Source organism: Melanerpes formicivorus, unplaced genomic scaffold, assembly GCF_026170545.1.
Source record: "Melanerpes formicivorus ecotype bairdi unplaced genomic scaffold, bMelFor1.0.p_v2 SCAF_8, whole genome shotgun sequence".
Classification (NCBI taxonomy): Eukaryota; Metazoa; Chordata; class Aves; order Piciformes; family Picidae; genus Melanerpes; species Melanerpes formicivorus.
In genome coordinates this window covers 27,160,547-27,297,036 of record NW_027142360.1, presented here as the reverse complement: position 1 = coordinate 27,297,036, position 136,490 = coordinate 27,160,547, and the positions used below count along the sequence as shown (strand labels likewise).

The window sequence follows — 136,490 nt, the reverse complement described above, 5'->3', positions numbered from 1 at the left end:
TCAGCCAGGCATCTCCAGGCCCTTTGGAAGCATCCAGGGGTGCCAGGAGGAGGTGAGGGCTGCTGGGCATTCTTGTGTGCAAACCAGGAGAGGCAGAGGTTAAACTACTCCAGCCAGGTCAGGAGAAGTAGAGCTGGCTCTGCTCTCTGCTTCAGCCCCTGGGCTGAGATGCTCTGCTGGCAGAGCTGGGCAGGGCTGCAGGCTGCAGCTTGGTCCATTCACCATGTGCAGTGCAGCTCTGACTGCCTCACCCAGGGGACCTTAGCTTCATCTCTCTGCCCAGCTGAGCTTTGCCCTTCTGAAAACACCAGATGCAGCCTGAGCAGGAGCCACAGGGGTTTGACAGGAGGCTGGCAGGTCTCTGGCAGGGCAAAGCTGAGCCCTGTGCTGGAAAGCAAACCAAGCTCTGCATGCATGCATGCTTGCTTGCTAATCCTTCAATGGCAGTGACTCCACAGGTCTGGAGTGTGCCTGCCTCACCCAGCTGGCTGTGTTCCTGTCTGCCCTGCCCCAGGTGATGCTGCTCTGGCAGGGGGTCCCCTCCACCCCCTCCCACTGTGAGATTCTCTGATCCATTCCAGTGGCAACATAAACCAAACAAATGCACCCTAAAAACAACGATGGCTTTTCTCTGCAGTCCCCACTGAGGTAGTTTGGTCCTGTCTGAGGTGGGACCTGGATGATCTTGGTGCCTGAGCCAAAGGCTGAAGAGGATTCTCTCCTGCAGGAAAAGTTAATAAAGATCCTTGGTCAGAGCTCTGCTGAGCTCAGGATCACAGAATGGGAGGGGTTGGAAGGGGCCTCCAGAGCTCCTCCAGCCCAAGCCCCTGCCAGAGCAGGGTCACCCAGGGCAGGTGGCACAGGGATGCATCCAGGCAGCCTCACAAGGCTCACACAATGACTTCCTTCTTCCAAAATGTGACTGAATATACAACCCTAGAATGGGCTGGGTTGGAAGAGACCCAGAGCTCAGCCAGCTCCAGCCCCCTGCCAGAGGCAGGGACACCTCTGCCAGCCCAGGCTGCTCAGGGCCTCCTCCAGCCTGGCCTTGAACACCTCCAGGCAGGGCACATCCACAGCCTCCCTGGGCAGCCTGTGCCAGGCTCTCCCTCACTGGGAAGAATTTCTTCCCCATCCCCAATCTCAATCTCCCCTCCCATGCCCAGCTTCAATCCCTTCCTTCTCATCCTGTCACTACAACCCTTTGTCCAAAGTCCCTCCCCAGCTCTCCTGTAGCCCCTTCAGGTACTGGAAGACTGCTCTAAGGTCTCCCTTCTCTTCCCCATGCTGAGCAGCCCCAGCTCTCCCAGCCTGTCCTTGCAGGAGAGGTGCTCCAGCCCTCTGATCATCTTTGTGGCCCTGAGCAAGGAAGTGAGTCCTTGTGGGGTGTTCAATTTCATCCTAAAGCTGACACCCAGCACTGCCAGGGCTTGACTGCTGGAGGTGTTCAGACATCCAATGCAGCATGATGAACTCAGCTCTGTCCAGAGGGTCTAAGTTCTGCTTCCAGCTGTCAATCAGGTACTGCTTTGGGCAGCTCCCCCAGCCTAGGTCTGTCCAGGAGGAAATGTTGTACAAAGGAGTTAGGGAGTGTTTAAGTGATCTGGCCTCCAGCCCAAGGCCTCAGTCTCCTTGAACACCCACAGCAGCAGGGTCCTGGGTCCCTCTGGCACGCTGAGGATGCCTCTTGTCAGTGCTGTTGGAAATCAGCCCTGAGCTTTGGGAGCTAGGAGCTGTCAGCATGTTGGCAGCACACGCCTCTGAGCTCTTGTCCCACCCTCCTGGGCCATCTTTTCACCTCTGGTGGTGAACCTGAATGAATGAATGAATGGCTGGCTGCAGAGTGGGCAGTGAGCTTAAAGCCTTTGGGGTTTTTCTTGGTGGTTGGGCTGGGAGCTCCAGGAGCAGGTCTGCAGGTAGCAAATGAAAGGCAAACAGAAGGGCAGGGCAGGAGGCCACCCTGGGCTTGGCTCCCTGCAGCTGAAGCTGGAAGTCCCCAGAGCTTTGTGCACAGTTGGAAGCAGCTCCCAGGCAACCTGTTGCCTGCCTCTGAGCTGAGCAGCTGTTTGCAGGGAAATTTTCCACATGGGTCAGTGCAGAAAAAGAGTCAGGTGGTGAGAGGCTGATGGATGGGCTCGGCTGGCCCGGTGCCCACCCTCCTGCGGCACCAGCGCTCGCCTGGGCAGCGAGCTCAGGGGCCTTGGATTGCTGCTGCAGCCAGTTCCTGAAGAGCAAACCAGGCTGCTCCCAGCTGCTCTGCCAGAGCAAAGGAGCAGGCAAAACTCCCAGGAGTTGTAGGGAAGGCTCTTGGTGTGCCACAGCTCTTGATGCTGAGCTGTTCCCACCCGGCAAGGATCCTGCTGCTCTGCACACAGCTGAAGGGTCACAGCTGCTGCAGCACCCTGGCAGCCATCCTTGTCAAGCTGGGGGGCTTGGCTTGGAAACAAGTCTCAGCCCCAGCCCCCCAGGGCTCTGCCTGCTCTGTCTCCCTGCAGACCACAACTGGTGCTTCAGGCTGCTCTGCTCTGTGTCCTCCCTGTGTCCTGCCTGTGCCAGGGCTGCTTCCTCTGCCCTGATGCACTCATGTGATGGCATCAGACACATCACCTGCCAGCCTGGCACCCATGGGATCGTTTGTAACTGCAGCACCATGGCAGTCAGCATTGTCAAGTTGGGCTGGCTGTGCTTTTAAACAAGTGTCTAAGCCCAGGCTGGAGGAGGCTCTGGCCAGCCTGCTCTAGTGTGGGGTGTCCCTGCCCATGGCAGGGGGGTTGGAACTGGCTGAGCCTTGTGGTCCCTTCCAACCCTGACTGATTCTATGATACTAAGTGTCATTAAAAGCCCTACAGGACTCATTTCAAACCTGTTAATGAGCACAGTGCCACAGGATGACAATGCTGCTGCTTCTGTAAGCTCCCAGCACAGAACAAAGAGCCTGGATGGGGTGCTTGGTGCCATGGCTTAGTTGATGAGGTGGTGCTGGGTGATAGGTTGGACTCAAAGGTCTCTTCCAACCTGGTTAATTCCACTCTATTCTGAAGCTTTCCCACTCCATTGCTGCCATCTGTGCAAAGCTGCTGTTGTGGCTGGTCTCTACCTGGGGCTGTGTAGCCTGGGGAAGGCTGAGCAGTGGTTGCAGCTGTCTGAAGGGTGGGCAGGGAAAGGTTTTGGTGGATAACAGAAACCTGGAGGGGAACCTCAGCTTGACCCAGGAGTGCAGAAGCAGGTGGCAGTCCTGTCAGCTATATTAAACCTCCTGAGCCATCCTGAGCCATCCTAAAGCATGAGGAAGCATCCAGTTTAGGTGGTTTAGCCCAGAAGATGTTGTCACTTGCTGGGCCAGAGCCCCTGGCTAATGCTAGGCCAGCAGAGCTATTTTTACCCAGCTCTGTTCCAGGCTCATTCACTAAGCTCTGCAAGTGCTTTGCTCCAAAGCCTTAATGAACAGGTGTGAGGACACTGGCTGAGCAAATATGGACTCATGGATCTTACAGGTTGGACATGCTCACACTTTTATTTATCAAATGAGTTCACTCTCTCTGGCATTTTGCTCACTGCTGCTGGCTGCTCTGCTGAGAGCTGAACTGGAAGCAAGCAGCAGCAGTTCCTCCTGAGCTGTGCCAGCAGAAGGAAAAGCCAGCATGAAGTGAGACTCAGCTGATGTGGTGAAGGCTCAGGAAGCTTAGGAGCATTTTCTGTTGCTCCAGGGGCAAACCAAAGTAATTCTGTGGTAGAAGCACAGGCTGGGCTGGCAGGGACCTCAGACATCATCTGCTCCACAGGCAGGGAGTAGTCCACAAGGTCTTGGTCTGTCTGTGTCATGGTGTTGTGGGGTTTTGTTTATGTAAAGGTTTTGCCTTCCCAAACTACAGAGAGAGAGAAGAAAACTTCTGAATTGCCTGGAAGGCAGCTTCTGCCCCCAGGGGAAAACAGAACCCAGGCAGAGTGGTCAGGGGTTGGAGGGCACTGTGTGGGGCTTGGGCTGGGTTACTTTTCAACAGAGGTTCAGGATTCTGTGATTCCATGATTCCATGGTTCCATGGTTCAGTGATTCCATGGTTCTGTGTTTCCATGATTCCATGGTTCTGTGTTTCCATGGTTCCATGGTTCAGTGATTCTGTGATTCCATGATTCCATGGTTCTGTGATTCCATGGTTCAGTGATTCCATGATTCCATGGTTCTGTGTTTCCATGATTCCCTGGTTCCATGGTTCAGTGATTCTGTGGCAGGCATTCTGCCTATGTGAAGAATGTTCATCCTCAATCAAGTGGTTGAAAATGAGAAGAAACCTTCTCCTGAACCTCAGTGCTGTGCAGTCCAATGGTCCAGCTCAGCAGCTCAGAGGTGCAGCCCACCCTAGCCCCTGGGAGAGACCAAAACAGGAAAGCAAGCAAGCAAATTCACTGGGGGTTTGCCACCAGCAGGAGTGCTGTGAGGCAGCAGTGCCTGTGCCTGTGCCAGTGCCTGTGCCAGTGCCTGTCCCTGTGCCTGTGCTGGTGCCTGTGCAGTCAGTGAGACAGCTCCTGATAGCTGTGTGACAAGGAGAGGTGTGGCCCTTGCCTTGGCAGCTCAGTGGCCCTGTGCAAGTCATGCTCTCAGAGCCTCCCTGGCTGCCACACCTGCAGTGTGAGTGAGCTGAGTCCCAGCCCTGAGCCCGTGGCTGTGTCCTGCACAGGCAGGCTGAGCCTGCCCTGCCAGCCCTGCAGCCACATGGCCAGAGGCTGCACATCCGTGCTGGCAGATGTCTGCACACTCCCACCTTGTGTCCTCCTGCAGTGCTGGCTTCTTCCCTCAGGCTGTGGACAGGTGAAGGCAAGCACTGGGAGGGCTGTGAGGCCCTCAGAAGAATTGGTTGGAGCAAGCTGCAGAGGCTTTTGCTGAGGGGGTCTGGAGCCAGGCCAAGGGGGAATGGTTTGGAGCTGAGGCAGAGCAGGGTCAGAGTGGAGCTGAGGCAGAAGTTGTTCAGCAGGAGGCTGCTGAGCCTCTGGCACAGGCTGCCCAGGGAGGCTGTGGCTGCCTCCTGCCTGGGGGTGTTGAGGGCCAGGCTGGATGAGGCCCTGAGCAGCTGAGCCTAGCTGAGAGGTGTCCCTGCCCACAGCAGGCAGGCTGGAGGAGATGAGCTCTGAGCTCCCTCCCAGCCTGAGCCATTCTATGATTCTATGATGCAGCTGCCCAAGCAGTCTCCTGGTTTGTGGCTTGCTGCCTGTGCACATTTCAGGGATGCTCTGGGAGGTGGTGGTAAGCCTGGCCTGAGAGAGCTGCTGGGCAGGCTTGATTCAGCTCATGAGCTCAGCACCAGCCCTGACTCAGGAGCTGGAACGTCACCCATTAGTGTCAGTGAGAAGTCAGAAGCAGTGGAGCAAAGCTAAAGAGCCTCCTGCAGTGACCCCAGTGGACATCTCCAAAGCAGGGGCACAGCAATCACTGAGCTTTGGAGCTCCTCGGGGCTCCCAGGGGCTGTGGAGGTGCAGCAGTGGCTGCAAGCACCAGCCAGGCTGCAGAGCAGAGGGCAGGGCCTTGCTGCCAAGCACAAGGAGCTGCAGGCTCCTGGCTGTGTTAGCAGTGCAAGCAGCTGCTTGGAAGGAGAGCTCCATGCAGGCTGGGCTGTAAGCAGGAGCCTGCAGGGGGGATCCTCTCTGCTTCTGCCTGGGCTCTGCTGAGGAAGGCAGGCTGCCAGGAAAGGGCACAATGCTCAGGTTCTTCTGCCACGGGGACCCAAGGCCTGGCTGTTACTTCCCTTGTTTCCCCTGCTCCTCTGCTTCCCCCCAGGCTGCTGCTGGTGGCATTAACCTGCTTTGTGCTGCTCTAAATCTCAGCTGCTCTTGGTTATTGTGCAGGAGGGCTTCACTGATGTCAGGACCTAAACCCACCCCAGGGTTTTGCTGGTCTGTAACTGTTGGAGCCCAGAGTTTTGTAGGCAGGCAAAGGTGGTGTAACCTTCCCAGGAGATGGAAATGACTCCACCTTAACCTCTCCTCTGGGTTTGACTCACAGGGAAAATGACTTCAGGTGACACATCTTTTGCAGCCATGAGGGGGAGGGTCTGGGTGTTAGCACTCCTTTAAAGCCCATGAACACAAACCTTACTGCTGGCCCTCCAGAAAATCAGCTGGCTGCCAGAGTCTCCCAGAAGTGCTGCAGGAGATCACCTCTGGGTAGCCCTTCAGCAGAGGTCAGAAACATCCTGGCCCCCTTTCCTAACAGGCTCCCTCAGAGAGGTGTTCTAAGCAGATGCTGCTGTGGAATCATTAAGGCTGCAAAAGACCCTCAGGGCCTGAGATCAGCAAGTCCAACCCTCAGAGCTGTGTGACAGCTTCCAGTGAGTGCCCCTGTCAAAGGCAAGAAATCCTCCTGTCAGGGGAGCCTGGGGCTGGGGGCTGGCCCCGGGGCTGGGTGCTAACTGCCCTCCCCTTGCTGACAGCCAGGCCCCAGGGGGGTTGCAGACAGAGCAATCTGTTGGCAGTGTGCAGCTTGTGCCTTCTGAGGATGCTGCCTGTGATTCTACAGGGCAATGGCCAGCAGTGGCTGCTGGTGGATGTCAAGTGGCAGAGAAGCCTGAGGATGCCTCTGAACTTCCCCACAAGATTGGGGCTAAGAAGTTAAGTGCTTGGTTTCTATTTCTGCCCATGTAGGGCTGCAAGCAAGTATGGCAAAGGGCTGAACTTTATCAATAACAACTTCCCCTCTAGCACAGATCCTTCTTCAGCTATTTCTGTAGGGCTGATGAGTGCAGGCAGGGCTGAGGTGATAACCCTGAGCTGTGCAGTGCTTCAGAGGAAAGCTCTGCAGCTGGCTGTGGCACTGACAAACCAATCTCCTCCCTCTGGAAAGAACCACTGAGCTCCCCCCTGTGTCTTTGGGCCAGGAAGGGGGACCCAGAACAATCAATCCCAGAGTGGCTCAGGCTGGAAGGGAGCTCAGAGCTCATCCCCTCCAACCTCCCCTCCATGCCCAGGGACACCTCTCAGCTACACTCAGCTGCTCAGGGCCTCATCCAGCCTGGCCCTCAACACCCCCAGGCAGGAGGCAGCCACAGCCTCCCTGGGCAGCCTGAGCCAGAGGCTCAGCAGCCTCCTGCTGAACAACTTCTGCCTCAGCTCCACTCTGACCCTGCTCTGCCTCAGCTCCAAACCATTCCCCCTGGGCCTGGCTCCAGACCCCCTCAGCAGAAGTCTCTCTGCAGCCTTCCTGCAGGCTCCCTTCAGGTGCTGGCAGCAGCTCTGAGGTGCCCCTGGAGCCTTCTCCTCTGCAGGCTGCACAGCCCCAGCTCCCTCAGCCTGTGCTCAGGGCAGAGCTGCTCCAGCCCTTGGAGCATCTCTGTGGCCTCCTCTGGACTCCCTCCAGCAGCTCTGTGTTGGTGCAGCTCCAGGCTGAGATGAGTAACAGATAGAACCTCTGTAATGCTCAGAGCTGGAAATTCTGGGGTGTTTTGCAGAGCTTTGGGAAGGGGAATCACACCTGAATGACAAAGCTGCAGGGCTGTGCCCAGCTGATGCCCAGAAGCCTTTCCCAAAGGCTGGAGCCTGCCAGCAGCGCTGCAGGGAGTGAGAGGAGCCCCAAGTGGAGCAGGAATGTCAGGCAGCCACAGCAGCAGAGCGCTGGAGAGCACAACAGCTTGGCCTGCCCAGGTGGCTGAGTTTGCTTGGCTGTGTTGACAGGGGAGCAAAGCAGGATGATGCACTGCAGAGTGTGCTCCACTTACCAGACAGGACTGGTTAGGGCTGGCTGAACAGCCTGGGCTGTGACTGCACCTTCTCTCTCACCAGCCTTTATCTTAACTAATCTTATTTTCCTTTGCTTACAAATAGCAAGGACCAGCTCCCTTAAACAGCTGCTTCCTACCTCTGCCTGTGCTCTGAAGTAGGAGGCTCTTGCAGTGAGTAGGATGCTGCTGGATTGTAGCACAGGCTCTTCTGGCTCCTCTGGGAGAAGAGACCAACCCCCACCTGCTCCAGCCTCCTTTCAGGGAGCTGTAGACAGCCAGAAGGTCTTCCCTCAGCCTTCTTTTTGTCCAGGCTGAACAACCCCAGGCCTCTCAGCTGCTCCTCTGTCAAGTTGCACCAGGGAGGTTTAGGTTGGATATGAGGAGCAATTTCTTCCCCCAAAGGGCTGTCGAGTCCTGGACCTGGCTGCCCTGGGCAGTGGTGGAGTCCCCATCCCTGGAGGGGTTTCAGAGTCATGTAGATGTGGTGCTGAAGGCCATGGTTTAGTGGTGACCTGGCAGGGCTGGGATCATGGTTGGACTTGATGACCTTAACCCAACCAAACCCACCCTGTGACTCTGTGATGTGTCAGTAAAGTCAGAGGCCAGGAGGAGCAAGGTCCTGGCAGCAGGACAGGACATGCAGGTGAGGCTCAGAAGAGCTGTCCATCAGGGAGCAGAAGAAGGGCTGAACAAGGGAAAGGGGAGCAGGGCCAGGTGCCATGGGAGGCACTGCTAATGGCAGTGGAACTGCTAACAGTGGAGACAGCCTCTGCACTTGGGGAGAGGCAGGGAGGAAGTGTGGCAGGGAGCAGGCAAGGAAGATGTGGCTGGCTCCCTCCCTGCTCCTCACTTACCTCTTTGGGCCTGCTGTTGTGGAGGTGTCTCAGGGAGCAATGAAGGGGCTCAGCCAGCATCCAGAATGCTCTGTGTCCTGTTCAGAACAGGAACTCAGTTGCTTTTGGAGGGGAGAATCCCCTTTAGTTTTTGCTGTCATGCCTGCAGCCAGGCCCTTCTCCATCCTCTGTCTGTGCATCATTCTTGACTGCAAGTACCACATGGGACACTGCTGCTGAGGCTGTGGCAGCTTTCACTGGCATGTTGCTGAGCAGTGGCACTGACCTGGGCCTTCTGCAGCAATGCTCAGATTGGGCCTGATGCCTGTTTTCATTCCATTGGTTCCCAAATCAGCTGCAGAAGGGGCTGCAGATTTGTCCTTGTGAGGGCTGGGCACAGGGAGCTGAGGCTCAGTGGTAGCAGTGAGAGGGGAATCAAACCCAGGGGAGAAAGAGAGCATGAAATATGTGAGGGGAAGAGGAGTAGTGAGGGGGAAGGAGCCCAAAGGAGCAGTTTGGGCAGTGTGTGCCTTCAGATGGTTGGGAAGCTTCTGCTGAAGTAGCCTGTGGTGAGGTCTGTGCTTGCAGATGCTGCAGCTACCTGTGCCTATCACCTGAGTGCAATCTCTGCTGGCTGAACAGCAGTAAATGATCAACTCAGATTTCCCAGATTGTCTGGAGGTTAATCTGCTGTTGAGTCGTTTCTTTTAAAGCCCCTTTGGGTGGAGGTAAAGCAAGTGCACAGCCTGGGCTGTGTGCTGTGAGCTGCAACAGGATTTTGCTGGAATACACTGGCATGGGTGGCCCTCAGGAAGGAAGGCAAGCAGATGTGTGGTGATAGGAGGGCAGGGCAAGGGGGAGCAGAGGGGGGGTTGAAAATTAACAGAACCAACCCTCAGCTGTATCATTACCAATTAGACCTTGCTAGAGTGAGGTGAGGGTTGGTCTCTTCTCCCCACTGTCAGCTGATGGAGCAGGAGGAAATGGCCTGGGATTGGGCCAGGGGAGGGTTAGGTTGGAGAGGAGGAAAATGTTCCTTTCTGACATTGGCAGAGGCTGCCCAGGGAGGTGGTGCAGTCCCCATCCCTGGAGGGGTTCAAGAGGGGATTGGATGTGGGCACTTGGTGCTATGGTTTAGTCATGAGGTCTGTGGTGCCAGGTTGGACTCGATGAGCTTTGAGGTCTCTTCCCACCTTGGTGATTGTGTGATTCTGGCCTAAGCTCCAGTCTAACCCTGCTCTCCCTCAGCTCCAGACCATTCCCCCTTGTCTCCTTGCTAGGCAGCCTTCAGAGAGCACCTTTTAAGTGTGGCTAGGCCAGCTTGGGTGCCAGCCCACGCTGGGATTTCGCTGGTCTGAGAGAAGGTTTTTGCAGAGGGCAGAAGCAGTGTCCAAACCTCCTCCACTTTGGGACCAAAGAAAGCCAGCAGTGAACACAGCTTCCCTCTGTGCTCCTTCCAAGCGGTGCGCAGTTGGTGTGGCTTTGCTTGCTTTCTCCCTTGCTCATCTGCTCTCTTTCTGGTGTCAATCAGCACTATTGTTCTCCCTGGGCTGGTCCCGCGGGGTGCTGAGTTGTTAATGGCTCGGTGCATGTCATCTGCTCTAACCCGTGGACAGCATGCCCGGGGGGGGCCGGCAGAGGTGCTCTGAAGCTGCTTTCCTGTCATTGTCTCTGGTTTATGAAATGGGCAGCCTGGGCCTCTCCAAAGAAGCAGAGCTGAAACAAGACAAATTAACTTGTTTTGAGGGCTGTCTGGTGGAGCTCTCCATAGCAGGGCTTGGGGTTCCTTCCCTGGGCACCCTGAAGCACTGCACCTGACTTTAGGAGATGGTTTAGTGGTGTTAGGCTGATGGTTGGGCTCCATGATCTTAGAGGTCTTTTCCAACCAACCCAATTCTGTTTGGCTTGGCCATGCTCTTCACCTTCTCTTTTGGGGGTGCAAAATCATTCAAAACAAAGCTGAGCCACATCTGGGAGCTCTGCATGTTAAACATGTCCCATAGCACACAGCAGGAGAGGTGAAGTACAACTGGTTTAGCTCTTTTGGGTCCAGAGGAGGCTATGAAGATGATCAGAGGGCTGGAGCACCTCCCCTATGGGGACCCACTGACAACTAAACCATGGCTCCAAGTGCCTCATCCAAGCCTTTGCTGAACACCTCCAGGGACAGGGACTCCACCACCTCCCTGGGCAGCACATCCCAGTGGCCAATTCCTCTTTCTGTGAGGAACTTTCTCCTCACCTCCAGCCTGGTTGCCTGAGAGAAGAGACCAACCCCCACCTGGCTACAACCTCCCTTCAGGTAGTTGTAGAGAGCAAGGAGGTCTCCCCTGAGTCTCCTCTTCTCCAGGCTGAACAGCCTCAGCTCCCTCAGCCTCTCCTCCCAGGGCTGTGCCCCAGACCCCTCCCCAGCCTCACCACCTTGGTACCTCCCAAGAGATGTTCCTTTTGGCATCCCGTGGGAGGGATAGATTTTCACATCCTCCCTAACTCTGGCCGGCTGAGCAGCTCCCTGGAACAGCAAAGCAGCCCAGACTGACACCACTGGAGGTGGGACCATTGTGTAAGACACTCTCCCCTCTCATGAGGGCTGTGGGTGCAGAATAGCTGCCTGCTGTAACCCTACCCTGGTGCGAGCTGCGCAGAGCTGGTCTCACACTCTGCAGTCATCCATTATTTCCAGAAGCCTTGGCTTGGCCCTGCTGCCTGAGCTCTCAAAAATAGATTTGTATTAATGACCTTTTGGTAGGCATTTGATGTTGAAAGATATTCCTGCTATAGTGGGTGTGTGTGTGTGTGCTTGTCCACCAGGCTAAGCAGGAGCAGGCAAAGGTTAGAGGAGAGATTCTTAGCCTCAGATTATTCACCACAGTCTCATTTGTTTTTGTTACCTCTCCACTGGTGAATGAATTGCTGAGTAGATCCAGGAGCCAGGGAAAGAGAAGGCTGAGAAGGCATCTGAGCAATGGTTCCAAGTATCTGAAGGGTGGGTGTCAAGAAGCAGGGGCCAGGCTCTCTTCAGCGATGTCTTGTGGTAGGGTGAGGGGCAGCAGACACAAACTGGAAGCCAGGAAGTTCCACCTCACCATGGGCAAAAACTTCCTTGCTGGGAGGCTGGAGCAGGCTGCCCAGAGAGGTGGTGGAGTCTCCTGCTCTGGAGACTTTCCAAACCTGCTTGGCCATTGCATTCCTGTGTGGCCTGCCCCAGGTGCTCCTGCTTTGGCAGGGGTTTGGACACAGAATCACAGCATGCAGGTGGGAAGGGACCCCAAGGATCACCTGCTCCAACCTGTCTAGGTGATGGTGGAGTTGCAAGGAGCTGGCCCAGCACCCTGCCAAGCTGAGCCTCCCAACTGCCCCAGGGAGAGGACTCCACCACTGCCCTTGGGAGAGGATTCCAGTGCCTGGCTGTGCCCAGGGGGAACATTTCCTTCTGGAGCCCACTGGGAATCTCCCCAGCAGTAACTTGTCCCCATCACCTCTTGTCTTCTCCGTGGGACTCCTTGTACAAAGGGAGTCTCCATCCTCCTGGGAGCCACCCTTGAGGTGCTGCTCCCTGGTGCTAATGATCTGCAGTGGTCCCTTCCACCCTCACCACACTATGCTTCAGTGATCTGAAGAGGAGCCTGCAGGTCAAGGTGTTGGAGTTCAGTGTCTTCCTCAGGGTGGGATTCCTGCAGAAAGCAGGCAGGGCTCTCTTCATGGGTCACTCTCTGTCACTGAGGCTGGAGCAGAGTTGTCAGTCCCAGCCTTGCTCTGGTGGTGGAGGAGTGTTGGTTGTGCTGTGGCATTATCCCTGCCAGGGATGGCTTTCCATGCTTGCTTACTCAGGCTTCCTCTGCTGCTGTCTGGAATCCCACATGGAAGTAGAATGGCATAAGGTGCTGTCTGTGCTGGCACAGTGAGAAATCTCTGTATGAGTGGAAGAGGACAAAGTTGTCCTTTTCTAGCAGCTGGAGGAACCCTGAAGGGCAGCCCAGGAGGCGCTCCCTGAGCAGTGCAGCCCCTGGGGGGTTGTCACCCCTCTGCTCCCAGCCTGCTGCCCTGCCAGGATCTTGCTGCAGGCAGGGATTAGGATGTGGCTCTTGGCCCAAACTCTCCTGCTGACAGATTGCTGTGACCTTGCTGTGACTTCTGTCCTGATCTCAGTGGCACTGCAGGAATCTGACACACTGGAACATGAGCTGCTGGCCGCATTATGGCAGCGACTGGCATCCAGAGCATTGTGTTCCTGCCTGCTGCACCATCTGATGCAGGTGCCAGATAGCTCTGGCTCGTCCCTGCCGTGTCACTTAGGAGGCTGAGGTCTCAATCAGCAGCCAGTTGATGGCCTTCATCCTCTCCTGGGGCTGCTTGGGCATCTGCAGGTGGAGAGCTCGGCACAGGCTTTGTGGTCTGCCTGCTGCTCTCCTGAGCTCCCTGTCTCGCTGCTGGAGTGGAGGAAGAGGCAGAGAAGCCACAGCATGCTTTTGTTCCTCACGATCTTCAGGAGTACACCTCCAGGGACTGCTCTCTCCTGCCTCTTCTCAAGCAGCTCTCCAGATGCCTGCTTCACTCCCCAGGTGCACAGGCAGGGAGGATTTGGTTCCTGCCCTGCAGGGATCGGCCTTGGTTGTGCGCTCTGCCAGGAGGGGGGCAGCAGCACCGGGGGAATCCTGCTCCGGGCCCAGGAGCCCTCAGCCTCTGCTCTGAAGGGAGCTGCTTGCTGTCAGGACAGGCGGACTGGGAGCGGGGGAGGGTTTGCAGTTTGACTTTCAGTTTTGGTTTCGTTATTTCCTCTTTTTTTTTGGTAATTTTCTGCTTTGGTCATTTTTATTTTTGATAATTTCATGTTTTGGGGGCAATTTTAATTTTTTTTCCCTATTTTTATTTGTTGTTTTGCTTCTTTTTGTTATTTTCATTGTTTGTCATTTTGTTATCTTCTCTTTTTTTTGGTCATTTTCTCTTTTTTTGGTCATTTTTATTTTTGGTAATTTTTTGTTGGTAATTTTAATTTTTTGCTATTTTTATTTGTTATTTTGTTGTTTTTTTCATTTTTGTCATTTTGTTATTTTCTCTTTTTTTTTTGTTCATTTTATCTTTTTGGTCATTTTTATTTTTGGCAATTTTCTTTTTTTTTGAACATTTTTATTTTTGGTAATTTTATTTTTTTTGGGCAATTTTTTTTTGCTATATTTATTTGTTATTTTGGGGGTTTTTGTTATTTTCATTTTTTGTCATTTTGTTATTTTCTCTTATTTTTGGTAATTTTCTTTTTTTTGGTCATTTTTATTTTTGGTAAATTTTTTCTTGGTAATTTTATTTTTCTGCTATTTTTGTTTGTTATTTTGGTTTTTTTTTTCCATTTTTTGTCATTTTGTCATTTTCTCTTTTTTGTAATTTTGTTTTTTTGGTCATTTTTATTTTTGTTCTTTTCATTTTTGATAATGTTAATTTTTTGCTTTTTTTTGTTGTTTTAATTTTTTTGTCATTTTGTTATTTAATCTTTTTTGGTAATTTTATTTTTTTGATCATTTTTATTTTTGCTATTTTAATTTTTTTTATAATTTTAATTTTTTGCTATTTTTTTCCCGTTATTTTAATTTTTTGTCATTTTGTTATTTTATCTTTTTTTTGGTCATTTTCTTTTTTTTTTTTGTCTTTTTTTATTTTCATTTTTTGGATAATTTTATTTTTTTGCTATTTTTTCTGTTATTTTCATTTTTTCTCATTTTGTTGTTTTATCTTTTTTTTTGGTAATTTTATTTTTTTTGCTATTTTTTATTTTTGTTATTTTCACTTTTTGGATAATTTTAATTTTTTACTATTTTTTATTTTGGTTTTTTTTTTCTGTTATTTTCATTTTTTGTCTTTTTAAATTTTTTTTAAAATTTTAATTTTAATTTCCCTTTTTTTTTTGCCATTTTCATTTTTTTGTCATTTTATTTTTTGTCATGTTTATTTTCTGCCCTTTCCATACTATTTGCTGCTGTTCTTTGGGTTGTCGTCACTTGCACTCCTTGCAATTCCCCCTGTGTGGAGGTTTGATCCGGCATGACCTTGGTCTTCCCTTCCTCTCCTGTTGCATCACTATTTTACGGGCAGCTCTTTGGCTCTCTTGTGCTTCCCTTCCGTTTCGTTTGGTCATTTCTGTGCAACGCTCCCAAAGCTGAGCACAAATCACCAAACCCAAGGGGGAGGCAGCTCCGCCTGGGATGATGTCTGCAGCCTTCCCCCCCTGCCCTTATGGACCACCAAACACCATGGACAGCAGCTTTCCGGGGGCCCTTTGTGTCCTCCCAGCTGGAGTTCCCTGCTGTTCATTTACTCGTGAGGGAAGCTGATGGACCCTGAGGACTTCCCAACTGCCTCGGTACCCAGAGGGAATAAAGAGCAAGCCTGGCCCGGGGCGGGAGGGCGCAGGGAGGAGCCGCCAGCAGCAACTCACCCCACGCAAGCCCTTTGGGATCGATTGCCGCAGCCCGGCCAGCTGAGGGGCCGAGGGATCGATTGCTGCCAGCTGAGGGGCCGAGGGATCGATTGCTGCCAGCTGAGGGGCCGAGGGATCGATTGCTGCCAGCTGAGGGGCCGAGGGATCGATTGCTGCCACCGGGTCCTCGGGGGAGCTTCAGCAGCGTCCGGGGGCCGCGCAGAGCTCTGGCTGCCCGGCTGGAATTCACAGCCTGCTCTGCAGCCTCCCCGCGCAGCCCTGGCCGGGCAGATGGCCCCGGGCCAGCTGCAGAGCAGCCTCCCTCCACCTGCGGGGCCAGACGTGAAGGGCTGCATTGCTCTGCACCTTGCAACCCCTCCTCCTAGGCTGCAGGAGCCTGCCTGGGCTCAGGGACAACCACAGAACTGCAGATGTTGGAAGGGAGCTCTAAAGTTCATCCAGTCCAACCCCTCTGCCGGAGCAGCATCACCCAGGGCAGGGCACACAGCAACACAGCCAGGGAGGTCTGAGAGTCTGCAGAGCAGGAGACTCTGCAGCCTCTCTGGGCAGCCTGCTCCAGGGCTCTGCCACCCTCACAGTCAAGAAGCTCCTCCTGATGTTTAGATGGAGCTTCCTATGTTCAAGTTGATGCTCAGGACCTCTTGTCCTGTCACTGGGCAGCACTGAGAAGAGCCTGGCCCCACCTGCCTGACACCCACCCATTCAGAATTTGGGCTTTCTTTCCCATTTATTTTGTCTTCCTCCCATTTTTTTTTGGGGGGTTCTTTCCTATTTTTCCCCATTTTTCCCCATTTTCCCTCTCATTCTTTTTGTTTTCCCTCCTTTTGTTCTTTTTTTCCCTCCCATTGTTTCAATTTCCCCTCCCCCCCCCTTTTTTTTTTTGTTTCCATCCCATTTGTTTCTTTTCCCCTCCCATTGTTTTCTCTGGTTCCCTCCTGGTTTTGTTTGGTTTCCCTCCCATTTTTTGGTTTCCCTCCTGGTTTTTTGTCACCCTCCCATTTGTGACAAAGGAAGAGGCTCAGTCAAGAGGCAGCTGCCCAAAATCATTCTGAACTGGAGGATTCTTTCCTAGGCACCATGTACACAGCAGGGTTCAGTGGCTCAGCAAGGTGCCACACTCAGACCTACCAGAGACTGGCCTTCCTTCTGGAGGTTTTTCCCCCCAAGGTTAGACCTCTTAGAGCTTAGGACTTCAGGCTGTGCTCCCACAGTGTGAGGCAGCTGGTGGCAGTGCCTCCATCCTTCTCCCAGTACCTTCACACCTTGCAGCTGCACTGCAAGGAGCTCCTCAGTCAGCCAGCACAGAAGTCAGGAACCAGATCAAGGAACTCATCCAGGTTAAAAAATAGCCTCTGCTTCGGGCTGAACTCAGCCTGCCTCCCTGGCAGAGTTCATGGCAGGTGGTGGTGCAGGCAGGATGTGCTTGGCCAGTGGGAGGGGAAGGAGGAGCCCCAGGGTGGGAAGTGTCTTCCAAGGGTTTGTTACTGGGGAACTGTGGCCTGGGGCTTCCCATCTCCCCAGAAAGAGCAAAGCCTTCCTCTTGCCTCCTCCCTGCCTTGTCCCACAGGGACCTGAGACCTGCACAGCTGCTATTTAACCCCTGGTTCATCTGATGCTTTAATCCACAAGGGAGCATTCCAGGGTCACTCTGGGAGCAGATTGAAGCCTTTCATTCTGCTGCAGACCCCTTGGGTCCTGAGGTGTGCTGGTTATTGCCTACTTCCTATCTCCAGCTGTTGCTGAAGCAGTCATTTTATTGACTTGCTTAAGCACAGCATGGCCAAAGGTTGGGGAAGCTGTAAAACCACAGGTAGCTAAAAATTCTCCAACCTAAAGGCGTGTTTGAGGAGGGCTAACCTATGGCCACCAGCTGAGCCAGTGGAATGAGAGACCCTGTTAATCATTGTGAGCTGTCTGCTCAGGTATTGTCACCAAGGAGTGCTCCAGTCCAGCCCTCAGTGAGGTGATGAAACTACAAAGCTTCAGAGGGCTGAGGCTGAACCCTCAAGGTACAAGCAGGCAGCCTGCAGGACAGCAAAGCAAAGGTGCTGCTGGTTGGAAAAGCAGAAGGAGCTCCACCAAAGAGCAGTTTCCACAGGTCCAGTCACACTCCTGTGATCCAGAGGAGAATCACATGGACTGGGAATTCAGTTGGCATCCTGGGATCACAGGATGTTAGGGGTTGGAAGGGACCTCCAAAGAGCATCGACTCCAACCCCCTTGCCAGAGCAGGACCATAGAATCTAGTGCAGGTTGCACAGGAATGCATCCAGATGGGGCTTGAAAGTCTGCAGAGAAGGAGACTCCACAACCTCTCTGGTCAGCCTGCTCCAGGGCTCACAGTGAAGAAGTTCCTCCTCATGTTGAGGTGGAACCTCCTGTGCTGGAGTTTCTATCCATTACCCCTTGTCCTGTCACAGGGTGCAACTGAGCAGAGCCTGTCCCCTCCCTGAATCACCCCAGGCCTTGGCACCATGGCTGCTCCTCCCTGCCATGCTCCCTCCTGGGTCACCCAGCAGTACAAGCCTGAGCCAGGTGATGGATGGGCACATGCTGCTGGGGCTGCTCAGCTTGGAGAAGAGAAGGCCCCAGGAAGACCTTAGAGCAGCCTTCCAGTGCCTGAAGGGGCTCCAGGAGAGCTGGGGAAGGACTGTTGATAAGGGCTGGGAGTGACAGGGCAGGAGACAATGGTTTGAAACTAGAGCAGAGCAGCTTTAGATTGGACATTAGGAAGAAGCTCTTCACTAGGAGCATGGTGAGACACTGAACAGGTTGCCCAGGGAAGTTGTGGGTGTCCCATCCCTGGAAGTGTTTAAGACCAGGCTGGATGAGGCTTTGAGCAAGCTGGTTCAAGTGGGAGGTGTCCCTGCCCATGGCAGGGGGCTGGAGCTGGCTGAGCTTGGAGTTCTCTTTGCAGCTGAAGCCATTCTGTGGTTCTGTCTGGAGTGGAGGCACACAAAGGCAGGATTCAGTACTCTTTACTTTTTATTTTCCTGGGGGAAAGCACAGAGGCAGAGCTTAAAATGTGGGCACAGGAGTGGAGAGCTGGGCCCGTTACCTGTAGAGGGAACCATTATCCAGCCTTCCCTGGGGGCCTAGGGCTGCCCAGGGGTGTTCATCTAGAAAATGAAGAGAAAAGGAAGAGCTGTCTGTAAGTAGGCCACACAGTGACTCAGGCTGCCTGAAATGCCCACATCAGGATGGCCTCAGCTCAGGTGAGTGCTCTTGGGAGTGGTGATGTGAGCAGCAACCTTTGCTGGGTGAGCAAGGAGCAGCTTGGCTGAGGAGGTCTTTCTGGTGTGGTGTTTGTCACCTCCAGCAGCACAAGCTGCTGGTCCTGATGCTCTGGCAGCAGGGAGCTTTCTGCTAGCAAATGCTGTTTGAGTGCAAAAGTCCTGGGGAGAAGGTTTGATCTTGACAATGTTTTGATCTGAAAGCCCCAACCAAACAGCAGTAATGGAGGAAAGTCTGCAAAACCCCTTGGGAGGGAGAGGGGTTTTCATTTCAAGCCTGCTGCCCTCCCTGCTGGGCTCTGCCCTCTCAGGTCTGCCAGCTCTTCCTTCTCTGCTTGGGGTTCACTTCCCAGCTCCTCTCCTCTTCTGCTTTTTTGACTCTCTTGTTGATGCTTCTATCAAAAGGCTCTGAGCAGAAGAGGAGATGAGAGAAGCTTCAAATACCCAAAGTGTTTGGGGTTTTGAAGTTCTGCTGTAGGAAAGAGAGGCTCTGAAATGAAAGCACAGCAACACAGCAGAGGAGTGAGCCAGGATTATTTGCCCATTCTCTTTGCTGCAGCTGATTTTATGCCACCCACAGCCTAAGCTCTCAGATTCAAACTCTTCATGAGCTGTCTTCATCCCTTCTCTCTGCTCCTGTTGGGTGCAGTGGCAGCCAGAGACATCTCACTGCATAGCAGATCCTCTCCCTAGTGTTTAGTCTCACCAAGGAAAGGTTTTCTGCCTTGCCAGTGCCAACCAAGGGAAGGTCCTCATGACCTGCAAGTGCCAGCTTGGTGATTCAGCTCTTTTTGTAGTGGAACCAGTGGGGAATGAATGCTTCTGCCATGGTTCTGCTCCCATGACTCCTTCCTTGCCTACTTGCTATAAAGAGATCAGATAGAAATGAGAGCATGAATACCTTGCAGTCAGGAAAACAAAGGGAAGGAGCTGCCCTCATCACTAGCATAGGATCCCAGAATCATGGGAAGGCTTGGAAGGGACCTCTAGAGAGCATCTAGTCCAAGCCCCCTGCCATAGCAGGGTCACCTAAGGCAGGCCCATGGGTTGCTGGAAAGAGTCATTGCTCCTGAACAAGTCACTGCTGAGAGCTGTGGAGAGCTCTGCCCTCCCAGGCTCCTCTGCTGCTGCACATCCCTGGGGAGCAGCACCCTCCCCCCTCCCCCGCTAGCACCAGCTCCATCACCACTCTCCTGCTAGCACCAGGCCTGTCAGCCTCTGCATCCTGCACTCCTTTGCTGGCCCTGACCATCCTCCTGCTGTCCCTGGCCAGCTGCTGTTCTTGGCAACCTTCTGTCCCTAATCACCTTCCTTCCATCCCCAATCACCTTCCTTCCATCCCCGGCCACTTGCAGCAGGAGAGGTGATCCAAGGTCAGACTCAGAGTGGCCCTGGGCAGCCTGCTCTAGCTGGAGGTGTCCCTGCACAGTGCAGGGCCCTTTGAGGGTCCCTTCCAACCTGGTCTGTGGATGGCTAAGATGAGCCAAAGGGTGGAGGTGAGCAGAGAGAGAGCAGCTGAAGGTCGGGCAGGGTGCTAGGAGCAGAGCAGGGGTGGGCACCAGCACGCTCACTGTCAGCCCATTGTCCTGTCACCTAATCCCTGGGCTCCTGCTTTGGGTTCTGTGAGCTTTGGATCCGTTTTTCCTGGAAACCACTGCCTCTGCTTACCTCAAACTGCATCACACCACAGGCTTTGCACTTGCTGTGGCCACTCAGCATCTTGTCTCTGGTGTGAAAGCTGGCAGAGGGGCAGATGATCTCCCCTTTGTCAAGGCTGACTGATGGAAAAAGGCTCAGAGCCAGCAGCCAATGCCAGCCCTGATAGGAGGCTGACGTGAAAGAGGCTGAGGAAGCACAGAGGACTCCTGCCCCAGTTATATAACCTGGACTGTGCTGTTGGAAGTGCTCAGCCTGCCATGCACTGTGCCTTGGCATGTGTCTGTCAGTGCCCTGGCTTTGCAGCCCTGCTGAAGGCTCACTGACAGATGGCACTCGAGAGAGGGCTTTTTATAGGTGCTGCTGTCCAACTCAGATACAGTGTCTGAAAGCAAAAGGTGTTTGGGGGTGGAGGGATCTGAGGCAGTGCCAAGGCATGTTGTAAAAGGTGCTTTCACTTCATGCTCCTCAGAGGGGGAGCTCCGTGGGAGCGGGAGGAGGACTCTCAGCTCTGGTGGAGGTTGACTCACCACAGGAGTCTGCCAGGAGGGGAGCAGCATCTAGGACATGGAAGAAGCAGCAGGCAGGAATCTGAAGGACAAGGTGTGCAGGGGGGACAGGGCCTGGGCAGTGCCTGTCTAACCTGGTGTTCTGCAGAGTCATTTCTTGTCACAGCTGGGCCCAGTGAAAATCACAGGACCATAGAACTGTTGGGGTTGGAAGAGGCTTTGAGGTCATCAAGCCCAACCACTTGCCTAGAGCTCACACTTCCACCACCACTGCTGAGCCACTGCCACTGAGCCACATCCCTCAGCACCACATCCATGTGGCTTTCAAATAGCTCCAGGGGTGAACAGGTTCAGTTCTTACCTGGTGACTAAGTGTATTAGGCTGTTGGGTGTTGGGCCTTGAGCACCCCCAGGCAGGAGGCAGCCACAGCCTCCCTGGGCAGCCTGGGCCAGAGGCTCAGCAGCCTCCTGCTGAACAACTTCTGCCTCAGCTCCACTCTGACCCTGCTCTGCCTCAGCCCCAAACCATTCCCCTTGGCCTGGCTCCAGACCCCCTCAGCAAAAGTCTCTCTGCAGCCTTCCTGCAGGATCCCTTCAGGTGCTGGCAGCAGCTCTGAGGTGCCCCTGGAGCCTTCTCCTCTGCAGGCTGCACAGCCCCAGCTCCCTCAGCCTGTGCTCAGGGCAGAGCTGCTCCAGCCCTTGGAGCATCCTTGAGGCCTCCTCTGGGCTCTCCCCAGCAGCTCTGTGTCCTTCTCTTGCTGGGGACCCCAGAGCTGGAGGCAGGATTGGAGGTGAGGTCTGAGCAGAGCCCAGGGGCAGAATCCCCTCTGCTGCCCTGCTGCCCACCCTGCTCTGGCTGCAGCCCAGCACACAGCTGCCTGAGGGCTGCAGGAGGCACTGCTGGCTCCTGGGGAGCTGCTCAGCACCCAGCACCCCCAAGGCTCCTGCTTCAGGGCTGCACTCAACCCATTCTGACCCAGCTGCAGGACCTTGTACTGTGACTTGTTGAACCTCATGCAGCTGGCACTGGCTCTCTTCTCAAGCCTGAGGCTGAAGCCCTTCTCAAGCCTGAGTTGCAGGGGCTGTGCCAAGCAATAGTTGGTATTCCTGCAGTGAAAGGTTGCACTGCAGGGCAGAGAGATTGTAGTGCAATGAGGACAAAGTAATGCAGGATTCATAATGCCTTTTCCTAACTCATTCCTGCAGCCTCAGAGTTGAATATTTGTTTCTCTGCTGTGACAGATCTGTTGTGAGCCACTTCACAAGGCTCAGAAGGTAAATGGAAGATGCTTCACAGTATAAAGCTGACTTCATTGGGCTCTGAAACACTGAGAAGTGGCTTCACCAACATGACAAGGATGCTGATGCCCCATGTGAGTAAGCTGAAGCCTATGGAATGGAATGGAATGGAATGGAATGGAATAGAATAGAATAGAATAGAATAGAATAGAATAGAATAGAATAGAATAGACCAGACCAGGTTGGAAGAGACCTTCAAGATCATCAAGTCCAACCCATCATCCAGCACCACCTAATCAACTAACCCATGGCACCAAGCACCCTGTCAAGTCTCCCCCTGGGCACCTCCAGTGATGGTGACTCCACCACCTTTAGATTAGTTGGATCTGTTCCCATCCTTCCTCTGTGTCCTCACCAGTGCAGGGGGGGTCACTTTGCCCCTGTCACATCTGCTACAGCAGAAGAATCACAGAATGGCTTCAGGTGAAGTCCTCTAAGATCATCAAGTCCAACCATCAACCTGCCACCAGCCTGCCCCAGGGTGGCATTCTGAGGTGCTTGCTGTGAGATGCCTCCTCTGCAGGGCACCACATCCCAGCTGGCTTCAATCCTTCTGTCTTCTGCAGGCAGCTTGTTCCTGCCCACTCTATTCAAGCCTTAAGATTCCTGTCCCAGGCTGTCTCCTCCCCATGTCCTCTCCCCCTGTGCACAGGAGAACAAAGTCTCCTCTTACTGCAGGCTCTTTCCTGCTAAGCTTCAAACTTCTGTCCCCAAAAAAGGGCACAGGAAATTTCCCAGAGAAGAAGTTTCCCTCCAGCTTGGGGCCAGGAGTAAACTGTGAGCAGAGCTGGCTCTGCTTTGCATTCATTCTCACACATGGCTGCACTGTTTGGACTGAGAGCTTCTTAAAGCAGATGTCCAGCTGGAAAATTTAAGCTGTGAGGATGGAGATCTGGCAAAGCATTCAGCACTAAAATAAACCACCAGGGAATGGGAATTGTCAGACAATGCTAATTATAGGTGTGGGAAGCATCCATAACAACTAACATGGCAATTTCTGCTGTCTGTCTCTCTCTGGGTAGCAATTTAATGCTCTTACACTTCATTGTCTCATTTTAAAGCAGTTCACCAGCAGGTGATGGTTGTAGCCATCTGGAACAGAGATGGGAAGCAGAGGAAACACTTTTCCATGTGCTTGTGATGCTGTCTCTTCCTGGCCTTGCTAATGCATGGAATTTAAGGGAAGCAAACATAAGAGGGAAGAGAGGAAGGAAGGTCAGAGGGAGAAGGTGGAGCAGGGATCAGAGCCAGCAGAGGTGCACAGGCAAAGGCAGGGCCAACCATCTGCTGTGAGCAAAAAGCAGGCTCAGGGTGTGGATAAAACACCTGGGCCACAACAGCCCCAGGCAGCCACACAGGCTTGGGGCAGAGTGGCTGGAAACTGCCCAGCAGAAAGGGGCCTGGGGGTGCTGGTTGGCAGCAGCTGGAGATGAGCCAGCAGTGCCCAGGTGGGCAAGAAGGCCACCAGCAGCCTGGCCTGGAGCAGCAGTGGTGTGGGCAGCAGGAGCAGGGCAGGGATGGTGTCCCTGTGCTGAGCACTGCTGAGGCTGCACCTCATAGACTGGGTTCAGCTCTGGGCCCTCACTCCCAGAAGGGCACTGAGGAGCTGGAGCAGGGCCAGAGAAGGGGAAGGGTCTGGAGAACAGGGCTGGGGAGGAGTAGCTGAAGGAGCTGGGGGTGTTCAGCCTGGAGAGGAGGAGGCTGAGGGAGACCTCCTTGCTCTCTGCAGCTCCCTGAGAGGAGGCTGCAGTGAGGGATTGGCACAGGCTGCCCAGGGAAGTGGTGGAGTCCCCATCCCTGGAGACATGCAAGATCAGACCTGATGTGGCCCTGGGCAGCCTGATGTAGTTGGGGGTGTCCCTGGTGAGTGCAGGGGGGTTGGACAAGATGACCTTGGAGGCTCCCTTCCAACCCAATGCACTCTGTGAATCTCTGGAAGTAAGAACTGGGACAATGTGAGCCATGAGCTGGTGTTGCATGACAGTGACCACAGGGAGTGCTACCAAAGCTGGAGCAGTGTGCTGGGGAGGAGCCATGGGGTAAGATTGCCACCTGGCAAGGCAGGAGGCAAGTGGCTAAAGGCAAATCAGCTGTCCTGAGCTCTCTCCTGTCAGCACACACTGGATGCTGGTGGCTGCTTTTCCCAGCCATGCTCGGTGGAGCTCAGCTCATGGTAACTGGCAAGCTCTGTGCTGCTGCTGCTGCTGCTTATTTGGTAGCTCCTGGAGCTGTGGGTGAGGCTTTGTCTTTCCATGGAGATGTTTATATGAGCTGCAGCCAGAGCCTCTGCCTTGCAAACTATGGCCATGCCCTGCAAGGCTGTGTTGGTTTTGGGTCACTTGCTAGGTGCTGTGTGTCACAGGGCTGAATCCCTTCCAGGAGTGCATTAAGTGCTGGGATTCTCATCCTCCACTTCAGGTTTCCTCTCTCCCATCATTTCCAAAGGTGACTTTGGTGCTCTTCTGTTTTCAGTGTCTTTAAGAGTAGGGATTGCTTCCTCTGGGCACAGGTCTGCTGGTATTTATCTGACTCCCGTTCAGAGCTTTGCTGCCTGGGACAGTCCCAGTGGGAACTCATCCAACACCCAGAGACTGGCCTGAGCAAGCTCTGCTTTCTGCAGGGCTTTCCTCTGGAGATGGATAACCCCTCTGCACCTGCACAAGGAAGCTGCTGTCCTTTTTTCCCCCTCATGCTCTCTTTGTCTGTAGGTGACCTTCTACATGAGCATCCAGGGCCCCAAGCTTCTGAATCCCTGAAAGGAGCCCTGTGGACTAAATACAGAGCTTAGACTTAGAGCAGGCTGCCCAGGGCTGTGGTTGAGGCCCCATCCCTGGAGGCATCCAAGATCAGACCTGATGTGGCCCTGGGCAGCCTGCCCTAGCTGGAGGTGTCCCTGCTGAGTGCAGGGAGGTTGGACAAGATGACCTTGGAGGGTCCCTTCCAACCTGATGCAATCTGATTCTGTGCTACTACATTGACCAGACTGGTACTGGCTGTTGGAGGCATGCAGTGTCACCTAGGGGAGGGCAGCACATGGCCTCAGCATTAGACACTTAAGACAGGCATTTGTGATGTCCCAGCCAGCCCAGTCTCTGGGCTCAGTCACCACAGCAGCCAGCAAGGCTGAAGCTAGCAAAGGGAGAAGCCCCTGGACAAGGCAACTGGAAACACCTGAGGTGAGGGAGTTCTGATCAGCCAAGGAATGAAACCCTCCCTCTCTGCTCAGCACTGTGGGAACTGCTTGCCTGGAGGTGCCTAAAACTGGCTGATGCCAATAATCCTTCCTAGATGTATTCTGAAACAACCAGGAAACTGCCTCAGGTCTTCTCTAAGCTGTCCTGGAAGTACCTTCTGCTGATTTCCCTTCCCAGGAGGGGATTCTCCAATGCCCTTCCCTGCTTTTCACTTCCCACTCCCTGCTAGGACCATCAGGCCACCACTGCATGATGTGGCCTTGCCAGGAGCAACTCCAGAGTGGCAGAGAGTGGGGAGTGGAGCTCCCTCAATGCCCCCATCAAGGAGAAGGGCTGTGGCCATGCAGGCCAGCTTTCAGCTTCTGAGCACTGATCTCTTGCGCTTGCAGGTGCCGCTGGAGCTCGGCAGCTCAGGTTGCTGGGTGTGCTCTCTGCCCTTGGAGCTCTCCTGGGGAGGAAAGGCTGCCTGACCCTTGGCACCTCATTTTCTCCTTCATCTTCTGAAACTGAGGAAACAAAATGTTGTCAGCATTCCTTCTCAGCATGCACATCCACGTGTACAGCAGATGTGAGCAGTTACAGTCACAGGATGGAAGGGACCTCTGGAGAGCAGCCAGTCCAACCCCCCTGCCAGAGCAGCATCAGCCAGGGCAGGGCACACAGGTGTTGGAAAGCAGCTCTAGCATGGTTGGACTCGATGGTCCCAGAGGTCTTTCCCAACCCAAACAATTCTAGGATTCCATGAACCTGCATCTGCACAATCATAATCCTGTGACACTGCAAAGCCCCTGTGCAGGCTGCAGGTGACACCCAGGGCCCTGCTTCAGAGCACTGGAGTCAGCTTGCAGGCTGCTCTTACACTCTGCATCCATTTCAAGTAAGTCAGATCTAAACACTCTACTTGTAGGTCTTGCTGAGGTCTCTCTACTCCCTTGCACAAAGCTTTTTAGGAGCATGGGACAAAGGCAGCCAACAGCTCCCCTTGGAAATGGAGCAAGGCACTGGAGTGGGAAGCTCCTGAATGCTGCCTTAGGAGCTGGATTTGACAGCAGCCCCAGAGAACTTTCCTTAGTGGCTGGGTTTCTCTCAGGGGATGCAGCCTCCTCCTCTGCTGGAGTGTGTGCAGCTTCCCAGCTTCCTTCTCTCCCTGCTTCCCACCCCTGAGTGTGTTTGCAGCAGGGCATGCTTGGTATCCACAATAGAGAGCGAGCTGTGGGCTGGGATTAGTCACTTCAGCCAGTTGTTGTTGTTTCCATTACCTAACTGAAGGACAAGAATCTCTGATGAGCAGGGTGAGTTTGGCTTCCTGGGCAAGGCAGTCATTTGTGGGGTGGCATTTAGCAGGGGAGCAGAACCAGGATATTGCCCTCCCCATCTGGTTGTTTTTCCAGGATACAGCTCTCACCCAGGCAGTCAGTCCTAGCAGCTGGAGTTGCTCCTGGTACTTCAGGGAGGGAATGCACTCAGCTGGAATGCTGCCTTCTCTCTGAAAGGAAAGGCAGCTGTGCACCTGGGAGGATTCAAGAGCCCTGTGGCCATGGCACTTGGAGCCATGGTTTGAAGGCCATGGTGCTGTTGGGTTGCTGCTTGGACTGGGTGATCCCAGAGAGCTCTTCCAGCTTCCATGATTCTGTGACTGATATTAAGTGTGAGAAACACTGGCAGCACAGAGGCTGCCTCATGTCAGCCTGGGTGCCAGGTGGGCTCTCAAGAGCATCCTTCCAGTACTTGCAGAGGGCCTACAAGAAAGCCAGGAAGGATGAGAGGGAGTGGATTGAAGCTGGAGGTAGGCTGGAGATTAGGATCTCTGCTTGGCTTTTAGAGAGTGCTGGTGAAAAGGAGAGACATTTATCACAGCATGGCTCAGGCTGGAAGGGAGCTCAGAGCTCATCTCCTCCAACCTCCCCACCACGGGACAGCTCTCAGCTAGACTCAGCTGCTCCAGGCCTCATCCAGCCTGGCCTTGAGCTCCTCCAGGGAGGAGGCAGCCACAGCCTCCCATGGCCCATGCCAGAGTCTTGCAGTAGTGCTTTGCAGGGCAGTGTGGGCTCTGATGGGCTTGTATGGCAGTGGTGAGTTAGGTGCTGGGCTCAGTTGTCTCCAAGGTGTGTTTGCTACTCTTCATGAGCTACACAGAGAGACTACTGTGATCTGGCTTCCAGCTCAGACAGAACCCCAGAGCCTTGCAGGTTGGAAAAGCCCTCCAAGATCATCCAACCCAACCCCCCCATGGCCACCAACCCTTGGCCCCAAGTGCCATGGCCACAGGGTTCTGGAACCCCTCCAGGGCTGGGGACTCCAGCACCCCCCTGGGCAGCCTCTGCCAGTGCCTGACCACTCCTGCACCCAAGAATGTGTTCCTGATCTCCAAGCTGACCCTGCCCAGGTGCAGCTTGAGGCCACATGCAGATGTCTGCACTAAACCCCCAGTGCTGGGGTTTGCCCCTTGGCAGCAGTGCTCACGAGGATCAACTGCCTGAACCTTCAGCACCTCTGCAGCCACCTGGCACTGCCCTGGGGTGTGCTTTGTGCAGTGGCTGCTCTGCTCAGCAGCTCCTCTGAATCCCACCTTGGATCCTTGTAACAGCTATGGACACACTGTGAAGAAGGGAATGCTGGAGCCAAGGGAGGTGAGTTCACTCTGTCTTTGTTCAGGCTTGGTGTCCCTCTGAAGGCAGTGCCTCTTCACTGGGTGCTGGGTGGAGGCTCTCCAGGGCCTGCAGCTCAGCCACTCTGGCTCTTTCAGCTGGAAAATTCTGCTGCTTTCATCCTTGTGTTCAGGCCAACTTTCTGCTTGCTTCCCCTTCACCTGCTTCCCATGCCTTTGGGAGAGCTGGCCCAGGACCTTCAGTGGCTTAGAAAGCAGTCAAGATGCTTTCATCTGCAGAGCCTCCCCAGTCAGCCACCTCCCCTCCTGCAGAAGAGGACCTTGTTGTGCAGGGGCTTGAACAGGAACTGACTCTTCCTTCTCTGAGGGTTGGGCTTGGCACAGGATTCATTCATCTGCAGCCCTGGCTCAGTCAGGCATTTTCCTTGCTCTTTCCTCCTCCTTTCCCTCCCCCCTCTTGGCTGCCTGTCCTTGTCTGGTTCTCCCTCCACCATGGCAGCACAGTTGTGAGTAGCACTGCAGAGTATGTTGGGCTGGGGAGCTGTTCCAGCACAAAAAAGAGAAAAGATGATTATACTGGAGGTGCAGATTCAATTTCAGCTGAATCACTTCCTTGGGAGGCTACACAAATGTTTGTGCTGGGAGAGCTCTCTGAGAAGCAGGGCTGGGAGGGAAGGAGGAATGGCTTCAGCTGGCAAAAGCATCACAGCTGCCAAACCCTCAGTCCTGGGAAAGTGCTCCAAGAGAAGGGCAAAGCAGATCAAGGACCCAAGACAGTGTTGGAGATGGAGCTGCTCTGAGCAAGGGACTGGGCTGGTTCTGCTCCAGAGCTCCTTCCCAACCTCAGAGCTTTTCTGGCTCTGTGATGCAAGCTTAGATCCTGTTGCAGGCAGCCCTTGGCTCTGCCATGCTGTTGCACACATCTCTTCCAAGGGCCTGATGATTCCAGGGAAGGTTGAAGAAGCTTTCTGTGATCCAAAGCTCCAAGGAATTGAGACACCTCACTACTGAGACCTTACTCAGCAGCCCCTGGCTGCTTCCAGTGGGCTGAGGCAGCCTGCAGTCCCTGCACCTTCCCTTGCTGTCAGTGACCTGCCTGGAGAGGCCAGTCTCTCCTGGGGGAGGCCTTGCTCTTTTAAAGGAGGCCAGCAAGCCCTTGGCAGGTTCTGTGCTGGGTATTTGAAGCAGGGAGGGCAAAACCCTTGGGCCTGGTGCCCAGGCATTATGAGTTTATCTGGGGCTGGCTGACAGCTGCCTGTCCCCAGCCCTCTGCCTCACCCTGGAGGTGCAAGGTGCCTCTGAGTCAGCTGCTGCACCTCCTCAGTTCACATCCTGGCTGTGGGCTGTGGCATCACAGGCCTGGTTGGTGTTGGTTCATCAGCTGCTCAGGGTCCATGTGGTCTGCACTGCACATTACCCTTCTCCTTCTCTCTGTCTGTGGCATTTTAACTCTTCAGCACAGCCCCTAGCTAAGCTTGGATATGGAGAGGTTCACTGCTCTGCAGGGGAGGGCCATAAAGTCTTCCTTTTCCTCCCAGCACCTCTGCTTCAAGGGGCTTCCTTTGGTCTTCAGCTGCAGAAGTGTCCTCTCTGTGCTGCCAACCTGTGCTTGTCTGCACAGGAAGGCAAGCAGTCCCATCAAACTGGAGAAGGAACTGCTTGGCTTTGAGGGTGGCAGAGCCCTGCAGCAGGCTGCCCAGAGAGGCTGCAGACTCTCCTGCTCTGGAGGCTTTCAAGGCCCATCTGGCTGTGCTCTGTGTGCCCTGCCCTGGGAGATGCTGCTCTGGCAGGGGGGTTGGACTGGGTGATCTCCAGAGGTCCCTTCCACTTCCACCCCCTCCCATGCTGTGACTCTCTGCTGCCATTTCAGTTCTTGGTGCATTGAGGCAAGTTCTTGAGGAGCTTCCTTCCTTTGCTTCTCTTCTCCCCTAGCTCAGTGAGATCCTAACCTGTCCCTGTCCCTTTTAACCACCCATGCAGAGCTGGAGCACCATGGCACAGCATCTGGAATGTTGCACAATGTTCCTACATTCCCTACCCAGCAGCTCTGGAGCCTCTGCTGGAGTTTCTGAGGCAGATTTTAGAGGAACTGCATGGAAACAATTCCACTCTCTGCTGGAACCTCTCTGGGGGCTTTGCCTTGCAGGAAACAAAGATCTGTTTGTGGAGCTGCTGCTGCCTGGCAGGGCTCTGTCATGGGGGCTGCAGTGGAGTAAGAGTTGGGGGCTGAGAGGATCTGCTCAGTGAAGTGATGGGGCAGGGGAAGAGGAGCAGGGAGGTGTAAATGAGATCTCAGTGAGTTCAGACAAGCCTGAGAGTGCTGTCAGAATGGGGATGAGGTTAGAGGAGGCTGTGCTGGAGGGAGCTGATCGTCAAGGCAGAGAGAAGGGTGTTGAAGGGAGGTGTCAGCTCCTTCACTAGGCACAGACAGCAAAAGCTCAGACACACTTCTCAGCACGTTGGCTTCTCAGTCAGGTGGAGATGGGCTTCTGTGCAGGAGAATCCCTCTGCTTTCCCCTCCCAAATACACAACTCAGTACAGCCCAGGACCTTTCCTCACCAAGGGTGCCTTGGCTGTGCCCTGAGAGCACCACAGCTCCAGCAGCCACGCTCCTGCAGCCAGGAGCAGGGAGAGAATCGGCTCTGGGGAGCTGGCAGGGGGTAAAATGCCAGGGCAGTTCTTCTCTCTGGCTTTGCCAAGGATCTGTTAGAAACAAGCCTCTGACTTCCTCACACATCTCTGCCCAGCAGCACATCTTACACTCTGTAGGGTCCCCAGAGTTCAAACCCATTTACTGGCTAGCAATGCTGACGTGCCTGGTGCAGAGCCAAGGCCTGCTCAGCTTTCTCCAGAAGGAGCAGAGCTGCCCAGACACTGGAGCTGATCTCTGAGGATCAGAGCTTTGTGCACAGCTGTCCACAGTCTCTGCTACACAACTGCCTGAAGCCAAAGATCTCCATCAGTGTATGTGTCACTGGCCCCAAGCTCACCACAGCACAGCCACTGCCTGAAGGAAGTCCTCTAGCACCTGGGAAGATACTGCCTTGTGCTGCTGGGTAGGGAGCACAGAGTCACAGAGTGGTTCAAGATGGAAGGGAGCTCAGAGCTCAGCTCCTCCAGCCTCCCCTCCATGCCCAGGGACACCTCTCAGCTAGGCTTGATTGCTCAGGGTCTCATCCAGCCTGGCCCTCAACACCCCCAGGCAGGAGGCAGCCACAGCCTCCCTGGGCAGCCTGGGCCAGAGGCTCAGCAGCCTCCTGCTGAACAACTTCTGCCTCAGCTCCACTCTGACCCTGCTCTGCCTCAGCTCCAAACCATTCCCCCTGGGCCTGGCTCCAGACCCCCTCAGCAAAAGTCTCTCTGCAGCCTTCCTGCAGGATCCCTTCAGGTGCTGGCAGCAGCTCTGAGGTGCCCCTGGAGCCTTCTCCTCTGCAGGCTGCACAGCCCCAGCTCCCTCAGCCTGTGCTCAGGGCAGAGCTGCTCCAGCCCTTGGAGCATCTCTGTGGCCTCCTCTGGGCTCTCTCCAGCAGCTCTGTGGCACAGTGATGCTGTGCAGCTTCAGGCAGACAGCTGACCTGGAGGCTCTTGAGGAACTGGTGATGTTCCCTCAGACACTGGCCTCACTCTGGATGCATTAAGGCCACTGGCAGAAAAAAGCCACCAAACCCCCAAGCAACCCAAGATAGGCACAATTGGAGTTAATTGTACAGTTGCTGGGAACAATAAAAGCAGCAAATAGTTTTCTTTCTAGTCAGTCCTCCCACTCATGGCATCAGCTTTGTGCAGCCTTGTGTCTCACACCACAAACCATTGGGGAGAAAAGAGGAATTCTGTACTGCATGAAGTGGAGGCTGCAAGGGAAGGACATTGGTGGTGCTCTGCACAGCTCTGCTCAGCCTTGCAGAAGATCCTCCCAGCTGTGCTGAGAAAGGGCAGCACTGGAGGTGCCACTTCACTGAGAAGAAACTGAGACACACAGCAAAGGGAAGCTGAGGGAGTTTGAGCCAGGAATTCCTGGCTCTCATTTTATCAGGGAATCACAGAATGGTTGGGTTGGAAGGGACCTCAAAGCTCAGCCAGCTCCAACCCCCTGCCATGGGCAGGGACACCTCCACCAGCCCAGGCTGCTCAGGGCCTCATCCAGCCTGGCCCTGAACACCTCCAGGGAAGGGACAGCCACAGCCTCCCTGGGCAGCCTGTGCCAGACTCTCCCCAGCCTCACTGCAAAGAACTTCTTCCTCATCTCCACTCTGAATCTGCTCTCTTCCAGCTCCAATCCATTTCCTCTCATCCTATCACCACAAGTCCTTGTAAAGAGTCTCTCCCCAGCTTCCCTGCAGCCCCCTTCAGCTGCTGGAAGGATCCCTTCAGGTGCTAAACTTGAGGTTGAGCTCACTGGAAGCTGTTAAAGGCAGAAGTGAGCTGCTTTCAAAAGTCTCCTTGATCAATGCAACACAAAGAAATGTTTCCAGACTTCCTCCCCCCCCCCCCCCCCCCCCCAATCCAGGGCTGTGGTACTCAGGCAGCTTCATCAGTCCTGGGATCTGGAGAAAGGGAGGGAGAGAAGGAGACAGTGGAGCAGGTTGCCCATGGAGGCTGTCATGGAAGCCTCCTCCCTGGAGGTGTCCAAGGCCAGGCTGGATGAGGCCTTGGACAAGCTGGGCTGGCAGAGGTGTCCCTGCCCCTGGCAGGGGGCTGGCACTGGATGATCTCTAAGGTCCCTTCCAACCCAAAGCATTCCATGGTTCCATGAAGCAGAAAGAGGCTGTTTGCCTCTGAAGGGCCAGCAGCTGGCTGCAGAGCATCATCAGCTTGCTGACAGGAGACAGCTTTGCTCACCCAGCTGGGGAAGGGTCTACAAAAGGCTGAGGAGCAGCAGCTGAGGGAGCTGGGGAGAGGAGGAGGCTGAGGGAGACCTCCTGGCTCTCCACAGCTCCCTGAGAGGAGGCTGCAGGGAGCTGGGGCTGGGCTCTGCTCCCTGGTCTCAGGTGATAGGAGAGGCAATGGCCTGAGACTGTGCCAGGGGAGGGTGAGCTTGGAGAGGAGGCAAAACTTCTTTGGTGCAAGAGTGGTCAGGGGCTGGCAGAGGCTGCCCAGGGAGGTGGTGGAGTCCCCAGCCCTGGGGGTGCTCAGGAGCTGTGTGGCCATGGGACCTGGGGCCGTGGTGGGGTTGGGTTGCTGGTTGCACTGGATGACCTCAGAGCTCTCTTCCAACCCAAACACCTCTCTGGTTCTGTGTTCTGGCAGTGATGGTCTCAGCCTCAGCTGCAGGCAATAATTAGATGTTGCAGTGCCAAGAACTTTTCCCTGGGCCTTCAGGAAGAGCCCTGAGTGCCTCTGTGGCTGTTTACTCCTCAGAGCAGGGCTCCTGTGGGCCTGCTGGGGACAAGGGGTGGTGAGAGCAAATGCCAAGCCATGGCAGCACACCCTGGCCAGCAGGCTGCTCCCCCTGCCCTCCCTCAGGGGCTGCAGTGCCCACAGCAGCCTCCCACAGCTGCACACCAGGCTTGCATCACCCTGTGGGGAGCATGGTGGTAAACCTGCCTCTTATTTTGCATCCCCAGGGGCTGTTTTTCCTCTGCTTTGGTTCCCTCACCTGATTCACCATGAATCCACACCAGTATTGATGAGGGCCCAGCACAAGGGCTGAGCTGGGGGGGGAGAAAGTGGGGGAGGGAGAAAGTGGGGGAGGGCTTTCTTGGCAGCTGTGTGCACTCAAAACTCAACCATAGCTTAGGGAAGAGAGGACTAGCAGTGGGCTGAGACACCTGAGAAGGCAGCTGAGGCATGGCCATTACTCCCCAGCAATGGAAACACAGCTTCAGGAGTCCCTGGTGCAGTCAGAGGGGTGAGGAGCAGCTAAGAGAGCAGCTTGCCAGCGATGCAAGCTACAGGCAGGCAGCTTTGCAGTCCTTCAGCCCCTCTGAACCATCGCTTGGGGGAAGCTGGGAGGTGCAGTGGGTGGACCTGAGCAGCTGCACAGGCAGTGGAGCTGCAGGGGGGGACCCTGCCCCTCGATGTGATCTCACTGCCAAGGCTCAGCCCGTGTGAGGCTGCTGCAGCAGAGGCTGCTCTGCTCTCTGTGTGCTTGCATGGGGACAGCTTGGCACTCTCGGGGGGCTCTGGGGCTGGGCCAAGCCCCGGCACAGATCCACTGGGGCTCTTCATCCTCCACTTGGCTTCACTCAGCATCTCCCTAGCTTTGAAGTCAACGATGTTCTTCTGCCTGCACTTCAGCAGCTCCTCGGATCCCTGGGGAGATCAAAGGTGTCAAGCACTCTGTGATCCTCAGTCAAAGGGAAAGAGGACAGGGAGGGGCTGGCTCAGGCAGGGAAAGGAGCTGTTAGACATCTCTGTGTCATCTCCAGCCCAGCTCTCCCCTGGCACAACCTCAGGCCATTTCCTCTCTACCACCTGAGACCGGGGAGCAGAGCCCCATCCCCACCTCCCTGCAGCCTCCTCTCAGGGAGCTGCAGAGAGCAAGGAGCTCTCCCTCAGCCTCCTCTTCCCCAGGCTGAACACCCCCAGGGCCCTCAGCTGCTCCTCCCCAGCCCTGCTCCCCAGACCCTTCCCCAGCTCTGTTGCCCTCCTCTGGCCCTGCTCCAGCTCCTCAGTGTCTTGTAGTCAGGGCCTGGTCCCCATCCCTAGGGAAGTGTCCAGGGCTGTGGCTGCCTCAGTGCCCTGCTGGCAGCCCTGTTCTGAGCTCTGCTCCACCACTCCCCTGGGGAGCCCCTCAGTCCCACAGGTCTCCCCTGGCCCTCCCAGGGGGCTGCTGGTTGGGTTTGCTGTGGCTGCCATTCAGCCAGCTCCCTTCTGAGGCCTTTTCCTGCTGCTGTTCTCAGACACAGGAGTACAGCAGAGCTGACTGAAAATATTCTTATCTATTATTCAGGAATCTCTTCATCTTTCACCTTGCTGCTGGCTTGCTGTGTAAAACTTTAACAGTGAACTCGTTTGATTGAGGTGGAGGTCAGCAGGCAGCTGAGAGGTGTGGGTCTAGTGCTGCAGAGCAGCCTGGGGGAGCCCTCTGTGTTTGGGCTGCCTGCTCCTGCCCCCACACAGCTCTGAGAGCAGAGTTTGTTTGCTTCCTCAGACATTCCTGGAGGTAACCTCAGACAAAGATGTTCCTTAACCTTTCTTTAGAGCTATCTGTTGCCAAAGCAGCCAGCTGGGCTCTGACACCCAGGCAGAGCAGCTGAGCTGCTCACTGCTGGCAGCAGGGCTCACAGCACAGAGGTTTCCTCATGTCAATGAGTCTGGCTCAGCAGGGCCAGAACCTCTGCTGAATGCATTTGATAACAGTCAGAGAGCCACAGAAGGGCTTGGGTTGGAAGGCACCTGAAAGCTCAGCCAGTGCCAACCCCCTGCCATGGGCAGGGACACCTCCCACCAGCCCAGGCTGCTCAGGGCCTCATCCAGCCTGGCCCTGAACACCTCCAGGCAGGGGACAGCCACAGCCTCCCTGGGCAGCCTGTGCCAGGCTCTCCCCAGCCTCACTGGAAAGAATTCCTTCCTCATCTCCAGTCTCAATCTGCCCTCTTCAGTGACCTCCTGGGGTCCCTTCCAACCCCTTCCTGCCTGCTTCTGTGAGCACTGAGGCTCAGCTGGCATTGCCCACTGCCTGCTCCCAGCTGAGCTGCATCCAGGGACAGCTCCTGGCCACTCGTGTTTGCTCAGTGCACCAGGAGTGTGGTGCTCCACAGAAACTTGCTGAATCACATCACAGTGCAGAGTCTCCTCCTCTAATGGCCTCTCTTGGATGATGCAAGGGGAAACAAACCCAGGAAAAGGGCAGACCTGTCGAAATGATGCAACTGCTTGCCTGGGTGAGCTGAGGAAAAGCAGCAGCTCTGCCTCTCTCTTTTGTCATGCCTCGTGCTGCAGTGCCTGGGAATTGCAGGGCACTGAGTGTTCCTTTTTCACTGCTGCATGACTGCTGCTTAACTATTTATGTTGCAAGCCTCAGACCTCCTCTGGCTCCCCAGGAGACAAATGCTGAAGTATTATTAGATCTCAGTGCGTGGGGGGAAAGCTCTCAGGCTAATTTTAAGGTATAAATATTGTATGCCTGCTGTCAGCTCTGAGGTTTTGCTGCTGAAATGGAAGCTAGCTGGGGCACACTCTGCTGGCCACCCTGTGAAGAGGACTCACTCTCAGCTCCCAGATGATCAATAAAGCCTGGGCCAGGGATTGCACAGCAATCATTGTTGTTAGCAATTGTAATTTTGCAGCTGAGAATGACTCTAGTGCTCAGGCAGGCACCTTAGGAAGGACAGTGCTCCCCAAAAGCTTGAGCTGAGGTGCTGGAGTCTTTTAATCTCCAAGGCTGAGCCACAGAATCATAGAGTCACAGAGTGGCTCAGGATGGAAGGGAGCTCAGAGCTCAGCTCCTCCAACCTCCCCTCCATGCCCAGGGACACCTCTCAGCTACACTCAGCTGCTCAGGGCCTCATCCAGCCTGGCCCTCAACACCCCCAGGCAGGAGGCAGCCACAGCCTCCCTGGGCAGCCTGGGCCAGAGGCTCAGCAGCCTCCTGCTGAACAACTTCTGCCTCAGCTCCACTCTGACCCTGCTCTGCCTCAGCTCCAAACCATTCCCCCTGGGCCTGGCTCCAGACCCCCTCAGCAAAAGTCTCTCTGCAGCCTTCCTGCAGGATCCCTTCAGGTGCTGGCAGCAGCTCTGAGGTGCCCCTGGAGCCTTCTCCTCTGCAGGCTGCACAGCCCCAGCTCCCTCAGCCTGTGCTCAGGGCAGAGCTGCCCCAGCCCTTGGAGCATCTCTGTGGCCTCCTCTGGACTCTGTTCAGCAGCTCTGTGTCCTTCTCCTGCTGGGGCCCCAGAGCTGGAGGCAGTGCTGCAGGTGAGGTCTGAGCAGAGCCCAGGGGCAGGCTCCCCTCTCTCCATCTCTGGCAATGGGCACTGGCAGTGCAGAAGGCCAAGGGCAGGTGGAACCTCCTGGGTTCCAGTTTGTGTCCATTGCCTCTTGTTCTCTCACAGGACAGCAGTGACAAGAGCCTGGCCCCTGCTGCTTGCCCCCCACCCCTCAGGCATTGCTAGCCATTGCTCAGATCCCCTCTCAGCCTTCTCTCCTCCAGGCTGAACAGCCCCAGGGCTCTCGGTGAAGAGGGAAGCGATGGGAGATGAGGATCTGTAGCCTTCTTGGCCATGGCCTGAGCGGCAGGAGCTGCCCTGGCCCCGGGCGTTGCTCCGTGAGCCGTGTCCATGCTGTGCCTTTGTCTGCGCTCCGCCTGGCTGCCTGAGGCTGCCGGCTGCGGTGGCTGTGGGAAGCAGGAGACCTGCTCCCTCTACGGGCTCTGGGGTTGCTGCTTTCACCCAGGGCAGGGCAGGCTCGGCAGGGCAGGCTCGGCAGGGCAGGCTCGGCAGGGCAGGCTCGGCAGGGCAGGCTCGGCAGGGCAGCGACAGCTCCCGGGGGTGACATGGCTTGCGTTGCTTTTGAGTGGAGAGATGGCTTCTGTGTGTGTGTGTCTGTCTGTCTGTCTGTCTGTCTGTGTGTGTGCATACAGACCCACAGCGTGGTAGGAGTTGGAGGAGAGCCCTGGAGAGCATCCAGTCCAACCCCCTGCTGGAGCAGCATCACCCAGGGCAGGGCACACAGCAACACAGCCAGGTGGGGCTGGAAAGGCTCCAGGGAAGGAGGCTCCACAGCCTCTCTGGGCAGCCTGCTCCAGGGCTCTGTTAGCCTCACAGTGAAGAAGTTTCTCCTCAAGCTGAGGTGGAAGCTCCTGGGTTGCAGCTTGTGTCCCTTGCCCCTTGTGCTGTCACAGGACAGCAGTGACAAGAGCCTGGCCCCTGCTGCTTGCCCCCCAGCCCTCAGATATTTGTAACCATTGCTCAGATCCCCTCTCAGCCTTCTCTTCTCCAGGCTCTCAGCCCCAGGGCTCTCAACCTTTCCTCCTCACACAGATGCTGCAGTCCCTTCAGCATCCTCTCAGCCTCCACTGGGCTCTCTCCAGTAGTTCCCTGTCCCTCTTGACCCAGGGAGCCCAGAGCTGGGCACAGTGCCCCAGATGTGTTCTCCCCAGGGCAGGGCAGAGGAACACCCACAGCTCTGGACAGTCTCTGACACCTGCATGTGTGGCTGCTGCCCCTGCAGCACTCAGGTGTGGAGCAACCCTGCCTGTTTCATGTTGTTTTGCACAGCAGGCACAGTCCCTCTGGGGGAAGGTTGTGGTGCTTGGGGCTTTATTACACAATACAGAATTAACCAGGTTGGAAAAGGCCTCAGAGATCACCCAGTCCAACCCATCACCCAGCACCATCTAAGCAGCTAACCCATGGCACCAAGTGCCTCATCCAGGCTCTTCTTGAACACCTCCAGTGATGGAGACTCTACCACCTCCCTGGGCAGCACATCCCCGTGGCCAATCTCTCCTTCTGGGAAGAACTTCTTCCTCACATCCAGCCTGAACCTCCCCTGGCTCACCCCTGACTTCATTCCACCCCTCTTAGTGAGGGAGGCGCCATTTGAGCCAGCAGGTCACAGAATCACCATGGGCAGAAAGCACCTCTAAGATCATCAGGTCCAACCATTATCTAGCTCTACCAGGGCCACAGCTACACTCTCTGCCTGATGGCTTTCACATCCCCCCAGGGATGGGGATTCATCCACTTCCCTGGGCAGCCTCTTCCAGTCTCTCAGAAGCCTTTTGGGACAGAAGCTTTTCCTCATGTCTGAGCTAAACCTCCCCTGCACTAACCTGACACCACTTTTCTCTTGTCCTGTCAGTTGTGACTTGTGAGAAGAGACCAGCCCCCACCCCTTCAACAGCCTTTCAGGGAGCTGCAGAGCTTGGTCCTTAGCACTCTCTGTGCAGTAACGTGCTGAACAGCCCTGCCTGGGCTTCACTCTGGAACAGCCTCATTAGTACAGTTTAGAGGTCATTAATTCCTCTTGCCAGTGTCACCAGAACCTTGTGGGGCACTGGCACAGATTGATGCCCCCTCCCTGGAGGTGTCCAAGGTGTTGGATGAGGCCTTGAGCAAGCTTTCAGCTCAGTGCAAACCCAGAGTCTGGATCAGGCCTTGCAGCACAGCAAGCACTTTCTACAGGTAGTTTGATTCCCCAGAAAGTTATCTCCCAAACCCTTGGCCAGGTTGGATGGGGCCTGGAGCAGCCTGGTGTAGTGGAAGGTGTCCCTGCCCGTGGCAGGGGGGCTGGGACCAGATGATCTTCCAGGCCCATTCCAACCCAAACCATTCTCTGGCTCTCTGAAGCACCCCAGCCTCTCTCCTCTCCGTGCCAGTGGGACCAGCACTGCAGTTGCTGCTGTGCTTCTGCCAGGGCCAGGGCCAGGAACCTGTGTGATGAACAACCCTGTAAACAACAGAGAGTATTTTTAACTTGGATCAGCTCAGTGACCTGATTTGCAGCACAGCCCCAACAACAGTTGCAGAGCAGCACTGGGTGTGAAGAAGCAGCCAGAGGCAAGGCAGGGATGGCAGGCAGCCGTTCCCAAGCTGGCCCTGCAGCTGAGATCCCAGCTTGTGGCACTGCAGCTGCCAGCTACCTTTGCTCTGGCACAGATAGCAGAGGGAATTTCCCTGCAGAGCCTGAATGAATGCTTTAGGGAAGAGCTGACACGTTGGTGGCTTACACATTAACCACCAGAGATGACCTTTCAGAGAGTAGCAGGGAACAATCTCACTGAGTGCCTGATCAAGAAAAAGGGCTTTTTCTTTTTCCATGATGCAGGGCACAGCTCTCAGCCCCTAGGAAAAGGCAGCCCAGCTCTTTCCACTCAGTTATGCTGCTTTTCAGCTCCTCCATACTTGCTTAAATATTAATAACATGCTCAGATGTTTTCAGTGCTAACTAGGAGCCTCTGGCTGCTCCTTGTGGGGAGCTGGGGGGAGAAGGCAGGACGTTCTTTGGCTGAAATGCTGCAGCCCTTTGCAAGGAGGTGTCAGGAGAGCAGCACTCAGTTTGCTGCTGCTGCTCTCCATCTGAGCACTGTCCATCAGCAGCTGGTCTGTGGAGCTCCTGGGGAAACCTGAAGCCTGCTGATGGAAGTAGAAGTGTTGTGATGGGGAAGTGATAAGGCTCTTTGTAACATGGAAGTACTTGCTCTCCAGTTGTTAAATCCATAGGTATGTGCACATGGTCCTCAGTTATCACATCCACAGCATGAGCACAGCACACACTGGGCACCACCTGGGTTTGGTGTCCAGTCTGTGCTCTGCACATTCTCAGGAGACTCTGAAGGTTTAAAACACTTTGACTGAAGAGGAGGTTTTCACAGGAGATCTTTTGGTCAATATTTTCAGGCCTTCCAGTACCTGAAGGGAGCTATAGGAGAGCTGGGGAGAGACCTGTGACAAGGGCTGGGACTGATAGGATGAGAGGGAATGGATTGAAGCTGGAGATGAGGAAGAAATTCTTTTCAGTGAGGGTGGGGAGACACTGGCACAGGCTGCCCAGGGAGGCTGTGGCTGCCTCCTGCCTGCAGGTGCTCAGGGCCAGGCTGGATGAGGCCCTGAGCAGCCTGGGCTGGTGGGAGCTGTCCCTGCCCATGGCAGGGGGTTGGAGCTGGACGTTCTTTGAGGTCCCTTCCAGCCCAACCCATTCCATGATTCTGTGAGGATCTCAGAGGTTTCTTACAGCCTTGAGAGGTCTATGAATCTATGAAATATGAGTGCTTAGGGTGGTTATATTTGGCTGCAAGGCCATTGTGTGCACAGCAGCACTGCAGACACTGAACATCTTGGAGCCAGTGCCAGGGGTCCATCACGTAGGTCAGGCTTGGAACTGCTGCCAGTTTGCAGAGCACAGCCTGGCCAGACAACTGTGACACGAGACTAGAGTCAGAAGCATGCAAAAGGAGTCCTTTCCCCCTGTGTCTGGGGTTTGGCCTCCAAGGAAGGGGTCAGGAGATGCAGCTCTTGGATGAGACAGTTTTGATCAGTCTCTTCAGAAAGAGAGAATCACTTCATACCTGTCCAGAAATGAGGCTGGTGTCGTGCTGCCAAGACAGCAACGTCAGTTTGCCCCTGGTGGAAGTGATTTCCATGGAGGCTTTGGCCACAGCATTTCTCCTTGCAGGAAGGAGGCTGCAGGAAGTCTCAGCATTGCCTTTCAGGTGGCCAGGCCCTCACACCGCTGCACTGCAGCACCATGGGGGTGCCAAGAAGGCCTCCAGCTGTGGAGCTGTGCAAACCTGAGCAGGCTGGGAAGGGGCAGGCTCCTCTGAGGAGGTTACTGTCAGCAGACTGAAGGTGATGCAAAGCTGGGAGAAGTTGTTATTAATTTCATGTAAGCAACAATAAGGTTCAAATAGGGCAGTGAGGGGGCCCCTGGACTGGGCACTGGTGAGGCCACACCTTCAATCCTGGGTTCAGCTTTGTGCCCCTCACTGCAAGAAGGACACTGAGGAGCTGGAGCAGGTCCAGGGAAGGGCAACCAAGCTGGGGAAGGGTCTGGAGAACAGGGCTGGGGAGGAGCAGCTGAGGGAGCTGGGGGTGTGCAGTGTGGAAGGGGCTGAGGGAGAGCTCATTGCTCTCTACAGCTCCCTGAGAGGAGGCTGCAGTGAGCTGAGGGCTGGGCTCTGCTCCCTAGTCTCAGGTGATAGGAGAGGAACTGGCCTGAAATTGTGCCAGGGGAGGGTGAGGTTGGAGAGGAGGAAAATTTTCTTTGGTGCAAGAGTGGTCAGGGGCTGGCAGAGGCTGCCCAGGGAGGTGGTGGAGTCCCCATGCCTGGAGGTGTTCCAGAACCCTGTGGCCATGGCACTTGGGGCCATGGCACTTGGGGGCCATGGTGGGGTTGGGTTGCTGGTTGGGCTCAGTGATCTTAGAGGTCTCTTCCAGCCCAAACAATTCCATGATTTCTATGATTTACTGGAAAGTGCCTAGGAAAGCTGCCAGCAGGAGCTAACATCTCTGGAGCAGCAGGGTAAGAATGGCTGTGGTGTCCCCACAGCTCTTCAGGGTGGAATTTGCCTGTGTTTGTTTTGTGGCAGGCTTTCAGCTCTCTGCAGAGTCATGGCTGCTCGGAGGCGTTTGGGGGAGAGTGCTCTGTGGGACTCAGGGGCAGATCTGCTCAGATTTTGGTCAGATTCAGATCAGGTTTATTTTTCACATGGTCTCATACATATTTATGACTTAAGTTCTCTTGCATGCTCCTGGGCTTTCTCTAGTTCCAGTGCCACTCCAGCTAAGCCCCATGGCACACAGTGACTCAGCCTTGGGGTGAGTGGATAAAAGTCTGACTGGAGCCATTTTTTGTTGTTAATAGAGAGAATGGATTGAAGCTGGAGGAGGGCAGATGGAGACTGCAGATGAGGAAGAAAGTCTTCCCAGTGAGGCTGGGGAGACTCTGGCACAGGCTGCCCAGGGAGGCTGTGGATGCTCCCTCCCTGGAGGTGTTCAAGGCCAGGCTGGATGAGGCCCTGAGCAGCCTGGGCTGGTGGGAGGGGTCCCTGCCCATGGCAGGGGGTTGGAGCTGGATGATTTTTAAGGTCCCTTCCACCCCAACCCATCCTAGCAATCTATGATTCTGTTAGTTTTGTCTTTGAGTTACCTGGGGGTAGCTTTACAACCTCCACAACGTTCATGCTCTGCAGCAGTAGAGGGGAGTCATGACTCTGAGCTCCTGCTCAGAGCTCTGCTGTCAGCGCTGCCCCTGCAGCCTTAACGAGCGCCCGTGCTGGTCACTCACGCGAGGCACTGCACCGCCTTGGCAGAGCCTCTCTGTAGCGCAGGATCCGGCCTCCTGCTCTCAGCTCTCCCTTACAGCTTTCTCACACAGTCAGGACAGGTCTAAAGAAGCTGAAGACCACACTCACCCACACATGCAGCACTGGTGCTCAGGGCAATCTCTTCAGTACCTCAAGTGAGGAACTGAGGAACTGTTGGGCTGAACAACCCTAACTCTCTCAGCCTGTCCTCTGGTCATCTTCATGTCCCTCCTCTGGACCTGCTCCATCAGCTCTGTGTCCTTCTTGTCTTGGGGGTCCCCTAGCTGGACACAGGACCCCAGGCAGGGTCTCAGCAGAGCAGAGGGACAGAATCACCTCTCAATCTGCTGGCCACTGAACTCTCCTGCTGCATCTCCCGTGGATTTTTGCCTCAGCACGTACAGACACAGCTCCTTGCTTGGCTGAACTGCTGTTGTGAGGCTGTGCTTTGTATTGCTTTGGAAAGCAGGTGGGGTTTTCTGAGCAGAACGCTCTTCTCTGGCATTCAAAGACCACCTCACGGCTCACACCACAAGGTCACCTTTTCAGTTCAGGGCCTCAATGAAGCACCCGGTCCTTCAGAATGAAATTTCCAGTGAATTGTGCAAGCCAGTTTGCTTCAACCACCCTCCTTCAGGGAGCGCTGCCTCAGTGCTTGCAGCCCTGCAGGACCGACAGGCTCGGCGCTGCCGCTGCCTCACGCAGCCAGCCCTCAGCTGCGAGTCCCAGCTGCAGTTTGTTGCCTTCCCCTGGCCTGCAGCAGGGAAACGCGAGGGGGGGCTGCAGCCGGCAGCGCCTGGGGCAGCCGCTGCGGGAGCGGCGCCGAACGGTTGGGGCTGGGCAGCCGTCAGCAACCCTCCCTGACCCGGGCGGCGAAGGCCGGGGGGTCCACACCGCCGTCCCCCCTTCCTTCTGCCCCTGCCCTCGGCAGAGAGGCGGCGGCGCACCGAGAGCTGCGGTGCTGGGCTTGGCGCGGCGGAGAGCAGCCCTGGCCTGGGCCCCCGGAGCAGCCCGCGGGGAGCGGGGAGCAGCAAGCAGCCCCCGGGGAGCAGAGCGCAGCCCCCGGGCAGCAGCCGCCGCGGCCACCCCGGCCTGAAAGGCAGCCGCGGCCGGCCCAGCATCCTCCTGCCGGGCAACCTGCGGCCTCCCTGGCTGACTTCCCCTTGGCCGGCCGGCGGTCGGCGCGGGCTGGTCCCTCCCCGGGGCGGAGCGGCGCGGTGCCGCCTCCCCGGCGGCTGTCACGGGGCGAGCGGGGCCGCGCCGGGCTCCTGCGGGGCGGGGGCGGCGCTGCCTGGGGGCCCCGCGGCTGCTCGCTCGGCCTGGCCGCGGCCGCCCGCTGGCATCCGGGCTCCGCCACCATGCTCCGGCGCATTCTGCAGCGGGTAAGGCGGGCGCGGCGGGGCCGCTTCCCGGGGCCGGGCTCGCCCCGCGGGGCAGGCGAGGGCAGGGAGAGGCCCGCCGAGGCCGTGGGCTCGTCCGCCGCCACGCTCGGGCCCGCCGCGGACGGGACGGGACGGGACGGGACGGCCCCGCGCAGCCCCACGCCGCGGGGCTGGGCCGGAGGTGCCGGGGAGCGGGGGGGGTCCCGCCGCCCGGCCAGGGGGCGGTCCGCTGCTGCCGGTGGGGCGGGGGGTGGCCCTGCCCCGGCGTGGTTCCGTTCCCTTCCGTTCCCTTCCGTTCCCTTCCGCAGCGCCGGTGTCTCCGCCCGCCGCCTTCGCTCGGCGCCGCGGCCGCCCGCGCCCAGGACAGCGGCCGGGGGAGAGCCCCCGAGGGGGGGACCCGCCGCTCTTTCTCCGGGGGTCAGCAGGGCACAGCAGGCTCCTGGCGCCGGGAACGGGCCCCGCAGCCACCGGCTGCTCGCCTCCCTCATTTTAGGAACCGGCTTTTCCGGCAGCGCTGCCTGCTGCGGGGAGCTCGAGTTGTGGCGGTCGTTGATGAAATCCTCCTGGCTCTCCCAGACCCTGCCGTTTCTCCGCTTGCAGTTCGCTGGTGAAAGCTGTCAGGGAGTCGCTGGCTCGGGGCCCGGGGAGTCCTCGGTCGCTGGCTCTTGGCTGGAGGATGCGCCGGGGGGAGAAAAAGGGTTGAGTCACGCAGGCGGTGGGAAGGCAGCGCTCCGGAGCCCACGGCAGCGGTCTCGGTGTCATGCAGAAGGAGCTCACGGGTAGAGGAGGAGCCAGCAGCCTGTCAAGTGTTTCTTCGGGAGCGTGCTGCCTGTGTGACCCCTCGCTGGGATCTGGGGCTTCATCGGGAGCGTAGCCTGCTGACCTCATCTGCTGGGCGAGCAGGCTGCTAAAAGGGGAAGGCAGCACCCTGGGCGTGCACGCTGATGGCTTTGTTTTTGGCATAAAGCGTGCCTGGGATTGTTTTTCAGTCCTGGAGCAGGTGAAGATTGCTCTTGGGCTGTTTGGAGTTTGGTTGTTTACAGGGAGAGAACTTCCTTCCTGAAGCTGGATGGGAAACTTAGTCCGGACCCTCATTAAGTATTGGCAGCATTTGGCTGGGTGTTTATTGATTCTGAGGCAAGGAAAGCTGCTCTGAGAGAGGAGGGGGGCAGAAAAAGCTTGAAGGAGTGCCAGAGGAAATTTGCCCCTAAATATTAGCTCAGCTGGAGACTTCCTCCCAAAACCTCAAGTCAGTGCAGAAGTTTTTGTGTTGTAGGAAATCTTCTCTGGAAAGTTTAAAGGAATGGCTGTTGCCCAGGGGGTCCTGGGAGTTACAGGAGTCCAGCAGAGCTGATTGCCAGCAAGGGTGGAACAGAATCCTTCCTGCCCCCAAAACTAAAGAAGAGAAAGGTGCTAAGCTTTGAATTGCTACAAAAACCGATGGCTCTAAAAATCCACCTCACAGTCCAAGAGCCTTGGCTCTTCTGCAGAGGCACAGGGGCTGTGTGCACAGCCTCATGCAGACCTTTGTGACCTGCAAGCTGTGGCTGCCAAAGTGTGGGAAAGGACTCTGATGTATTCTGGAGTTTTCAGTGAGCCTTGGGTCAGAAAAACTTCAGATTCAAAGAATGCTTTGGGTTGGAGGAGACCTTAAAGATGGCTCCAACCCCCTGCCGTGGGCAGGGACACCTTTGCCAGTCCAGCCTGGCCTCATCCAGCCTGGCCTTGGACACCCCCAGGCAGGAGGCAGCCACAGCCTCCCTGGGCAGCCTGGGCCAGAGTCTCCCCAGCCTCACTCTGAAGAGTTTCTTCCTAATCTCCAGTCTCAATCTCCCATCCTCAAGCTTCAATCCATCCCCTCTCATCCTGTCACTGCAAGACCTTGTAAAGTCCCTCCCCAGCATTTTTGTAGGCCTCTTTCAGGCACTGGGAGGCTGCTCTGAGGTCTCCCTGCAGCCTTCTCTTTTCCAGGCTGTCTTCAGCTGGGTCCTTGGTTTAGGTGCTTTCCCTGCATGCTCTGTTTTCAGTGTGACACCTTGGGGTCCCACCTGCTCTGCTCCTCTGCACTGTCCTCTCTCCCCACCTTTCATTCCCTCTTTGCCACTTTCCTGTTCCATGCAGTGTTTGTTGTGCTGCTCCAGACAAAGGTACCTGCCAAAGGCATCTGTGTGCAGCGTCCAGCTCACAGCCTTCCTGCTCAGACACTTTGATTTCTGGCAGCACATTCTTGAGGGAGATGTCTTTTCTTTTAGCTGTCTTCACCTCTGAAGGTGCTTTGTGTCCCTTGTGGCCCCTCTCTGCTTCACCTGCTGGTGGGGCAGTGGCTGTAGTCTCTGGTCTGTGAAAGCAAAGCTTGCTGCTCCTATTTGCAGGAGAGCAAGACTGGCCAAAAACCCCAGCAAAACCTGGAGGCTAATGGCAGGCTGCTTGGTTTGAGCTTCTCTTTTGCAGTGAGGGACTGCTCTGTTGAATCCTGTTCACATGAGGTTTTGTCTTCCTTCTTTGTGTCTGAGGGGAGACCTCATTGCCCTCTCCAGCTGCCTCACAGGAGGCTGCGGTGAGGTGGGGGTTGGCCTCTTCTCCCTTGCAAGAGGAAATGGGCTCAGGTTGTGCCAGCCTGTGTCCAGCTGGGATGCTTGGATAAAGTTCTTCCCAAAAAAGGCTTCTCAGGGCCTGTCCCAGGCTGCCCAGGGAGGTGGTGGAGTGAGTCCCCATCCCTGGAGGCATTTCAAAGCCAGCTGGATGTGGTGCTGAGGGAGGTGGATGAGTGGCAGTGGCTCAGCAGCAGTGGTGGGGCTGTGAGCTCCGGGTGAGAGCTTGGACTTGGTGATCTCAAGGCTCTCCTCCAGCCCCAACGGTTGCAAGGTTCTATGCCTATGGTTTAACTGTCTCCAGCTGTTAGTGGCTGTACTGGGTAGGTGAGATCCTAGTGCTCTCTTCTCACTCAGCTGCTTGGTCTTTGGATCTTGTGCTCCAGAGGCAGAAGAGGGCTTAGGGCTTTGCAGGCTGTTCTTTAGCTTGGGTAATGCAGGTTCCTTTTCCCTTACACCAAGCTCAGGAGCAGAGCTATTGACTTTGCTGGGATGTGTGGCATCTCCTGCCTTAGCTGTCATCTTCTTTTGGGCTTGATGGGTGCAGGGCTCCTGGGTGGTTTGTTTACTTGGGTGGGTGCTGAACTGCAGCTGTGCTCATGCCCTCCTGCCAGGTGGGGGTGAAGGGACCAGGTGTGTCTCTTCCTGAGTACAAGGTCTGCTTCTGTGGGACTGATGGCACAATGGGAAAGGAAGGCTTTCTGCCTGTGAGGTCAGGAATCCTTTCATTTATGGAGTCACAGCATGGCAGGGCTTGGAAGGGACCTCTGAAGATTGTCTCCTGCTGCCCTGCCAAAGCAGGATCGCCCAGGGCAGGTCCCACAGGAATGGGACAGATGGAGGCTTGAGAGTCTCCAGGGTAAGAGACTCTACAGCCTCTCTGGCAACCTGCTCCAGAAGTTTCTCCTCACTTTGAGATGAGACTTTGTCTTCCAGTTTGTGTCTGTTGCCACTTATCCTATCATAGGACACCACTGGAAAGAGCCTGGGCCCCTCTTTTTATCTCCTGCCTTTCAGATGTTCATACACATTAATAAGATCCCCTCTCAGTCTTCTCTTTTCCAGGCTGAATCAGAATCATGCCACACTCCCTTAGAACTAAGCAGCTTTGCTGTTCTTCATTGGCCTGGCCTCTGCTGTTTGCTGGCAAGGGGCTTGGCTTCCTTCTCGCCTCCTCATCCTCGTGTCTTGTTTGTTGCTGCTGCAGGACCTTGACGTGTTTGGACAGCAGGAGTGTTCTGTAGTGTTTCAGCCTGTGCTGGGGACACTCTGTAAATCCATATTTGTTCAGACTTTCTGGAGGCTTAACATATTTTCTCCCAAGGTTTAATTAATTCTGAATGTCTAACTGCTGAGAAGAGTTATTATGAGTGAGTGGAGTGCAGCTAGACACAGATCAATGGCTCTGCAAAGCAAGCTGGGAGCAGTCCATGGTTGCACTCCATCCAGTGGGGGCATGAGCTCAACTCATTCATGCTATCATTTTCTGTTCCTCACAGCAAACCAGCTCCAGCCATTGCCATCCTTCCTGTTGGCAAGGAGATGTCTGTGCATTAGCTGGCAGAGAGCACAGGGAGCAGGTTGCTGAAGTTTAGCAGATTGTTTCTACAACCACAGTTCATAGAGACAGAGAATGGGTTGGAAGAGATCTTAAAGCTCATCCAGTCCCAGCCCCCTGCCATGGGCAGGGACAGCTCCCACCAGCCCAGGTTGTTCAGGACCTCATCCAAACCCAGTCTGTTTCCTGCTGGCCTGTGTTAGCAGCAGGTAGATGCTCTGGGCTGTTTCTCCAGATCTTGAAAGTTACTTAACCTCCTCTTTCCTCCTCGCCTTCCTTCCCTTTGCCTCTTTCCTCCTCACCTTCCTTCCCTTTGCCTCTTTCCTCCTCACCTTCCTTCCCTTTGCCTCTTTCCTCCTCGCCTTCCTTCCCTTTGCCTCTTTCCTCCTCACCTTCCTTCCCTTTGCCTCTTTCCTCCTCGCCTTCCTTCCCTTTCCCTGCCACTCAGCAGCAAGTGCCAGCTGTTTGTACTAAGCTTCAAAGCCTAGCTTGGAACCCTGCTTCCCCTTTTTGAGGACAGCACCTTGTTTGCTGAGAGGTTAAAGGGATTTTCCCAGGTGCTCTTCAGTAATTTCTGGCTGGTAGTCAGCCACACCATGTGATGGCTTCTGCTGTGACTGCAGTGACAGGGTTCCAGAACCCTGTGGCCACGGCTCTTGGGGCCATGGCTTGATGGCCATGGTGGGGTTGGGTTGCTGGTTGGAGTGGATGATCTTAGAGAGCTTTTCCCACCCAGACAATTCAATGATTCTGTATGAGGGCAGAGTTTAGCCTAATTCTTTGTTTCATGAGAGGAACTGGTTTGAAATCCTGGCCTTTGCTTCTGGTGTTTGCTTGCTGTGTGATGCATGGATCCTTGGATGAAGGCTGGCACTGAACATTATGTAACTGAGCCTCAGCTTCTTCACTTCATTGCTCTTGGGGAGAAAATCCTTCTGTGCTCCAGCAGGTAGAGAATCCTTTGTGCAGGGTTGTGTTGGATGTGAGGACCCATTTCCTTCCCCAGCAGGCTTCTCAAGTGTAGGAGCAGGCTGCCCAGGGCAGTGGGGGAGTCCCCATCCCTGGAGGGGCTTCAAAGCAGTGGAGATGTGCTGAGGGCCATGGTTTAGTGGTGACCTGGCAGTGCTGGGTTGAGGGTTGGACTCTATGATCTTGAAGGTCTCTGCTAGCCAGAATGGTTCTATGATTCTAGGGGCTCTGCTTTGTCAATTACAGTCTCACAGACTCACAGAATGGGAGGGGTTGGAAGGGACCTCTGGAGATCATGCAGTCCAACCCCCCTGCCAGAGCAGCATCACCCAGGGCAGGGCACACAGAATGCATCCAGGTGGCTTTGGACAGTCTCCAGAGGAGACTCCCCAGCCTCCCCGGGCAGCCTGCTCCAGTGTTCTGTAACCCTGGAGGTCACTGAGGCCATCCCCCCTGCCAGAGCACTCCCCAGACTCTGATTTCTCTCCCTTCTCTTTCAGACTCCAGGCAGAGGAGGGTCTCAGAGCTCAGACTCTGATTCTTCTGCAGCCCCAGGGAATGCTGTGGACCTGAACAACGAAGGCTCCTCTGAGGTACCGTACCCTGCCCCTGGCACCGCAGCTCCAGGCCTTGGCTGCTGTTGCCCTGATCCATGAAGCTGTTGGGAGGAACTTCTCATGGCCTGTTTAGATAGAGGGAAGACAGAGGAATGTTACCTTCCAAGCAGTTCTTTAAACAAAGGAAGGCCAGGCCACTGCTGTGTCTGTTCCTGGGCTTGCCTGCCTGGCTGGTCACAAGCAATCCTTCCTCTCATCTTGGAGATGAATCATTGAAATGAAAAGCAGTGAGACACGAGCTCCAAGCAGCTTCCTTGTTAATGAATCTTTTATCAGAGCTCTGAAGAGCTAGGCCTAACAGTTTATCACACTCATGCTCCCTTTCCCCCCCTGCTGCTCCTGCTGAGCTGTGCTGGCAGCCTCCTCCTTGTGGAGCAGGAAACATCTTGGGGTCTTGGTGCTGGAGCCTAAAGCCTGGCCGTTGACGTGCTGTATGCCGTGCTGAACCAGCAGAGGCAGTTGTTACTCTTGCTTCAGTCCCCTGTTACAATGGCTTTGGCTTTACAGTGCTGTCAAATATTAACTCTGAGAAATGGAAGCCTCCTCTGCCGGCTGCTGAAGCTGCTCTGTGCTAATGGAGCCTGATTACCTAGCTTGAAAATGTTTCAGGCTTAGCATACAAATGCAGTGCAAGGTTAATTACTCCTCTTACAGCATGCAAGGCAGCAAAGTGCCCTTTTCTTACACTGAATAAAGTGGGTGATGATTCAAACACTTCCATGTCTGCTGTGATAAGAGAGAACAGAAACTTTCTCTGTGCTATTTAAATTCCTGATTGCCTTCCATCTGGGCACTGCTTGCTGCTGGAAGCCTTACTACAGTCAGTGGAGTCAGAGCAGGCAGTGGGTTGGAAGGGACCTCTAAAGGTCATCTTCTCCCAACTCCTGCAGTAGGCTGGGACATCCCAACTAGAACAGGTTGCTTCTAGGCCCATCAAGCCCCACTTTAGAATCACAGAATGGGTTGGGCTGGAAGGGACCTTAAAGACCATCCAGTTCCAGCCCCCTGCCATGGGCAGGGACACCTCCCACCAGCCCAGGCTGCTCAAGGCCTCATCCAGCCTGGCCTTGAACACCTCCAGAGAGGGGGCATCCACAGCCTCCTTGGGCAACCTGTGCCAGGGTCTCCCCACCCTTACTGGAAAGAATTTCCTCCTGATCTCCCTTCTGAATGATCTCTCCTTAACATTTTGCTGCATGTCATACAGGCCTTGCATTCTGGAGCCCACATCTCCTCTGCATGCCCACTGACTCTGTCCCTGAAAGCAAAGACATGTTCTTGAATTGCAGCCTAAAACCTCCTGAACTAGGAGTTAAAGAAGGCATAAAACTGTGCAGTGGGGCAGCTGCTCCTTTCCATAGCTTGGCTGGAAGGGCACAGCTCTGTCAGCCTGAGGGCACTGCCCCTGCCTGTACAGCTGCTGGGTGTCACAAGGTGCCTGCGTGCAGGGGGGGCAAGAGTGTCTTGGCACAGACTCACAGAGTGCTTTGGCTTGGGAGGGAGCTCCAAGCCTCCCTGCAGCCAGGGAGGTTTCAGAGTGGTGATGTTCCTGCAGTATTGCTCCCCTGGCTTTTCTTGCTGCTGACTCAAAACTGGGTCAGAGCAGAGGCTGCCGTGCCGCTGCCGGTGGGTGCCGTGCAGTGTGGCAGTGTCTCCTGGCTGGCAGTGATTCCACAGCTGTTCCACTGGCTACCACTTGGCTTTTCTGCTTCCATGCTGTTCTAGAATCACAGAATGGTTTGGCTGGCAAGAGACGTTCAAGCTCATCCAGTTCCAAAGCCTGCCATGGGCAGGGACACCTCCCAGCAGCCCAGCTTGCTCAAGGCCTCATCCAGCCTGGCCTTGAACCCCTCCAGGGCTGCTGTTGTCTGTCAGAAACTGATTTGCCTGCAGGCTGTGGCAGCTCTCTAGTGAGCATGCTGGGTTTGGATCTGTTTGTTAGTTGTACCCAGGAAGGTGCCTGCTTTTCCCTGAGGGATGCCAGCTGGGTGCAGAGTTGTGCTGCTGCCTCAGCCCCTCCTGCTGCTGCCAGCTTTGCTTGGGAGCATTTCTGCAGTCTCACCACACTGCCCTTATCTCCCTCTGTGAAACATCTGGACAGCCTTGTGGGAAACTATGTGAAGGATTCACAGGTGGCATCAGGTTGGAAGGGAGCCTCAAAGGTCCTCTTGTCCAACCCCCCTGCAGGGACACCTCCAACTGGAGCAGGCTGCCCAGGGCCACAGCAAGTCTGACCTTGAATGTCTCCAGGGATGGGGCCTCAACCACAGCCCTGGGCAGCCTGTGCCAGGATTTCACCACCCTCATTTTCAAACCACTGCCTCTCATCCTATCCCCACAGGCCCTTCTGAACACTCACTCCCCAGCCTTCCTGTATGTCTCCTTCAGGTACTGGAAGGCTGCTCTAAGGTCTCCCTGGAGTCTTCTCTTCCCCAGGTTGAACATTCCCAATTCTCTCAGCCTGTCCTCATTAGAGAGGTTCTCCAGCCCTCTGATCACCTTCGTGGTCTGCTCTGGACCCAGTCCACCAGGCCCATGTCCTTCTTGGGCTGGGGGTCTCATGGTGGCACAGAGTACTCCAGGTGGGGTCTCAGCAGATCTGACCTGATGCCTGATGTTCATTCACAGCTTCTGGAGCTGATGTCTGTGTCACATGAAGGGAGCACCAACAGAGTCTGGAAGGAACAACAGTAGTGTGCAGCATGCTGCTGGCTGTGAAAGTGGGGTTTAGATTGGCTTATTTTTGTGTTCATAACTGTTCCATTTTCATGTTCATAACTCCTTCTTCTTGTTTATAACTCTCTCTTCTTGTTCATACCTGTTCCCTCTTGTTCATAGCTCTTCTTGTTCATAACTGTTCCTTCATAAACTCTTCCTTCATGTTCCTCACTCCTCCTCCTTGTTCCCAACTCCTCCTCCTAGCCTTCTCCCTGGAGCTGGTAAGTGCTTTGGAAAGCCTTTCCCAAGGGACACCTGGCTTTGCCTTTGTGGAGAGCTTGCAGCCTGAGAGCTGGGGCAGAGTTTGACTCCAAACCTGCTTTTCTGTTGCCTGCTTTCTGATGAGTTTCTTAACCCCAAATGTACATTTCACAGGGCTTCATCTGTCCACTGTGTATGCAAGTGTGTGTAACTGCCTCTGATCTGTCTGAGCATTACCAGAATGAGCACACTGGCACAGGAGGAAGACAGGAGCTTCGTGACCTCCCAGCTGTCACTGTGGGTTTTGTTTACTTTGTTTGACTGCCTTTGGTGCTGGGCTGCTTGACATGAGCACAGCTCTCTCCCTCCTGGCTTGGGTGGCAGCTTCTTTGATTGCTCCTTTTGATCCCTTGCTGAAGCAGGATTGGATCTCCTGTGCCTGGTTCCAGGGTGTGCCTTCAGGAGGAGAGTGACTCTGCCTTGCTCCCTGCTTTGCAGCTGTGTCTCACAGGAGCTGTGGCATTGGGAGGCTTGGCAGTCACTGCTGTGGGCTTTTGGGACAGCTTTTGCTGGGATTTCCTCCTCGAGGAGGCTGTGGCATTCCTTGATTTACCTCACACCAGAATCAGCCTGAGGAGAGATGTGGCTGACACCCCTCAGGCTGTGCTGCCCTTCAGCCAGACCTGGGCAGGCTGGAGGGATGGGCAGGGAGAAACTGCATGAAATCCAACAAGGACAAGGGTAGAGTCATGCAGCTGGGCAAGAGCAGCCCCACAGACCAGCAGAGGTTGGGGAATATTGAGATGATGGGAAGCTGATGAAGCCCATCAGTACTCTGATTACCCTGGAGGAGGGGTTGAGATTATCCTGGAGTTATTTGAAGGCTGCAGAGAGACTTTTGCTGAGGGTGCCTGGAGCCAGGCCAAGGGGGAATGGTTTGAAGCTGAGGCAGAGCAGGGTCAGAGTGGAGCTGAGGAAGACATCCAAAGGAAGATCCAGCTGGCATATGTTCCATGCCTTTCACCACCCAAACCTCTTCTCCCTGTTTGCATGAGCAGTAAGGTGCCAGTGGTGTCCTCTGGTACCAACTCTGTTTGCTCACTACAAAAGCAGGTTAAAGGGTCATGGTTTATGTAATTAAGACCAGGAGACCTCTCCAGTTTTGGGGGTACTTAAACTGCAGTGAGAGACTTTCTTCCTTTAGGTCCAGAAGATCATTTTATCCCAGGCTGCAGTTTCAGAGCCTTCCCAGAAATGAAGCTGGGTTCTTCCTGAGCAGAACAGACCATAATTTCTCCTTTAGTTCTCTTCTGGTTTTGTTACTGGTGATGAGTAAGACTTCCATTCTGTCACAATCCACAAGACTACAAATGTGCCCTGAATTAGAAGTTCTGATCCAGTGGATTCTCTGTTCCTTAAGTCAGATCAAACCAGTCTCTGATTCCTCACTCAGCAAGCTTGCAGAGGGTGCCAAGCTGAGTGCTGGGGCTGGTAAGTCTGAGGGATGGAATGGCAGCCAGAGGGACCTTGACAGGCTGCAGAGCTGGGCTGTGGAGAAGCTCCTGAGGCTCAGTAAGGCAAAGTGCAAGGTCCTGTGGGTCAGGGCAATCCTCTACACCAACCCAGGCTGGGGGTGATGAGATTGAGAGCAGCCCTGCAGAGAAGGACTTGGGGGTGCTGGTGGGGCAGAAGCTGGACAGGAGCCAGCAGTGGGCTGCCTGCCAGGGTGGCTTTGAGCTTACTGGTGTCCTTCCCAAGGAATCCTGCATTCATGAGTCGTGCCAAGACTGATGGTGCCTGAAAGGAGTCATTTACCTCATCTGCCTTGTGGGAGAGAGGAGAGCACTGAGGAGCTTGGCTTTATCAGGCCTGAAAGTAAATCTTAACTGTTAGAGGGCAGAACTAGCTCCAAGTCATGGAGCCATGGAATGGTAGGGGTTGGAAGGGACCTCTGGAGATCATTGAGTCCCACCCCAGTGCCAAAGCAGGAGCCTCCAGGGCAAGGCAGGCAGCACTGATGCAGTGTGGCTGTTGCTGGCTGTTTGTAGCTATGTAATTGCCAAAAGTCTTAGCAGAGCCTGAGCTGGTTGGTCTGAATGGTAACCCTGGTGCTTGCTCCCTTTCAGATGTGCAAGCAGAGCTCTGTGTCAGAATAAGATTGAAGAAAGCAAACCAATCAGCAAAGTTTTTGCTTCTCATCTCTTGGGGTTTGTCTTGTCTTTCTTCCCTCTTTTTTATACCAGGGCTTTATTTGTCCTCTCTGTATGAAGTCTCATGGATCAGCTGAGGAGCTGTTCAAGCACTATGAAGCAGTCCATAACTCTGGCATTGAGTCAAGTCATGGAGGAGAAGGTCATCTCTCACCAGAAAGGTGCAGCAGGACTCCTTTGTGCTTTTGTGTCAGTGTTGAGCTGCTTCTCATCCCACTGGGGGCTGGATGCATTTGAGCACTTAATGGTGTAGTCAAGGTCCTTAACTGTTCATGCCCCATTTCCAGCTGCAGGTAGGAGCTTCCATTGGCTGGCAGTGCTCTGCCAGGAGAGGCAGATCAGATCCATCTGTTTCCTGCCTGTTAAATCACTTTCCCATGCAGCTGGCAGGGCAGTGGTAGACACTGGAGAGCTTTTCAGGAGTGTGGCAGGGAAAAACTGAACAGGGTCTCCCTGGTTTCCGTTTCGCCCTAGAGGGTGGGGGAGAACAACCCTGAGGGCAGGGAAGGATCCTGAGTTTGTCTGTGGGTAGTTGGGGTTCTTGCTGGGTGATTGTAACATCAGTATCTGCCTCAGAAGGTTCCCACATTGCCTAATGATGTGCAAGTCTGACACTTCCCTGTGCCATTCCTTTTCCTTCTGTGTTCCAGAGACTCCATGCTTCAGACACCTCCTCTCCTTTATTTAGCTCTTTGGTCAAACCTCTCCCCTTGAATTCATTCCCAGGGAACCTGCCAGGCTGTTTTGAGAGCAGTGGTGTGGGGCAAGAGCTGATAACCTCAGCCTCACTCTGGAAGACTTTCACTGAGTAGTTTGCCTCTGCTGCTTTGGGAGGCTTTGTCTTAGGAGTTTCCTTTGAGTATTCCAACATGACTCTGCAAGAGTGATTGAGTCATAGAGCAATGGTTTGGGTTGGAAGGGACCTCAAAGATCATCCACTTCCATCCCCCCTGCCATGGGCAGGGACACCTCCCACCAGCCCAGGCTGCTCAGGGCCTCATCCAGCCTGGCCTTGAACACCTCCAGGGAGGGGACAGCCACAGCCTCCCTGGGCAGCCTGTGCCAGGGTCTCACCACCCTCACTGGAAAGAATTTCTCCTTCCTCTCTACTCTGCCCTGCTGAGGCCACATCTGGAATATTGTGTTCAGTTCTGGGCCCCTCACTTCAGGAAGGACCTCAGGGAACTGCTTGGAAGAGTCCAGCCCAGAGGCAGAGAGCTGCTGCAGGCAGTGGAACATCTCCTGTGAGCACAGCTGAGGGAGCTGGGGCTGGGAGCAGAGGAGCCTGAGGGCTGCCCTCAGTGCTGGGGATGAAGATGTGCAGGGCTGGAGCCAGGCTCTGCTCAGGGATGGCCAAGCACAGCACAAGAGGCACTGGGGGCAGCTGGAGCAGAGGAGGTGCCAGGGGAAGAGGAGGGAAACCTTTGTCCCTGTGAGGGTGCTGAGCTGCCCAGAGAGATTGTGGAGTCTCCTCTGGAGCCTTTCCAGCCCCTTCTGGCTGTGCTCTGTGTGCCCTGCCCTGGCAGGGGGCTTGGTCTGGGTGATCTTTTGAGGTCCTTTCCAACCCTTCCCATCCTGTGGTTTGTTCCAAGTTTCAACCAAATCCCAGAGGCAGAGTTTCTAATGCTGTCAGTTCTCTTGAGGTGGTCCCTGGCTACCACTGCAGTCACTTCAGCTGCACCCTGAGGTGCAGGTGGCCCAAGCTAACCACTCTGTGTTCATTCTCCCTGCTCTGTGGATGGCTTCGCCCAGGGACGAAGTGTCGCTGCTCCGCCAGGAGGTCCAGGACTTGCAAGCTTCACTGAAGGTTGGAAATGTCTTTTACTCACCCTTGCTCCTCTGTCTCAGTTGGCAGCCTGTTCCACCAGATCTCAAGTCCTCTCTCCCCCATCTCCTGTGTTTTTCCCCCCCCAGGAGGAGAGGTGGTATTCAGAAGAGCTGAAGAAGGAGCTAGAGAAATTGCAGGGGCAGCGGCAGCAAGTAATTGCTTTAAAATACTTGCAGCAGGTTTCCCAGCAGCAGTGCCAGTGAGGAGTAGAACCTGTCTGTAAGGCACGTGGCCTGATTGAGTTAGTTCCATACTGTGACTCTTGCCATGCTCCTGGAAACAAAGCCACTTCCCTCTCCACAATTACCTCTGTCTGTACAGCTGAAGGTCAGAGCAGAGGCTCACAGGGTGGGCTGGGTTGGCAGGGACCTCCAAAGGTCATCCACTCCAACCCCCTCTGCACTAGGCAGGGCCAGCCCCCACTACAGCAGGTTGCCCAGAGCCTGACCTTGAGTATCTCCAGGGATGGGGCCTCCACCACCTCCCTGGACAGATGATCCTTCCAGACACTGCAGGTTCAGCTCAGACCTTTCCTTCTGCTTGGCTTATTCAGAACTCAGTTTACCAAACCCAACCAAACTCATTGCCTTAGTAAAGGAACTCAGTTTATTCAAGAAGTCAGCCAAATGTGGTGGTTGGGCAGGGGGGGTCTGGCTGGTGGAGAGCTTGTGGAGAACAGCAGTGCTGCTTTCACACCAGCTGACCTGAACTAACAAGGCAGGGCAGGTTGTGGTGTGTTGTGGCCCAAGGAGCCTCTCAGCTCTTCTCCTATGAGCTGCTGGAGATGCTGGGTGGTTGCAAACCTCAGACACTGCCTCCTGGCAGAATTCCTTCCCAGAGTGCTGGCTGGAAGCTCTCTTTTCCCTCCCAGAGTGAGTGCAGTGCTGGCTGGAAGCTCCTCTAAGGTCATCCAGTCCCACCCCCCTGCCATGGGCAGGGACACCTGCCCCCAGCCCAGGTTGCTGAAGGCCTCCTGCAGCCTGGCCCTGAGCACCTCCCGGGAAGGGACTGTTCCTGACACCGCTGTTGGGAACCAGGGGTTTCTAGAGCCGTTGGCCCTACTTGAGCACAGCAGAGTTTGTCTCCCTCTCTCTGCCCCAAGGGGCTGAGCTCTGGGAGCAGCAGCTCTTCCTTCTGCCCTGTCTAATGCTGCATTTCTTCTGCTCTCTTCAGGATTCCAAGTCTGATGGATTGTCAACGACTACATCCACAGGTGATTAACTTTCCATTGTAGTCATTCCTGCCCCCCTGCAGTTCCTGACTGTGTTTGTCAGGGTGGCTTTTAGCTCAGGAGAGAGCACTTTTGGTACATTAAAACACCTGGAAAGCTGGAACGGTAAACGATTGGGGGTGGGAGGGGGAGAGCTTGTTCCAAGTGCTTCTGGTGGCTGCAGTCTGGGCCAATATTCCAGAAGCTTGACAGAATGAAAGCAGTTTTCAGGGGTACCTTTGGGCATGTTTTTAATCATTTCATGTGTTCAAGGCCTCAGTGCAAGGCTGTTGCTGAGAAGGACTCTGATTGTTGCTATTTAAACTGCGACATCTGCCAGGGCTGCTTCTCTGTAGTGCTGTTCTGTTCTCCTTGCTAGCAAAGTGAACCCCAAGGAGTGATATTTGTGTTGCTTTTCCCTTCCCCATTTTTGTTTGGTTTCAGTTTGCAGCCAGCAGTGTTGGCCCTGCATGGTGTGTGCATAACACAGAGTCACAGCACAGAGAGTCACAGGGTGGGTTGGGTTGGGTTGGAAGGGAGCTTCAGGATCAGCCAGTCCCAACCCCCTGCTATGGGCAGGGACCCCTCCCACCAGCCCAGCTTGCTCAAGGCCTCATCCAGCCTGGCCTTGAGCACCTCCAGGGAGGGGACAGCCACAGCCTGCCTGGGCATATCTGACTGATGTGATTAGCATGGAATCAGAGATGGTTATGGGCTGGAAAGCACCTCCAAAGGTCATCCAGTCCACCTCCCCTGCAGGCAGCACGGATATCCTCCACTGGATCAGGTTGCTCAGAGCCTTATTGAGCCTGACCTTGACTATCTCCAGGGATGGGGCCTCAACCACCTCCCTGGGCAACCTGTTGCAGTGTTCCAGCAGCCTCCTGGTGCAGAACTTGTTCCTCACCTCCAATCTAAATCTGCTCTGCTCTGGTTTGAAAGCATATCTGAGTGCTGATGATTAAAGAGCTTTTAATCAGAACTGAAGGCTTGGGTTTCAGCAGCATGTGGCAGGGATCTCAAGGGCTCTTTATGCCTGGTGAAAAATAACAGGGACTTAGTCCTGGAGAGCACTCAACAGGTTTCAGCATCATGCTTGTGGGTATTTAACCCCAGGGAAGCTGCTCCCTGTGCTGGGCTGCTTGGGAATTTGGGTTAGTTTCCTGCTCTGCTTTGCCCTGGGTGGGAGCAACTGCATTGTCCTGGCAGTGCTAAAGCACAGAATGCTGTTGTGTTTGTGGAAACAGAGTCACTGGAACGGCAGCTGGAAGAGGTCCAAGTAGAAAACTTCAACATCAAGCAAATGAAAGACTTGTTTGAGCAAAAGGCAGCCCAGCTGGCCACAGAGATCGTGGGTAAGTGGCCTCCCATCAGCCCTGCTCTCTGCTGCTGCAGCCTCTGCCAGCCAGCAGTTGCTCAGCTCCCCCTGGAACGACAGGTTTCATCTCACAGGTATCCTTTGTCCAACTTCCTCCTCCTTAGATCTCAAAGCAAAGTACGATGAAGAGCTCAGCCTTCGGGAGGGGGCAGAGCAGAAACTGACAAGCCTGAGGCAAGAGCTGCAGAAGGAGAGGAGTGCAGTGGAAGACCTGAAGACAGAGCTGGTACTCCCCTCACACTGGTGGCTTTCTTGCTTTGTCAGAGCACTCAGACCCTGGTGAAGCTGGAGCTGTCTGCTGGTGGGCTGAGGAGCTTCAGGACACCATTGCCTGTGGCCTCTTTGGCCTGTCCTTAGCTCACCCCTCTTTTTCCATGAGGTGCTGTGCTCTGACTGGCCCTGGCCAGCTGCAGTTATGGGAAGTGCTGAGAGGGGTTTTGTGACAGGGTGGCTGAGAGGCTGGCAGCTGTCATCACCATGCCTGTGCTCAAGCTGTCCCTCTTGCTCTTGGCTGATAATACCAGTGTGTGGATTCCAGGAGTCTGGCTCCTGGTGACTTTAAATACAGCCATGGCTCCAGGGAGCAATTCCAGTGCAGTCACAGCACTCCTGGGGCAGCAGTGAAGGGGATTTCCAAGCTTCTCCCATTTGGCCACTGCTCAGAGCCTGGAGGAAAGCAAGCAGGGCTCATTTATTCCCCTTCTTGCCTGCAGTCAGTGCCCTGAAGGGCTCACAAGGCAGGGCTCTTGGCCCTGCCCAGCCACTGGGCCTGTCCATTCCTCCCTGTTCAGTTGATCCACATCTTTCTCCTTCTGCATCCTTAGCCTTTTCCTGTACCTTTTCTCTTCAAGATCACAGAATGACAGATTGCCCTGGGTTGGAAGGACCCTCAGAGGTCATCTTGTCCAAACCCCCCCGCAGTCAGCAGGGACATCTCCACTAGAGCAGGTTGCCCAGGGCCACATCAGGTTTGACCTTGAGTGTCTCCAGGGATGGAGCCTCAACCACCTCCCTGGGCAGCCTGTTCAGTATTTCACCACTCTCATGGTGCAGAACCTCCTCCTAATGTCCAACCTGAATTCACCCTGCTCCAGTTCCAAACCACTGCCCCTTGTCCTGTCACTACAATCCCTTCTGAGCAGTCCCTCCCCAGCCTTCCTGTAGGTCCCCTTCAGGTACTGGAAGGCTGCTCTAAGATCTCCCCAGAGCCTTCTCCATGCTGAGCAGCCCCAAACTCCCTCAGCCTGTCCTTGTAGCAGAGGTCCTTCAGCCCTCTGATCATCTTTGTGGCCTCCTCTGGACCCAGTCCCTCAGGCCCATGTCCTTCTTGTGTTGGGGGTCCCATAGCTGGACACAGGTGAGGTCTCCCCAGCAGAGCAGAGGGGCAGGCTCCCCTCTCTCCAGCTCTGGCAATGGGCACTGGCAGCCCAGAAGGCCAAGGGCAGCCCAAGGCTGTGCTGCCAGTGCCCATTGCTGGCTGCTGCCCAGCTCCTCATCCTCCAGTACCCTCAAGCCCTTTTCTCTCTAGCCCATTTTGGTTTGGATTTTGCAGCCTTCTTGCTGTGATCTTGTGTGATGTGATCTCTATATAATGTATCTTGCATGTCCTTCATGTGTTGGGGTGCTCAGAACTGGACACAGCACTGCAGGTGAGCTCTCAGCCTGGCAGAGTGGCAGCATCACCTCTCCCCATCTGCTGGCCAGCATTCTTTTGCTGCAGCACTGCTTTCTCTGGTGTTGCCTCCCCTCTCCTTTCCTCCCACAGCAGGGCTGTCACAGTTTTTCTGCCCCCCCTCCTTTGCCTGTTTTGGGTTTGGCTGTGTCTGGGTTTGTTGCTTTGGTGGTTTCTGCACAGCTGCAGCACCTTGCCTGTGAGCTGATGGTTTGAAGGTCTTTGGAGGTGATTGACACTGGAAGTGTGTCTGCCAAAGGTGTTTTGCTGACTGCTGCTCTTCTGCCCCTCAGCTCCAAAGGCCTGGTGTGGAGGATGTGGCTGTCCTGAAGAAGGAGCTGGTGCAGGTGCAGACACTGATGGACAAGATGACTCTGGAACGGGAGCGGGAGTCTGAGAAGCTGAAAGATGAATGCAAGCACTTGCAGGCAGAGCAGGCAAACTCTGAGGTACACCTGGGCTGCACCAGGTTGGAAGGGACCTCAGAGATCACCTACCCCAACCTCCCCACCATGGGCAGGGACACCTCTCAGTTAGGCTGCTCAAGACCTCATCCAGCCTGGCCTTGAGCAGCTCCAGGGAGAGGGCAGCCACAGCCTCCCTGGGCAGCCTGTGCCAGAGTCTGCCAGCCTCCCTGGAAGGGATTTCCTCATCTCCAGTCTCAGTCTGCCCTCCTCAAGCTTCAGTCCTTTCCCTCCCATCCTGTCACTTCCCAGCCAGAGAGATTGGCCATTGGGATGTGCTGCCCAGGGAGGAGGTGGAGTCCCCACCCCTGGAGGTGTTTAGGAAGAGCCTGAATGAGGCCCTTGGTGCCATGGGTTAGCTGCTTAGATGGTGTTGGGTGATAGGCTGGGCTGGGTGACCTTGAAGGTCTTTTCCAACCTGGTTAGCTCTGTGTTCTGTGTCACTCCAAGATGGTTATTTGTATGCAAGCTCCTTTCAGTTCTGCTCTCAGCCACCTCAGCTGCTGGGAGTTCTGCAGGCACAGCTTTGGTGACAGTCTGACTTTGGTCTGTTTGGCTTTGCAGGCTACCATTAACCAGCTGAGAGCTGAACTTGCTAAAGGCCCTCAGGAGGTGGCTGTGTATCTGCAGGAGCTGCAAAAGCTTCAGAGCTTAGTCCAAGAGCTTGAACAGAAAAGCCAGGTGAGCCTGATTCTTTTCCTCTGCTTGTCAGTTCACTTTGAAATGGAGACACCTCTGAGGTTGGACTGGGTGACCTCTGAGGGTCCTCCCACACCATTCTCTGAGCAGCAGCAGCATTTGTGGTTCAGTTCCTGTCTCATCCTCTGCAGCCACAGAATCATAGGTTGGAAAAGCTCTCTGAGAGCATCCAGTCCAACCAGCAACCCACCACCACCATGGCCCCAAGCACCATGGCCACAGCTTTCTGGAAGCCCTCCAGGGCTGGGGACTCCACCACCTCCCTGGGCAGCCTCTGCCCATTCCTGACCACTCCTGCAGCAAGGAAATTGTTCCTGATCTCCAGGCTCCCCTGGCACAGGGCAGGGTGGAATGTCTTGCATTCTGATGTGTACATCCCCTCTGACTCCTCTGGAGTGCAGGAAGGTACTGCTGCAGAGAGTCTGAAGCTGCTGTGGAGCCTCAGGCAGGCTGTTTCTTTCCCTTTCAGGAGCTCTGCTGAGAAGAGCTTGGTTTGCCTTGCAGAGGCCACTTGCTGGCTTGTAGCACAGCAGAGACCCAGTGTGCAAAGCCAGTGCAGTCCCTGGAGTCTGAGACTTGGTGGGATTCTGGACCCACTGCATGGGGGGCTTTTGTCTTTCCTGGGGGGCTGGGGTTGGGGTTTTGTGTGTGCTTGATTTGAGGGGGGTTTGTTTAGGGAACTTGTGATGCATTTGCTACAGGGACAGAAGAGGCTCAGTTCCTAACCTCCTGCTGCTGGAACTGCTCTGAAATGGGAGCAGTGACTTCTCCACTGGGAGGGTGGCAGAGCCCTGGAGCAGGCAGCCCAGGGGCTTGTGGAGCCTTCTTCTCTGGAGGCATTCAAAACCTGCCTGGATGTGCTCCTGTGAGACCTGCCCTGGGTGATCCTCCTCTGGATGACCTCCAGAGGTCCCTTTCAGCCCCAACACTCTGTGATTGCTGTGAGGATTTGCAGCTGAGGCTCTGTGCTGTTGGAGCTCTAGAATGAGCCTGTGTAAGGTGAAAGAGAGGTCAATAGTTTCTCTCATGACCTCATGTGAGCCTGAAACTTCCTTCTGGTGAAAAGAAATGTGAGTGATGCCCTGGACACCTGGCAGCAGAGTTGCTCTGGAATTGCTGTGCCTCTCTTTTCACAGGGTCTTGCTGAGAAGCTGCTGAAGAAAGAGCAGGACTACACCCAGCTGGAGGAAAAACACAATGAAGTGTCTGTGAGCAAGAGGAACATCCAGGCAAGCTTTCATCAGAAGGACCTGGACTGCCAACAGCTCCAGGCCAAGCTGTCTGCAGCTGAAGCCTCCATACAGAGATTACAGACAGAGCTAGGGGAGAAGGGGGAAGCAAGCCAGAAGCTTAAAGAAGAGTTGTCTGAAGTAGAGACAAAGTACCAGCATCTGAAGGCAGAATGCAAACAGCTCCAGCAGCAGAGGGAGGAAAAGGAGCAGCATGGCCTGCAGCTCCAGAGTGAGCTCAGCCAGGTAGGTCACTTGAGCACAGAATTGCTGAGGCTGGAAAAGAGCTTGGAGATCATCCAGACCAGAGTCCAGCCTTCCACCCACACCTCTGGCACCCCCAGGCCATCTCTTGGAGCAGCACTTCAAGAGGGACAGGGATCTGCTGGAGAGACTCCAAGGGAGGGCTGCAAGGATGCTGCAGGGACTGCAGCACTGCCTGGGGAGGAGAGGCTGAGAGCCCTGGGGCTGTGCAGTCTGGGGAGGAGAAGGCTGAGAGGGATCTGATCAATGGCTATCAATAGCTGAGGGCTGGGGGTCAGGAGGGAGGGGACAGGCTCTGCTCAGCTGCACCCTGGGATAGGACAAGGGGCAATGGATGGAAACTGCAGCCCAGGAGGTTCCACCTCACCATGAGGAGGAACTTCTGCCCTGGGAGGCTCCCAGAGCCCTGGAGCAGGCTGCCCAGAGAGGTTGTGGAGTCTCCTGCTCTGGAGGCTTCCCAGCCCTGTCTGGATGTGTTCTGTGTGCCCTGTGCTGGAGTCTCTGCTCCTGCTCTGGCAGGGGGCTTGGACTTGAGGATCTCCAGAGGTCCCTTCCAACCCCTGACACCCTGTGCTGCTGTGCCCTGTGCTGCTGTGCCCTGTGCTGCTGTGCCCTGTGCTGCTGTGCCCTGTGCTGCTGTTGAGAGTTCTCCAAGCCACCCCACCGGGGTGTTGTGCTCTGCATGCACATCGTGCAGCTGCACTTCCATCTCCTTGTGGGAGGGCAATAACTACAGACTGCTTGCACCTGAAGGGGGCTAAGCACTGCACCAGGTGAGGCTGCAGCAGGGAGCTGCAGGCTGCAGGCTGCCCCAAGGCCAACGTTGCCTGTCCTTGCCCTTGCAGCTGCACAGGAAGCTGCTGGAGACGGAGCGGCAGCTGGGGGAGGCTCACGGCCGGCTGAAGGAGCAGAGGCAGCTCTCCAGTGAGAAGCTGATGGACAGGGAGCAGCAGGTGGCTGACCTGCAGTTAAAGCTTTCTCGTGCTGAAGAGCAGGTAGGGCACCTCCTGGAGCTTCTGCCAGCTCCACTTGCTTCTGCTTCTGCCAGGAGCCCGAGGCAGTGCTGGGCTTGGCAGGGTTTGGCCTCCTGGGGATGTCCTTCCCCCGTGCTGGGAAAGCCCTGGGGGAACACTGGTGAAACCCTAATGCCTGCCTGGGCCTCAGGGGCCTCAGGGGGCCTTGTGCCCAGGTCTGCCTAAAGGCCAGCTGCACTACAGGTGTTGGTAAGGCTGGATGCTCATCAGCTGCAGCTTGTGGCCCTGGTGCTTTAGAGCTGAGCAGTGGCTGTGCTGCTGGGCAAGGGGAGAGCTGGGCAAGGGGAGAGCTGGGCAAGGGGAAAGCTGGGCAGAGAGGAGAGCTGGGCAGGGGGAGAGCTGGGCAAGGGGAGAGCTGGGCAAGGGGAGAGCTGGGCAAGGGGAGAGCTGGGCAGGGGGAGAGCTGGGCAGAGGGGAGAGCTGGGCAGGGGGAGAGCTGGGCAGAGGGAGAGCTGGGCAGGGGGAGAGCTGGGCAGGGGGAGAGCTGGGCAGGGGGAGAGCTGGGCAGAGAGGAGAGCTGGGCAGGGGGGAGAGCTGGGCAGGGGGAGAGCTGGGCAGGGGGAGAGCTGGGCAGGGGGGAGAGCTGGGCAAGGGGGAGCCTGGGGGGGTTCAACATGGGTGAGTGCAGAGTCCTGCACCTGGGGCAGGTCTGGTGGGGAGGTTGGAGCAGATGAGCTCTGATCTCCCTTCCAACCTGAGCCACTCTGTGAACAGCCAGGATTTGGGTTAGGTTTGGATTCTTTAGGCAGCATGAGACGTTTTTATGCCACTTCCCAAACCCTCCTGTTCAGACTCAAACCTGTCAGCATTTGGAATGGCTCTGGGGCACCCCTGGGTGCTGTTTGTCCATCCTTGGCCCTGGGGCACCCCTGGGTGCTGTTTGTCCATCCTTGGCCCTGGGGCACCCCTGGGTGCTGTTTGTCCATCCCAGCCTGGTGACTTTGTTGTGTCTCTGGGTTGTTCCGTTTGTGTTTCCCAGCTGAAGGAGAGAGCAGCAAACTCTACAGACCTGCAGCACCAGTTGGATAAAGCCAAGCAGCAGCAGCAGGAGCAGCAGAGCCTGCAGCAGAACACCACAGCAAAGCTGAGGGAAGCCCAGGTGAGAGCTGTGCATCCTCAGCTGAAGCTGTGCATCCTCAGCTGAAGCTGTGCCCCAGGGCTCTGCTACCCCAGTGAGGAGCTGCTCTCTAGGAGTGCCTTGCATGGCTGACCCTGAGCCTGCTGGTAGTGCCTTGTGACCCAGAGCAGAGCCTCTGGGCAGGAGCAGCCCCATCCACCAGCACAGGCTGAGGGTTCAGCTGCTGGAAAGCAGCTCCATGGACCAAGGTCTTGGAGTCCTCAGTTCTGCATGGGGCAGCAATGTGCCCTTGTGGCCAAGAGAGCCAATGGGGTCCTGGGGGGCATCATGGAAAGTGAGGCCAGCAGGGCTGGGGAGGGTCTGCTCCCCCTCTGCTCTGCCCTGCTCAGACCACAGCTGCAATCCTGCATCCAGCTCTGGGCTCCCCAGGTCAAGAGAGACAGAGAGCTGCTGGGGAGAGTCCAGTGGAGAGGATGCTCAGGGGCCTTGAGTGTCTCCTCTGTGAAGAGAGGCTGAGAGCCCTGGGGCTGTTTAGTCTGGAGAGGAGAAGGCTGAGAGGGGTCTGATCAATGTCTATCAGTAGCTGAGGGGTGGGGGGCAGGAGGAAGGGGCCAGGATCTGTTTGGTGGTGCCCAGGGAGAGGACAAGAGGCCATGGCCACAAACTGGAACCCAGGAGGCTCCACCTCAGCATGAGGAGAAACTGCTTTGGTGTGAGGCTGCTGGAGCCTGGAGCAGGCTGCCCAGGGAGGCTGTGGAGTCTCCTGCTCTGGAGCCTTTCCAGACCCTCTCTGGCTGTGCTCCTGTGTGCCCTGCCCTGGGTGATGCTGCTCTGGCAGGAGATTGGACTGGATGCTCTCCAGAGGTCCCTTCCAACCCTTCCCATGCTGTGCCTGTGTGATCCAGAGAGTGTTTGATCAGCTGCCCAGCCCTTTGTGCCTTAGGAGCAGCTCCTAAGGGCCCTGGCCTGAGGGAGGCTGTTGTGTGATTTCCTAGAATGACCTGGAGCAGGTGCTGAGGCAAATTGGAGACAAGGACCAGAAAATTCAGAACCTGGAGGCTCTGCTTCAGAAAAGCAAGGAAAACATTGCCCTGCTGGAGAAGGAGAGGGAGGACTTGTATGCAAAGATCCAGGCTGGGGAAGGAGAGACTGCAGTGCTCAAGCAGCTGCAAGAGAAGAACCACGGGCTGCAGATACAGGTGAGAGCTCAGAGACCACTCACCAGGAGTGGCTCTTGGTGGCTTCTTGCTCTTTCTCAGCAGCAGTGGCACCAGCCTGCTGTGGTGCTCTGGCACTCACTGAAGGACCTTGCTGGCAGTTCCACAAGGCTTGTGCTTTGGGGACTTCCTTGCTCTCAGCACCAGGGTCAGGCTGGATGAGGCCCTGAGCAGCCTGGGCTGCTGGGAGGTGTCCCTGCCCATGGCTGGGGGTTGGAGCTGGCTGAGCTTTGAGGTCCCTTCCAGCCCAAGCCATGCTGTGAGTCTGAGCACAGGAGCAGGGCTTCCTGGCTGTGTGCCTCAGGACCCTGCCAGTGCTGCCTGCTCAGCCATCAGCCTGGGGACATTTCTGCTTCTCTTACTTGAGCAAGAGTTTGAATTCTTGCTTGCATCAGCAGCACTCAGCCCAGCCTGCAGCTGCTGTCCCCTCACTGCTTTGGGTCCACTGCACTAAGGCCAAACTGGCAGTGTTAAAGCACTGCAGGTTTAGGTTGGGCATCAGGAGGAGGTTCTGCACAGTGAGACACTGCCACAGGCTGCCCTGGGAGCTGGTGGAGGCTCCACCCCTGCAGGCATCCAAGGTCAGGAACTTGATGCAGCCCTGGGCAGCCTGCTCCAGCTGGAGCTGCCCCTGCTGCCTGCAGGGGGGTGGCCAAGAGGAGCTCTGAGAGTCCCTTCCAACCCAAAGCCTTCTGTGGTTCTGTAACTCCCTTTGCTTCCCTTTCCACCACAGAATCATAGAGTGGCTCAGGCTGGGAGGGCCATGGGCAGGGCTGCCTCCCAGCTAGGCCTCATCCAGCCTGGCCCTGAGCAGCCCTGGGGAGGAGGCAGTACCCTGCTTTGCAGGCTGCTGTGGGGTGCAGTCTTGCCTCACTGTAACAGGTCAGAGAGGAAATGAGATCTTGCTGAGTCAGCAGAAGCATCCTAAGCCATGCTGGGATTCAGAAGGTTTCTGACTTCTTTGGCCTTCTCTTCTACTTCCTTCCTTTGCCTTTCTTTCCCCTTTTTCCCCTGCAGGTAACTCAGCTGACAGAGAAGCTGAAGAATCAGTCAGAAAGTCACAAACAGGCCCAAGAGAACTTGCATGAGCAAGTGCAGGAGCAAAAGTCCCATCTCAGGGCTGCCCAGGACAGGGTGCTGGCCCTGGAAGCAAACCTCACAGAACTCACCAGCCAGCTCAATGAAAGCAAAGAGAAGGTCTCCCAGCTGGATGTGCAGGTAATGGAGCTCTGCCTGCTGCTGAGGAGCCCTGCTTGTGCTGGCCTGCTGCTGAGGAGCCCTGCTTGTGCTGGCCTGCTGCTGAGGAGCCCTGCTTGTGCTGGCCTGCTGCTGAGGAGCCCTGCTTGTGCTGGCCTGCTGCTGAGGAGCCCTGCTTGTGCTGGCTGTGTTCCCTCCAGACAGGCTGCAGCAGGGGAGCTTCAGGCTGGGCACTAGGGAAGGGCTCAGGCTGCCCAGGGGGTGGTGGAGTCACCAGCCCTGGAGGTGTTCAAAGGTCATTTAGATGTGGTGCTTGGGGCTGTGGTTTAGAGGTCAGCTTTGCAGAGCAGGGTTAATGACTTGGTGATCCCAGGGGTCTTTTCTTTTCCAGCCTGAAGGATTCTATAGCTCTGTGAGTCATACAGAGCAGTCTGGGGAACAAAATGCATGTTCCATCATAAGGACACAGAGCTGCTGGGGCCAGGCCACAAGGGTGATCCAGGGCTGGGGCACCTCTGCTGTGAGGACAGGCTGAGGGAGCTGGGGCTGTGCAGAAGAGAAGGCTCCAGGCAGACCTCAGAGCAGCCTCCCAGTACCTGAAGGGCTACAAGCAGGCTGCAGAGGGACTGCTTCCAGAGGCCTGCAGGGACAGGACCAGGGGCAGTGGTTTGGAATGAGAGCAGAGCAGACTGAGATTGGATGTGAGGAACAAGTTCTGCACCATCAGGGTGGTGGAACACTGCCACAGGTTGCCCTGGGAGGTCCTGGCCCTGGAGATACTGAAGGTGAGGCTGGACAGGGCTCTGAGCAGCCTGATCTAGGGGAGGATGTCCCTGATTACTGCAGGGTGAGCTTTGGAGGTGCCTTCCATCCCAGGTGGGCTTTGGAGGTGCCTTCCATCCCAAAGCCTTCCATGATTCTCTGAGCAGGACTGGCACTTTCACTGTGTTTTTTAGCTCTGAAGCTCAGAACCAGCAATTGCTTCAACTCCTGTTCAGTGCTTCTGTTCTAAACCTTGTCAACCTGCCTTTTTTAAAGTAGCAGATGAAAACTACTGATCTGGCTGCTGGAATAGAGATCTGGCTGCTGGAATAGAGATCTGGCTGCTGGAATAGAGATCTGGCTGCTCAGCTTGCTGCTAGGTCTAAGCAGCCTTGGCAGGTGCTGCAGGTAGCTGTCTCATTGCCATCCCCCTTGCCTTGCAGGTCAAAGCAAAGACTGAGTTGCTGCTTTCAGCAGAAGCATCCAAAGCTGCCCAGAGAGCAGACCTGCAGAACCACCTGGACACTGCTCAGCATGCACTGCAAGACAAGCAGCAGGTTGGAGACTCAGAGCTGCTCTGTCACCTCAAGGCTGAGGAGCAGCCTGTCCACACAGCAAACCACCCCAGGGCTCTCCTGTGGAAATCACTCCCTAGGACACTGGAAGCAGCTGCTGTGCATCCAGTTCTCTTTGCTGGGATCAGGCCCAATCTGTTGGGCAGGATGAAGAGTGGGACTGAGAATCCACTCCTGGCAGGGGGCTCATGGAAGAGGGGAGATTTGGACTGGAGATTAGGAAGCTCTCTCCAGTGAGGGTGGTGAGACACTGGCAGAGGCTGCCCAGGGAGGTTGTGGCTGGAGGTGTTCAGAACCCTGTGGCCATGGCACTTGGGGCCATGGCTTGGTGGCCAGGGTGGTGCTGGGTTGCTGGCTGGACTGGGTGGTCTCAGAGGGCTTTTCCAGCCCAAACAATTGTGTGACTTCACCAGCTGCTGAATGAAGTGTTTGAGTTGTCAGGGTCAGTGCTGCTGTGCTCTTCCTGGGAGCATCCAGCAGCAGCTAACCCAGCAGCAGCTGACCCAGCAGCAGCTAACCCAGCAGCAGCTAACCCAGCAGCATTCCCTAGCTTGGGAGTGTAAGGAGCTGCCTCTTTGTGCAACTGGTAAATAATTCCTAGGCTCAAAGCTCATCCACTCCCAACCCCCTGCCATGGCCAGGGACACCTTCCGCTGGACCAGGTTGTCCAAGGCCTCATCCAACCTGGCCTTGAACACCTCCAGGGAGGGGACAGCCACAGCCCCCCTGGGCAGCCTGTGCCAGAGTCTCCCCACCCTCCCTGCAAAGAATTTCTTCCTCACCTCCAGTCTCAATTGATCTTCCCCATACTTCAGTCCAGCTCCCCTCATCCTGTCACTACAAGCCCTTGCAACAGGTCCCTCCCCAGCTTTCTTGCAGGCCCCACTCAGATCCTGATCAATAATGAAACAAATGAGCCTGGCTGGAGTGCCAGAAGCTGTGACACTGCTGTGATCCCAGTGGCTGGGAGGGGGAAGTGTTCCTGCCCCTTGTGGAGGTGCTGTTGGCTTGTGTGGAGCTGGATGCTCTGAAGTCAGCTGTGGGGAGCCCTGCCCATGCTCTTTGCTTTCCTCTTTGGCAGTGCTTAGTTTCATGATGGTGGCAGAATTGTTCCCTGAGCTTTTGCAGTGTTGCTTCCCAGCTGCTGTTGCACAGACTGCAGCACCTGAGGCCTCCACTACCCACAGCTCCTCCTGCAGTTGTAACCCCAGGCCCCTCTGCTCAGCCTGTGAAGCTGGGAGAGGAGTATTGAGGCTTTAACAGAGACCTCACCATTTACAGAGAATCTCTGCCCCTGGTGGTGCCTTCCCTCTCAGTTGCCTGCCCCTCAGAACAGGAGGGAGACCACCCCAGCCATGATTTCCATCTTTGGTTTGTCAGAGCATTCCACTCAGCTGTGCCAGCAGGGATCTGGGGGAGCTGGTTAGGAGCTAATGAGCCTTGTGTTTTGCTTCCACCTCAGGAGCTGAATAAGGTCAGTGCTCAGCTGGAGCAGGTGACAGCTAAGCTGAGTGAGAAGCAGGAGCACTGTGCTCAGCTGGAAGCCAGTCTCAAAGAGCACAAAGAGAAACATCTGGCTTTGGAACAGAAAACTGAAGAGCTGGAGGGGCAGCTGAAGGTTTGTGTTGCACACAGCCTCTGGGCTTGCAGAAGTCAACCTTCTCCACTCAGGGCACCTGGGTCACAGCACCCCCACAGAGCACTGCAGGCTTGGGGCAGAGTGGCTGGAGAGCCCCTGGGGGCCTGGGGGTGTTGATCTCTGGCTGGCTGAAGGTGGGCCAGAAGTGTGCTCAGGTGGCCAAGAAGGCCAACAGCATCCTGGCTTGTGCCAGGAGCAGTGTGGCCAGCAGGGCTGGGATGTGGTTCTCCCCCTCTGCCTGGCATTCATGAGGCTACATCTCACATTCTGGGCCCCTCACTCCAAGAGGGACATGGAGGGGCTGGAGGGTGTCCAGAAAAGAGCAGCCCAGCTGGGGAAGGGCCTGGAGAGCAGGGCTGGGGAGGAGCAGCTGAGGGACTGGACAGAGGAGGCTGAGGGGCCTGGAGCAGCTCTGTGAGGAGGAAAGGCTGAGAGCTCCTCTGTGGAGCCTGCAGAAGAGCAGCCCCAGAGGGAACCTGATCAATGCTCAGCAAGAGCTGAAGGGTGGGGGACAAGGGGCTGGGGCCAGACTCCTGTCAGTGGTGCCCAGGGACAGGACAAGGGGCAACAGGCACAAGCTGGGACCCAGGGGGGACCACCTGAACATGAGGAGAGAGTTGTTTGGTGTGAGGGTGCTGGAGCCCTGGAGCAGGCTGCCCAGAGAGGCTGTGGAGTCTCAGTTGTGGAATCTCCTTCTCAGGAGAGATTCCAGGTCCACCTGGACAGTGTGAGCCTGGGCAAGCTGCTGTGGGGGCCCTGCTTTAGCAGAGGGATTGGAGTGGGAGGGCTCCAGAGGTCCTTTCCAGCCCCCACAGCCTGGGATCTGGTGCTGGCTGGGGTCAGTTGGTTAACTGCTTTGGTGGTTGGTGTGTAGAGGCCAGATCCTTTCCAAGGTGTAAATCCACTCAGATTTCTTCCTGCACACACAGTGCAGTGGGAGGCATCACTGGGGAGACTCTGGCCCAGGCTGCCCAGGGGGGCTGTGGCTGCCTCCTCCCTGGAGGTGTCCAAGGCCAGGCTGGGTGAGGCCCTGAGCAGCCTGGGCTGGTGGAGCTGTCCCTGCCCATGGCAGGGCCTGGAGCTGGATGATCTTTGAGGTCCCTTCCAACCCAACCAGTCTGTGAGTCTGGGGTTCTGTGCCTGTTTGAAGGGAGAGTTGTGGAGGAGCAAGGGAGCTGCAGGCAGCAGCTGATGCAAGAGAGCCAATGGCTGCAGCAGGCAGGGGGCTGCGAGCAGTGGCATTGCCCTCTGCACTAAAGGCTGCACAGGCTGGCTGGCTTCTGCTTCTTGCTGCTGGCTTTTTGTTTGCTGGCTGTGCCCTGCTGGCTCTGACAGTGCATTTTCCTGTCTCAGAAGCTGGAAGCTGACATCCTCGAGGCGAGGGCAGGCAGAGAGCAGAGCCTGCAGGAGCTGCGGCAGCAGCGGCAGCAGGCTGCGGAGTCGGAGCGCCGCGCGGCACAGCTGAGCCAGGAGCTGCAGGCTGCGAGAGAAGAGTAGGTGGCAGCTGGCCTCAGCACTCCTCAGAGGCAGGCATGGCTGGGAGGGGCTCAACATCAGCCAGCAGTGCCCAGGTGGGCAAGAAGGCCACCAGCAGCCTGGCCTGGAGCAGCAGTGGTGTGGGCAGCAGGAGCAGGGCAGGGATGGGGCCCCTGTGCTGGGCACTGCTGAGGCTGCACCTCATAGACTGGGTTCAGCTCTGGGCCCTCACTCCCAGAAGGGCATTGAGGAGCTGGAGCAGGGCCAGAGAAGGGGAAGGGTCTGGAGAGCAGGGCTGGGGAGGAGCAGCTGAGGGAGCTGGGGGTGTTCAGCCTGGAGAAGAGGAGGCTGAGGGAGACCTCCTTGTTCTGTACAGCTCCCTGAGAGGAGGCTGCAGTGAGTCTCAGGTGCTAGGAGGAGAGGAACTGGCCTGAAACTGTGCCAGGGGAGGCTGAGGTTGGAGATCCAGAAGAACCTGGGAAGGAGAATCAGCAAACTGATCTAATTTTGCATTCCCTTTTGCTCTCTCTTTTCCATTTGCAGGGTGTCCAGTGCCACCTTGGACTTGCAGAAGAAATCTGAGGCCCTGGAACAAATGAAACAGCAAATTTCCAGGCAGGAGGAGGAGAAGGCCAGCCTCAGACAAAACCTGGAGAAATCAAATCAGGAGACAAGCAAACAGCTGAAGGAGCTGGATGGCAAAGTGCAGGCAGCAACATCAGAGCTGCAGCAAGTGAAGTCAGAGAAGGAGACTCTGCTGAAGGAGCTCACAGCTACCAAAGAGAAGCTCTCCAAAAGTTCTGAGTCCTTCAAAAAGAGAAAGGAGGAACTGGAAAAGGAAATGCAGAGAGGCAAAGCAGCTGTGGCAGAGATGGTCAGTAGGCTGCTCCCTGGGGCCTGGCCTGCTGCCTTTGCAGGCTGAGGACCTGGCTGGGGGCTGCTACACATCTGTCACATCACTTCTCCCTGCCACATGTCCCACCCCTGGGGGTGTTCAGGGCCAGGCTGGATGAGGCCTTGAGCAGCTGAGTCTGGCTGAGAGCTGTCCCTGCCCGAGGGGGGGAGGTTGGAGGAGATGAGCTCTGAGCTCCCTTCCAAGCAGAGCCACTCTGGGGTGCTGTGGTTTGGGAATGCTCAGCTTGAGGCCTCCTCAGACTACTTAAATAGCAGAGCTTCAGGAAGGTCTCAAGAGTGGCAGGATGAGTGCTTGACCCCAGAGCAGCCTGGAGTGGCAAAGGAAATGAGCTCCAGCCCTGCAGCACAGCTCCTCCTCCCCTGCTGTGCCTTGCATGGGCACTCTGAAGTCATGGAGGCAGAGTGGCTCAGGCTGGGAGGGAGCTCAGAGTTCATCTCCTCCAACCTCCCCTCCATGCCCAGGGACACCTCTCAGCTACACTCAGCTGCTCAGGGCCTCATCCAGCCTGGCCCTCAACACCCCCAGGCAGGAGGCAGCCACAGCCTCCCTGGGCAGCCTGGGCCAGAGGCTCAGCAGCCTCCTGCTGAACAACTTCTGCCTCAGCTCCACTCTGACCCTGCTCTGCCTTAGCTCCAAACCATTCCCCCTGGGCCTGGCTCCAGACCCCCTCAGCAAAAGTCTCTCTGCAGCCTTCCTGCAGGATCCCTTCAGGTGCTGGCAGCAGCTCTGAGGTGCCCCTGGAGCCTTCTCCTCTGCAGGCTGCACAGCCCCAGCTCCCTCAGCCTGTGCTCAGCTCTTGGAGCATCTCTGTGGCCTCCTCTGGGCTCTCTCCAGCAGCTCTGTGTCCTTCTCCTGCTGGGGACCCCAGAGCTGGAGGCAGGGTTGGAGGTGAGGTCTGAGCAGAGCCCAGGGGCAGGATCCCCTCTGCTGCCCTGCTGCCCACCCTGCTCTGGCTGCAGCCCAGCACACAGCTGCCTGAGGGCTGCAGGAGGCACTGCTGGCTCCTGGGGAGCTGCTCAGCACCCAGCACCCCCAAGGCTCCTGCTTCAGGGCTGCTCTGGAGAGCATCAAGGCCTGTGAGGGCTCTGCAGGTCCTGCCAGGGAAGCACCTGGGGGCAGCCTCAGAAGCTCACAGGAACATTTCCTTCTCTTCTCTTCTGATTCCTAGGAAAAGTCTTACCAAGAAGTGAAGCAGCAGCTCCAGGTGCAAACAGAGTCTGTGGCTAAAGAGAGGAATGAGCTGAAAAACTCCCTGGAGAAGAAGGAAGTGGTAAGCTGTGTGCTGGGCTGCAGGAGTGTGGGAAGCAAGAGTGCTGAATGGGGCAAAGGCTCCCCCAGCAGAGAGCAGGAGGCTGCAGCTCTCACCCTGGCCTCTCTGGGGCACTGCAAGGAGGTGATCCTAAACCTTCCCTGGCTGTGTGATGCTGAGCTTCAACAGGCAGGTTCTGCTCCTCCCTCTGTGTGCTCCACATGCCTGAGAGAGAGGTTTTAGCCCTTCAGGTTGTGAGACAAGGCCTTGGTAGCAGCAGGGCCTCCCTGGCTGTGTTGTTTGCCTCATGTTTGCAGCCAGTGACAGCTGTCAGGTGGTTTGGCTTGGGGCTGGGGTCAGCCCCAGGCCTGCCCTGCATGGTGTGTGTGTGGCTGGCAGGACATCTGCAGCTCTCCTGGGAGGGTTTAGTGTCTTTGGTGTGCACCCCTTGCCTGTGAGCTCTCTTCCAAAGGTCCTGCAGGCAGAGTGTGGCCCAGCTGGCAGCCTGAAGGCCAGCTCTGCTTTCATGCACCTCCTTACCTGCCCCCAAAGGAGAAGATATCATCAGTGGCCACAGCTTGATGGGCTGTGATGGACTCCTGCTGCCTGAAGGAGGCTCTGTGGATGTGATGGCAATTGCTCTGTGGCTGCTGCTGCTGCCCTGGCTCCCCTCCTGCTCAGCAGAAGCACTCTGCTGCTCTGTGGCAAGGGCAGGAGGCTGTTTGGTGTCTGCTGCAGGGGGCAGGAGGAAGGAGCAGACAGCTGTTGGCTTGAGGAGAGTTGCCTGCTCTTAGTGCTGGGTGCTGAAAGCCCCCTGCTGGCACTCAGGACAGGAGCCTGGGAGTCAGAGGTGATTTGAATGTGTGATGGTTGCTCTTTAGTCTGCTTGCCAGGGTCCCACCACCTAGAACATAGCAGTGGCCTAGCTGGACACTGGGCCAACAAACCAGAGTCTGTTTCCTGCACATCCTCTGCTGCTGATCAGAGGGAGGCATCACAGGAGAGGTGCCTGGCCTGCAGCAGAGAAAGGCAGAGCAGGGCCAGCCTGGCAGGTTCCTGCTGTCAGAGGATTCTGCCCAGCTCATCTCCTGGGGCCCTGAGCAGGCTTTAACCTGTGCCATCAGTTGCTTGCTCTCTGAGCCACCTGGCTGCTCAGCCACCCAGGGCTCCAGGCAGCTTCACCCAGGGCTCCAGGCAGCTTCACCCAGTGCTCCAGGCAGCTTCACCCAGGGCTCCAGGCAGCTTCACCCAGGTGCCCAGGCAGCTTCACCCAGGGCTCCAGGCAGCTTCACACAGTGCAGCAAGCACCAAGTGGCTGCAGCCAGAGTGCTGTGGGAGTTACTTGATGCTCTCTGAATGCAGATTTCCAAGCAGCTGTCCCTGGAGCTGGAGTCAGCAAGGACACAAGCTCTGGAGACCCAGGGTCTGCTGAAGGAGAAAGAAAAGAGTGAGCAGCACCTCCAGGGCAAGCTGAGAGAGCTGAAGGACTCTTTTGAGCAGAAGAAGCAGCACAGTGAGAGCCTGCAGGCTGAACTGAAGACTGCCCTGCTGGAGAAGGTAAGGCCTCACCTGCTGCTTGGGCTCTGGGGAGTGCTGCAGCTCTGCCTGCTGTGCTCTGCTGGGGAGGGCTTGAGGTCAGGCTGTGGAAACAAACTGCTCAGACCCTGTTGGAGCAGCAGCAGTCACAAAATGGGAAGAAGCAGTGCTGGCAGAGGAGTCCTGCAGCAGGGAGCCCTGCAAAAGCTGCTCCCAGCTCTCTCAGGCCCAGGCCTGGAGGCCCTGCTGAAGGTTTTAGCGGGGGTGAGGCTGCACAGCTGCCCTTGGCTGTGTGCAGTGGAGCAGTCAGGGAGACTGAGCTGCCCCAGGTCTGCTGTGAAGAAAGGTAGGGAGCCCTGGGGCTGCTGTGGAGGAGAGAAGGCTGAGAGGGAATCACCTCAGTGTCTGTGAACAGCTGAGGGCTGTCAGGATGCAGGTGCCAGGCTCTTAGTGCACAGGGGCAAGGGACACAAACTGCAAGCCAGGAGCTTCCACCTCAACACAAGGACAGAGCTCTTTGGTGTGAGGCTGGTGGAGCCCTGGAGCAGGAGTCTCCTCCTCTGCAGACTTTCCAGCCCCACCTGGCTGTGTTCCTGTGTGAGCTGCCCTGAGTGACCCTGCTCTGGCAGAGGAGCTGGGCTGGAGGCTCTCCAGAGCTCCCTTCCACCCTCTCCCTCTCTGTGAGCTTCAGTGCCAAGGCAGCAGGATTGAAGGGGGCTGCTCAGCCTCAGGAGCTGTCTTCTTCCTGCAAAGCAGCAGAATCTGGAGGGCAGCTGGGGCAGGCTCTGCAGTGCTTTGAAGCATCCATGGCCAGCTTAACCCAGGTCCTCTCCTGTTACACCAAAGGAATGCAGCTGAGTGACAGCCTGAAGCAAGCAGAGACTCAGACACCAGGATGGAGAGAGTTCAGCTGTCTTACAGCCTTGGGGGATGTTGTGGTGTGTGCCCTGCCCTGCTCCTGGCTGGCCTCTAGGCAGCAAACTGCAGCCCTTGGAGACCTCAGTTAGATTTTTAATGCTTCTCTGGACAAGGAATTAGAGTTTGTGGTGAAGTGAGTTACAAATCATGAACCTAAAGTGCCAGGCAGCAGCTCCCTGCCCTGCAGTGTGCTGCAGAGGGGGAGAGCCCCCCCAGAATGGTGTCTGGCATGAAGAGGCAGTTTCTAGAAGTGGTGAAGCTGCCTTTACTGCCTCTGACTTCAGCTGAGACTTCCCCTGCTTGTGTTTCAGGCAGAGCTGGAGAACAAACTGCAGCAGCAGTCGGTTTTGTCAGCTCAGGAGCTCAAGACAGAGAAGGGCAAGCTGGCAGACTTGCAGAAGACCCATGAAAAACAGAAGGAAAGCCTGGAGAAGCTGCAGCTGGACCTCTATGGGAAGGAGTCTGAGCTGCTGGCAACCAGGCAAGACCTGAAGGTACTCACACATCATTTTAATGTCCTGTGTCACTTAGGAGCTTGTTTGGAAGTGCCAGAGCCACACAGGAGTGAAAGACCCTCTGATCCATACAGAGTTTAGTGCTGATAGAGCTCTGCCCTGGGACAAAGGACATCTGAAGCTGAGGCTGAGAAGCCTGGGAGGGGATGTGAGCAGTGCAGGCTGGGTGTTGAGAAGGGGCCAGGCTCTCAGTGGTGCCCTGGGGCAGGGCAAGGAGCAGTGGACACAAACTGGACCCCAGGAGGTTCCACCTCAACAGGAGGAGAAAATTCTTTGCTGTGAGCGTGGCAGAGCCCTGGAGCAGGCTGCCCAGAGAGAGGCTGTGGAGTCTCCTCTGGAGACTGTCCCAACCCCCCTGGCTGTGTTGCTGTGTGCCCTGCCCTGGGTGCTCCTGCTCTGGCAGATCTCCAGAGGTCCCTTCCAAGCCCTACCACTGTGTGACTCTGATCTAAAGCTGATTTGGTTTTTCCAGTCTTTGAAGAGTTAATTGTTCATGTTCCTCTTTTCCTGGTCCTAATTGGAGCTTTCAGCTCATTTGAACAGCACAGCTAAGTGGGGCAGAGTCTGGCAGCATCTGAGCAGCCACTGTCTTGCAGGTTATCTGAGAGGAGCAGGGGTAGCAGGCACCAACGTCAGCAGCAGAAGTTCCTTCCTAACATGAGAGGGAGGCCTGGAGCAGGCTGTCCACAGAGGTGGTGGAGTCTCCCATCCCTGGAGACCTTCCAAACCCACCTGGATGTGTTCCTGTGTGACCCTGCTCTGGCAGGGGTTTGGTCTGGATGCTCTCCAGAGGTCCCTTCCAAGCCCCCAGCACTCAGTGATTCAGTGTGATTCAGTTGTCAGCCATTTCCCGGGGCCTTGCCCCTTCCACTTCTGCCTGGCCGATTGCAGAGGTTCCGAGATGCCAAACTGATCAGAGGAGCGGGTTTAGGGCGCTGCCTGCAGCGCAGCTGTGTGCGGAAGAGGAGGCTGAGGGGACCCTGCTTGCCCTCTGGAGCTGCCCGGCAGGAGGCTGCGCTGCGCGCCCGGCGCCACCTGCTGGCCGCTCTGTGCAATGGCACCGCCGGGGCTGCCGCCGCGGCCCGCGCGGGAGGCTGCGCTGAGCCCAGGCGCTGCGAGACTGAGCTGCGCTGCGCGCCCGGCGCCACCTGCTGGCCGCTCTGTGCAATGGCACCGCCGGGGCTGCCGCCGCGGCCCGGGCGGGAGGCTGCGCTGCCAGTGGGAAGCGAGGCAGCGCTCCGGGAGGCTTTGGCAGCGCTCCGGGAGGCTTTGGCAGCGCTCCGGGAGGCTTTGGCAGCGCTCCGGGAGGCTTTGGCAGCGCTCCGGGAGGCTTTGGCAGCGCTCCGGGAGGCTTTGGCAGCGCTCCGGGAGGCTTTGGCAGCGCTCCGGGAGGCTTTGGCAGCTGCAGGCACAGCGCTGCACCAGAGAGCTCCACGGAGCGCTCCACCAGCACGGCTGAATCCCAGGCTCTGCTTCAACAGCAGTGTGCCCAGCTGGCCAAGACCTGCATCAGGAGCAGTGTGGCCAGCAGGAGCAGGGAGGTCACTCTGCCCTGTGCTCAGCACTGCTCAGGCCACACCTGGAGTTCTGTGTCCAGTTCTGGGCCCCTCAATTTAAGAAGGAGATTGAGACACTTGAATGTGTCCAGAGAAGGGCAATGAGGCTGGGGAGGGGTCTGGAGCACAGCCCTGGGAGGAGAGGCTGAGGGAGCTGGGGTTGCTTAGCCTGGAGAGGAGGAGGGGCTCAGCTCCCTAGTCTCAGGTGGTAGAAGTAGAGGAAATGTCCTGAAGTTGTGCCAGGGGAGGCTGAGGTTGGAGATGAGGAACAATTTCTTTGCTGCAGGAGTGGTCAGGGATTGGCAGAGGCTGCCCAGGGAGGGGTTCCAGAACCCTGTGGCTGTGGCCCCTGGGGCCATGGTTTGGTGTCCATGGAGGGGTTGGGTTGATGTTGGACTGGATGAGCTCAGAGGGCATTTCCAGCCCAACCAATTCCATGACTCCATGAATGTGTCAGGCTGGATGGTGAGTGTCCCAGGTGGAAGATGTGGCTGCTTAGTTTCTGCAGCTCTTCTCCTGGCAGCCAGTTCTCAGCAGTCTCTTTCTGCTTAAGTGCACAGAAGACAAACTTGCCCTGGCTCAGGAGGAGCTGGTGTCCAGCAGGAATAGGATTGCCAGCAGCAATCAGCAGATTCAGGAGCTGAAGAAAGCAAAGTCCACACTGGAGCAGGATGCCTCTAAGAAGGAGCAGCAGCTGGGTGAGAAGACCAAGATGTTGCAGGACCTTCAGAATGACAGGGTAAATGCCTCCTCCTTTTGGAGCCTTCTGGCAGTCACATTCTGCCCCCCCTCCCCCAGGCACCTTCCTTCCTCTCTGTGGCATTCCCACACACAGAAACTCAGCCTGGAGAAGGGAGGGCTGCAGGGAGACCTCACTGCAGCCTCCCAGGGCTTGAAGGGGATGATCAGAAAGCTTGGGACAGTCTTTCCAGCAGGGCCTGCTGTGAGAGGAGAAGGGGTGGTGGTTTGAAACTGCAAGAGGGAACATTCAGAGCAGAGAGGAGGAGGAGATTTTCCCCTGGGGAGGGTGGAGGGACCCTGTCCCAGAGGGCTGGTAGGTGTCCCATGCCTGCAAACATTCCAGGGCAAGCTGGATGGGACTCTGAGCAACCTGATCTGCTTGAGGATCTCCCTGCAGAGGAGCTGGGCTGGATGACCTTGGAAGATCCTCTCCAGCCACAACCACTCTGTGACTCTGTAAAGGGCACAGCAGTGCTGCAGTGCATGGCAAAGGCAGCTGGGGTGGCCTCTGCCTTCTGAGCAGGCTGGAGTGGGTCCCAAAGGGATCTGCTCTGAGTGTTTAGGTGGAAAGACTTCATCTGAGCTGAAATCTGGAGCTGCAAGCATGCTCTGATTGCACCTTGTGGATAGGGATCTGGGACACACTAACTGCAAAGCCTCCAAGCAGGCTTTGGGCCCTGGGTGGTTTCTGCTCAGTGATTTATCTATCTGTGGATTGATTGATTGATTGAAGTTGGAAGAAGTCATTTTTCTCTATCACTTTCCCTTTCTCTTCCAGATTTTGAAAGAAAAAGACCTGGCTAATGAAAAGTGCAAAACAACAGAGCTGCAGGAGGTCAGGAGCAGGCTGGAGAAGGAGAATGCCAAGCTGGGTGAGGAGCTCAGAGCCTGCAAGCAAGGATTTGAGAAGGTAGAGAGAGAAGCCCTGAGGTTACCACCAGCCTTGAGCTGGCTGGCTGGCTGACAAGCAGTCAGTGCCTGCCCAGGGGATGTTACCTGGAGAGGCTTTGCAGATGCCTGCTGCAGATACCAGAGATCCATGGAATGGTTTGGGTTGGAAGGGACCTTGAAGATCATCTGGTTCCAACCCCCCTGCCATGGGCAGGGACACCTCCCACCAGAGCCTCTTGGCCTCAGAGCTGCATTTCAGTACCTGAGTACAGGCAGGCTGGGGAGGGACTGCTCAGGAGGGGCTGTGGGGATAGGCCCAGGGGCAGTGGTCTGGAACTGGAGCAGGGCAGAGGGAGGTTGGACATCAGGAGGAAGCTCTGCACAGGGAGGGTGGAAGAGGTTGCTCAGACTAGGTGGAGGCTCCATCCCTGGAGCCACTCCAGATCAGCCTTGATGTGGCCCTGAGCAAGCTGGAGCTGTCCCTGCTGCCTGCAGGGGGTTGGACAAGATGACCTCTGAGGCTCCCTTGCAGCCCAAGGCAGTCTGTGAAGCTGTGCAGTCATCCTTCCTCCCAGGGATTCAACTGAGCCTCTCCTGCCCTCCCCATGGGAGGCATTGGAGTTGTTGTGAGCTGAACTGCTGGACTCTGCCAGTGCTGCTGCCTTCACCTTGAGCTCTCTTTCCCAACAGGAGGTGGCAAATCTCAAGGATGCAAAGCAGCTCTTGATCCAACAGAAACTAGAGCTGCAGGGCAGAATGGATAGCATGAACTCAGCTCTGGAAGAGGAGAGGACAAACCACCAAGCTGCCAAGGATCAGCTGAGAAAGAGGGAAGAGGAGCTGAAGAAGGAGTGTGCTGAAGCTGAGGCTCAGCTGGTCAGTGCGAGACTCACTCTGGAGTGTGCCAGGGACACACAGGAAGCAGAGAGCTGGCTTCAGTTTCACACTGCCTGAGCTTTTAAATGCCATGGGCAGGGATCTTTGGGGCAGGGTGGGAAGATCCAGTGGGACAACAGCTTGGTCTGGCAGAGGCTGTTGATTGCAAGCAGTGGGTCTAGAGCAGGGAGGTTCTTTGCCCCAGCTGGCTGCAGGCTGTGGGGGAAGGAAGCCTGGGGGGTTGGTTTTCACTGCCCTGCTGTTTCCTTAGCTTGCAGAGAAACAAGAGAGAGAAGAAGGAACCAGGAGGCACGAGGAGCAGGAGGCCAAGCTCAGCATGCAGGTGACAGCCCTGAATGAGAACCTGGCCACCATGAAGAAGGAGTGGCAGAGCAGCCAGAGGAGGGTGAGCGAGCTGGAGAAGCAGACCGACGAGCTGCGCGGGGACATCGCTGTGCTGGAGGCCACGGTGCAGAACAACCAGGATGAGAGGAGAGCTCTGCTGGAGAGGTGAAGCTCTGGCACCAGGGCTGGGGTGGCTTAGGCTGGGGAAGGCAGACCTCATTGCTCTCCACAGCTCCCTCAGAGGAGCTGGGGCCTGGGCTCTGCTCCCTGCTCTCAGGTGATTGAAGGAGAGGAGCTGGCCTGAGATTGTGCCAGGGGAGGGTCAGGTTGGTTGCTGCCAGGGTGGTCAGGGCCTGGCAGAGGCTGCCCAGGGAGGTGGTGGAGTCCCCATCCCTGGGGGTGCTCCAGAACCTGTGGCCATGGCACTTGGGGCCATGGTTTGGTGCCCATGGTGGGGTTGGGTTGATGTTGGACTTGACCTCAGAGGTCTCCTCCAACCCAGACAACTCTGACTGAGTGCTGTGGGGTAGCCTCACACTGGACCCAGCTGTCTCAGGACTCTCTGTGGTGCCTGCTTTCAGTCTGTGCCTGCTCCTAGTGCTGGGCTGTGGCTGCAGTTCCCAGAGGCTCCTCTCCAGAGCACAGCACAGGGGCAGTGGGAGCAGCCTCTGCTCTCTGTGGGCTGTTGTGCAGAAAGTAAGGCAGGCTTAGCAGGACCTCATCACCCCCACAGCCACAGCTCTCTGCTTGTGCTCAAAGATTTAAGCACATCCTCAAGAGCCTTCCAGCTCCACTGGGCTCCTCTGAGCTTTGCAGAGTGTAGTTTGTGGCTTTTCATCTTACAGATTCATAGAGTCATGGACTGGGTTGGGTTGGGAGGGACCTTCAAGATCAGCCAGCTCCAACCCCCTGCCATGGGCAGCTCACCTCCCAGCAGCCCAGGCTGCTCAGGGCTTCACCCAGCCTGGCTTGAGCAGCTCCAGGGAGGGGGCAGCCACTCCAGGTATTAATAAGCTGCAGCTATTGCCAGAGGACCTGCAGCTGACTGTCAGAGCAGCACAGTTCCCAGTCAAGGCATCCAGGAACCATTCACAGCAAGGCCATTTCTGGCTGCATTTGCTGAGAGGGACTTCCAGCTGCCCCCAGGAGCCTCACCTGCCTTGAGCTGGCTCACTGTGGTCTGTTGTGTTGGTTTTGTGGTGGTGGTCTTTGTTTTTCCCCTCAGGTGTATAAAGGGTGAGGGAGAAATTGAGAAGCTTCAAGCCAAACTTGTAGAAATGAAGAAGAAGCTGGACAACACCACTGCTGCCATGCAGGAGCTGGGCAGGGAAAACCAATCTCTGCAGGTACCATCTGACCTGGGGGCAGCCAAACTCTGGGTTCCCTGGGTGGCAGCCTAGGAGGGCTTCAAGTTCAAGTCAGCCTGGGGGTGGTTTACCCTTCCAGAGTGAGGCAGATGCTGTGCTTGGGGTCTGGAGAGCCATGCTGCTGGCTGGGGGGGGCTGAGGCTGCTCATAGCTTTGACACTTGGTGGAGCAGGTCCAGAGGAGGCCACAAAAATGCTCAGGGGGTGGAGCAGCTCTGCCCTGAGCACAGGCTGAGGGAGCTGGGGCTGTGCAGCCTGCAGAGGAGAAGGCTCCAGGGGCACCTCAGAGCTGCTGCCAGCACCTGAAGGGGCTGCAAGAAGGCTGCAGAGGGACTGCTGGCAAAGGCCTGCAGGGACAGCCCCAGGGACAATGGCATCAAACCAGAGCAGAGCAGGTTGAGATTGGATGTGAGGAGCAAGTTCTGCACCAGGAGGCTGCTGGAACACTGCAGCAGGCTGCCCAGGGAGCCTCCCTCCCTGGAGCTATTGAAGGTGAGGCTGGAGAGGGCTGAGGGCAACCTGCTCCAGTGGAGGTTGTCCCTGCTGGGTGCAGAGGGCTTGGGCTGGCTGAGCTCTGGAGCTCCCTTCTGGCTTGGACCACTCTGTGAACTCACAGCTCTCAGGCTGCAGCAGATGGCCCTGGGGGTCCTCTCCAGCCTGGCAGTGTGGGGGGAGTGTGAGGGCAGGCAGAGCTGGGGCTCTGGGTGTGCAGTGGAAAGAGAGGGAGCAGGAGGCAGGCACCCACTGAAACCCCAACCAACCCAAGCTGTTCCTTCTCACCTGCTGCCTGCAGATCAAGCACACCCAAGCTCTCAACAGGAAATGGGCAGAGGACAACGAGGTACAGAACTGCATGGCCTGTGGGAAAGGCTTCTCAGTGACAGTGAGAAGGGTAGGTGTGCTGGGGCAGGGGCAGGGGCTGGGGCTGGGGCTGGGGCTGGGGCTGGGGCTGGGGCAGAGGCTGGGGCTGGGCTGGGGCAGGGGCTGGGGCTGGGGCAGAGGCTGGGGCTGGGGCAGGGGCTGGGGCTGGGGCTGGGGCTGGGGCTGGGGGGGGCCTTGGTCTTATTCTCAGGTGGGTTCCAGACTTCAGGCAATGGCCTTGAGCTGCAGCTGTGATCATCTCAGGGCACAGCCCTTGCTTGCAGGGCCTTAAACACTCAGAGTGCAGTCTGTGGAGCTTGCTCTCCCCCTGCTGCCTCCTCCTCTGTGGAAGCAGCACCTCGTGGGGATAGTTCAGCCCCTGGAGGGAGCAAGAGAAGTGCCCCTGCTCTAAGGGCATTATTGGCAGGGAAATTGCTTATAATCAATCTGAGCTGCATTTACAGAGCCCAAGAGAAGGCAGAGCTGCCCCAAGGAGATGTTGGTGGAAGCAGGAAGCATCAGCATGAGCTGGGGCTTGGTGCCAACCTTACTGCTACAGAGTGGCCATGGAGCAGCAGAACAGCTGAGGGGGTTAGGTCAGGCCTCTGTGAAACCAGCTGGGGGCAGCTAAGATGTTAGCAGCTCAGGGAGGGCTGCTCAGCCTGCAGAAGAGAAGGCTCCAGGGAGACCTTGGAGCAGCCTCCCAGTACCTGAAGGGGCTCCAGGAGAGCTGGGGAGGGACTTGTGACAGGAGCTGGGGGTGCCAGGAGGAGAGGGAATGGATTGGAGCTGGAAAGGAGCAGATTGAGACTGGAGATGAGGAAGAGATTCTGTACAGTGAGGGTGGAAGAACACTGGCACAGGCTGCCCAGGGAGGCTGTGCCCTCCCTGGAGGGGTTCAGGGCCAGGCTGGATGAGGCCCTGAGCAGCCTGGGCTGGGGGGAGCTGTCCCTGCCCAGGGCAGGGGGCTGGGGCTGGCTGAGCTTTGAGGTCTCTTCCAACCCAACCATTCTGGTATGGATCCTGTGCTGCCCCTCTCTGATGTGTGGCTTCTCTGTTCCTTCTCTTCCCCAGCATCACTGCAGGCAGTGTGGGAACATCTTCTGTGCAGAGTGCTCAGCAAAGAATGCCTTAACCCCTTCCTCCAAGAAGCCAGTCCGGGTCTGCAACACTTGCTTCAATGACTTGCAAGGGTGAGGGCTGGCCTGGGCCAGGAGCACATGGCCCCTGCAGCCTGCCCTCCCTGGTGGTGCCCTTGGCTCAGCACCCAGCCTGCTGCTCCCTTTGGACACTGACTGTGGCCCTTGGCCCCAGGGAGGCTGTGTTGAGGTGCTGCTGCTCCCCTGGGGGCTGTGCTCTGGTGAGACATGGGCCTGGGCCCAGCCCGGGGCCGGCGCTCCTGCCTGGAGCAGAGCTCCCCAGCTCCCTGTAAATAAAGCTGAGAGAGGAGGAACAAGGTATTTTTTTATCCCTTAGTTTTGTTCTTCAAGAGAAACAGCCTCTCTGTGCCAGCCCAGCTGCTTCTGCTTGCCTTCAGGGGGCAGGAGGGGAAGGTGCACAGCCCTGGCAGGGGCTTACGTGCCAGGGCTCGCCCTCAGGACAGCACTGCCGCCTGGGGGGCACCCCTGCTGCTCCTGGGCACCCCTGCTGCTCCTGGGGGGCACCCCTGCTGCTCCTGGGGGGCACCCCTGCTGCTCCTGGGCACCCCTGCTGCTCCTGGGCACCCTTGGGGGCTGGGTTTATGGAACTGTTTTCTCCCTCCTGTTCAGGGCAGCAGCTGGACTTGCCTCCAGGCCACTGTGCCAGCTTGTAGTGTCAGCCCCCAGCCCTTACCCAACTCCTGCTGCCCTCAGAGGCTGGAGCAGCTGCCCTGCTGTTGTGTTGCACAGTCTGTGAGTGGGAGAGAGGGGAGGGAGTGTGAGCAAAGGGGGAGAGAAGGTGGAGCTGGCAGTGCAGGGGCAGTGCACAGCACAGCTTTCCAGCCTGGCTGCTTTGCTGTCCCTTGGATGGAGTTTCAGGACTCCAGAAACACTTTCATGTGAGCTTCAAGAAGCAAAGCACCAGGGCTGGTTGGAGCCTGCAGCTCTTCTCTTCCTCTGCCCCTACCCTGGGAGCCCTCTCAGGGCTGCTCAGCCCTTCCCTGCTAGCTCTCACCCTAGGAAAAGGCTTTTGCTTTGTAAGGCTACTGCACTTTCTGCGATGGTTTCTTCTCCCCCATCCTTGGGCTCTTGGTGGGAGAAGCTGGACTCCAGCTGCACCTAGCAGACCTCAGCTTCCCAGTGCTCCATCTGGGCCCTGCCACTGCAGGGGCTTCAGGTCAGTAGCAGGATTCATGCTGCCCAGAATGGTGCTGGGAAGCTGCTGCTGCTGGCTTGGTGACAGACAGGGAGTCAGGACTGACAGCTTGGAGTGAGTGCCAGCTCAGCTCTGCAGGAGAGGCCTCCTGGGGCTGCAGAGGCTTGGTTCATTTGCTGTACTTCAGCAGAGCTTTCTCACCAGCTTGGGGAGCCCAAACTTCTGCTGCTGGGATTTTATTGACACCTGCTGGTTCTGCTTGCCTGTCTCTGACCTTCCTCCCTGCCTCTCCTTCCCTTCCCCTTCCCCTCCCTGCCTCTCCTTCCCCTTCCCCTCTCCTCCCTGCCTCTCCTTCCCCTTCCCCTCTCCTCCCTGCCTCTCCTTCCCCTTCCCCCTCTCCTCCCTGCCTCTCCTCCCCCTTCCCCTCCCTGCCTCTCCTTTCCCTTCCCCTCCCTGTGTTGCCTGCTATTTCCAGCCCATTGTGGTTCTTTCTTCCAGGAGGAGGTTTTGCCTTCTGCTGTGTGGAGCCCCTTTGTCTTGCCTGCCCCAGTTCAGGCAGTTTGCTTTAGATGGGAACATGAGAGGCTGAAAGAGGGAGGGTGTGGATGCTCCCTCCCTGGAGGGGTACTCAAGGCCAGGCAGGATGAGGCCTTGAGCCAGCTGGGCTGGGGGGAGGTGTCCCTGCCCAGGGCAGGGGGGTTGGAACTGGCTGAGCTTGAAGGTCCCTTCCAGCCCAACCCATCCTGTGGCTCTGTGAATGTGTGCAAGGGGAAAGCTTGAGCAGAGAACTCTGCAGTGACAAAGAAGCTGCAGGAGCTCAGGGGGGGTTGGTTTTGCTCCTGGGGCTGCAGAGTGCCCTCCCTCCCTCCCTCAGCTGGCTGCTGAAGGTGTGGGGTTGGTTGGCCACAGGGCTGGAGCTCCTCAGCTCCAGGGTTAGAGCAGCAGCTGCTGCAGGGGCTGGGGCTGCTCTGCAGCCACCCAGCTGCCTCAGGAGGGGCTGCTAGGAGCTGGAGGAGCAGGAGGCACTTTCAAACTGCTCCCAGCATCCTGGCAGCCAGAGCTGGACACTGAAGTTCCTCCTGGTTTGCAGGAGAGTGCTTTGGGGTTGGTTCTTTCAAACTGCACTTCAGGTCTCTCCAGTTCTGTTTTTCTCCAGTGCTGGTGGCTCCTGCTGTCTGCTCCTGTGGCTGTGCCTTATGCTGGGGAAGAGCAGAGGCTGCTCCTCAGCTGGGAGGCTGAGGTCACACACCCTGCAGCAGGCAGTTCTGTACAGACCCTGGGGAAGAGTTCCTGAGCTGTCTTTTGCTTTGTTGGTTTTCTAAGCTGTTGAAGGAGCAATCCCTGCCAATAAAAGCCAATGGTGAGACCTTCCTAAGAGCAATTCTCTCATTCACCACAGCCTGGCCCCACTGCAGCCTGCAGAGCTACTTGGGAAGGGGAGAGAGGTCAGTCTGCACACCAACTGCTAAGCAGCCCCCAGCACAAGGAGGACAGAGGACTGCTGGAGCAGGTCCAGGAAGTGATCAGAGGGATGGAGAACCTCCCCTGTGGGGGCAGGCTGGGAGAAGTGGGGCTGTTGAGCCTGGTCCTGAAGGCTCCAGGGAGACCTTAGAGCTGCCTTCCAGTGCCTGAAGGAGGTACAGGAGAGCTGAGGACCTCCCCATGCTGGTTTCAAGGTACAGAGAGGTTCTGGTGAGGCTCCAGAGGTGGAAGCAGGAGGTTTGGACACAGTGTGCAGCTGAGCTTGGTCACAGCCCATGGTCCCATCAAGGACTCACTCCTGCAGCAGCGGGCATGGCAGGCAGAAGGAACTGCTGCATCAGCACCAGAGTTGTCCCCCTGGCTCTGCTGATGCTCTGCTGCCATCACTCAGTGCTGGAGGCTGCAGCTGGGAAGCAGGAAGCAGAAGCTTTCCTGGGTTCATGGTGCCTGGTGTGGTTGGAGATGGCAGTTTGCATCTGTGACATCCATGATCTCTGGAACAGAAACACTCAGCTGTAGGCCAAGGCCACCCAGAGGAGGCTGAGGAGCTCAGGGGGCTGAGTGCACAGACCACAGCCCAGGGCTTGGCCTTGCCTCAGGCTTGTGCTCACAATTCCTGAAGAGAAAAGCAACCACCACAGAAGGGGTTGGGGTGGAAGGGACCTTAAAGCTCATCCAGCTCCAAGCCCCTGCCATGGGCAGGGACAGCTCCCCCCAGCCCAGGCTGCTCAGGGCCTCATCCAGCCTGGCCCTGAATGCCCCCAGGGTGGATAATAAGTTTGCCACTTACCTTGGCAGCCTCTGTGTGGGCCTGCAGCAGGAAGGCTGCAATGCTCTGGCAGTATCTGTTCTCATGCTGCACCAGGAAAGCATTCCTCAGGCTGAAGGCTGGGCAAGAACAGCAGAGAGAGAGAGACATCAGCTCCCTCCTGCCACTGCCCTCTGGCTGCTGGGGAGGCACAGGGCCAGGCACTCACACACTGGGAGGGGTTGGAAGGGACCTCTGGAGAGCATCCAGTCCAACCCCCCTGCCAGGGCAGGGCACCCAGGAGCACATCCAGGTGGGGCTTGAGTCCCTCCAGAGCAGGAGACTCCACAGCCCCCCTGGGCAGCCTGCTCCAGGCCTCCAGCAGCCTCACACCAGAGAGGTTTCTCTTCACATTGAGGTGGAACCTCCTGGGTTGCAGTTTGTGTCCATTGCCTCCTGGCCTATCACAGGACAGCAGTGGCAAGAGCCTGGCCCCTTCCTGCCCCCCAGCCCTCAGCCATTGCTCAGATCCCCTCTCAGCCTTCTCTTCTGCAGGCTCTCAGCCCCAGGGCTCTCAGCCTTCCCTCATCACTCAGATGTTGCAGTCCCTTCAGCATCCTCACAGCCTCCATTGGGCTCTCTCCAGTAGTTCCCTGTCCCTCCTGCAGTGGAGAGCCCAGAACTGGGCACAGTGCTCTGGATGAGGCAGAGCAGGGGATGGGGAGGACAACCTCCCCCAGGCTGCTGGCCACACTCTTAATGCACCCCAGGATGCCACTGGCTTTCTTGGCCACAGGGGCACTTTGCTGCCCCATGGAGAACTTCTCCTCCCCCAGGACTCCAAGGTCCCTCCCCATGGAGCTGCTTTCCAGCAGAGCAAAGTGGCCATGGAGGTGGTGCCTGTGTGAGCAGCTCCTGCCCTGCAGCAGCAGCAGAGCTGTGAGGCCAGGCAGCGCTGGGGCTCTGCAGGTGCAGGCCTCTGGGGGTGGTTAGTGAGCAGGCAGCAGCTTCCCCTGGTGCTGCCACACACACACAGCACTGAGCTGGCACTGGTGGAGCTGTGCAAATGCAGGAGGTCACCTACCTGCCACCTGCACAGGCTCCACGTTCCTCAGGCTCAGCCTGTCCAGGGGGATGGGCTGGTCCAGCACTGTGCAGCAGCCACCCTCCCTTCCGAGGGACTGCAGCCCAGGGGGCAAGGAAGGACACCCAGGCAGCACAGCCTCTGAGCCCCCAGACCTCTGGGAAGAGAGATGGAGGTTGGTGAGGGGAGAGAGAGTGCCAGGGCCACAGGGCTCTTGAGACCCTCCAGGCATGGGGACTCCACCACCTCCCTGGGCAGCCTCTGCCAGTCCCTGACCCCTCCTGCAGCAAAGAAACTTTTCCTCATCCCCAGCTGAAGCCTCCCTTGGGACAGTTCCAGGGTTATTCCCTCTCCTCTCACCTGAGCCTAGGGAGCAGAGCCCAACCCCAGCTCACTGCAGCCTCCTCTCAGGGAGCTGTAGAGAGCCAGGAGGTCTCCCCTGAGATTTTGGGGCCCAGCACATCAGAGCCTCAGCAGGAAAAGATGAAGGCCTTGCAAGCTCTGCCTGTCAGAGCTCCTGCAGCCTCTCAGCAGGGTTTTCAATCAGGGATGTGCTGTTGGCATGAAGAAGTCTCCCTTGCCCTTCATGCCACTTAGTCATCTTCTGCCTGCACCTTTAGATTCCTCTCCCAAAGTGCACTCAAAGCCTTCCCCCAGCCAGGAGCCCTTCACCAGCCCAGCCCTGGGCACCACTGCCCAGCATTTACCTTCTTGCTGCGTTTAATCTTGGTAATCAGGAGGAAATCATCAAAGAGGAAGAGGTGGACCTCCAGGAGCCTTGTGCTTTCTGAAGAGGGAGAGCAGCAGCAGCAAGTAAATCCCTGCTGTGGTGCTGGGATGGTTTCAGGGAGCTGCTGCTCCTCAGCTGAAGCATGGCCATGAGGCACTGCAGCTCCCAAAGCCAGCAGGAGTGTGGCTGAAGCAGAGCCTCCAGCTGCTCCCCTCCCAGCCTGCAGCCCCAGGTGCAGCACTTCCACATTCACACTGGGCTGGAAAAGACCTCTTGAGATCACTGAGTCCAACCAGCAGCCTGTGGCCATCAAACCACATCCTGAAGTGCCCTGGACACAGGTTCTGCAGGCAGCAGGGACAGCTCCAGGCTGCCCAGGGCCACATCAAGGCTGATCTTGAATGTCTGCAGGGCTGGAGCCTCAGCCACCTCCCTGGGCAGCCTGTGCCAGTGTCTCCCCAGCCTCCCTGTGCAGAGCTCCCTCCTGATGTCCAACCTGACCCTGCCCTGCTCCAGTTCCAAACCATTGCCCCTGGGCCTATCCCCACAGCCCCTTCTGAGCAGTCCCTCCCCAGCTGCCTGCAGCTCCCTTGCAGATCCTGAAATGCAGCTCTGAGGTCTCCCTGGAGCCTACTCCAGGCTGCACAGCCCCAACTCTCTCAGCCTGTCCCCACAGCAGAGGTTCCTCAGCCCTCTGATCACCCTTGTGGCCTCCTCTGGACCTGCTCCACCAGGTCCCTGCCTCTCTTGTGCTGGGGGTCCCATGGCTGGACACAGCCCTGCAGGTGAGGTCTCCCCAGAGCAGAGCAGAGGGGCAGGATCCCCTCTCTGCACCTCTGTGAGTGGGCACTGCCAGTGCCCATTGCTGCCCTGCTGCTACATCCTCCACTGCTGAGCAAGAGGCTGCAGACTGAAGCTCCCAGCTGTGACAGCACAGCCATGCAGGTTGCTCATCCTTGGGCTGCTTCTCAGGCCTCCCTCTGACAAGCTGAGCACCTGCTTGGCTCCCCCCAGCCCTCAACCTGCCCAAAGACTGCTGGAGAGGCTTCATCCTGGCCCTGCCCTGCCCAGAGATGAGGCTGTTGAGCTGAGCTCCTGCCACCAGGGATAGTTAGGGGGTGTTACCTGCCAGTGTCAGCCTCCCTTCGTGGAGGAGAAGTCTGTTTGCTGAGGCCAGGATGTTCTCACTGCTGTTTTCTCTTAAGCTTTGCTTCAAGCACTTGATCCCCCCAAAAAAAAGAGTGAGAGAGAGCATTGGAGGCCTTGGACACCTGGAGACAGCTGGGAGGCAAGCAGCAGCTGCATAAACTCCACACATCTGGGCTGGGACTCTGGCAAAGCTGTTGCTTGAATCACAGAATGCATTGGGGTGCAAGGGGTCCTCAGGGGGCATCCTCAGCCCCCCCCTGCAGGCAGCAGGGACAGCTCCAGCCAGAGCAGGCTGCCAGGGACACAGCCAGGCTGAGCCTGGATGTCTGCAGGGATGGAGCCTCACAGCCCCACTCCTGGGCAGCCTGTGCCAGTGTCTCCCCTCCCTCATGGTGCAGAGCTCCCTCCTGATGTCCAACCTGAGTCTGCCCTGCTCCAGTTCCAAACTCTTGCTCTGTTCAGCCCCTTCTGAGCAGTCCCTCCCCAGCCTGCCTGCAGGTCCCCTCCAGATGCTGGAATGCAGCTCTGAGGCCTCCCCAGAGCCCTCCTGAGTCCTCCTCAGCAAGCAGCAGCCAGCCCCCAGCCACCTTTAGAGCAAGGCAGGGAGGGAGCTAACCCCTCCTGAAGGGGCAGATGCCCTTAGCCCCCCACTTACCTCTGGCACAAAGAATCTCTTGTCACGCTCCCAGAGCTGGGGCCAGACGATGACCTCCTGCAGCTGCCTCAGCTTCTGCAAGTTGTCCAACCACTTGACTTTGCCTTCCAGCTCCCCTGCAAGGTGGGAGCCACCAGTGACTGCCAAGGGTAGCACACCAGTGACAGCCAGGGCTGCTTGGAGAAGATGCTGGCTCCTGATTTTTCCTCCAGTGGAAGCCAGAGCCCTGCCCAGCTGAAGCCCCAGATGAAATCTTGGCCTCACTGTTAACAGTGCTTAACCCCCCCCAGAATCTTCTGCCTCCAGCTGCTGAATGAAGAGCTTGTGGTCACTAAGCAGTCTGGGGAGCAGAGAGAATCATCTAACACTCAACCTGCAATCATCACAGGGTCTGCCCTCCCACAGTGTCCTGGGCAGAGAGGGGGCAGAGAGGAGGGGGGCAGGGGATGAAAACCTTTCTGGAGCAGCTTGTGCCTTTTGCACAGCAGCTGGAGAGGAGCTGGAGCTGGGAGAGCTCTTCAGCTGCTTCCCACAGTCAGCCTCTGCCCCTCACCGAAAGGTCACTGCCATAATATTCCCCTTGTGAGGGCAATTTCATCCTATTAAGGCTTAGCCCCCAACAAATCCTCCCCAGACACAAATCCAACTCAAAGGCTTCTTTGTTTGAGACCTTTCCCCCTGGTTTCCCTGCCCTGATTTGGGATCTGCTCTTCCTTGTTCTGCATCTCCCTGCAGAGGGCTCTGAGCAGAGGCCAGCAGCTCCCTGCGCTGGGAGTCCTGGGACCTGGCTCAGGGAGGCTGGGACAGCCCAGGGGGGCACCACAGCGTTTCCTACAGCCTGAGGAAGGGCTGAGGATGGTGGAAAGGCTTCCACATCCCCACGGGGCCTCTGCAGGGCCCCCAGCCCCCCTCAGAGGGCAGGCACCGAAAGGCCTCGCAGTTTGCTGTTAACTGCTCACAGTTTGCTGTTAATTGCTCTCTTGACTTCTGCCCTTTGCCACTGTGGGAGTTTCAGGCTGTGCCTAGAAAATGTTCCACAGATCTTGGACAGAAAGTGATGTAAAGTAAATGAAGTGATGTAAAGTAAATGAACTGCCATGGGATGGGAAAAGGAAAGGAGTGAGAAGGTCTAAATAATCCCAGAGGGATGATTACCAACATGGTAAAAGTAAATCTCTCTCTCTTTTGGGCTCCCTGGGCTCTGGCAGATCCCAGCTGGTGGCTTTTGCTTAGCTGCTGCTGCCCTTAGCTGTGCCCTTCCTTGTGGTTAACTGCAACAGCAGCTCTCTGCTCTTCTCTCTCTTGCTTTGTGCAGGGGAGGGGAAGGGAAGGGAGCAGGGAGGGGAAGGGAGCTGGGAGGGGAAGGGAGCTGGGAGGGGAAGGGAGCTGGGAGGGGAAGGGAGCTGGGAGGGGAAGGGAGCTGGGAGGGGAAGGGAGCAGGGAGGGGAAGGGAGCAGGGAGGGGAAGGGAGCAGGGAGGGGAAGGGAGCAGGGAGGGGAAGGGAGCAGGGAGGGGAAGGGAGCTGGGAGGGGAAGGGAGCTGGGAGGGGAAGGGAGCTGGGAGGGGAAGGGAGCTGGGAGGGGAAGGGAGCTGGGAGGGGAAGGGAGCTGGGAGGGGAAGGGAGCTGGGAGGGGAAGGGAGCTGGGAGGGGAAGGCTATTGGTAACCTCCTGGTTTTCACAGAGCCACAGAATGTCAGGGGCTGGAAGGGACCTCCAGAGCTCATCCAGTCCAACCCCCTGCCAGAGCAGGAGCACCCAGGGCAGCTCACACAGGAACTCATCCAGGTGGGTCTTGAATATCTGCAGAGAGGGAGACTCCACAGCCCCCCTGGGCAGCCTGCTCCAGGGCTCTGCCACCCTCACAGTGCTATAATTCTTCCTTCTGTTTCCATGGAGCTTCCTCTGCCTCAGCTCCCACCACTGCCCCTTGTGCTGGCATTGGGCATCCCCCAGCAGAGCCTGGCTCCAGCCTCTGGACATCACCCTGCACATCTTTATCCCCAGCCATGAGGTCACCCTCAGGCTCTTCTCCAAGCTCCAGAGCCCTCAGCTCCCTCAGGCTCTCCTCACAAGGAAGATGTTCCACTGCCTGCAGCATCTCTGTGGCTCTGTGCTGGACTATTCCCTGAGGTCATTCTTGCCCTGAGGGGCCCAGAGCTGGACACAACCTTCCAGATGTGGCCTCAGCAGGGCAGAGGAGAGGGGGAAGAGAACCTCTCTCAACCTACTGCCCGCAGCCCTTCTAATCCAGCCCAGGATGCCCTTGGCCTTTCTGGCCACAAGAGCTCATTGCTGGCTCATGGTCAAGCTCCCATCCACCAGGACCCCCAGGCCCTTTCCCCCTTCAGTGCTCTCCAGGGGGTCCTTGTGCTGCTGACCTGTGAGCAGTCCATTTTGCACAGCCCCACTGCGGCCCACGCTCCGGGGCTGCAGCAGTGCCTGTAGGTGGAGCGTCACTGGCTGCCCACCTGAGCTGCTCTGGCATGTTGGGGCTGGGATTTCAACCCACCACAGCTACTTACAGATGGACTTCTCCACCTTCTCCTTGAGAGACTGGAGAAGAGCTCTCTCTGCTGGGTCCGTGCTCCTCTGGCAGATGTTGTTGAGCAGCAGGGGGTAGCGAGTCAGGCGCTGCAGAGGGGCGACCAGCAGCTCGGGCAGGTGCAGCCTCTTGCACTGCTGGTTCTGTTCACACCACTGCTGAAGACAAGGGGGGAAAAACTGCCTCAGGCCTGGCAGGGAGGCAGCAGACAGGTTTCTTCAGCAGCAGCTGCCTGCAATTCAACAGGGACAAATGAGGGATGGAGTTGTCAGGCTTTCTGCAGGGCTCCTCCAGATGCACTTCCTGCCCTGCTGCCTCCCACTTAGAAGCACAGAGTTGTCAGGGCTGGAAGGGAGCTCAAGGCTCAGCCAGCTCCATCCCCCTGCCAGGGGCAGGGACACCTCACACCACAGCAGGCTGCTCACAGCCACATCCAGCCTGGCTGCAAACACCTCCAGGGATGAGGGCTGAGGCTCCCACCACCTCCCTGGGTGCTGTGGCCGTGCCAGCAGGTCAAGCAGTGCTGTTACTCAGCTGGCATTGTAATTGCTTCAGGAGAACAGCATCAGAGAATGCAGCAGATGGCAAGGGACCCTCAAGAGCCATCTTGTCCAACCCCCCTGCAGTGAGCTGGGACACCTCCAGCTAGAGCAGGCTGCTCACAGCCCATCAGGTTTGACCCTGAGATGATCTTGCCCAGCACCCCATCAAGCTGAGGCTTCTAGCTGAGCAGTGTAGGGGAATCCACCACTTCCCCTGGGAGGTGATTACAACTCCTGTCATAAGGCATGAAGACAACATCATCATCATCACCAAGATCATCACTTTACTTTCAGGTAGAGGCCAAAATCTTCTCTCTGTCTCAGGTTTTCCAAGTAGAAGAGAGCAGAGGTGTAGTTAAGGCAATAAACCTGATGTGTCTGGCAGAGGTCACCCTGGAAGAACTGCAGAAGAGACTTGAGAAGTGATCAAGAAGCACAAAGGTCACCACAAAGGCTGGGGGACAGCTCTGGCTTTGTAATGAAGATTGTTACCTGAGACTTCCTCCTACCTGGAAGAAAAGGAGAGAAGGAAGGGAAGGGGGAGTTAAAATAGAGGGCAAGGTAAGAAGCAGGAGCCCAAGCCCAGAGCAGTGCCCAGGCAAGGCATGGGAGCAGCTCAGCTCTGCAGAGCTGCCAAGCACTCCCAGACACCATCCCCACGAGGATCACAGAGTGCCAGCTTGGAAGGGACCCCAAGCATCACCTGGTCCAACCTTTCTAGCTGCTGGTGGAGATGAAATGAAGCTGTCTTAAAACTGTCCAGTGTGGGGGGATCCACCACTTCCCTGGGGAGAGGATTCATGGAATGGGTTGGGTTGGAAGGGGCCTTAAAGCTCACCCAGTTCCAACCTCCCAGCCATGGGCAGGGACCCCTCCCAGCAGCCCAGGGCTCTACTAAACCAGGATGGCTCTCCCCACTCTTTATACCACTTACTAAGGCTCAGTCTGTGCTGGATCCCAATGAGCACAGGAGCCTTAGCCCTTTAGGGTAGTCTGGAGCCCCACTGCACCCTTTGAACAGTGGAAAGGAAATGCAACCCCTTGGCTGCAGCTTCCTGGTGGTGGTGGAAGGATCATTAGCTTCATGTTAGGCTTTTCAGGAGGGCAGCACAGCTGGGGAAGGGTCTGGAGAGCAGGGCTGAGGAGGAGAGGCTGAGGGAGCTGGGGGTGTTCAGCCTGGAGCAGAGGAGGCTGAGGGAGAGCTCCTTGCTCTCTGCAGCTCCCTGAGAGGAGGCTGCCTTCTCCCTAGTCTCAGGTGATAGAAGGAGAGGAGATGGCCTGAAATTGTGCCAGGGGAGGCTGAGGTTGGGTGTGAGAAAATATTTCTTTGCTGATGGAGTGGTCAGGGAGTGGCAGAAGCTGCCCAGGGAGGTGGTGGAGTCCCCAGCCCTGGAGGTGCTCCAGAACCCTGTGGCCATGGCACCTGGGGCCAGGGCTTAGTGGCCATGGTGGGGGTGGGTTGAAGACTGGACTGGATGATCTTAGAGCTTTTCCAGCCCAACCAACTCTCTGATCCCATGGCTCCACAGGTGCACATGCAGAGAACATTCCCCCAGCCACCTCAGACACAGCTGTGAGTCTAAAGGAAAACATCCTGCAGGGAGGAGGGACCTGAGGCTGAGACCAAGCTGCCTGGGACAGAGGCCATGGCAGTCCCTGACTGACTGCTCTGAGCTACCTCCTTGCTCTAAGAGCTGCCAGCAGCTGCTGATGTGAAGCAGGAGTATTTCTGTTACCTTTCTGAGGATGGAGCTGAAGTCCAGAGGGGAATCTGAGTTCCTCACATGCTCCTTCACAGACTCAAAAAAGGCTTTCAGAAAGCTCAGGCTTACCTAAGGAAGGGAGAAGGAAAGGAAAAAGAGAGACATGAGCCTCAGTGACCTTCTGAAGTGAAGTGTAAGCCACCTTCATTTCCTACCCCGGGGGTCTCCAAGCCTGCTGCAGTGCCTATGTTTCCCTTCCTGCCACTGCCAGCATTAGAATCACAGAAAGGTTGGAAAAGACCTCAAAGATGATCAAGTCCAACCTTCATCAAGTCCAAGCTGCACACCTACACCTGGGATGCTTTAGTTGGAAGCTGAAACAAATCTGCAAATCCACAGATCCAGAGAATGCTTTGGGCTGGAAGTGACCTTAAAGATCTTCTGCTTCCAATCTCCCCTCCCCCAGCTACAGCCAGGGACTCCTTCCTCTAGAGCAGGCTGCTGGAGGCCTCACCCAACCTTCCTTTAAGTGGAATTAGAAAGCAGGATTGCATGGAGCAGCAAAGGTCATTCAAGGCATGGGGAGCAGCTCTTTGCTCCTCCCTTGGCTCACTGCTGACCCAGGAGGCTGCTTGGCAGGTCAGCATTTAGCATCCTCATTAAGAAGGAGATCACAGCTAGAAAATGCACTGAGAGAGAATTCTGCCAGCACAGGACTAAGCTGCAGGGAAGCTCAAACCTTGCTTGCCACTGAGCAGCACACAGCTTCCTCCTCCACTCCCTCCTTTCAACCAGGGAGGAAGGGATCAGCAGTCCCACAGCAGCTGAACTCCAGCAGCTGGCTGCATGCATGGAATCAGCTCCCAAACAGCTGCAAGGTGCAACACACCAGCTCAGAAAGCTCCTCCCTTGTGTCTCCACACAGGACATATGGGGTTGGAAGGGACCTCCAGAGATCACCCAGTCCAGCCCCCTGCCAGGGCAGCATCCCCCAGGCAGTCTGCACAGGAGTGCATCCAGGAGGGTTTGGAAAGCCTCCAGAGCAGGAGACTCCACAGCCCTGCTGGGCAGCCTGCTCCAGGGCTCTGTCTCCCTCACACCAAAGAGGTTCCTGCTGATGTTGAGGTGGAGCCTGCTCTGCAGCTGCTCAGCTGCTCACTCACTGAGCTGTGTGGCAGTTTCAGGGATGATTTGCTCCTGGTGTTTGAGCTCTGCCTAATTGCTGCTTCTCTGGAGAGCTCTCCTCCCCTTCTGCCCATGGGAAGCTCTCCAGCCTGCAGGAGCACTGAGGCTGGGTGGCAGCTGGGTGCATGGACTCTCCTCTCACTTTCTTGGCCTGCTTCAGTTCTGGCCTCAGGAAGATTCAGTTCCCTTGTATTTGCTCTTTATCTATCCATCTACTTACTGCATTTAACTCCTCCAGGTTAGCAAACAGCCTCCACAAATCCACATCCAAGAGGAACTCCTTGCTCTGGAGGTGCTTCAGGGTGTCCACAAATATCTTTGTAAACAAAAAACCCCAACCCCAGGGCAGGTTAGTTCCGGGCTGTGGCAGCTCAGGGGGCTTGGTGCTGGGGAGCTGGGTTGGGTGCTGGCTTTTTTCCCCCCCTGAAAAGAAGATGTTTGCACTGAAATCCTCCTGCAGTCAGCATCTGAGCTGAGGTGGCCACAAGGTGACTCTGAGAAACTTTGTATGAGCTGCAGGGGCTGAGGGAGGTCTCTGGGGTGTCTCTGCCATGCAGGCAGCTGTGACCCTGCAGAACAGAGGCTGCTGAGGCTCTGCAGGTATGGAGGCAAGGAGGGAGGGACTGGGGAGGGCAGGGAGGGACTGGGAGGAAAGAAAGAGCTGGGGAGGGGAGGGAGGAAAGAAAGAGCTGGGGAGGGCAGGAGGAAAAGAAAGAGCTGGGGAGGGCAGGAGGAAAAGAAAGAGCTGGGGAGGGCAGGAGGAAAAGAAAGAGCTGGGGAGGGCAGGAGGAAAAGAAAGAGCTGGGGAGGCAAGGAGGAAAGAAAGAGCTGGGGAGGCAAGGAGGAAAGAAAGAGCTGGGGAGGGCAGGAGGAAAAGAAAGAGCTGGGGAGGGCAGGAGGAAAAGAAAGAGCTGGGGAGGGCAGGAGGAAAAGAAAGAGGTGGGGGAGCCATGGGGACACTTCAGACATTCCCCTGAGCCACTGGATGAGAGACTGGAGGTGGCTCTGTGTCTGCCAGGCTGCCAGCAGGGCAAACACTGCTTCATTATGGCCTGAGAAGGGAAACCTGCAGTTACCATCTTGAGCACCAGCAAGTGATCCAGAAAGTAATTGCATTCAGTGGTGAAGAGCTCCCACACTGCTGCTTCCTTCTGCCCTCCTGCCTGGCTGCTGGGCTCCTGCTGCTGCTGCTGCTGCCTCTGCTGTGCCTTCACAAAGTCAGGCCAAGATTTGCTCTGTGGAGGGGTGAAGAAAGGAAACCACTGAGTGGTGAATCAGCTGCTTCAGACCCCATGGAAAGATTCTGTGATCTGTTTGCCCAGGTCAAGAGCCCCACTGCCAGCGCTGGTGATTCAGTCACACAGCAGCAGATTCCTTCCACTGAAAGCTTACACATTCCTTCTTTGAAAGGTTTGGAAAAAAACCCTTTCAAAGGAATCTTTAGAACCTGGCATCGACTTCCAAACCATTTCCAACACCAACACAGAGGGCTGGGAAGCAACAGACTCTGGCAGCCTTCTGTCTGCAGGATGCTGTGCCAGAGAGCCAGAGGGCAGCCTGCAGATGCTGAGGAGCTGTGGAGCTGCTCCTGCTGCTGGAAAGCAGGGGGAGGTTCCTGCTCTCCAGCTGCTGGGATCAAGGGGCCAAAGGGTTGTGTCTTCACAGCTACTGGGGTGTTGCTCTGCTGGGTCCTGCAGTGCTCCAAAGGCTGAGGTTCACATAAGGTTAGGCGCTGGCAGGAGTCCTCCCCAGCAAAGCCTCCAGGGCAGGTGGCAGCCTGCTGTGAGGGGCAGACCATGGAACCACAGCAGTGTGGAGGCTGGGAGAGACCTCTGGGATCATCAGATCCAGCTGCCCATGGTCTGCTTTGGAGGGGTAACAGCTCTGGGTGTGGGCTGCCTGGATCCCACCTTGCAGCCCGAGCCAGGGGTCTGCAGGGCTGGGGGGCCCTGGGGGCCAGGAGCTTTGCTTGCCTGGCAGCCAGGCTCTGCAGGGCTGGGGGGCCCTGGGGGCCTGGAGCTTTGCTTGCCTGGCAGCCAGGCTCTGCAGGGCTGGGGGGCCTGGGGGCCAGGAGCTTTGCTTTGCTTGCCTGGCAGCCAGGCTCTGCAGGGCTGGGGGGCCCTGGGGGCCTGGAGCTTTGCTTTGCTTGCCTGGCAGCCAGGCTCTGCAGGGCTGGGGGCCCTGGGGGCCAGGAGCTTTGCTTGCCTGGCAGCCAGGCTCTGCAGGGCTGGGGGCCCTGGGGGCCAGGAGCTTTGCTTGCCTGGCAGCCAGGCTCTGCAGGGCTGGGGGGCCTGGGGGCCAGGAGCTTTGCTTGCTTGGCAGCCAGGCTCTGCAGGGCTGGGGGGCCCTGGGGGCCAGGAGCTTTGCTTGCCTGGCAGCCAGGCTCTGCAGGGCTGGGGGGCCCTGGGGGCCAGGAGCTTTGCTTGCCTGGCAGCCAGGCTCTGCAGGGCTGGGGGGCCCTGGGGGCCAGGAGCTTTGCTTGCCTGGCAGCCAGGCTCTGCAGGGCTGGGGGGCCCTGGGGGCCAGGAGCTTTGCTTGCCTGGCAGCCAGGCTCTGCAGGGCTGGGGGCCCTGGGGGCCAGGAGCTTTGCTTGCCTGGCAGCCAGGCTCTGGGAGGATCTCTGCAGCCACCCCTTGGTGTTGGCATGGACCAACACCTGGCCACCTCTGCATGCCCCCACACCTAAGGCAGCTGCAAGGGTGACCATGCCCCATCTGGCAGCTCTCTAATGCTGAATTTGCTTCCCCCAGGCACTGCTGGGAGGGTTCTCTTGGTGCTGCTGCTAAGGCTGGCACCTCTCTGATCTAGGGCAGCCTGGAAGCCTGGCAAAACCCAGCTGGGGGTGAGGACCCTTGCCAGCCCTCTGCAACAGGAGCCCCCTTGCCAGCCCTCTGCAACAGGAGCCCCCTTGCCAGCCCTCTGCAACAGGAGCCCCCTTGCCAGCCCTCTCCAACAGGAGCCCCCTTGCTCTTCCATTCCAAACCACACAGCAGGATCTGATGCTTCTGCCTTGATCTGGCAGGAAGCTCTCACACCCAGATGGCTGCAGTCAAAAAGAGGAACTGGAAAGCAACAACTTTGTTGTTGTTGTTTGTTTGGGGTTTATTTTGTTCCCCCCCAAGAGAATTTTATTACCTTAAAGCACAAAAATTCATCTGTGCTGCAGTCCATGATCTTGAGGGTTGAGAGGCAGTGCTCCACATCAGATGCTTGCCTCTGTCTGTCTTTGCCCTGTTGAGTGACCATAGCAAGTCCCTGAGCTTTCACAGAGCCCCAGAACTGCTGAGGCTGGAGGAGACCCTGCAGATCACCAAGCCCAGCAGCTCACCTGGAGCTCACCACCTCACCCCTGCTGCTAAGCCACTGAACCACCTCCCTCAGCACCACAGACACCTGGCTTATAAATAGCTCCAGGGATGGGGACTCCACCACCTCCCTGGGCAGCCTGGGAACCCTTGCTGGGAAGAAATTTTTCCTCCCCTCCAACCTAACCTCCCCTGGCAGAATTTCAGGCCATTTCCTCTCCTTTTATCACCTGGTGCTAGGGAGAAGAGACCAACCCCCCCTCACTCCAACTCAGGTTGGAAGGACCTCAGAGCTCATCCCCTCCAACCTCCCCTCCATGCCCAGGGACACCTCTCAGCTACACTCAGCTGCTCAGGGCCTCATCCAGCCTGGCCCTCAACACCCCCAGGCAGGAGGCAGCCACAGCCTCCCTGGGCAGCCTGGGCCAGAGGCTCAGCAGCCTCCTGCTGAACAACTTCTGCCTCAGCTCCACTCTGACCCTGCTCTGCCTCAGCTCCAAACCATTCCCCCTGGGCCTGGCTCCAGACCCCCTCAGCAAAAGTCTCTCTGCAGCCTTCCTGCAGGATCCCTTCAGGTGCTGGCAGCAGCTCTGAGGTGCCCCTGGAGCCTTCTCCTCTGCAGGCTGCACAGCCCCAGCTCCCTCAGCCTGTGCTCAGGGCAGAGCTGCCCCAGCCCTTGGAGCATCTCTGTGGCCTCCTCTGGGCTCTCTCCAGCAGCTCTGTGTCCTTCTCCTGCTGGGGACCCCAGAGCTGGAGGCAGGGCTGGAGGTGAGGTCTGAGCAGAGCAGAAGCTGCAGGATGTGCTGTGGTCAGAGCAGCAATGCAGCCAAGACAGCAACGTGGCTGACACCTTCCTTCTGCTCTCCTACTCTAGGGCTCAGCTAGGGTTCAGGGTCCAGCTGTTCTGGACCTGCTGCCACCCCTGAACACCCCAAGTGAGAGCTTCTGAGCTGCCCACCCTGCTCTGCCACCCTGGTGCCAAGGGCACCTCCCCCCCCAGCACCCCTGGGCATGGGGGACAGCAGCACTGGCTGCATTTTGATGTGCACCACAGGCAGCAGCTCTGGTGGCTGCACTGGAGCCACCCCAACTTCCCTGCAGGTCCAAGCAGTCCCAGAGTGGGCTGAGGGCTCTGAGTTCAGCTCATCTGCTGCCTGCTTTACTTACAAGGCAGCAAACCCCTCTCCTCTTACCCAGGGGAGTGGTGGGAGAAGGGCAAAGGCAGTGAAAGGGAAGAACAACCAACCCAGGGCGGAATACTCACAGCTCCTCTTCTGGCAAAGGGCCACCTTGGCTTCTTGGACTCTGATGGGTGAAAAGAGAAGGCTTAGCAGGAAGTCAATCAATACAACATAACAATCACACTGCACAAGTGATGAGGATTTTAGTGACCTGTGCTGAGCTTCCCCAGAGCACACAGCTTGTGGTCTTAGGTTTGGGCTCTGTCCACTTGGAGCCTGAGCCACTGCACTCTGCTTGGCTCAGCCTGAATGCAGCAGACACAGAACTCACTCAGCTTGTTGGGCTCTTCCCAGCAAGAGTTGGGTCTGGGAGGGGGGCTTGGATGATGCTAAACACTCCCACTTGCTGCAGATGATCAGGATGTGAGTGCTGTCTGCATGGGAAAGCTCCTCACACCTCAGGCCAGTGCTGGAAGGCATTAACTGAGAGCTCATCACAGCTCAGGCCAGGTCTAGAAGGCATTAACTGAGAGCTCCTCACACCTCAGGCCAGTGCTGGAAGGCATTAACTGAGAGCTCCTCACACCTCAGGCCAGTGCTGGAAGGCATTAACTGAGAGCTCATCACACCTCAGGCCAGGTCTAGAAGGCATTAACTGAGAGCTCCTCACAGCTCAGGCCAGGTCTAGAAGGCATTAACTGAGAGCTCCTCACACCTCAGGCCAGGTCTAGAAGGCATTAACTGAGAGCTCCTCACACCTCAGGCCAGGTCTAGAAGGCATTAACTGAGAGCTCCTCACAGCTCAGGCCAGGTCTAGAAGGTATTAATTGTTTTGAAGCAAGAATTATTCTCTGTCTGCTCATTAGAGACTTCTTGGAGCTATGCTGGGAATGAACTACCCTAGGAACTCTTAAGCCTCCCTCCCCATCACAGCATGGGAGGAGTTGGAAGTGACCACTGCAGACCAACCTCCCCACCAGAGCAGGATCACCCAGGGCAGGGCACAGAGCAGCAGAACCACGTGGGGCTGGAAAGTCCCCAGGGAAGGAGACTGCACAAGCTCTCTGGGCAGCCTGCTCCAGGGCTCCAGCACCCTCACAGCAAAGAAGTTTCTGCTCATGCTGAGGAGGAAGCTCCTGGGTTGCAGCTGATGTCCCTTGTCCCTTATCCCATCACTGAGCACAAGCCCCAGGTTCTTGACACCCACTGAGACAAGCTCTGTCTGACCTGCACTTAGCAGGAGGGTGGTGTAGGGCAGGTGGTCCATGGCACCATCTGACACCAGGAGGTCTCCAGGGAACACCTCAAGGCCTGGCAGGGTCACTACCACCGAGCTGCGCCGGCGCTCGCCTGGCCTGGGGAGAACACAAAGGCAAACCACAGGCACCCAGCACCAGCACCCAGCACCTCCCAACACCAACCACCAGCACCCACCCACCAGCACCAGAGGTTCTCCCTCTCCACTGGTGGCTGCAGAGGGAGGTTCTGAGGTGCTCCTTGCTCAACCAGGGGCAAATGAGCTAAAACCTCAGATCATCACAGCAGCTGTGACACAAACTTGTTAAAGGAGTAATGGGTAGGAAATACCAGGGCTGACAGCAAGCATCCAAGTGGCTTTCAAGCCCCACATTTTTTGCTGAGATCAAGAAAATCACAGAGTTGTTTGGGTTGGAAAAGGCCTCTGAGATCATCCAGTCCAACCAGCAACCCAACACCACCATGGGCATCAAACCCAGGTGCCATGGCCACAGGTTTGTTGAACACCTCCAGGGCTGGGGACTCCACCACCTCCCTGGGCAGCCTCTGCCAGTCCCTGACCACTCCTGCACCAAAGACATTTTTTCCTCCTCTCCAGCCTAAGCCTCTCCTGGCACAGTTTCAGGGCATTTCCTCTCCTTCAATCACCTGAGAGCAGGAAGAAGAGACCAACCCCCACCCAGCTCCATCCTCCTTTCAAGGAGCTGTAGAGAGCAATGAGGTCTCTCAGCCTTCTCTTCTCCCCCAGCTGCTCCTCCCCAGCCCTGTTCTCCAGGCCCCTCCCCAGCTCTGTCCCTGACCACTGCCTGGGGGTTGGAGAAAGGTCCTTCCCACCCCAGCAAGGAGCCCTTCCAACCCTCTGCATTCTCTGAGCTGCTTTGCTCCTGTAGGAGAACAATATTGAGGCTGTTCTGCTAATTTCTTTGCTCCCTTTTCCCCTCCCAGGAAGTTTTCAAGCACGTTGCTGAGGATCAGGGAGATGTTTCAGATTCCTCCAGCTGAAATCTGGCTCTGCTAATCCAACCAGCCAGACCTTTGGGCAGTTTGCTCCCAGGGCAGAGCTCTCTGAGGACCCAGCTGTGAAAACCTAGCTGAAGATGCTGGGGGCAGGGCCACTCGTGAAAGAAAAGCTCCTGAAGAAGTTCAGCTTAAGAGGTCTGTGGCAGGCATTCCAGGAAGCACAGGGCCAGAGCTCCACTGTTCCATTTCATCTGGGAGTGAAGCAGACTCATTCCAAAGGTAGAGAAGTGAAGCTGAGCGTGAGGTAAAATAAATATGTGCCTACCTTTGTCCTGGCAATCCACTCCTCTGAAAGAAAGGGAGAGAGGCTTGTTACTGGCTCAGCCAGCCAGCAAGCAACCTGATCTGGGGCAAAAAGTACTCATTGCACAGAGTCACAGAACGTTAGAGGTTGGAAGGGACCTCCAGAGATCACCCAGTCCAGCCCCCTGCCAGAGCAGGAGCACCCAGGGCAGGGCACACAGCAACACAGCCAGGGGGGTCTGGAAAGCCTGCAGAGCAGGAGACTCCACAACCCCTCTGGGCAGCCTGCTCCGGGGCTCTGCCACCCTCACTGTGAAGAAGGTTTCCCTCATGTTGGGCTGGAGCCTTCTCTGTTCCAGTTTGTAATTGTTGCTGATGAGCACAGAGGCTGATGTGTTGCACCAAAGGAGCACAGGCCAGGCTGCAGTGCATGCACTGGGCCATGAGACACCAAGACTGGAGGTGCAAAGGAGGTTGCACCACCCAGCTCCTCTTACCTGGACACCTTCCTGTGGGCTGAGGCTGGGGCAGGGGAGTCTCCTCGGCAGGGTAGCGGAGTTGGCTCTCCAAGAGCTTTGGAGGGTCTCAGTGGGACTGCTGTTGCTGAGAAGGGTTTTCTGGCTTGGCAGCTCTGGTCTGGAGCTGGCAGGCTCTGGACCTGCAGTGCTTGTCTCAGGCTTGGGTTTGGAGGACAACAACTTTGCCTGAGCACAAGAAGGCAGCGACGGAGAGGAAGCCGCAGCGCACCGAGGAGGGCTCTTGCAAACGTGGTGGAGGCAGCTGGTGGATTCCTTTGGAGTCCCCAGCTGAGCTGGGTCACAGCACCCCTCAGATGTCCCAGCTTGTGAGGCAGAGGCCATCCTCAAACGCCTTAAGGTTGGAGAAGTGGAAATCCTGGCCAGGGCCTGCCGGTTGAACTGGAAAGGTCCCTGGCGGCTCCCAGTGGCCTCCTCTGCAGGGGGCTTCAGATGGATGGAGCCACCCGGAGGCACAGTGGTGTCCACACAAACCGATTCTGTCTGGGTTGGAGATGAGCTGAAGGCATCTTCTGGACTGCTTCCTCCAGACACAGCAGCATTCCCTTGCTGAAGATCAGCTTCTCTGCTCAGGAGCTCCACACTGATGCAGGTGTCCTTGGGCAGGTCTGGAGAGCGATGGGAGCTGGGCTGCTGCATCCTTCACTTGCAGCATCGAGCTTTGTACCTGGGAAAGATGGTCACAAAGGCTCCTTGGAAAGCTGATGCACAGGGGAAAAGGGGGAGAAATGAAAGCAAAAAGATCTAACCCAGTTCATGTAGGGCAGAAACAAACTGCCTGCACTTGGAGTGCTGCTTCAGTGCAGCTTCCACCAGTGCTAGGAACCAGCTGCAGCAAGCTGCTTAAAAGCAGCTCCTGACTCTGAGAGTGTTTGGTAGTTCTAGTGCTAAGGAGGAATTAGGAGCTCTGCTCATCTGGGGCTTATTTCCTGTTGCCACTCCCCCAGCAGGGAGGGAGCAGCTGGGATGAAGCTGAAGCCCCAGGCTGGCAGGGCTGCTGCTCCTTGCCAAGCTGTTTGTGCACCAACAGCAGTGACTTGCTGGCTGCTGCAGCAAGTGCAATGTGATGCTGCTGCAAGGTGAGGCTGATCCCTCTGGCTGTGCTCTGCAGCAGGAGATGGTGTGCTGTGTAGTAAATCTTCTGGGCTGGAGCTCCTCTCCTATGAGGACAGATTGAGAGAGTTGGGGTTGTTCAGTCTGGAGAAGAGAAGGCTCTGGAGAGACCTAACTGTGGCCTTCCAGGGTCTGCAGGGGGCTACAAGAAAGCTGGGGAGGGACTTCTGAAGGTGTGAGGGAGTGATAGGGCTGGGGAGGATAGAGCAAAACTAGAAGTGGGGAGATTCAGATTGGATGTGAGGAAGAAGTTGTTCCCCATGAGGGTGGCACAGGCTGCCCAGGGAGGTGGTGGAAGCCTCCTGCCTGGAGGTGTTTGCAGCCAGGCTGGATGTGGCTGTGAGCAACCTGCTGTGGTGTGAGGTGTCCCTGCCCATGGCAGGGGGGTTGGGGCTGGCTGAGCCTTGAGCTTCCTTCCAACCCAGGTGATTCTATGATTCTATGATTTGCCCTGTTAGGCACACTCAGGGCTTGGGTGCTGGCACTCTTGGGAGCCCTCTCCTAGCCTTGGTGATGTGTGAACATCCTCTGCTTCTCAGAACATTTTAAGAGCCTCAAAAACTCTTTTCCCCTCATTTCACAAGTGACAAACTGAGAGAAGAAAGAAAGAAATTAAACCCCCAAGGACCCAAACCCAGCAAGAATTCAATGAGTCTTTGCCAAACATCTTCACTCCTGGATTCCAGACCTCCTAATCAGTGTCTTCTGTGCAGCTGCACTGTCAGACAGCAATGTTCTCCTCTCTGCTCTTATTAATGCAGGAGTAGAGATGTCATGAAGGCAAGAAGTGTAATTTCCCAGCTGGAAGGCAGAGCAGCTTTGAAAGGGAGGAAGGAATCAGCTGGCAGATCATCAATCAGGAATGCAGGGCTGGAACCTGTGCACCTGAGTGCTGACAGATGGCACTGCTGCTTTGCCTTTCATGTGGCTCCCAGGACAGCTCTCCTCAAGTGGAACACGGCAGAGGCTTTCTCCCAGTGACCCTCAGCAGCAGCTTTTCCCCAGCTCACTGCAGGCAGGAGAGTGAGCACTGAATCAGGAGGACCTGGAGTCCTCAGCACCAGGAAGCTGCCGTGGTGGCAAATGCTCCCAGCACTGCAGAATGCCAGGTGGGAAGGGACCCCAAGGATCATCTGCTCCAGGCTTTCCAGTGGAGCTGCAAGGAGCTGGCCCAGCACCCTGCCAAGCTGAGTCTTCTCCTGTGCTGAGGGCTGCAGAGCTGCAGCCAGCACTGCAGGGTGGGACCTCAGCAGGGTGAGACAGAGGGGCACAACCTCCACTGCCAGAAAAGCATTCAAGGGCTGGAAGAACTCAGAGCTGAGCTGCTGATGAGAGGTGTGCTGGGGCATGGCTGGGACATGCCAGAGCCAGGAGCTTTGTGCCATAGCTACAAAGCCTCATCCCAGGGCTGGGTGGTAGGAAGCATCCTCTTCAGCAGCTTTATTCTTGCTCCTTGAGAGAGCAGGGGGAGGGTGCTCCCCACAGGGCTTTGTTGCACTTCACCAAGTACAAAGAGCTGAGGTCTGGGGGGGAGCAAAGAAATTTCCTGGGAGGGTGGCGGGGAAGTAAGTAATTTAGGGAAGGCTTCTGAGCAAAGGCTGTAGCAAGCCCAAGGGGACTGTCTGTATCTGGAGTTATCTCAGCAGGCCAGAGGGAAATGCTCTTTCAAACATGCTCAAATCCATTACAGCTTTGAAGGGAAAGCAGGGCCTGGCTGGCCACGTCTTTGGATGGGGTAAACTCTGGCAGTTGCTGATGAGCTGCTAGAGAGGTTGGAAGGGAGCAAGCAGTCTGGTCACAATAGAAGCCCTCAGCTGCTGATGTTTGCTGGGGTTCTGTGTCCCACCCCCACAGGGCTGCCTGCTTGTGCCTCCCAGATATCAAACCATTGGCCACAGAAGTCAGCAGTGTGGTTTAAACAGCTGTCACTGCACATCCTGCTGCCTGCTCTGCTCCCTTTTATCCTCTGGCTCTCTTTTCATCGATGATTTACGTGCAGAGCTCCTCTGCTTGAAATCCTGACTGTCCTTTCCTGACCAAGTTCTTCCCTGATGTTATGGAAGACAAAACAAAAACCCCACCCCACCACCCAACTCCCCCCCTTCCCCTTCCCCAGCAGTAATTAAATGTCTTGTCAAACACTTTGATTTGTGGCTGTTTGCTTATTGTCAAACACTGGCAGCTGAGCAGCCATTGTCCCTGCTGGTGGGGAGCTCTGCACAGCACAACTGCCTCTTCTGCTTGCCTTGACACAGTCAAGGAGCTGGGGGCACCAGATGCCACCACTTAGATTCCCTGGGGATGTACTGCTGAGTGTTCCACCTGTGGAGATGAGTGTTTCCTCCCTGCAGTGTGGGAGAAAGGGACCTGCAGGAAGGATGGAGAGAGGCTGCTTACAAAGGCCTGTGGTGATGAGGGGCAATGGCTCGAAATGAGAGCAGAGCAGATTCAGATTGGATGTGAGGAACAAGTTCTGCACCATGAGGGTGGTGACCCTTGACACTCATTGCAGAAAGGAAAAGCTGTTCTCACTCAGAGGCTTTCAGATCTCCCTGCAGATGGGAGCAGCTCTGCCTGGCACACCTCTGCAGCACAAGAGAGTCACAGAGTCATGAAGGTTGGGAAAGCCCGCTAAGAACACTGAGTCCAACCTTCTACTCAACAGCTCCATGAGCTGGTCCAGAGAAGGGCAACCAAGCTGGGGAAAGGTCTGGAGAGCAGGGCTGGGGAGGAGCAGCTGAGGGAGCTGGGGGTGTTCAGTCTGGAAGAGGCTGAGTGAGACCTCATTGCTCTCTGCAGCTCCCTGGAAGGAGGCTGCAGTGAGGTGGGACTCAGCCTCTTCTCCCTGGTCTCAGGTGATAGGAGGAGAGGAATGCCCTGAAATTGTGCCATGGGAGGCTTAGGTTGGAGAGGAGGAAAAATGTCTGCGGTGCAAGAGTGGTCAGGGACTGGCAGAGGCTGCCCAGGGAGGTGGTTGAGGCCTCATCCCTGGAGATATTCAAGGTGAGGCTGGAGAGGGCTCTGGGCAGCCTGATCCAGTGGAGGATGTCCCTGCTGACTGCAGGGGGTTGGAGCAGATGACCTGGGGAGGTCCCTTCCAAGTTTTCACAGAATCAACCAGGTTGGGAAAGACCTCAGAGATCATCAAGTCCAACCTATTACCTAACACCTCCTGACAACTAAACCACGGCTCCAAGTGCCACATCCAAGCCTTCTTTGCACACCTCCAGGGACGGTGACTCCACCACCTCCCCGGGCAGCACATCCCAATGGCCAATTACTCTTTCTGGGAAGGACTTTCTCCTCACCTCCAGCCCAAACTTTTCCTTCCTGTTTCTTTCCTGGGCAGGGTTTGTTTGTTGTTTTTAAAGTCTCTGCAAAACATGAACCGCTCAGGTTTTGCTCAACACAAGGTGGCAGCAAGCGACTGTGTGGGCTGCTTCGTTTCCCCCTCCTGTTTATTTAGCTGTCGGGCAACAAAAGCCCTCCTGGTGAACAAGCACTGAAAACAAAAGAGTTTGTAATAGGAACAGATAAGGGAAACACTCCGGAGAAGCTCCCGACCGATTTGTTACATCACAGTAAAGCAAACCCACACAATTCTCTGGGCAGTGTCACAAAATGCTGCGTCTCTCTCTCCCTATTTTTTCCTTCTCTCTTTTCCCCTTCTCCCTCCTTTTCCCTTCTCCCTCCTTTTCCCTTCTCCCTCCTTTTCCCTTCTCCCTCCTTTTCCCTTCTCCCTCCTTTTCCCTTCTCCCTCCTTTTTCCTTCTCCTTTCCCCTTCTCCCTCCTTTTCCCTTCTCTCTTTTTTCCTTTTCTTTTTTCTTCTCTTTTTCTCTGCTCTCTTTTTTCCTTCCCTCTCTTTTCTCCTTCTCTTTTTTCCCGTCTCTCTCTTGTTCCTTTTCTCCTTTTTCCTTCTCTCTCCTTCCCCCTTCTCTCTCTTTCCCCCTTCTCTCTCTTTCCCCCTTCTCTCTCTCTTCCCCCTTCTCTCTCTCTTCCCCTTCTCTCTCTTCTCCCCTTCTCTCTCTCTTTCTCTTCTCTCTCTTTTTCCCTTCCCTCTCTTTTTCCCCTCTCTCTTTTTCCCTTCCCTCTCTTTTCCCCTTCTCTCTCTTTCCCCCTTCTCTCTCTTTCCCCCTTCTCTCTCTTTCCCCCCTTCTCTCTCTTTCCCCCTTCTCTCTTTCCCCCTTCTCTCTCTTTCCCCCTTCTGTCTCTTTCCCCCTTCTCTCTCTTTCCCCCTTCTCTCTCTTTTCCCCTTCTCTCTCTTTTTCCCTTCCCTCTCTTTTTCCCTTCTTTCTCTTTTCCCCTTCCCTCTCTTTTCCCCTTCTCTCTCTTTTTCCCTTCTCTCTCTTTTCCCCTTCCCTCTCTTTTCCCCTTCTTTCTCTTTTTCCCTTCTCTCTCTTTTCCCCTCCTCTCTCTCTCTCTGTCTTTTTTCCCCTGTGCTGAGTGTGTGGCTGTTGTTTCCTTCAGGCTTGCACCCTGAACAAGGGCTGCACAGTGCAGGAGTGGAATTTGATCGGCGTTTTGAGATTTAATTTAGCAACGTTCCCAGCCCTGGCTGAGCTCCTGCATTTTGGAAAGGGCTTCTGCATTTTGCAAAGGACAAAGCTTTCTACCTCAGTTCTTTGTTGTCTGAAAAACACTTCAGTGTCACTACACTGAATGGCAGCTAGAGTGGAAAGCTCCTTTTCAAATGCAGTGAGAGGGAGGGAGGGAGGGAGAGAGGTTCATGGATTCACAGAACGGTTTGTTTTGGAAGGGATGTGAAAGCTCATCCAGCTCCAACCCCCTGCCATGGGCAGGGACACCTCACACTCGATCAGGTTGCCCAGAGCCTGGCCTTGGACGTCTCCAGGGAGGGGGCAGCCACAACCTCCCTGGGCAACCTGTTCCAGTGCCTCCCCACCCTCACTGGAAAGAATTTCTTCCTAATCTCCAGTGTAAATCTGCCCCCTCCCAGCTTCAGTCCATTCCCTCTCATCCTTTCACTATGAGCCCCAATGTTTAGAGAGGTTTTTTGACTTGTTCTGGGCACAATCTGAGTTCAGACCAAGAAAGAGTTGGGGCTCCCAGCCTGGAGAAGGGAAGGCTCCAGGGAGACCTTAGAGCTGCATTTTTATATCTGAAGGGGAGCTGCAGGCAGGCTGGGGAGGGACTGTTCAGAAGGGTCTGGGGTGATAGGACAAGAGGCAATGGTTTGGAACTGGAGCAGGGCAGAGTTAGGTTGGACATCAGGAGGAAGCTCTGCACAGTGAGGGTGGTGAGAGCCTGGCACAGGTTACCCAGGGAGGTGGTGAAACTCTCATCCCTGGAGGTTTTTAAGGCTGGATGTGGCTCTGAACAACCTGCTGTAGTGTGAGGTGTCCCTGCCCATGGCAGGGGGTTGGAACTGGCTGAGCCTTGAGGTCCCTTCCAAGCCTGGCAGCTCTATGATTCTATGATATTTTCTCAGCTTTTCCTGCCCCTGACTCTCTGGGAGAGAATCAGATACCTGAGGAGAAAAGTCTCTTTGTGGCAGGGGAGGAAAACGAACGCTGGATTTGGCTGAGGTCCCCACTGATATTTTGCAGGGAGCCAAATGTTTTATAGGAGATGCCCAAATCTGGGACTGAAATTTCTGTTCTACAGGAAGAAAAAAGGATCAGCCTGTGCTTTAGTTCATGAAGCAGCTTATGACATGTCCAGGTTAGCATTTTCCCCTCTCTGGCTCTTTCACCAGCAGTTAATGACTGCCATTAATTTGTTTCCTGTCCATGTGCCAGGCACTTTGTACACAATTTTTTTGGGGAGGCAGAAGTGGTGAAGTTTGCTCTTTTGCATCACACTTGGGTAAAGAGTTTTTGTTGGCTTGCCATAAAGGCCATACCAGGAGTTTCAAGTCAGGCTTTGGAAATAAATCAAGAGAACAGACTAAGGCCTCCTGTAAACCACCACCCACTCAACCTCTTCGTTTGCCAAATACACCTGGAAGTGTCCATGGCAGAGAGCAAGGCAGCATTGGAGCTCTTGCCTCCACTAGCAGCACTGCACCAAGAGCTCCACCTTTAGTTTATGGCTCATTTTAGAAGCATAAAACCAGAGAATTGGTTCAGCTGGAAAAGGCCTCTGAGGCCATCCAGTCCAACATCAACCCAGCACCACCATGGCCACCAGACTCTGCCCCCCAGTGCCATGGCCACAGGTGTGTTGAACACCCCCAGGGCTGGGGACTCCACCACCTCCCTGGGCAGCCTCTGCCAGTCCCTGACCACTCTTGCAGCAAAGAAATTGTTCCTCCTCTCCAACCTAAGCCTCCCCTGGCACAATTTCAGGGCATTTCCTCTCCTCCTGTCACTGAGACTAGGGAGAAGAGGCTGACTCCCACCTCACTGCAGCCTCCTTCCAGGGAGCTGCAGAGAGCAATGAGGTCTCCCCTCAGCCTCTTCCAGACTGAACACCCCCAGCTCCCTCAGCTGCTCCTCCCCAGCCCTGCTCTCCAGACCCTTCCCCAGCTTGGTTGCCCTTCTCTGGACCAGCTCATGGAGGTGTTGAGCAGAAGGTTGGACTCAATGTTCTTAGAGGGCTTTCCCAACCTTCATGACTCTGTGACCCTCTTGTGCTGCAGAGGTGTGCCAGGCAGAGCTGCTCCCATCTGCAGGGAGATCTGAAAGCCTCTGAGTGAGAACAGCTTTTCCTTTCTGCAATGAGTGTCAAGGGTCAGCACAAGCTCTTGGCAGATGAGGAGGTGCTGAGAACCACATGAAAGAGAGGTTTGTAAAATGCTCTTCACAATATGGACCCAGCTCAAGGGTCTCTTGCGTCCTGATAAGGCTGCAACAGCAAAGGAGCAGCAGCAGAGCCTTTGATGCAGGCTTTCATCTTCCAATGGAAGCAAAATGCAAATGTCTGTCCTGCCCCTGGCTGGATGCATTAAACCACCACAGTGGCAACACTGCTGAGCTCAGGAGGGAAGCACTTCCTGGTGGATTGCAGCAGTGGCATCTGGGGCAGAGGGAGGAACTTGCCTGCTGCATGCTTCTGTGCAAAGCTCTCAACTTTCTTTACCTGCCTTGGCAAACTGTGGGAGACTTTGAGCAGCATTTGCAAAGTGTTGGTTGCAGGCTCTTCCGTTTGCCACATTTGCAGGGTGATCAGGAGTAAGGCTGAGTGCTGTGGTGTGCTCCAGGCACAAAGTGGCTTGGAAATGAAGAGATGCTTGGACCCAGTAGTCACCCCTGGGGTACACTGCTAGCTGCTGGTCTCCAGCTAGACTTTGTGCCACTGGTTACCACCCCTACAGCACAGCCACTCAGCCAGTTTTCAGTCCAGCCTCTCTGCCTGCTTATCCACCACACACTCCAGCAGCTCCTCTAGAAAGGGGGAAGACAAGGGCAGGATGGTGGAACACTGGAATGAGTTGCCCAGGGAGGTGGCTGAGGCCCCATCCCTGGAGATACTCAAGGGTAGGCTCAAGAGGGCTCTGGGCAACCTGATCCAGGTGAGAATGTCCCTGCTGAGTGCAGGGGATTGGACAGGATGGGCTTTGGAGGTCCCTTCCAGCCCAATGCATTCTGTCATTCCATGAAAGCAATGTGTCCTTGTGGCCAGGAAGGCCAAGGGCATCCTGGGCTGCCTTCAGAAGAGTGAGGCCAGCAGGGCAAGGGAGGTTCTCCTGCCCCTCTGCTCTGCCCTGCTGAGACCACATCTGGAGCATTGTGTCCAGTTCTGGGCTCCCCAGGTCAAGAGGGACAGGGAACTGCTGGAGAGAGTCCAAAAGGAGCTGTGAGGATGCTGAAGGGCCTGGAACCTCTGTGTGATGAGGAAGGCTGAAAGAGCTGGGGCTGTTCAGCCTGGAGAAGAAAGGCTGAGAGGAGATCTTATCAGTGCTTAGAAATATCTGAAGGGTGGGAGTCAAGCAGCAGGGGCCAGGCTCTTGTCACTGGCGTCCTGTGACAGGACAAGAGGCAAGGAACACGAACTGGAACCCAGGAGGTTCTACCCCAACAAGAAGAGAAACCTTTTGGTGTGAGGCTGCTGGAGCCCTGGAGCAGGCTGCCCAGAGAAGTCGTGGAGTCTCCTGCTCTGGAGACTTTCAAGACCCTCTTGGATGTGTTGGTGTGTGCCCTGCCCTGGGTGCTCCTGCTCTGGCAGGGGGTTGGACTGGGTGATTTACAGAGTTCCCTTCCAACCCCTCCCATTCTATTGTGTTAGAGAAGACCAAAGACTGAGCCTGCCCAGGGTGAGGCTGAGCAGCAAATGCCACCTCAGTGCCCTGAGGAGCTGTCTTAATGCAAGTTCCAAGTGCTAGGCTCTTCATGAATCTTTTGTACTCTTCTTGTAGGCCTCCTTATTGTTCTCTGGAAGTCTAAGCTCCCTTCTGCAGTGAGCTGCATTATTGCTTGGAGTCTCCTGTCACCGAGGCTGTGGCAGTGCCTGGCAGTGCCCTGTCTGCCCGGATACTCTTCACAGGGAGTGCTGGCACCTGGGAGCCCTTTCCCTTGTGCTGCCACCTGTGCCTTTGAACTTGCTCTCTCCTGCCAAGCTGCAGGCAGCCTTCACATTTGTCTCTGTGCAGCTTTGCCTCTCACTTTTACTCTGCAGCAGCCTTTTCCCCCACCTGTGGTCACAGTCTGTGAGGAGTTGTGAAAGGAGCTGAAGGAAGTCATGGAAAGACTCAGGGGAGAAGGCAGGAGACTGAAGGTGGAGTTGGTTGGCTGGCAGCAGCTTGGTGCTTTGCTGGGTGAGGAAGTGGAGTGCTTGTGCCTGCATCCAGCACTGACAGCCTGCTCTTCCCTTCCCAACCTGCAGGCACTGAGCTTCTGCCAACTCAAGGGGAGCACAGGAACAGAAAGAGGTTTACAGGAAGGCATCTGAGGCACAAAAGGAAGAGCCAGGGTGCAGGTGGGTGGTCACTCTTTCCAGCTGGAAGTTGCTAATGCTCTCACAGAGCCCAAACTGCAGACCATTCCCCCTCTGCTTATCCCTTCCAAACCAGGAGAAACTCTCACAGGTGTGAAACAACCACAGCAGCAGCCATGAGCAATCATTTCCCATCTGTCACCCGATGGCCTTGGTGTACCTTAGACACTCTGTGCTTGATAAGATGAAGCTCTTCGAGGCAGGGTCCAGAGCCTGTAATCAAACAGCCCTCATAAAGCTCACAAACAGCACCAATAAAACAGGTCTGGAAAGTGGATCAATAAAGCAGAAGTCACTGCAGGGCTCTCCAGCTGTATCTTTATGACCTCAGTGAATGGAAAGCAGAACAGGCTTGCAGGTTCACCTGTGGTCACTCACAGATCCCTGTCTGGAGGGGGAAGGTGTAAACATGGTGACAGGGCAGTGAGCATCTCCTGCTGCTTGCACCACTCTGCACAGAGCTCTGACAGAAGCAGAGGGAGTGCAGGGCAGCACTGAGGTCATCATCCCTGCTCTCGCCAGCAGGAGCATCTCCAGAGCTTTCTGCAGCCTTGTTAAGGATCAGATTTGGGGCTGTTCAGCCTGGAGAAGCCTGAGAGGGGAGCTGATCAGTGTTTAGGGATACCTGAGGGGTGGGTGTCAAGAAGCAGGAGCCAGGCTCTTTCCAGTGCTGTCCTGTGATAGGACAAGGAGCAATGCACACAAAGTGGAAGCCAGGAGGTTCCAGCTCAGCATGAGGAGAACCTTCTTGGGTGTGAGGCTGCTGAGCCCTGGAGCAGGCTGCCCAGGGAGGTTGTGGAGTCTCCTGCTCTGGAGACTCTCAAGACCTGCCTGGATGTGTTCCTGTACAACCTGTCCTGGGTGACCCTGCTCTGGCAGAGGGGTTGGACTGGAGGATCCCCAGAGGTCCCTTCCAACCTCTCCCATCCTCTGGCATCCAAACCAGTAGAGCTCCTTACAGATAGCTGTGTAGGCCTTGGGCTCCTGCAGCTTGAAGAAGGAAGTATTTCCTTTTCAAGCAGAAGAAACACTCTCTTGTTAGAAGTTAAAAGGCAGAGAGCTTGCTCAGGGCTCAGGAAGAGAAACTCTCTGTGCTAGGAAATACTTCAGTGATGGGAATGAAATCTCTGCTTCCCCAGCATCTGCATGTCATGAAGCAGTGAGAACATTGCTTTCCCAGCTCTGATTTCATCAGAGGAAAAGCAGAGGCAAGACCACCTCTCTGCAGCTCCCTTGCTGATGCATTAGCAGCAGAGCTGCCCTCCAGCCCTTCCACCTTCCCCTCTGGCAGACCTTGCTGCTGTGCTTTGCTGCCTGCTGAGCAGCAGGTTGGTGTTGTGGCAGTGCCTGTCGGTGTCCAGCTCTCCCCCAACAGGGGACACCAGGCTGGGACAGTGTTCTTGTGTGTGTGATGCCATGGGCAAGGCAGGGCTCTCCTTGCTGCTCTGCCTGGCTGGCTGAAGGAAGTCTCTGGAGCACCTTGTGGCTCTGGGAAGTCTGCCTCCAGCACTCTCCCAGGAGCCCAGCTCCACCCTGCAAGCTGGGTTCCTCCTCTTTGGGGTTGTAGCCAGGGCAAGGAGGCACAATGCATGCTCAGCTGTGTGCCTGCCATAACAGCCAGAAGGTCCTTGTGGGGATCTCTGAGACCTCATTGCCCTCTACAGCTCCCTGAAGGGAGGCTGCAGTGAGGTTGGAGTCAGCCTCCTCTCCCTAGTCTCAGGTGATAGAAGGAGAGGAAATGGCCTGGAATTGTGCCAGGGGAGGCTTAGGTTGGAGAGGAGGAAAAATGTCTTTGCTGCAGGAGTGGTCAGGGACTGGCAGAGGCTGCCCAGGGAGGTGGTGGAGTCCCCAGCCCTGGAGGTGTTCCAGAAGCCTGTGGCCATGGCACTTGGGGCCATGGTTTGGTGGCCATGGAGTCCAGCCTGTGGTGGTTGAACTTGATCTCAGAGGTCTTGGGGTCCCATAGCTGGACACAGCCCTGCAGGTGAGGTCTCCCCAGAGCAGAGCAGAGCAGAGGGGCAGGATCCTCTCTCTCCATCTCAAGCAATGGGCACTGGCAGCCCAGAAGGCCAATGGCAGCCTGGGCTGTGCTGCCAGTGCCCATTGCTGGCTCCTGTCCAGCTTCTCCCCGACCCCAGCACCCCCAAGTCCTTTCCTGCAGAGGTGCTCTCAATACCATCATCCCCTAGGCTGGCCTGATCTGGAGGATTGCCCTGCCCTAGGTGCAGAGCAACCCAACTCTCTTTCTGATTCCATGCAAGTGCATTGCCAGGACCGTGCCACAACCTCAGCTACCACAGGCACCCTGCAGTCTGTTTCACTCTGCCTTAATACTTGCCTTGAAGAAGCTGGAGGAGGAGGGAAGAGGGAGGACTTGAATGTCCCTTGCTGCCTGCCTTGTTTTCCCAGGAACTGAGCCCTGAATCTGAGTGGGACTTGAGCTCTCAGCAAGCAGCCTGCCCAGCCACCCACTGCTGCCTCCAGCTCTGCTCAGGAGGAAAGCAAAAGGCAGCTGACTTTGTTTTCTGTCTCACAGGAGAAAACTAAGCTTTCCCAGGCTGTGTGGAAGGTTTCATTGATCCAGGAGACACCCACAGCCCTGACAGCAGTGTCTTCAGCACTGCTCCTGGAGCTAGGGGTGGTTTTAGAGCAGCCTTGCCCGGTGCCGAGAAACAAATCTTCCCTGGGGAGAAAATATCTCAGGGTTTGCAGGGTGTGTTTGATAAACTAGCTTGGAAAATCCTCTTTGGTGATTTGGGGAGATGCAGGGAGAAGAGGAGAGGGAAAGACAAGGAATGAACCAATTAGCTGCTGCAGGCCCATCTGCCAAAGCTGTGATGAGATCCTTGTGAAGCAGCAATCAGCTGCAGCCATGCTGAATTTCATCTCCAGCAGGGCTGCAGGGTAAAGGAATCCAGGAGGGATTAGAGAGCTCCATTTCTCTGTTAGCTTTCCAAAGAGAGGTTCTGCTTGTCGGGAGAGAAGTCCAAACTCATTTAGAACTGCTTCCCCCAGGGGACTGGGAGGAGATGTGGTGTGAGTGAAGCTTTTCTGACTCAAAGACTTGACGTTTTGGTTGGTGATGAAGCATGACCCCCAGGGCTGACTGCTCTCCTCTGTCTCCATGTCTCCTCTTGCCTTTCTCTTTGCTCCCTTTGCCTTTAGTTGTGGCTCTGTAGAGGTGTTTTCCTCCTAACAACCCTCTGAATGAAGACCTTGCCCTGCCCACAGAGCCCAGCTGCTCTGTAAGATCACTCCAGGCATTGGAATGTGCTGCCCAGGGAGGTGGTGGAGTCACCAAGCCTGGATGTGTTTAAAGGTGGTTTGGATGTGGTGCTTGGGGCTATGGTTTAGGGGTGAGCCTTGTAGAGTAGGGTTCTGGGTTGGACTTGGTGGTCCTGAGGGTCTTTTCCAACCTGAATGTTTCTGGGATTCTGTGAAGTGTGCCAACATCCAAGCCATGAGAGAGCTCCCAGGTGTGCCAGCATCCAAGCCATGGAGGGCTCCCAAGTGTGCCAACATCCAAGCCATGAGAGGACTCCCAAGTGTGCCAACATCCAAGCCATGGAGGGCTCCCAAGTGTGCCAGCATCCAAGCCATGAGAGAGCTCCCAGGTGTGCCAACATCCAAGCCATGGAGGGCTCCCAAGTGTGCCAGCATCCAAGCCATGAGAGAACTCCCAAGTGTGCCAGCATCCAAGCCATGAGAGGGCTCCCAAGTGTGCCAACATCCAAGCCATGAGAGAGCTCCCAAGTGTGCCAACATCCAAGCCATGGAGGGCTCCCAAGTGTGCCAGCATCCAAGCCATGGAGGGCTCCCAAGTGTGCCAACATCCAAGCCATGAGAGAGCTCCCAGGTGTGCCAACATCCAAGCCATGAGAGGGCTCCCAGGTGTGCCAGCATCCAAGCCATGAGAGAGCTCCCAAGTGTGCCAACATCCAAGCCATGAGAGGGCTCCCAAGTGTGCCAACATCCAAGCCATGAGAGGGCTCCCAAGTGTGCCAACATCCAAGCCATGAGAGAGCTCCCAAGTGTGCCAACATCCAAGCCATGAGAGGGCTCCCAAGCTGCAACCCCTTTGGGGTCTGGGCTCCAGGTGGTCACTGCCCCTTCATGCTGTCCAGAGAGATGGAAGCTGCTAAACCACCTTTCCCTACCCTAATCCTCAGTCTTAGGTGGTAAAGCTTTCCAAGTGGAATTAGCAGTCTGGGATTCAGATTGTAGTGAGTGTCAAAGCTGTTGTGTCTGGCAAGTGTGATCTACTTTGGATCATTTGCTACAGCCAAGGTCATGAACTCACGTCAAGAAAGACATTGAGGGGCTGAAGGGTGTCCAGAGAAGGGCAATGAGGGTGGTGAGGGGTCCTGAACACCAGTCTTATGTGGCTGAGGGACCTGGAGAAGAGGAGGCTGAGGGAAGACCTCATTGCTCTCTGCAGCTCCCTGAGAGGAGGCTGGAGCCAGGTGGGGGTTGGTCTCTTCTTCTTCCTTTGGGCTGCCATTGGCCTTCTGGGCTGCCAGTGCCCATTGCTGGCTCCTGGTGCAGCTCCTCCCCCAAGTCCAGTTTGGTCAGAACCAAATCCAAACTCTAATCCCCTTCTAAACCTGCACTAACAGCTGCAGAAACCCCACCCTGTATTCCCTCTCTTCTTCCAAGGGCTAGGATGTGGCCAGTGACACAGCCTCATGGTGAGCTAGGCTGGCTCAGGACCAGGAGTAGGAGCCAGAGCACCAGGGACTCTACCTTAGAGCAGCTGCTTCCCCACCACTGGCATTTTAAAGGCAAACCACTGTAGGTGTGTGCAAGAGATGCTGTAATTAAGGGAAGGCCAGGCTGATTCATCTCCTGTTGCTCAACCAGGACCATCAAAGAGGTGACTTTGTCCTCAGGTGACCGAAGCAACACTTTTGTTTGCCTCTGCAAATAGCCTCTCTGCCTGCCCTGCCAAATTAAAAGCAATCACAAGAGTGTCACATTAGTTTAAACATTTTATGACAGGTTTCTCTGAAGCCCTTTGCAAAGTAGCTTGGAGGGGGGGAAAAAATGAAAGAAAGGAAGAAGCAGCCAAGCAGCTTCCAGGGTGCTTCACTGGCACATTAAGTGATGCTTCCCAAGTCCTGGAGGTGAAATGTTCTGAGCATTTATGGGAGCTCTGGGCTTCCAGTCCTCATGCTGAGCTGGCTATTAGTACATGACAGAAAGCATCTGTGATCAGGGTTCAAGCCCCAAAGCATGCAGAAGGCCTGGGCAGCATCCTTCACTCTCACAGCTGATTGAGTGCAGCAGGCAGAAGTCAGCAGGATGGCCACGCTCCGAGGTGACAGCTCCAAAGTCTGATGAACTCTGCACATCACTTGATCTTCATTAGCAGGAGAAGGAGGCTCTTTCACAGGACAGGCTGGGTGTAGATAAAAGGCACAGGGCACTGAAAGACATTAATGGCAGCTTCAGTCATAAAGCACAGAGACAAGATCTGCCTGAAAGCCTGTGGGTAGGGAGCACACATTAAAAATGGGGTTGCACTGCTGCTAATGGGTTGCTCATAGAGTCAGAATGGCTCAGGCTGGAAGGGAACTCAGAGGTCATCTCCTCCAACCTCCCCTCCATGCCCAGGGACACCTCTCAGCTACGCTCAGCTGCTCAGGGTCTCATCCAACTGGCCCTGCACAGCCCCAGGCAGGAAGCAGCCACAGCCTCCCTGGGCAGCCTGTGCCAGAGGCTCAGCAGCCTCCTGCTGAACAGCTTCTTCCTCAGCTCCAGCCTGTGGTGCTGTGCTCAGTGTGGCCTCTGCATGAGCCAAAGGCTACAACACTTGCAGATCAAAATGTGCATCAACTCCAAAGAGCAATTAGACTGTTTTTGAGGTCCCCAGCTATTGCAACAGGCCTGCAACTTCTCCTGCTGACAACTGACAAGCTCAGTGCTGTTTAGGTTTTTTCCTTCCAGTCTGACAAATGCAATGTCTCCTTTTTTCCCCCTCCACATGGGTTGCTCAGCAGTGATGGTTATGCAGAGAAAAGTGGCAGACAGGGTTGGGCAGCAGCAGCACAGAAGAAGTGAAAACTTGAGAGATGCTGGATGAATATTCATGGCAGAGCAATCTTCCCTCACACATGATGGTGCAGAATGGGATCAGCAAAGCCAACGGCGTTCACGCTGCCTGAGCTTCCTCTGTGAGAGCTCAGCTTAATCTGCACCTCAGCCTGACAACCTGTGAACACTGAGCAAACATTCAGTGGCATGCAAAAACTCCACTGACATCAGCTTTCTGACTGGGATCAATCTCCTGGCAAAGACAGAATAAACAGGGTGGTTTTATTCATTATGCTTTCCCCACCCCCTCCCCCAAGCAGAGTTTTTAATCCACAGCCTTTTAATTCCATCTCCCCCTCCCCCTTCAATCCAATGGCTTCCAAACATTGTCCTGCAGACTTTGTTCTTTTGTGTTAGGAAGAAGTTGTTCCTCAGGAGGGTGGTGAGAGACTGGCACAGGTTGCCCAGGGAGGTGGTGGAAGCCTCATCCCTGGAGGTGTTTGCAGCCAGGCTGGATGTGGCTGTGAGCAACCTGCTGTGGTGTGAGGTGTCCCTGCCTATGGCAGGGGGGTGGAAACTGAATGATCTTTAGGGCCCTTTCCAACCCTAACAGTTCTCTGATTCTATGTGCTGCTGCCTACTCTACATCCTCCTGGCAAAGAGCATCCATGGGGATGGAGTACTGAGGAGAAGGATTTCAGCAGGGTCTGGCACTGACCATGACTTTCAGGCTTGGTGATGAGGAGAAGCAACCAGGCTGTGATATTGGACACAGAACACCTTCCACTGCCAAATGAACGGCTGCTGGCTGACTTTGGAGAGTAGGTCTTAAGATTTTCTTCCCATGATGTCCAAAACCCTACCTTGGTGCACACAGGTTCATAGATTCATAGAATGGTTTGGGATGGAAGGGATCTTAAAGCTTATCCAGTTCCTTTGCCCCTACCATGGACAGGGACACCTCCCACCAGCCCAGGCTTCTCAAAGCCTCTCTCCATCTCTGGCAATGGGCGCTGCCTTTGCTGGCTCCTGCCCAGCTTCTCCCTCACCAGCATCCCCAAATCCTTTCCTGCAGAGCCACTCTCATCTCCAGCTTCAATCCATCCCCACCCTGCCCTTGCACGGGGGCTGGACTCCGTGATCTCCAGCGGTCCCTTTACTCCCAGAGTGGTGAAACTCTGGAGCAGGCTGTCCAGGGAGATGCTAAATGCTCCATCCCTGGAAGCATTCAGGTTCAGGCTGGAGGGGACTCTGAGCAACCTGCCTGGTTGAAGACGTCTCTGCCAACAGCGGGGTGTGTGTGTGTGTGTGTCAAACTACATCGCCCTTAACCGCTCCTTTCCAACTCAAACGACTCGCTGCGCTGTGATTCCCTCTCGGCACGGCCACCCGAGCCTGGCGGTCCAGCGCCTTCCCCTCGCTGGGGCTCCGCCGGCTGCGCTGCGACCCCATGCACGCCGCTGCTCGCCCGGCTCAGAGCATCCCTGCCGCGGCCGCTTGGGCGTGCTAAAAATAGACCGCGGGGCCTGACAACTGCCTTCTGATTGGCTGCTGCTGACGTCCCGCCAGCCTATGAGAACGCGGAGCGCGGAGGCCGCCGGCAGCCTAGGCAGAGCTGGCTGGGGTTTAGCGGGGAGGGTTCGGTGGGGCTCGGCCGGGCTCGGCCGGGCTGGGTTCCGCTCGGCCGGGTTCGGTTCGGTTTGGCTGGGCACAGCTGGGCACAGCTGGGCTCGGCTCCGCTTGGCTCCGCTCGGCTGGGGATTCGGCTGGGCTGGGTTCCGCACGGCCGGGTTCGGTTTGGCTGGGCTCGGCTCAGCCCGGCTCAGAAGACGCCGAGAGCCATGTGGGAGCCATGGGGGAAGGGAAGCGGCGGTCGGATGGGTGCCGAGCCGCCGGGACTCGCCGTTTCCGCTCTGTAAAGCCCAAACCCCCGAGTGCTGGCGGCCGGGGATGTCGGCGCATCCCGCTGGCCTGTGGGGGCCGCTGCCCACCTGCGCCTCCTCCGAGGCTGCCGCCCTCCCCTGCCGGCAGGGGGCGCGGGGGGCTGCGCTGGCGGCGATCGGGAGCTGCGGGAGCGGAGCCTGCCCCGCGGCGCTGCTGCCTTAGAGTCACAGAACCAGAGAAGGGTAGGGGTTGGAAGGGACCTCCAGAGATCACCCAGTCCAACCCCCCCTCGCCAAGGCAGGGTCGCCCAGAGCGGCTGCACAGGAACGCCTTCAGGCGGGTGTTCAGCTCTCCAGAGAAGGAGACTGCACAACCTCTCTGAGCAGCCGGCTGCAGGGCTCCGTTCCCCTTACGGCCAAGGAGTTCCCATCCCCTTGAGCTGGTGGTATCCACGGTGCCAGTCATGCCCTGGACGTTTTACCATAGATTGGTTTGGTTGTTAAAAAAACCCCCAAACCTTTGAGATCATCCAGTCCAGCATCAACCCAACCCCACCAGGGCCAGCAAACCCTGGCCGAAGTGCAGTGTCCACACGGTGCTTGAACACCTCCAGGCATGGGGACTCCACCACCTCCCTGGGCAGCCTCTGCCAGTCCCTGACCACTCTTGCAGCAAAGAAATTGTTCCTCCTCTCCAACCTAACCCTCCCCTGGCACAATTTCAGGCCATTGCCTCTCCTCCTATCACCTGATCCTAGGGAGAAGAGACCAAGCCCCACCTCACTATAATTTGCCTAATCTGCTCTGCTCCGTTTGTGCTTGGCAGGATTGCTACTGTTGAGCTCTGGGGAGCTCAGCCTCTAACTTTCAGCCTTTTAGTTTTGAAAACCAGGTAGCCATAGGAACTGAGTAACCAAAGACACTCAAAGAGCAGGGCAGGGTTTCCAGACCCCCACAACCAAAGCACCTCCTCTGTTTTGGGAGCCTTGTCTGGCAGTGCTTGTTGGGAAGGTTAGTAGGTGTGTGGCAAATTGTAAGTGAGGGGGGAAAAAAAGGGTTCTTCTTTCAAAATACTTTGCATCCTGTGGTATTTCCTGTGCTCCCAGGCTTGCCTCAGCCTTGAAAGAGGAGAAATGCCACCTGTTGTAATAAAAAAGCATAGAAGATGGATGTGTACAAAGACACAGGAGAGTGGGGCACTGCTGGAGCTAGACAGAGGAAAGAATCTACTCTAGGACATACTGAACATGGAACATGATGCAGCAATGAAATACTTGTGCACTCTGTTCTTCAGTGCTCAGGGAAGTAGTTCCTGTAATTACTACAGTGATAGATTTTCCTTGGTGCAGCCCATTTGGCAGCCATCAAAACCACAGAAAGTTTCCCAGTTAAAGCTGAGCCCAGTAAGCTCAGCTCTCCCTGCTTCCTTTCGTTTTTAATCTCATCTACTGGTTATGAGCAGACTCTGCTCACCCATGTTTCTCTCCTGGGTGCATTTTCCTTCAATCATAGAGTCACAGAGTGGCTCAGGATGGAAGGGAGCTCATTGCTCATCTCCTCCAACCTCCCCTCCATGCCCAGGGACACCTCTCAGCTACACTGAGCTGCTCAGGGCCTCATCCAGCCTGGCCCTCAACACCCCCAGGCAGGAGGCAGCCACAGCCTCCCTGGGCAGCCTGGGCCAGAGGCTCAGCAGCCTCCTGCTGAACAACTTCTGCCTCAGCTCCACTCTGACCCTGCTCTGCCTCAGCTCCAAACCATTCCCCCTGGGCCTGGCTCCAGACCCCCTCAGCAAAAGTCTCTCTGCAGCCTTCCTGCAGGATCCCTTCAGGTGCTGGCAGCAGCTCTGAGGTGCCCCTGGAGCCTTCTCCTCTGCAGGCTGCACAGCCCCAGCTCCCTCAGCCTGTGCTCAGGGCAGAGCTGCTCCAGCCCTTGGATCATCCTTGTGGCCCTCCCTGGGCTCACTCCAGAGATGATCCAAGGGCTGGAACACCTCTGAACAATCATTTGCTTTTTCATAGGAGAAACCTAGAAGTGTCACAGAAGAAATCCTCCTCCTGTTGCCAGCAGTTAACATTCCCTTCACAAGTGTTTTGGCACTTGGCAGTAGATAATTATGGGCTGTGCTCTTTGCCATCAAGTACTTCCCTTTCATAATTAAGAAGTCATTTGAATTGTGGACAGCTAACTTCTCCACTCTCAAAGACTGCAAGCAATTAGTATGTAAATTAGAAGTTGACAAGGGCAGCTCCCATGGACAAGATAATGCCCAGGCACTGAAGGCTACTTGTGCTTAATGTAAGAGCAAGAGGAAATAAGGACTTTTAAATTCTCAAACCGTTGAGCTGAAAGGGGATCAGACCACAGAACCCTTCTCTGGGTGGGAACCAGGGCACAGGCTCAGTCACAACCAGAAGATGCAGATTTCAACTGGGGTTCTTCAGTGTGGAGAAGAGGAGGCTGAGGGGAAACCTCCCTGCTCTCTACAGCTCCCTGAAAGGAGTTTGCAGTGAGGTTGGGCTCTTCTCCATGGGAGCAGGTGATAGAAGGAGAGGAACTGGCCTGGAATTGTGCCAGGGGAGGCTTAGGTTGGAGAGGAGGGAAAATGCCTTTGCTGCAAGAGTGGTCAGGGACTGGCAGAGGCTGCCCAGGGAGGTGGTGGAGTCCCCATGCCTGGAGGTGCTCAGGAGCTGTGTGGCCATGGCACTTGGGGCTGTGGTTTGCTGGCCATGGTGGGGTTGGGTTGAAGATTGGACTGGATGATCTTTTCCAACCCAAATAATTCTATGGCTTTATGATTCTAATTGTGCCAGCCCTGTCAGAAAATCACAGTCTCACAGTATCACCAGGGTTGGAAGAGACCTCAGAGATCATTGAGTCCAACCTGTAAAATCTGCTCCTTGAAAGCACCAAACCCACCTGGGGCTCAGTGCTTTTAAAACTGAGGTCACAGAAACAGCCACAGACACATTCAGATCCATTAGTGAGCAGGGCTTTGTCTCCACAGGCTGAGGTGGTTATTTGCACTGGAGTCAGGAGTCAGCCTGCTTTGATGAGGAAGTGTCTTGGACCTTTCCCAGCTATTGATACTCCTAAAGTGATGATGCTGCTGTAGGTGTGGCTGCAGTCATGCATTGCCTCACCACACAGCTCCTGTTACAAGTGCCTGGCCTTACTGGGCTGCTGACTGCATCTGCTGAAGGCTTTGAGCACAGACCCCACTGCACTGAGTTTTAACTAGGGTTTGGGTGTGAGGCTCTTCATCCTCTTCCTCTTGGCCAGTGTTGCCAGTGGGTTGCTTACTACTCTGAGTCGTGCAGGGAAGTTGCTCCCTCTGCAAACTGTGCAAAGCTCTGATCTCAAAAGGTCAGCTGCAGTGGTTTCAACCATGAAGGTTCAGAATGGAGCAGGGAGGTCAGAATGAGATGGCATCTGCTGGAGAGATGAGGCTGTTTCTTATTCAGAAACGTCTCTCTGTGCAACTTGCTCAGCAGTATTGAGGGCTGCTGCGGTGCAGAAGGTTCCAGAGTCACACAATCACAGAATGGGTTGGGTTGGGTTGGGTTGGAAGGAACCTTCAAGATCATCTGGTTCCAACCCTTTGCCATGGGCAGAGACACCTCCCACCAGCCCAGGCTGCTCAAGGCCTCATCCAGCCTGGCCTTGAACACCTCCAGGGACAGGACATCCACATCCTCCCTGGGCAACCTGTGCCAGTGTCTCCCCACCCTGACTGCAAAGAATTCCTTCCTGATTTCCAGTCTCAATCTGCCCTTCAATCCATTCTTCTGAGTTCCAGCAATTCCTTGCTGCCCTGAGTCCTGCACTTCACCTGCTGCAGAAATTAGAATGTGGGGGGGGGGGGGGGAGAAAAGAAAAAAAGACTAAAATCAAAGTCTTAATAGCAATGAGATCAAACCAGCACAATGCAGGAGAAGATAATTACATTGCTCAGCTGTCACAAGGCCAGCACAGAAAGTGACTCATCTGCCTTCACATGCACAGCCTGCTCAAGCCTAGCTAGGTAATTATTTATTTGGCTGCTTTTGATTCCTTTGCCAAATGTTGCCACTTTCTGATGTGGTTGAAGCACTTAGGGGGTTTTGTTCAAAGTGTTCATTGAAAACTTTATCACTGAGCCACACAGAGCAGGCTTCCAAAGCTCCAGTGTAATTAAGTTGCAGGCAAGTTGCTGTGCATCATGAAATCTGCCTTGCTAGGAGTGCAGGAGTTCAAAGGCAGCTCTCCTGCAAAGATAAGGCCCAAGATGCAGGAGATGTTGTCTTCCTTGACTTCAGTAAGGCTTTTGGCGCTCTCTCCCATAACTTCCTCGTGGGAAAGCTCAGGAGGTGCTGGTGAGGGGAGTGGAAGGTGAGATGGATCATGGAGTGGCTAAGCAGCAGAGCTCAGAGGGTTGTGATCAGTGGTGCAGAGCCCAGCTGCAGACCTGCAGCTGGTGCTGTTCCCCAGGTGCTGGACCCAGTGTTGGGTCCAGTCTTGTTCAACATCTTCATCAACTACCTAGATGAAGAGTCGCAGAATGCATTGGGTTGGAAGGGACCTCTAAAGGTCATCCAGTCCAACCCTCCTGCAGTGAGCAGGGACATCCTCAGCTAGATCAGGTCAGCCAGAACCCCATCCAGCCTCACCTTGAATCTCTTCAGGGCTGGAGTGGCCCCTGAGCAGGTTTGCTGATGATACCAAACTGGGAGGACTGGTTGACACACAGGCTGTGTGGCCACTCAGTGATATCTGCACAGGCTGCAGAGCTGGGCAGAGAACCTGATGGGCTTCAACAAGGATGAGTGTAGAGTCCTGCACCTGGAGAGGAACAGCCCCATGCACCAGGACAGGGAAGGGGCTGGCCTGCTGGAGAGTAGCTCCACAGGGAAGGACCTTGGAGTCCTGGTGGACAAGAAGCTGACCATGGGACAGCAATGTGCCCTCGGGGCCAAGAAGGCCAAGGGCATCCTGGGCTGCCTTCAGAAGAGTGTGGCCAGCAGGTCAAGGGAGCTTCTCCTGCCCCTCTGCTCTGCCCTGCTGAGACCTCACCTGGAATATTGCATCCAGCTCTGGGCTCCCCAGTTCAAGAGGGACAGGGATCTGCTGGAGAGAGTCCAGCAGAGGCTGTGAGGATGCTGAAGGGGCTGCAGCATCTGTGTGATGATGAAAGGCTGAGAGCCCTGGGGCTGTTCAGCCTGGAGAAGTCTGAGAGATGACCTTGCTTATGAGTATAATCTATAAAATCTGCACCACAGACAAAGTGCTGAGGTGGAGGAGCAGCAGTGTAAGAACTTTGCACAGCAATTGGCTCTGGTTTCTAAATTCTCCCATTAGGTGGAGACTCTGAAATAAGGAAGAGAGATTCTCAGGGTTAGAAGTGAAGACACACTTGGGTAGAGAGTTTTTATGCAACCCTCAAACTGCACAAAGTGCAACTGGTTTACATCTTAGAGTCACAGGAGCAGAGAATGGTAGAGGTTGGAAGGAACCTCTGCAGATCACCCAGTCCAACCCCCCTGCCAGAGCAGCATCACCCAGGGCAGGGCACACAGGAACACAGCCAGGGGGGGCTTTGAGAGCCTCCAGAGCAGGAGACTCCACAGCCTCTCTGGGCAGCCTGCTCCAGGGCTCTGTCACCCTCACAGCAAAGAAGCTTCTCCTCATGTTGAGGTGGTTCCAGTTTGTGTCCATTGCCCCTTGTCCTCTCAGAGGAGACCATGGAAAAGTCTGTCACCAATGTAAACATTGATCAGATCTCCTCTCAGTCTTCTCAGAAGCCAGAGGAATGGATAGAAGCTTGAGGAGGGCAGATAGAGACTGGGGATGAGGAAGAAATTCTTTGCAGTGAGGGTGGGGAGGGACTGGAGCAGGTTGCCCAGGGAGGCTGTGGCTGCCTCCTCCCTGGAGGTGTTCAAGGCCAGGCTGGATGAGACCTTGAGCCATGTGGTCTAGTTGAAGGTGTCCCTGCTCACAGCAGGAGGGTTGGGACTGGATGGTCTTTAAGTTCCCTTCCAACCCAAACCATTCTATGACTCTATGAATATTGCAGCACTACAGAGTGAAAGGAACCCTAAAAGCCTTGCCAGGTGTCATCATTATCTTGTCACTGCCAGCAAATCCCTGCTCGTAGAGCAGCCCCAGGAGCAGTCACCCACTTCCTACAACTGATTTTCCCTTCCCCCCCAGTCTCATTACTGCTACTCCTGGGAGTTATTTGGGTCCTTCAGCAGCACCAGGGTGCAGCTGCTGTGTCAGGGAAACCTCCTTCCAATATGAGAGCTGACTTGAAGCCTAAAGGAATACATCTGGTGGAGATCTTGCTCCTGAATGGATGTTTTGGAGGGGATGCTGGCCATGCTGCCAGCGCCTGCAGGCTCAGTGCCTGCTGCTTTCTTGCTCATTTGGAGGATTCTCATCTGATTAGATGCTCTGGGACATGTGAAGGTCAAAATCCTGCCTCTGCCATGCTGCTTCTCCACGACCCACAGAGCACCACTTGCAGCTTCACAGGTTGCATTGGGTTGGAAGGGACCCTCAAAGGTCATCTTGTCCAATCCCCCCCTCCCTGCAGTCAGCAGGGACACCTCCAACTTGATCAGGCTGCCCAGGACCAGATCAAGCCTGATGTTGAATGTTAAGAGAGGAAGAAAACCCTTCCAGGTAGCAAATGGTTCAGTCAGTGTGAGCTGGAAGTGTCTTGTACAGCCATCCCATGAGGTCTTTGAAGAAATCAGGGGCTCTGCTTCCTGACCTACTGACATTGTTGTGCCTTTTTCATCTGGACAGCAGCCAGCAATGGGCACTGGCAGCCCAAATGGCTGCCCTTGGCCTTCTGGGCTGCCAGTGCCCGTTGCCAGAGATGGAGAGAGGGGATCCTGCCCCTCTGCTCTGCCCTGCTGTGTCCAGCTGTGGGACCCCCAGCACAAGAAGGACATGGACCTGATGGAGCAGGTCCAGAGGAGGCCACAAACATGATCAGAGGGCTGGAGAACCTCTGCTCTGGGGCCAGGCTGAGGGAGCCTGGGGTGTTCAGCCTGGAGAAGAGAAGGCTCCAGGGAGACCTGAGAGATGCATTTCAGTATGTGAAGGGGACCTACAGGAAGGCTGAGCAGGGACTGTGGGGGTAGGATGAGGGATAGTGGTTTGAAACTGGAGCAGGGGAGGTTTAGGTTGGACATCAGGAGGAAGTTCTGCACAGTGAGAGGGATGAGACACTGGGACAGGCTGCCCAGGGAGCTGTTTGAGGCCCCATCCCTGGAGACATTCAAGACCAGACTGGATGTGGCCCTGGGCAGCCTGCTCTAGTTGGAGATGCCTGTGCTTACTGCAGGGGGGCTTGGACAAGATGGCCTTTGAGGGTCATTTCCATGCATGCTGTGGCTGTGTGAATCTTGACCCCATGAAATATGAACAAGGTCTTTCTCAGTCTTGAGAAGTCTTTCAATCCAGGCAGAAAGAGAAAAACCTCTCACTATTCACAGTGGCCTGAGAGCTGGTGGGTGTGAAAACCCCAATCTGTGTCCTTCCAGCTCCCAAGAGTGCTGCAAGGAAGGAGGAGAAAGGGCACAGAGTATGTGTGTGAGTCTGCCCCAAGTGCAAACTGCTTCCTCAGCACTCAGGGCTGCACGCTGCTGCGGAGCAGATGCTTACATAAGGCTCTTATGCAAGGGGGCTGTGAGAAGAGCTGCAGTGATTCAGATCTCTGTGTGTGTGGTGATCATCCTGTGGTGTTCTTTCAGTGCAGAACAACAAAGAAACCCAACCAACCACCCAAAACAACCTGGCTAGCAAACACTGACAGATTAGCTGCTTGGGATGGACCTCTCTGCAGCAGCTGGGGGGCAGACAGCTCTGGGTGCTGCTGGCTTTTCACCTCATTCTTCTTTCTTCTTGGGTTTTGGTTTGTTTGTGCTTTCCCCAGGCTGCTTCATGGAGCACAGCAGGATTCCTAGATTGCTTGATTCCTAGATCCCTAGACTGCTAGATTCCTAGATTGCTAGGTTCAAAGACTCATAGATTCATGGAATGGTTTGGGTTGGAAGGGGCCTTGAAAATCATCCAGTTCCAAGCCCCCTGCCATGGGCAGGGACACCTCCCACCAGCCCAGGTTGCTCAAGGCCTCATCCAGCCTGGCCTTGAGCACCTCCAGGGAGGGAACATCCACAGCCTCCCTGGGCAGCCTGTGCCAGTGTCTCACCACCCTCACTGCAAAGAATTTCTTCCTGATCTCCAGTCTCAATCTGCCCTCTTCCACCTTCAGTCCATTCCCCTCATGTATCACTACAGGTCTTTGTGAACAGTCCCTCCCCAGCCTCCTTACAGTCCCCTTCAGGTACTGGAAGGCTGCTGTCAGCCTTCTTTTCTCCAGCCCCAGGGCTCTCAGCCTTTCATCGTCACTCAGATGCTCCAGTTCCTTCAGCATCCTCACAGCCTCTGCTGGACTCTCTCCAGTGGTTCCTTGTCCCTCATGACCTGGGGAGCCCAGAACTGGATGCAATATTCCAGGTGAGGTCTCCACAGGGCAGAGGGGCAGGAGAAGCTCCCTTGACCTGCTGGCTACACTCTTCTGAGTGCACCCCAGGATGCCCTTGGCCTTCCTGGCCCCGAGGGAACGTTGCTGTCCCATGGAGAACTTCTTATCCACCAGGGCTCTCAGGTTCTTCTCCATGGAGCTGCTTTCCAGCAGGTCAGGCCCTTCCCTGTCCTGCTGCATGGGGCTGTTCCTCCCCAGGTGCTGCAGCAGGGATGAGCCATCTCCAGCTTGCAGGCAGTGTGTGCAAGGATTATGGACTTGGATGCAGGGGAAGGGAGAAAGCAGGGTCAGACCCAGGCAGCAGAGAAGGAAGGAAAACAAAGTGAGAGGCAGGGAGGCAGGGGGGAAACTGCAAACCTCTCATCTAGCAGGCTCCCAGGGTCACAACACTATCAGTTCATGGTAAGAACAGTCAAAGTTGGACTGGAAGGAGCCTGTCCTTGGTGCCTTGTGTGCACCCTGTTGGATGAATGTTTCTATGCCAGCCTGCACCATGCCCAGGTCATTAAGTTCCACTTTGAAAACTGCCCTCAGAGGCCACAGCTCTGGAACAAATTTGTGTTGCTGGAGTACAGTTGTGGCTGCATCCACAGTGCTGTCCTGCTGGGTTTTTCTTCCTTCCTTGGCCATCATATGGCAATACAGAATCACAGAATGGGGGCTGGGCTGGAAGGGACCTCCCAGGCTCACCCAGGCCAAGCCCTCTGCAGTCAGCAGGGACATCCTCAACTAGATCAGGTTGCTCAGAGCTTCACTTTGAATACCCCCAGGGGTGGGGCCCCAAGCACCTCCCTGGGCAACCTATATTTGGTGACAGCTCTCTCCACATCCCTCAGCCCTGTCCCCTTCCTGCACTCTGTGTTTCTGTCTTGCTCTCTCAGACAAGGAGTCAATAAAGAGCCATATGATAATGAGCATCCATGCCTCAGGCTCCATGGCTTCCAAATGTCATGCTTACACAGGGAGCATTGTCTGGGAGGAGGCAGCAGTCTCAATAACCCATTAGGACTTTGTTTACTCAAGGGCACACAATAATCTCTAATTTCAACTCCCAGCCAAACACTCCTTTGTCTAACTCCCCCCTCCCCGAGTACCCCATGGTGCACTCAGGCTGCCATTCCCCTCCTGGGCATTGTTGCAGCACGTATTTTCCATCATATAAAGTTGCACCTCGTGCCAGCCCCCAGACAAAACCACTCTGTGAAGCAAGGGCACAATGATTTGGTGACTTTGGCCCTGGGTTAGTTAGCCTGGAAGGAGCAGGGTTCTGCTGCTCTGGAGGCAGAGAGTGCTCCAAGTGCCATGCTCTGAGGTGCTGAGCATGCCAGTGAGACACTGCAGCAGCCACAGCCTCTGTGGGTGAAGGGAATTGTGTGGAGTCTTCTGGGAGAAGGACTTGGACACAGTCTGACATCGGGGTGGGGAGGAAGGCAAAGGCTGGGAGCACTGGGGCTGCTTAGCCTGGAGAAAGAGAGAGAGCAGCTGGAGTGTTGTGTCCAGTTCTGGGCTCCCCAGATCAAGAGGGACAGGGAACCACTGGAGAGAGTCCCACTGAGGCTGTGAGGATGCTGAAGGGACTGCAACATCTGAGTGATGAGGAAAGGCTGAGAGCCCTGGGGCTGAGAGCCTGGAGAAGAGAAGGCTGAGAGGGGATCTGAGCAATGGTTACAAATATCTGAGGGTGGGGGGCAAGCAGCAGGGGCCAGGCTCCTGTCACTGCTGTCCTGTGATAGGACAAGGGGCAAGGGACACAAACTGCAACCCAGGAGCTTCCACCATGTGGTGGGTTGAAAATTCCTCCCCAACAAAACTACCAAACACCTCAACATGAGGAGAAGCTTCTTCGGTGTGAGGCTGCTGGAGCCCTGGAGCAGGCTGCCCAGAGAGGTTGTGGAGGCTCCTCTGGAGACTTTCCAAACCTACCTGGATGCATTCCTGTGTGACCTGTCCCAGGCTGATCCTGCTCTGGCAGGGGGGGTCGGGCTGGATGCTCCCCAGAGGCCCCTTCCAACCCCTCCCATGCTGGGATTGTGTGATTCTGCTTTCCACCCTGTTAACCTCACTTTTTGACACAGAACTTCTGCTGCTATCTAAATATGAGTCAGAAGCCATCCAGAAACAGCTTACTTAACATATTGATAGCCTGGGGCTTTTGCTGAGCTCTTACTACCCATTGTACAGAGCCACTTTTAAGGCACTGTGTGGCTTTAAACAAATATTAGCTCTAAAATCTGGGTCACCCTTCTTACCGAAGGGCAGAGAAAGAGGTTTGCTCATTTCCTAGGGAAAACTCTTTTGGTTTTGCCTTTCTAAACTGCTTGACTTGGTGCTTTGGAGCAGGGAAATCATTTCAGCCAGCAGTAGAGTCATAGAATCATAGAGTCAATAGGGTTGGAAAAGGCCTCAAAGATCATCCAGTCCAACCTGTCACCCAAGACCTCCTGACTACTAAACCATGCACCAAGTGCCACCGGAGTGCGGCTGATGATGGAGCTTGAGTTCAGGAGTGGTTTCTCAGCATTAGGCTCAGTATTCTCCTGGGATACAGCATCACAGAAGCACAGAATTGTCAGGAGTGGAAGGAAACCTCAAGGATCAGCCAGTTCCAAACCCCCTGCCATGGGCAGGGACACCTCACACCACAGCAGGTTGCTCACAGCCACCTCCAGCCTGGCTGCAAACTCTTCCAGGGCTGAGGCTTCCACCACCTCCCTGGGCAACCTGTGCCAGGCTCTCTCCACCCTCATGGGGAAGAACTCCTTCCTAAGGTCTAATCTGGTTTGGATCCATTACCCTCTCCCCTCCTCCCTCCCCCCCCCCCCCAATTCTGTCCTTACCCAACACCCTCAAAAGTCCCTCCCCAGCTTTCTTGTAGCCCCCTGCAGATACTGGAAGACCACAATAAGGTCTCCTTGGAGCCTTCTCCAGACTGATCAACCCCAACTCCCTCAGTCTGTCTCCATATCAGAGCAGCTCCAGCTCCCTGCTCATCCTCATGGCCCTGCTCTGGACACCTTCCAGCACCTCCAGGTCTTGTAACTTCAGAAGCCACAACTCTGCCTTTGAGCTTAGACTGAGGAGGTGACCAGCCCAGGAATCCTACACATCCTAGAGGAGTGTCCTTGCCACTGAGCTGTAGCATGAGGAGTGATCTGCAGCGATAAGCTGTTGCAGCTACCCTTTATGAAGAGTCAGATCTCGTTGATTTGCTTTGGACATGTCATGAGGACAGCTGGCAGATGACTGCCTTGAGGAGGATCACTTTGAGAAGTGCCATGTTGCTGGATTGCCTTCAAGTCTGGATGGCAGATAAATGCTGAAGCATACAAAGGCAGCACTGGTGGCCCTGTAGGAAACAGAGTTTTCCTCTGCCAGGGAACCTTAGGAGCCCTTCAGAAGCAGGGAAGAGCTGGGTAGGGGAGCTGGAGCTGTAGTGCTCAAACCTACTGTGTGTGCTTATGAGCCTCAAGGAAGTGTTTGTGAAACCCCCTGGAGTTTGGAAGGCACAGCATGTCAGAGGAGAAGGGTTGTGAGGAAATGAACCCCCCTCCCACAGGTGCTCTCCACTCCTCTGCAGGAGGGCTGATGCTGCTCCTGCAGCCAGCCCTACCTCTGGGCAGCCTGCTGCAGTGGAGGATGTCCCTGCTGGCTGCAGAGGGGGTTGGGCTGGATGACCTTTGGAGTCTCCTTCCAACCCAGACCATTCTATGATTCTACCTGCAGGTCCTGGGGAGTGCTGGATGAGAGCTTCACCACTGAATCATCATGGTTGGAGAAGACCTCTGAGATCAAGCCCAACCTTCTACCCAGCACCTCCATGCCTCAAAACCCTGCCCAGGCTCTGGCTGCCTCCCAGCAGTCAGGAGCAAACAAGCAGATGCTGGTGGCCTATCCAGGTTCCTCATGACTGACATGAGGATGGTTTATTGTTATCTCAGCTCCAGTAGCTGTTTCTCACTCCAGCAGAGGTTTCTGTTTAAGGAAGGCTTAAATGCTGTTCTCTGCAAAGTGAGGAAGAAGTCAGATCATCAAATCCAGCCAGCAACCTAACACCACCAAAACTGAACTCAGGGTTTGAGGTGCAGCCTCAGCAGTGCCCAGCACAGGGACACCATCCCTGCCCTGCTCCTGCTGCCCACACCACTGCTGCTCCAGGCCAGGCTGCTGGTGCCCTTCTTGCCCACCTGGGCACTGCTGGCTCCTCTCCAGCTGCTGGCACCCAGCACCCCCAGGCCCTTTTCTGCTGGGCAGTCTCCAGCCACTGTGCCCCAAGCCTGGAGCACTGCCTGGGGTGGTTGTGACCCAAGTGCAGCAGCCAGCACTTGGCCTTGCTCAACCTCACACAGCTGACCTCAGCCCATGGACCCAGCCTGGCCAGGTCCCTCTGCAGAGCCCCAGCAGATCACCCTGCCACCCAGTCCGGTGTCAGCTGCAGACTTACTGAGGGTGCACTCAAGCCTTTCATCCAAAAGGAAGAAT

General features: G+C 55.9%; 2 protein-coding genes across 3 annotated transcripts; one reads left to right on the top strand and one right to left on the bottom strand.

The window, feature by feature from the left end:
* The first annotated feature begins 43,436 nt into the window (after window positions 1-43,436).
* EEA1 (early endosome antigen 1) lies at window positions 43,437-85,353 on the top strand. Of its 2 annotated transcripts, XM_068142825.1 has the most exons (30): window positions 43,437-43,537; window positions 49,156-49,248; window positions 52,366-52,488; window positions 54,435-54,562; window positions 56,154-56,208; window positions 56,316-56,381; window positions 57,403-57,442; window positions 58,687-58,794; window positions 58,922-59,043; window positions 60,783-60,938; window positions 61,518-61,634; window positions 62,789-63,127; window positions 63,991-64,140; window positions 65,159-65,278; window positions 66,253-66,456; window positions 67,492-67,692; window positions 68,877-68,990; window positions 70,471-70,626; window positions 72,001-72,140; window positions 72,667-72,997; window positions 74,208-74,309; window positions 75,651-75,845; window positions 77,054-77,236; window positions 79,367-79,552; window positions 80,333-80,464; window positions 81,136-81,321; window positions 81,593-81,831; window positions 82,892-83,012; window positions 83,826-83,924; window positions 84,968-85,353. In XM_068142825.1, exons 1-30 carry the CDS (start codon window positions 43,514-43,516, stop codon window positions 85,088-85,090), a joined length of 4,353 nt encoding a protein of 1,450 aa, XP_067998926.1. In that variant the 5' UTR covers window positions 43,437-43,513; the 3' UTR covers window positions 85,091-85,353. The 2 variants fall into 2 exon arrangements, with proteins under 2 accessions (XP_067998926.1, XP_067998927.1); XM_068142826.1 differs by lacking the exon at window positions 52,366-52,488.
* Window positions 85,354-86,626: 1,273 nt separating this feature from the next.
* Window positions 86,627-106,414, bottom strand: PLEKHG7 (pleckstrin homology and RhoGEF domain containing G7). The gene is made up of 16 exons (XM_068142827.1): window positions 105,513-106,414; window positions 105,038-105,060; window positions 103,723-103,850; window positions 102,579-102,619; window positions 101,145-101,240; window positions 99,086-99,244; window positions 98,230-98,325; window positions 96,858-96,953; window positions 95,410-95,523; window positions 94,560-94,734; window positions 92,037-92,152; window positions 91,358-91,451; window positions 90,210-90,289; window positions 89,503-89,659; window positions 88,461-88,558; window positions 86,627-88,164 (listed from the first exon to the last, which is right to left on the bottom strand). The coding sequence occupies exons 1-16, from the start codon at window positions 106,188-106,190 to the stop codon at window positions 88,054-88,056; spliced, it is 2,262 nt and encodes a 753-aa protein (XP_067998928.1). The 5' UTR covers window positions 106,191-106,414; the 3' UTR covers window positions 86,627-88,053.
* Window positions 106,415-136,490: the final 30,076 nt, after the last annotated feature.

What these genes read in the sequence shown, in the direction of transcription:
- EEA1 (XM_068142825.1), top strand. Translation starts at nt 43,514, where the DNA reads ATGCTCCGGCGCATTCTGCAGCGG. An exon ending in TCCGGCGCATTCTGCAGCGG is followed by an intron (nt 43,538 to 49,155) that starts GTAAGGCGGGCG and finishes CTTCTCTTTCAG; the next exon opens with ACTCCAGGCAGAGGAGGGTC. An exon ending in GTGACCTCCCAGCTGTCACT is followed by an intron (nt 52,489 to 54,434) that starts GTGGGTTTTGTT and finishes TTTTTATACCAG; the next exon opens with GGCTTTATTTGTCCTCTCTG.
- PLEKHG7 (XM_068142827.1), bottom strand. Translation starts at nt 106,190, where the DNA reads ATGCAGCAGCCCAGCTCCCATCGCTCTCCAGACCTGCCCAAGGACACC. An exon ending in ACCTGGAGGAGTTAAATGCA is followed by an intron (nt 96,954 to 98,229) that starts GTAAGTAGATGG and finishes TCCCTTCCTTAG; the next exon opens with GTAAGCCTGAGCTTTCTGAA. An exon ending in AGATTAAACGCAGCAAGAAG is followed by an intron (nt 89,660 to 90,209) that starts GTAAATGCTGGG and finishes CTCTCTTCCCAG; the next exon opens with AGGTCTGGGGGCTCAGAGGC.